At 43.6% G+C, this 144,179-nt stretch overlaps 3 protein-coding genes and 1 long non-coding RNA gene across 4 annotated transcripts; 2 read left to right on the top strand and 2 right to left on the bottom strand.

Moving 5' to 3' along the window:
• The first annotated feature begins 14,945 nt into the window (after window positions 1–14,945).
• PPP1CC (protein phosphatase 1 catalytic subunit gamma) lies at window positions 14,946–33,033 on the top strand. The gene is made up of 8 exons (XM_052654547.1): window positions 14,946–15,184; window positions 25,404–25,535; window positions 26,261–26,491; window positions 28,965–29,069; window positions 30,022–30,245; window positions 30,454–30,588; window positions 31,539–31,599; window positions 32,475–33,033. Exons 1-8 carry the CDS (start codon window positions 15,130–15,132, stop codon window positions 32,543–32,545), a joined length of 1,014 nt encoding a protein of 337 aa, XP_052510507.1. The 5' UTR covers window positions 14,946–15,129; the 3' UTR covers window positions 32,546–33,033.
• A 27,300-nt stretch (window positions 33,034–60,333) lies between these two features.
• Window positions 60,334–91,365, top strand: HVCN1 (hydrogen voltage gated channel 1). Its single transcript, XM_052654655.1, has 7 exons — window positions 60,334–60,420; window positions 65,260–65,299; window positions 79,553–79,837; window positions 84,128–84,232; window positions 88,358–88,589; window positions 90,672–90,784; window positions 91,114–91,365. Exons 2-7 carry the CDS (start codon window positions 65,279–65,281, stop codon window positions 91,177–91,179), a joined length of 822 nt encoding a protein of 273 aa, XP_052510615.1. The 5' UTR covers window positions 60,334–60,420; window positions 65,260–65,278; the 3' UTR covers window positions 91,180–91,365.
• A 104-nt stretch (window positions 91,366–91,469) lies between these two features.
• On the bottom strand, window positions 91,470–122,829 carry TCTN1 (tectonic family member 1). The gene is made up of 15 exons (XM_052654654.1): window positions 122,595–122,829; window positions 119,230–119,350; window positions 111,064–111,194; window positions 109,825–109,970; window positions 107,401–107,488; window positions 105,733–105,842; window positions 104,241–104,261; window positions 99,953–100,096; window positions 99,291–99,416; window positions 98,810–98,895; window positions 98,034–98,174; window positions 95,179–95,341; window positions 93,004–93,129; window positions 92,425–92,569; window positions 91,470–91,558 (listed from the first exon to the last, which is right to left on the bottom strand). Exons 1-14 carry the CDS (start codon window positions 122,827–122,829, stop codon window positions 92,426–92,428), a joined length of 1,782 nt encoding a protein of 593 aa, XP_052510614.1. The 3' UTR covers window positions 91,470–91,558; window position 92,425.
• Window positions 122,830–124,176: 1,347 nt separating this feature from the next.
• Window positions 124,177–143,816, bottom strand: LOC128062259 (uncharacterized). The gene is made up of 3 exons (XR_008200812.1): window positions 143,532–143,816; window positions 127,372–127,598; window positions 124,177–127,063 (listed from the first exon to the last, which is right to left on the bottom strand). It is a non-coding gene; the product is annotated as an uncharacterized LOC128062259 (long non-coding RNA).
• Between the last annotated feature and the right edge of the window lie 363 nt (window positions 143,817–144,179).

Below are 144,179 nucleotides of genomic sequence, written 5' to 3'. Positions count from 1 at the left end.
ACCCAAGTGCCTGCTAATAGGTGAATGGATAAACATATTGTTATCTCCATACTGTGGATATTGCTCAGAAACAAAAAGGAATGGATTACCAACACACACAATATGTACCAGTCTTAAAAACATGATGTTGAATGAACAAAACAAGACACAGAAAGAGCCTACTTTGTATGATCCCATTTATCTAAAACTCTAAAAACGATCACTGTAACCTATAATTGCAAACAGGAAATCAGTCATTGCCTGCAACTGGGGTTTAGGCGTGGAGGGAGATTAACTCCAAAAGGAGGAGGGACTTTTCTGGTGGTCCAGTGATTGAGACTCCACCTCCCAATGCAAGGGGCTCAAGATCCATCCCTGATGTGGAAACTAAGGTCCCACTTGCCACAGTGTACCATCAAAATTTTTTGAAAAAAAGAGAAAAAAGGGGAAGGCTTGGAGGAACTTTCGGGGGTGATGGAAGTGTTCTATATCTTACTGGGGAAAAGGCTACATGAGTGTATATATTGATCAAAATTCATTAAACTGTAAACTTAAAATGGTTGTGTTTTATCATATACAAGGTATACCTCAATGAAACTGACTTTAAAGACTAATATAACAAACTCCCATATAACCACCTTCCAATACAGGAAACAAAACATCAGAAAAAAAGTTGCACCTCCTGTGAACCCCTCCCCAGTCTCCTCTTTTCTTTCTTCCTCCTCAATATGATGTGTTTCATGATTGTCTTTATACTTTCACTACGTGGAAACGTGTTTCTGAATGTTGTATGTTTCTTTCTCATGTGACTTTATACTTCTACTGCATGGGTTATACTCCTAAACTGGTATATTTCAAAATCAACTTAAAGGGTCACAGCTAGCATTTCAATAGTAAGGATAGGATAGGATTAAAAAATAATCAGAGTATATGACACTTATTAAGGTAAGTATGTCTTATGAAATTTTTGTAAAAGTTTTAATCTGTATATATGTGTACTGGGTTGAGACATAATGTATCTTTCTTACAGCACACAGAGAAGGCAATGGCACCCCACTCCAGTTCTCTTGCCTGGAAAATCCCATGGACAGAGGAGCCTGGTAGGCTGCAGTCCATGGGGTCGCTAAAAGTCAGACATGACTGAGTGACTTCACTTTCACTTTTCATTTTCATGCATTGGAGAAGGAAATGGCAACCCACTCCAGTGTTCTTGCCTGAAGAATCCCAGGGACGGGGGAGCCTGGTGGGCTGCCGTCTATGGGGTCGCACAGAGTCGGACACGGCTGAAGCTACTTAGCAGCAGCAGCAGCTTACAGCACACTGTGGCCTCCAAAAGTTTGAAAAACACTGTTCTAATATATAACATAATATTATACTTTTTGTCATTTTAACTTTTATGTAAATAGTATGGTACAGTTCTAATCCTTCCCCAACTGGCATTTGTTTGCTTGACATTAACTTCTAGATGTATTCGTATTAACACACGTAGCTTCACTTCAGTTCAGTTCAGTCACTCAGTCGTGTCCGACTCCTTGTGACCCCATGAATCGCAGCACGCCAGGCCTCCTTGTCCATCACCAACTCCCGGAGTTCACTCAGACTCACGTCCATCGAGTCAGTGATGTCATCCAGCCATCTCATCCTCTGTTGTCCCCTTCTCCTCCTGCCCCCAATCTCTCCCAGCATCAGAGTCTTTTCCAATGAGTCAACGCTTTGCATGAGGTGGCCAAAGTACTGGATTTCACTCCTTCCAAAGAAATCCCAGGGCTGATCTCCTTCGGAATGGATTGGTTGGATCTCCTTGCAGTCCAAGGGACTCTCAAGAGTCTTCTCCAACACCACAGTTCAAAAGCATCAATTCTTTGGCGCTCAGCCTTCTTTATAGTCCAACTCTCACATCCATATATGACCACTGGAAAAACCATAGCCATGTATCTTAGTTTCCTTCATTTCCATCGCTGCATAAACGTGCCACAGGTTATTTTTCCATTCTCCCATTACTGGATTTTTTTTTCTTTTGCCAAATGCAGCATTACCAAAAAATGCTGTCACTATCACCAACATTTCACTTTTGGAAGGACATTGTAATAGAAATAAAACTGTAAAGTCCTACTCTCAGAGTCAAAGATGGTGTTTTTAATGGGATAAATCTGGCTTTATAAAAATGTGCTCGAGGGACTTCCCTAGTGATTCAGTGGTCAGGATGTGGAGTTTCACTACTGAGGACCACAAGCCACACACAGCCAAAAAAAAAAAGCATTCCATTTGCCCCCTGGGGGGATGAGGTTGTTGTTATTTCCTTGTTGATTGTTAGTTTGTTCAGGAAACTGATAAAAACACAATCACCTATACAACAAGCTCTGCTGAGGAGAGGTGGAGGAAGCAAGTAGAATGGAGAAAGGGTTCAAATGGAGTCTCATCTCTAATGCTTTATTTCTTTCGTTAACTAAAAAAAAACATCCAAGTCATTCCTACTCTTGTTTCTCTTTGAAACGAATCTTTTGCTTTTATTACTATAACACTGGGACTTGCCTGGGGAGGGATAGGCAAATGTTGCTTCAAATTTTTGAGGACTTGTGAGCTAAACAATCACACGCTAGTAAAGCAATGTTCAAAATTCTCCAAGCCAGGCTTCAGCAATACGTGAACCGTGAACTTCCTGATGTTCAAGCTGGTTTTAGAAAAGGCAGAGGAACCAGAGATCAAATTGCCAACATCCGCTGGATCATAGAAAAAGCAAGAGAGTTCCAGGAAAACATCTATTTCTGCTTTATTGACTATGCCAAAGCCTTTGACTGTGTGGATCACAAGAAACTGGAAAATTCTGAAAGAGATGGGAATACCAGACCACCTAACCTGCCTCTTGAGAAATCTGTATGCAGGTCAGGAAGCAACAGTTAGAACTGGACATGGAACAACAGACTGGTTCCAAATAGGAAAAGGAGTACGTCAAGGCTGTATATTGTCACCCTGCTTATTTAACTTATATGCAGAGTACATCATGAGAAAGGCTGGGCTGGAGGAAGCACAAGCTGGAATCAAGACTGCCAGGAGAAATATCAATAACCTCAGATATGCAGATGACACCACTCTTATGGCAGAAAATGAAGAGGAACTCAAAAACCTCTTGATGAAAGTGGAAGTGGAGAGTGAAAAAGTTGGCTTAAAGCTCAACATTCAGAAAATGAAGATCATGGCATCTGGTCCCATCACTTCATGGGAAATAGATGGGGAAACAATGGAAACAGTGTCAGACTTTAATTTTTCGGGCTCCAAAATCACTGGTGATTGCAGCCATGAAATTAAAAGACGCTTACTCCTTGGAAGAAAAGTTATGACCAACCTAGCTAGCATATTCAAAAGCAGAGACATACTTTGCCGACTAAGGTCTGTCTAGTCAAGGCTATGGTTTTTCCTGTGGTCATGTATGGGTGTGAGAGTTGGACTGAGAAGAAGGCTGAGTGCCAAAGAACTGATGCTTTTGAACTGTGGTGTTGGAGAAGACTCTTGAGAGTCCCTTGGACTGCAAAGAGATCCAACCAGTCCATTCTGAAGGAGATCAGCCCTGGGATTTCTCTGGAAGGAATGATGCTAAAGCTGAAACTCCAATACTTTGGCCACCTCATGCAAAGAGTTGACTCATTGGAAAAGACTCTGATGCTGGGAGGGATTAGGGGCAGGAGGAGAAGGGGACGACAGAGGATGAGATGGCTGGATGGCATTACTGACTTGATGGATGTGAGTTTGGGTGAACTCCAGGAGTTGGTGATGGACAGGGAGGCCTGGCGTGCTGCGATTCATGGGGTCACAAAGAGTCGAACATGACTGAGCAACTGAACTGAACTGAACTCAGATAAACAAGGCCATAAGTCAAATACGGCCAAATGTTGGTGTTTGTTAACTCTGGAGTGTGAACAGGATAATCAAATTTTGATCTAAGCTTTCAATAGTTTATTTAAAATGTTTCCATCATCAAGAAATATCAGAAAATTTCCAGCAGAGTTAAGACAGCTAAAAGACAGTTTGGTTTTCATTGCATAAAATCCAGAGCTGCCAGCTTGTCAATCCCTCTGTGATGTTGGTGAAATCATTTAACTTTACTGAGTCTTGAGGCTCTCGTCTGAAATAAAAAAAGGGCTTGGTCAACCCAAATGTCCATCAACGAATAAATGGATAAATGAAATGTGGTCTCTCCATACAATGGAGTATGCTGCTGCTGCTGCTGCTGCTGCTAAGTCGAGTATGATTCAGCCATAAAAATAAATGAAGTACTGACACATACTACAGCGTCGATGAACATCAAAAACATGATGCTGAGTGAAAGAAGGCAGACAAAGAAGGTCTCGTGTATAATTCTATTTGCATGAAATGTCCAGGATAGGCAAAGATAGAAAACAGCTGGGTGGTGCCAGGAGCTTGGAGGAAGGAGGAACAGGGAGTGACTGCTACTAGGTACAGCGTTTCTTTTTGTGGTGATGAAAATGTTTTGGACCTAGATAGGACTGTGACAGGTAACACAGTCCTAGATAACACTGTGAATGTACTGAACACAACGGGATTGTACACTGTAAAATGGTTAGTTTTATGTTATGTGAGTTTCATCTCAATTCAAAAAGCAGGGGGAAAGCTTGTTCCTCCAAGAATTATTGAGGATGAAATTTAAAAGGACACACATGCAAAGCTCCTAGCACTGTGCCTCCATCGTTGTTCAGAGCCATCTCTCCTGTAGTGGGTAAGGTGAGGCTGGGCTGATTAAGCTTGTATCACCTACTCAGTCAAGTTGGTGGCTTGCTCAAGGCCACACAATGAATCATGTGTGGACTCTGCACTAGAACTTGACTTTTCCAACCTATGAGTACTGAGCAAGTTGTCTCCACGCTGCTTCTCCTACTTTATACAAAAATGGCACTTTACTGTTTAGAAAATATTTTTCTCCATGTGGTTTTCTAATACCCCTGGCTTCAGAGGTTTAGTGTGGCAGAGTGCTTAAAGGGTATGGCCCCTGAGCTGGGCAAATCTGGGTTCAAAACCAGGTTCTGTCAATTCTTAGCTGTGTGTCTCTGGGCAGTCACCTCTCTGAATCTTGTTTTCCCCATCTATTTATGAAGAACAATGACTTACTATGTGCATTAAGTGGAAATAAAGCTGGAAGATACGTGGTTAAAGCAAGAGTTAGGTCAATACCTAGCACATAGTAAATTCCGAATTGTTGTTTAGTTGCTCTTTTGGGACCCCATGGACTATAGCCCACCAGGCTCCTCTGTCCATGGAATTTCCCAGGCAAAAATACTGGAATGGATTGTCAATTCCTTCGCCAGGGGATCTTCCAGACCCAAGGATCGAACCCATGTCTCCTGCATTAGCAGACAGATCCTTTACCACTGAACCACCTAGGAAGCCCTAAACTCTATTAGTATTAGTATTATTAGTATTAGTAGCTCTGGCAAAGCACTTAACACATAGGATTAAAACTGATAGAAGGGGACTTCCCTGGTGGTCCCATGGTTAAGAATCTGCCTTGCAATACAGGGAACACAGGTTTGATTCCTCTTTAGGGAACTAAGATCCCACATGCTGAGGGGCAATTAAGCCCACAAGCTACAACTAGGGAGTTCATGTGCCACAGGTTTGATTCCTTGTTAGGGAACTAAGATCCCACATGCTGAGGGGCAATTAAGCCCACAAGCTACAACTAGGGAGTTCATGTGCCACAGGTTTGATTCCTTGTTAGGGAACTAAGATCCCACATGCTGAGGGGCAATTAAGCCCACAAGCTACAACTAGGGAGTTCATGTGCCACAGTGAAAGACCCGGAAAGAAATAACAAAGAACCCTGCATGCCACAACTAAGACCCAACACAGCCAAGTAAATAAATAAATATATATTTTTAAAAAAAACTGACAGAACAAAACAGCTTCAAAGTCACTTTGCCACAAGCCCCAGATGCTGCAAAGCAGTAGTTCTCACCTAGGAGTGGGAGGGTGATGTTTGGCAGCGCCTGGAAAAAATTTTGAATGTTATTGTTGAGGAGAGGGGGTGTGCTTCTGGCATCTGCTAGATAGAGGTCAGGTATGTCACTAAACATCCAAAATGCACAAGACAACCCCACAATAGAGAATGATTTGACCCGGAAGGTCAGCTGTGTCCAGGCTGAGAGGCTCTACTCCAAAATGACCTTCCTCTTGCCAGACATAGTTCCAATCAACAGTGTCAGCCACCCTCCAAATACTGGGATAACTTGCTACTTTCCCAACCCAGAGTGAGTCATTTTGTGAAGCTAAGGAACATTTAGCAAGGCGATAATCACCCTAATTTCTGTGTTGGGCAAGTGCAGATGGAAATATATTTGGAGCCTTCTCTAACACAGAAACATCCAGCATCAACATGGACTCTATGAGGGCCAAGGATGGTTTGAAAGATCCATCTTAATCTCCCTTTCTTTAAGGCTTCTGGGAGCATCCCAAAGAATCTGCTCTCCTGATTCTGCATGAAGCGCCTGAAAAACAGAAATTGGCACACAGTAAGCACTAAATAAATGCTGCTGCTGCTGCTGCTGCTGCTGCTAAGTCGCTTCAGTCGTGTCCGACTCTGTGCAACCCCATAGACAGCAGCTCGCTATTATTATTGTTATTATCATTATCAAAATTGTCCTCATTATAACTATTATCCCCCCAGGTACAGGGGAAGGTACATTCCCATAACAGCCTTCTTTAAAAAAAAATTATTTATTTGGCTACACCAGGTCTTAGTCGCAGCACGCGGGGTGGATCTTTAGTTGCAGCATGAGAACTCTCAGTTACAGTATGTGGGAATTAGTTACCTGAACAGGGATTGAACCCAGGCCCCTGCAGTGGGGGGAGGGCACAGAATCTTAGCCAATGAACCACAAGGGAAGTCCCTTACAACAACCTTCTCAGATGGGTGATATCACTCCCATTTTGTAGATGGGGAAACTGAGGCTCAGAGCAGTGAGTGATGCCACATTTTCCATCAGCCTTTTCCTTGATCTCAGAACTTCTACTCCTATACTCTGTTCTCCTCACAGACACCAAAGGGATCTCTTAAAAATGAAATTAGACCTTATTTAGGAGAAGATGCTCTCTGGGTGATAATGTTACATGATATATTATGATCCAATGTTTCTTTATGATTTAAATATCTTGAAAAATTAAGAGCAAAGCCATGATATCAGAAACCAACACAACATTGTAAAGCAACTATACTCCAAAAAAATTTAATTTGAAAAAAAAAATGGGCAGTGGCCCAATTCCTGGAAATCTCCGCCCCTTCCCCAAAATAGTTGGAATAATCCTCCCACTCATTAGTCCATGAAATTGCCCAGCCCATAAAAACTAACCATACCATATTTGGGGGCCTTTTGCTCTCTGAGATGGCCCACACCCTGTATGTAAAGTGTATTTCTCCCCAGTATGTTCTTGCCTTTTGAGACGGACCAAATTCTGTCTATGAAATGTGTACCTCTCTAAATAAATCCATTCCTTACCTTTAAAAAAAAAAAGCCATGGTTTTGTAAAATGTTAGCATTAAAGGCAAACCAAGTGGAAAGGAATATGGAAAATATTTGCACTATCTTTACAACTTCTTGGTAAATTTAGAATTATTTCAAAATGTAAAAAAACTAATCAGATTATGTTACTCTTTGACCCAAAACCTAGAGACCCCTCCTAACACTCTCCCTCTCTGGACTCCAGCCACTCAGGTCTTCTTTCCATTCTTTCAACACTGGAAGATTGTTCTTGCCTCAGGGCCTTTGCACTTACTGTTTCTTCTGTTGAGAATACTTTCCCCGCATATGTAGCTCTTCCCATGACTTTCTCTTTCTTATCCTTTAGATTCTGACTCAAATCTCTAATCCTGAGTCCCTCTCCCATGTGACCACATGACCATTTCTAATTCTCTCATAAAACTGGATTCTCCTCAATTACCTTCTACACTGGTTTCTCTGCTCCTCTCTGTCTCCTCCACTAAACTGGGAATTCCATGGGGACAGAGACTATGCTGCTTGGCTCACTGCTGCCTGTCCAGCTTCTCTCACAGAGTAAGGCCTCAGTAAACATTTGCCCCCTCCCCAAAAGTGGTAAAGAACTGCCTGCCAACGCAGGAGACATAAGAGATGTGAGTTCGAGCCCTGGGTTGGGAAGATCCCTTGGAGGAGGATATGGCAACCCACTCCAGTATTCCTGACTGGAGAATCCCATGGACAGAGGAGTCTGGAGGGCTACAGTCCATAGGCTTGCAAAGAGTCGTATATGACTGAAGTGACTGAACATGCATGCACGCGTGAAAAATAAGCCACGTCTGCTGGTTCAGTTCAGTTCAGTTCAGTCGCTCGGTTGTGTCCAATTCTTCCCGACCCCGTGAATCACATCATGCCAGGCCTCCCTGTCCATCACCATCTCCCGGAGTTCACTCAGACTCACGTCCATAGAGTCCGTGATGCCATCCTGCCATCTCATCCTCTGTCGTCCCCTTCTCCTCCTGCCCCCAATCCCTCCCAGCATCAGAGTCTTTTCCAATAAGTCAACTCTTCACATGAGGTGGCCAAAGTACTGGAGTTTCAGCTTTAGCGTCATTCCTTCCAACGAAATCCCAGGGTTGATCTCCTTCAGAATGGACTGGTTGGATCTCTTTGCAGTCCAAGGGACTCTCAAGAGTCTTCTCCAACACCACAGTTCAAAAGCATCAATTCTTCGGCGCTCAGCCTTCTTCACAGTTCAACTCTCACACCCATACATGACCACAGGAAAAACCATAGCCTTGACTAGATGGACCTTAGTCGGCAAAGTAATGTCTCTGCTTTTGAATATGCTATCTAGGTTGGTCATAACTTTTCTTCCAAGGAGTAAGCATCTTTTAATTTCATGGCTGCAGTCACCATCTGCAGTGATTTTGGAGCCCGAAAAAGTAAAGTCTGACACTGTTTCCACTGTTTCCCCATCTATTTCCCATGGAGTGATGGGACCAGATGCCATGATCTTCGTTTTCTGAATGTTGAGCTTTAAGCCAACTTTTTCACTCTCCACTTTCACTTTCATCAAGAGGCTTTTTAGCTCCTCTTCACTTTCTGCCCTAAGGGTGGTGTCATCTGCATATCTGAGGCTATTGATATTTCTCCCGGCAATCTTGATTCCAGCTTGTGTTTCTTCCAGTCCAGCCTTTCTCATGATGTACTCTGCATATAAGTTAAATAAGCAGGGTGACAATATACAGCCTTGACGTACTCCTTTTCCTATTTGGAACCAGTCTGTTGTTCCATGTCCAGTTCTAACTGTTGCTTCCTGACCTGCATACAGATTTCTCAAGAGGCAGGTTAGGTGGTCTGGTATTCCCATCTCTTTCAGAATTTTCCACAGTTTCTTGCGATCCACACAGTCAAAGGCTTTGGCATAGTCAATAAAGCAGAAATAGATGTTTTCCTGGAACTCTCTTGCTTTTTCCATGATCCAGCGGATGTTGGCAATTTGATCTCTGGTTCCTCTGCCTTTTCTAAAACCAGCTTGAACATCAGGGAGTTCACAGTTCATGTATTGCTGAAGCCTGGCTTGGAGAATTTTGAGCATTACTTTACTAGCATGTGAGATGAGTGCGATTGTGTGGTAGTTTGAGCATTCTTTGGCATTGCCTTTCTTTGGGATTGGAATGAAAACTGACCTTTTCCAATCCTGTGGCCACTGCTGAGTTTTCCAAATTTGCTGGCATATTGAGTGCAGCACTTTCACAGCATCATCTTTCAGGATTTGAAATAGCTCAACTGGAATTCCATCACCTCCACTAGCTTTGTTCGTAGTGATGCTTTCTAAGGCCCACATGACTTCACATTCCAAGATGTCTGGCTCTAGATTAGTGATCACACCATCATGATTATCTGGGTCATGAAGATCTTTTTTGTACAGTTCTTCTGTGTATTCTTGCCACCTCTTCTTAATATCTTCTGCTTCTGTTAGGTCCATACCATTTCTGTGCTTTATCGAGCCCATCTTTGCATGAAATGTTCCCTTGGTATCTCGAATTTTCTTGAAGAGATCTCTAGTCTTTCCCATTCTGTTGTTTTCCTCTATTTCTTTGCATTGATCGCTGAAGAAGGCTTTCTTATCTCTTCTTGCTATTCTTTGGAACTCTGCATTCAGATGCTTATATCTTTCCTTTTCTTCTTTGCTTTTTGCCTCTCTTCTTTGCCTTGAGAACCCCATGAACAGTATGAAAAGGCAAAATGATAGGATACTGAAAGAGGAACTCCCCAGGTCATTAGGTGTCCAATATGCTACTGGAGATCAGTGGAGAAATAACTCCAGAAGGAATGAAGGGATGGAGCCAAAGCAAAAACAATACCCAGTTGTAGATGTGACTGGTGATAGAAGCAAGATCCGATGCTGTAAAGAGCAATATTGCATAGGAACCTGGAATGTCAGGTCCATGAATCAAGGCAAATTGGAAGTGGTCAAACAAGAGATGGCAAGAGTAAACGTTGACATTCTAGGAATCAGCGAACTAAAATGGACTGGAATGGGTAAATTTAACTCAGATGACCATTATATCTACTACTGTGGGCAGGAATCCCTCAGAAGAAATGGAGTAGCCATCATGGTCAACAAAAGAGTCCGAAATGTAGTACTTGGATGCAATCTCAAAAACGACAGAATGATCTCTGTTCGTCTCCAAGGCAAACCATTCAATATCACAGTTATCCAAGTCTATGCCCCAACCAGTAACGCTGAAGAAACTGAAGTTGAATGGTTTTATGAAGACCTACAAGACCTTTTAGAACTAACATCCAAAAAAGATGTCCTTTTCATTATAGGGGACTGGAATGCAAAAGTAGGAAGTCAAGAAACACCTAGAGTAACAGGCAAATTTGGCCTTGGAATGCAGAATGAAGCAGGGCAAAGACTAATAGAGTTTTGCCAAGAAAATGCACTGGTCATAGCAAACACCCTCTTCCAACAACACGAGAGAAGACTCTACACATGGACATCACCAGATGGTCAACACCGAAATCAGATTGATTATATTGTTTGCAGCCAAAGATGGAGAAGCTCTATACAGTCAACAAAAACAGACCAGGAACTGACTGTGGCTCAGATCATGAATTACTTATTACCAAATTCAGACTCAAATTGAAGAAAGTAGGGAAAACCTCTAGACCATTCAGTTATGACCTAAATCAAATCCCTTATGATTATACAGTAGAAGTGAGAAATAGACTTAAGGGCCTAGATCTGATAGATAGAGTGCGTAATGAACTATGGAATGAAGTTTGTGACATTGCACAGGAGACAGGGATCAAGACCATCCCCATGGAAAAGAAATGTCTGCTGGTAATACCATCAAAATAAAACTATGAGTTTTGTCAAACAGCTTTCATGCATATTTTTTCCTAAGTTTTCCTAATTTGTTCAAAATTTCCAGGATATCCAGGCAGGTCCAGATCTACTGGTAAACTGCATCAACATTTCTTTGTATCACTTAACAATAATCCCAATGCTTAAATTGGGGGAAGGAATGATGAAGAATTCACCCCCAACGTTCTAAAACAGAATCCCAAATTGTAGACCTAGTGTCAAATGTAGCTCATGGATATGCTTTGGAAACCTTACATAGTGTTTTAGAGGAACTTGAGTTCATGACCAACTTTTAAAAATTGGAAAATTTCACATCAAACTCCAGATGTCCAAGTTCTCCTGAAATCTCGGGGATCTGGCCTCGCTGGGCCCGTTTCCCACTGGGTCCCCAGGGTCCCCATGGACTAGAGTTGGGGTGTGTGCTCCTCAGTTTATCACAGTCCCTATCCACCTGGCTTGGGCTACCTAGGTGGTGCTCATGGTAAAGAATCCACTTACTAATGAAGGAGATGCCAGAGATGCGGATTTGATTCCTAGGTCGGGAAGATGGATCAGGAAATGGCAACCCACTCCAGTATTCTTGCCTAGAAAACTCCATGGACAGAAGAGCCTGGCAGGCTGCAGTCATGGGGCTGCAAAGAGTCGGACACGACTAAGCAACTGAACATACACACATCCACACCCACCCAGCTTATTTCCTTCGTGTTATCAGCCTAATCCCTCTAGGTACTAAGATTCCCCTCAAAGTCTAAAATATCCTTAGGAATACTATTAGTTTCAAATATTTTCACTATAGCCCCTCTCTTCAAATCTTACATGGAAGTTTAGTATCTAAAATAGATAATAGTGATTACAGTTCATTTTGATTGAGTGCATACTGCGTGCCATGGTTCTGCTTTGGTTGACTCAAGGGCTTGGGGACCTGAATTCTATCAGCTCTCCATTATTTTCAGCAGCCCCTTATGAAACCTCTGTGGATCCAAGGAAGACAGTTCAAAAAGAACAGTGGTTTGGTTTTTTTTTTGCCTTTCTGCATGGCATGCGGGAGCTTAGTTCCCCCATCAAGTACAGAATTCGTGCCTCCTGCAGTGGATCCTCAAGAGTCTTAACCACTGGACCACCAGGGAAATCCCTTCAAAAGTATATTTTAATCCATGCTCCTCACTATAGGGAAACTCCAGGAGGGAAGAGACACTCTACCAATTGGAACAGTAGCCTTTCTGGCAGTTGTTTGTCTGCTAGCCCTGAGTGTTGATAGTGGCAGGAAAAAAGCCAATAAGGGGATCTGTTCTTTCCTTCCAGAGTTATTTGCTGTTTTCTGGGAGCCTTTCAGGCCTCTTAGACGTGTTTTAGCAATTGTGGACTCTGGAGGGGAGTTGCCTGGCCGAGAATGGTATGGAGACAGAGGCCCTCCCCATGTCCCAGTCCAGTCAGAAGTTTTCCTCCAGCCCTGACGATGTCAGCAGATGTGAACACACCTGCTACTTTGTCTATGGAAATTTTATGGCACTCATCGTCCATAGAGACTCTTTCAGATCATTCCATTGAGTCCCACATTTATGTACCTAATGTGTGCCAGTGTTGCACTAGGTCCTGGGGATTCGCAGTGGGAATTTATTAAATATGAACAAGGGCTTTGGTTTCTGACTGCGCCGAGTTCCAGTTCTAGCTCTGAAACTTACTAGCTGTGTGACCTTAAGCAAACAACCTAGCCTCTCTGTGTCTCACTTCATCTGTAAAATGGGTGTGATAGGAATAGTACATAATTCCTAGGATTGTCTTGGGGATTCAGAGATAATTTTTTGACACATACAAAGAAAAGGAGTGCAGTGTTTTGTTTTGTTTTTCTCCTCTAGCATGCATCAGAAGATGATATGTTTTATTTGTGTTTTTGTTTTTTGTCTGTCTGGCTTACTAGATGACTCTCCGTGAGAAAAGCCTTGTCTTTCTTGTTCACCCCTGATTTTCCCCCGGGGAACAATGCCTGGCCCAGAGGAGATGCTCCATAAATGTTTGTCTGCTGAATGAATCGCTGTCTTTCATATTCCTGCTTTAATTGCCACTCTGATGATGTGCCTTGGAGGAGCCCAGAGTCTCATGGACTCTGGGGAGAGCTACCATGACCTTCACAGCCAGCGGTTCACAACAGTGCTGTGCATCAACTTCGAATGTCGCCAACTGGGCTCTGTGCCCTGGGCTGACAAATGACACTTGTTTGTCTTCTGGTGAACAGAGTTACAGCACGGGAGGTAAGTTGGTGCCTGGGGAAAGCTGAGTGAGCAACTGCGCCAAGCAGGGGGAACTCTGAACCTTAACGCCTCCAAGCCAGCAGCAGGGAGGCCTCGGGTCCATGTGGAAGGAGCCTGGGCCCCACCACTTTTGGGCCCCGAGGGGAACACCGGTTTTGAGACTGGATGCCCAGGTGGCACAATGATCTCGATATTTCGGGCTGGGAATTCGTGCATTTTGTGTGCCTTGAGAGACAAAATTAATTTCTCTGGCGGGAGGGAAACGGCTTTGCAAACTGTAAAGCGCTGCAGGAAAAAAGCAGTTAAATGAAAAGGGCAGGAGCCAAAAGAGCAGATGCGTTCGCTGAGTGTAACTGCACTTTCAAACCCAGCTAAGACGACACGCAGCCCCCGGAGGTGGCACATTTTGGAGGGATCTCCTGGAGAGAGATTATTTGGGGAGACTGAGAAGCCGAGGGAAATTGACCAAAGTTTTCAGGGGTATCTGCAGAAGTGGGGACCCGACTGCAAACCCAGTGGGTGCAAACTCGCCCTTCTCTTCCGGCCTCGAGCTCCGACGCGCGAAACCTGCAAATTCTCCTTTATCTGCTGCACACGCTCGCTCATCTTCGCTCTGGCCGGAATCAGGGTAGACCGTTCCGATGATTATATAACTTCGCGAGTTCAAGAAAGATAATCCAGAGAGAGATGATGAAATTTTTTTGAGGGTAGATTAAAAAGAATTTTTTTCCCCAAATGTAAGTTACAGAGTGCACAAAAATGTGCATACAAATGCCCATATTTCCACCACTCAGAAAGAATAACCTAACATTTTTATTTATCTGGGAGAGGACTTTTTAAATTAACCATCAAATTTATCTTTTCCTCCCCACTAAATTCTAGCAAATTTGAAGCCAAAAAGAGTCAACCTATTTCACTGTTCACCTCTACCACAGATTTATCTTAAGGGGAAATTCCAGGACACCCAAATTCCCTCCGTGGGCTTTTCACATGGCCAGGTCTGCAAACACTTGGCCGCAGTGAACAGTGTCCTGCGGAACCCGCAACCCTCGAGTGCACAGCTGCATTTTCTTCCCCATCCCCAACTCCCGCGTTCAACTTTGCAACTCACGCTCCCGCCAGGGGGCCTATTTGCTCGGCCCGTTTGGCGGAAGGATTCCGCGCGCGAGTGCATTTACGCTCAACCGTCTCCTTCCCATTCCCGCGTTCTGGCCCCGCCTCCTTCAATCTCCCTGGCCCCGCCCCCTCCCGGGTGCCCTATGGCCCACAAAGAAGTCCCGGCCGGGCCGCTGCACTCCCCCGCGCGCATTCGTGCGCCGCCCGAGGCTGGCTAAGGAGTCGGCGGCCATTTTGTTCTTCTCGTGGTTCCAGTGGGGAGAGAAGGAGGAAGCAGGGAGCGGGGCGGTTGGGGGGAACCCACCGCGGCTTCTGCCACCGCCGCCACCACCATCTCTGTGCCCGTGGCGTGGGAAAGGAGGTGTGAATCCCGGGCGCGAGCCGGCGGCGGCGCCGCTGCGGGAAGGTCGGCGGTGGGAAGGCGATGGCGGATATAGATAAACTCAACATCGACAGCATCATCCAACGGCTGCTGGAAGGTGAAGGGGGCGGCGGGCGGCTCCGGAGACTCGCGGGGGAGGGAGATTTGGGAGGCCTGTTGGGCTTGCTGCGCCGAGACGAGTGAGCCCCGCGAGTTCGCCCGCGGGCCGGGGACTGCCGCGGGAGGGAGGTTGCCCGGCGTTCCGCGCTTGGGCCAACCTGCGGACCCTCCTGGCTCCGCTCATTCATTGCTTGAGGGTGCAGCCTTTCTCCTGGCCGTGAAATTTGAAAACTCCGCTCCCCACCCCCACGTTTCCGGTACGTACCCCCGTGCGCCCGGCACTCCGGACCAATCTTTGGAGAATATTGGGGGCCCCAGTCCAACCTACTGGACTGCTCGTTCCGAACTTCGTGGTTCTCAATCTTTTGGAAAGCAATAAGATGCGGATATGGATTTCACCAAGCTTGAGGGCTTCTTTCCTAGCCTGCTTATTTTTATTTTTTTGTGAGGCTTGGGGTCGGGGGCCCAGTTACTTGTTACTCGGTAACGAACGTTCGTTCTCAGGGAGATGTTGGAACCTGTCTTCTCCTACGCTCCCAGATATTCTTTTTAAGTTGTCTTTATCCCGGGGAAGTCTCCGCGCTCTTTTCTGAACATGCCTCTGAATCGTGAAACCGGCAGTGATGACAGTTTCGTTAGGATCTTTCCAATGTGCCAAGCTCTGTTAAGCGCTTTGCGTTCACTGACTGCATTTTGCTGTCTTTTAGTCGCATCCGACTTTGCGATCCTATGGACTTAAGCGTGCCAGGTTTCCCTGTCCTTCACCATCTCCCGGAGCTTGCTTAAACTCATGTCCGTTGAGTCGGTGATACCATCCAACCCAACCATCTCGTCCTCTCGTCCGCTTCGCCTGCTTTCAGTCTTTCCCAGCATCAGGGTCTTTTCTAATGAGTTGTCTCCAGTACTTTGCGTGTGTCGCATAAATCATATTAGCCATGCTTCTAAAGCGCTTACTGTGTGTAAGGCATTTTTTGGAGCTCTTTACACAGATTTCATGTAATACACGAGGTAGATGCCCTTTTTTTCCTGACTAAGACCCAGAGAAGTGTAGTCACTTAACCAGTTAGTGACAGTCAAGTTTCAAACCCAGGCAGCCAGGAGTTCAACGTCATTCAAGTCACCCTATGTGTGAAGGAAGGTGTCCAGTGGTTGAGCAAAGGTTAAAATAAATCTTTAATTTTGACTGACCTAAAACCCCTGAGGTGTCTTGCGATTGATTTCTATTGATGTGGGATGGGAGAGGGATGAAGTTCGGATTTTAAGGAGAGACGCTGAAATAAAATCACCCACCACCCCTGAATTCTAGAGCACATCTATTAATAATAACGTCTAATTCCTAACTTTGAAAGAATTCAGATCCTTTTCTTGAGTGTTGGATAATGTAGATTTGGCTGAGTTTTAACTGCATTTTTGCCTTTATATTCTAAAATATTGTTGGACTGTAAATGCTCAGAGATGGAGTCGAGCGTAAACAGTTGGACAGCTCTGATGTTAGAATTTACAGATCTTTTAAGTCATGAGAATGAAACTTCATCTTTTCTTAATCTCTGTTAAGGTTTTTTCCTTTTATAGTGTCTCAAAAGAAAAACTCGTTAAATGAGCCCCTGAAATGTCACTGCCATTTGTGGGTGAAAACCTTGTTGTTCATTCCGTATCTGCCGTTTATTAGAAGAATCACACTTTTAATATTAGTTAATATAGTTCTTTGGTTTATGTGAGACAGCAGTGGGTCAGAAACGGATTAAAACAATTTGCTGCAGGAAAAGAACTTAAATTTTTTTCATTCAAAAATTGTAAATTCTGCATGTCTATGCAGGGACATGTGTGGCTTTATTTCTTTGAGAAAGCTGGAAAAAATGGAAGCTGTGGATTAGAAACAGAATTTTAAGATTAGTTAGGTCTTAATTGTGGGGTTGCCCATAACTTTTATATTCATATAACATCTTCTTAATTTTAATCTTATTTTTAAAGTTGTGCTAAGGAATTTGCGTTGATTAACCTGGATCATTTACAGTGAGATCAGTCATTATTTCTTAATAGTTTCCATACATGTTATGTTGCGCTGGAAAACCAGGTTTTTTTTAACATTTCATTTTTTTATTGAAATTAGTAAAGCAGTGCCTTTTCAGTCCTCGGGAATAAACTAGCTGCTCAACATTCTTAACGTTTTTTTTTTTTTCTCGTCAATGCTAGATTGGCAGAGAAACTATTGAAAATGATCTATTGAAGATATATATGTATATCTTTCCAGGGTAGAAGATGTTAAGTTTTGTGATTTTTTTTTTTTTTAATGCCTCACAAAGTTTTTCCTCTAAAAATTTTCATTAAGATTTAAGTATATCTGAAGATGGAGGGAATGTGAGTTTTATGATCTTTTTAGAATTTTTTACATTTTCAGAATTGTCTAAGGTGGAGGACTATACAAGCTAGTTGAGAAGTAGCTCAGTGATAGTACTAAAAAGACCTTTCAAAAGTGAAGTCTTATATAATGAAACATCTTGCTTTAGGTTTTAGTCACTACAGCTTTGCAGTTATTTGCTACTCTAAACTTTCAGATTTTCTTTAAGGAGGCAACATTCTGCCACCCACCCGGGAAGGTCTGCCTTGCAAGTGATAAAACCTTGAGATTGTCACTCTTGTGTGTTATTGATGTTCACTTGCTTAAATGCATGGTAAAACTTTGGATTTAGAGAATAAACCAGCTGCTGATTTGTCTGGTAGTCCTACAGTGTTGGAGAAAAGTGAGATTAGAGTCAGATTAGCTTTTTAAGTGATCTCATACAGAGAATGATTGATGGCTAGTGATTTTCTTGCAAAGCAGACAGTTGTAATTTCGCGTCCTGCTTTGAGAGAAGCATCTCACCTCTGAAAATGGTGGTTGTCAAACTGCAGGACTGTGTCAGGCTCTGCACAATTGCTTGATTTGCATTAGTGATTTAAATGTGACTTCTGTCCTGGCCCTACGAATTTAATCCTCTAATTTGTAAAAGTAATCCCTGTGTTTAGTTTTTTGATGTGAAATGAAACATGTTTGTATTGTAATGTTTAAAAAAAAAAGACAGTGGTCCCTGGTCCTGAAGATAATAAAGGACAAACATAATGACGCAAGAAAAAAATGCTGACCAAGGAAAACAAAAATAATCTTTCTTAATGAGTTTGCACATCAGATCATTTTAACAATTAGACGCCTTTCTTGGGATTAATGATCATAGGGCATTTTGTCGATAAAGACAGTAATTGTAAAGTTGTGTGTTACTAATACCCTTAACTTCCAAGAAGCCTGTATTGTGAGGACCTCCCTCTCCCCTCCCACATGTCAACTGTATGCTGCATTCTGTCCTGCAAGTAAGAAGAGTAAGGTCTTAGAGCTGTGATCTGCAGCTTGCACCAGTCCTAAACTGCAGCTGGGGAAGGGCTGCTCTCTGTGCCCACTGCCCTCTCGCCTGACAGTAGGAGGAGGAAGCAGTGAAATCTAACAGGATGGGGTGTGTCACTCTGTGATGCTTGAGGGAGTGTAAACTGCGGGAGCAGGCAGGCTTTCCTCCTCCAAGCTGGGGGAGTGGATGCCAGGCTGCACCATGCATTAATGGCACATCCACCATAGAGGTTGGTGAGATTGTTCTGTATCTGTGAAGCTGCAGGCATGTGCCGTTGCCATTCAGTCTGCCTGAGTAGGTGAGGGTTATTAATCTTGAAGCAGGGAGATGATATGCAGACTTGGTCACTTCACTCAATTTACTCTCAAGGGTGTTAGTAGACCTTGAACACTGGAATGTGAAGGAGATAATATCCTGATACGAATCGCTGTGTAAGTGAGGAAACTGAAAGTCTTAATTCAGAACAATGTACAGAATTCTGGGGCAAATTTGTATGTTCTAGGATCAGACCACTGTATCCAAAGCATGTAAGAATAGATGATTTACTTAATGGTCTTGATGTTTTATCTGCAATTTCCAATTTCACCGCCCCCACCCCTCGGCTTACTGGCATCCCTCATCTAGAGGAGATTGTCTGTTACTGATATTAAGGCTTATGAAAATGCCACTCAGTACAAATGTAGGGTCAGATGTCAAGTCTAATCAAGCGTAGGTGGTTAGACTGTAGAGAGTTAAAGTTTTTTCAATGAATTGTCTTCACTCTAGGTGTAGAAAACTCCAGGTTCTTCATTGAGAGCAATAGACAATGTTTTGCAGCCAAATCCTGATTGTATATATGCCTTGAGAAAATTGATGTCACCTTTAAATGCCCGAAGTATCACACCAGCAGTTAGCAAAGTCAAGGTGGGGAGAGGGCGGCTTAGAAATTAAAATGGCCAAAAAGTGGATGTCTTCCTGCTGGTGACTTTGCAGTGAAACTGAATGGTTCTTGATTAACTTTTTTGTGGCTTACAGTTTTTGTAGGAAAGACCTCAGTTGTTTGTGGGAAAGTTTTGATGTTAGATACTCAGTGTTTTTTGTTTGTTTTGGTTTGAGATTTTATTTTCCTAAATTTGTCAAATGTTGTGAGGTTATTGATTGTCACTAGAATAAATATGATGTGGCATATTGTTAAGATTACCACCTTTTAATAGGATTTTCTTATTAGCAAAATCTCTGTTGACTTATTTTTATACTGGTTGTGGCAATTTTAGATTTTAAAACTTGATTATAATTGAGCTGAGGCTTTTTGGTGGGTATGCTATTCCTTTTCTATGACCTTCTTTCAACGATTAAGGGGCAAGAGGAATACATGCTCATCCCTCATAAGTAATCCCAAAGTTGTTGTTGCTAAGTCACTTCAGTCGTGTCCGACTCTGTGCGACCCCATAGACGGCAGCCCATCAGGCTCCCCAGTCCCTGGGATTCTCCAGGCAAGAACACTGGAGTGGGTTGCCATTTCCTTCTCCAATCCCAAAGTAGTCTTAAGTTATTTCAAGTTTTTATCAGTTTGTTTAGTATAAAATTGCATAGGCGTTTTTATCATGTGCTCATGTGAATGATTTGCCAGATAAATAAATGATGATATAAGGTAGAACAGAACAGTCTTTGCTGGTAACAGCCCTAATGCAGTTTTCTGAATCTGCCGTTTTAGCCAGATAAAAGCTTTTACTCAAAAGTTGACATTTGGGAATTCCCTGGCCATCCACTAGTTAGGACTCCAAGCTGTCTCTGTCAAGGGCAATCCCTGGTCAGGAAACTAAGATCCTGCAAGCCTTGAAGTGCTGCAAAAAAAAAAAAGAAGTTACATGCCTAAGACCTAAGGACCATTTTAATGTACCAGTCACTAATCTATATATGTCCGCTGTGCCTGCTGATTTTATTTCCTTACAATATCTAGCACCTGGACTTCCTAGAAACATTCTGCCTGGAAAATGAAATTCTTTTGGAATATTTTGGATCTCATTGGCAATTGTTGAAATAACTTCATACATGCAGTTTGAACTGCTACTTAGGAAGAGATCATTAGGAGACAACTCATGAGCTTCCCACCTTGGGGCTCTCTTGTTTACGTCTCTTCCATCCTCCACAGCACAGTGAGGGCTGAAGTGGGCAGTGTTGCTGCTGCTGCTGCTTAATCACTGAGTCCTAGCTGACTATTTGTGACCCTGTAGACTGTAGCCTGCCAGGCTCCTCAGTCCATGGGATTTATCAGGCAAGGGTACTGGAATGGATGGCCATTTCCTTCTCCAGGGGATCTTCCCAATCCAGGGGTCGAACCCAAGTCTCCTGTGTCTCCTGCTTGGCATGTGTATTCTTTACCGCTGAGCCACCTGGGCAGCCCTGAAGTACAGAGTGACTGATGTTTATTGAGCAGCACTGTACTGTTTGCATTTTTTCTTCGTAGCTAATAGCGATAAAATAGATATGCAAGCCTTTGTCTTTTTAATGGTGTTGAAGATGTTGTCCCTAAGATAAACTTTTAGTTTTACAATTTTTATAGAGGGGTAGTTCTCGGTGCAGAATGTATAATAATCTGCAGTTACCTAGTTTGTCTTATCTTCTGAATCCTGTATTAGAATGTAAACCTCTCAAGAAAAGGGACAAAGTTCTTGTCTCGCCTGTTGCCAGAAGAGGATGCCCAGCATTTATCACCGGTTGTGGCAGGTAGTAGGGGCCCAGCAGCTATTTTGTTGAATGTTTGCGTAAAGCATGGTAAAAATGAATATTGATAGTCTTAACAAGTAGATTGCATTAATTTTTAATGCTTCCTGTTTGTAAGGATGCCGTATGATTTTTATACTCATCAAATTTTTCTTAAGCACCAGTGACTGTATAGAGGTTTAGTAGTTTGTTCTATAAAATTTCTTTTGGTTTAGAAGTATAATGAAAACAAATTCTTTACTTTTTTTTTTAACTTTTTCGTCTTTGTTATTGCTTATGAACTTACAAAATGGCAAAAAAACAGTTGTGTGCTGTTTACTTGCTTTCATTTGTTTTCTTACTAAGTTAATGCCATATATTTTAAACATATTTTCAAGACGAAGAACAAATTCTTAAATGGGAGAGTGGTCTGGTGGAAGCACCACTTCAGAGCTAGAGTCGGCTGGGGCCTGGTGTCCTGCTTACAGGCTCTATGACCTTGGACCAAGTCACTGAGCCTCTTCCAGCCTGTAACACAGAGAAGTGACAGTGTCTGACTTCATGGGATTGTTGTATTGAATGGCACTGTAAATAAAGCCTCTTAGTGCAGCAACCCAGCACATGGGAAGTGCTCCCTAGGTGTTAGCTACAACTAGTACATGATTCTGTATGGTGGACCCTGAAAATAGTGAAGTAGATTGCTTATCCTGTCAGCTAATAGACCATCTGTAAGAAATGCCTGCTGTGTTCACCTAGACTGCCAAAAGCCATTTTGAAATCTTTATTTTCTGTTAGATAAATTTTAAAGAGTAATCCTAAGTTTTCACAACTAGAAAAATACTATAGTAAAGCCTAAGAATGATACTGTTGCTTTGTAATTTGAAAACACAGACATGGTTTTTGTCCTTTTTTTTTTTGGCTAATCAGTGTATAGTCTGGGGTGCATGCTAATTGTAATGCCACAAATGAACAGAGATTTATTCAGACTTTCAGTCATGCAACAGATTTTGAGTACCTACCACGTTGGCTGTGGGCATGTACACTGCAGGGCTAGTGCTGTGGTCCTGAGGTTTACATTCTACCAGGATGAATAGATAGAGGTGAACTGGCAATTATAATACAGAGTGTGTGCTGGACGGTGTTGGGAGAGCATTTCAGAAAGCATAAAGCCGGCTTGTTAAGGGGAGAGACGATCGCTAAGAGGGGTTTTTCAGTTTGAGGTGATATCTAAGCAGTCTCGGAAGATGAGCAGGTATTTGCCAGTTAGTAGATGGTTTTGATGGAGTTTCTGTTTATATAGTTTTATTTCTTGAGCTAATTGTTGGGAATTTAAGAAGCTTTGTGACTGTGTTTTTAATGAGCACTGTTCAGACATAAACTGAATCCTGATTTGTTCTGGAAAAACTATTTAATCCTCAGTCCACATTAGGGACACTTTTTAAATTGTTAGTGTTGCATGGAGCTCTGCCAGGTACTGTGTGATGACTTAGAGGGGTGGGATGAAGATGGGAGGGTGGGAGGAGATAAGTGTATACCTACTGCTGAGTCGCAGTATTATACAGCAGAAATTAGCACAACATTGTAAGGCAGTTATCCAATTAAAAATAAATTTTAAAAAATTGTTAGTATTGTTCTTTACTAATCTCTGTGCTCTGATACTTCAGGGATAGTCATATTAAGAAAACTAAAATTACCATGAACTATGTCTAAAGGTTGTAGTTGGAAGTCTCCAAACCAGTAAAATGTGCATTAGCAGCACCGATTTAATCTGATAGCATTCATATTAAAGTGTGGCTTGTGTTCCCTTTAGGTATAAGTCTTCTAAAAGACTTAGAGTGGGCTGTCCCCTACAAGTGTGGGCCTCTGCTGAAAAAGGTTCCCTTTGAAACCAGAAGCGTTTAAGAGTCCCCTAGCCAAAAATAAAGTTTCCTGTTGGGCAGTATGCCCAACCTTCTGGCTGACTTGTGGTAAAATCACTAATGATTGGGGTTTTCTGGCCAATAAAGCAACGATCCCACGATCTTTCCACTGGGAGGGTTTCTTGAGTTCTCTCCTATGTGTGTGTCTGAAAGAAAAAATTACTTTGGTTCTGGAAAAAAGTCGGTTTTGTTTCACAAACAACCCAGTTGCTGTTGTATTGTGTATGTGTCCATTTAGTGTAGTCCCTCAAAGATTATTCTTACTATGCTTTCCCCTTAGCCAATTCTTGTTTCTTAATATTTGATCAGCATGAGACTGGTGGTCACTTAGTTCAGTTACATGTTTTGGAGTCCAAAGAGGTGGTATGCTCAAGACTATAAAACCAATACAGAAACTTGGTTTCTAGTTGTCAGTCCAGTGCACTCAACATTTTCTTTTCGCTGTACCCTCTAGGAGTTTAACTCTTTCCTCTTGTCATCCTTCCTTATTTACTGTCTTTCATTGAAAAAAATAACACCCTTCCATTTCTGCTCAGCTTCTTTCCTCAGAGAATTTCATTTCAGTGGCTATTCAGGCTGAAAGAGGGCTTCCCCTAAGACAGTATTTTTCAAATTTGGGCACAGCCCTTTTTAATAGGAAAAAAAAAATTTCTCAGCAGAAACCAGGATTTTTTTAACTTGCAATTTTTATTACTCTGTAATGTTACTTAGATATTTAGAGAACAAAGCTAGATAAAAACCAGTTAACCATATTGCTCTTGTTTAGCATTAGGCTAGATGATTTTGAATTTGAATATAAAGCCTTCAAAACTGACAAAGTTTAAATTAACATTGATTTAATCTGCTTATCACTTTATATTGGGTTTAATGGTAGAAAGATGTAGGCTTAGTTCTGTACTTATTCTGGTTCTGTGTTTTTGCTTCAGTTCTAGTTCAGAGAATGCCTCCTTTCATGAATCCTTTGTACAAAACAAGTGTTAAAATTTTGATTGCAATCTGATGGTAATCAGTCCCCGTATTTAACCAGACCCTGGCACTTCATAAGGGGCTTCCCTGGTGCCTCCCTGGTGACTCAGATGGTAAAGAATCTACCTGCGATACAGGAGACCCAGGTTTGATGCCTGGGTTGGGAAGATCCCCTGGAGAAGGAAGGGCATGGCAACCCACTCCAGTATTCTTGCCTGGAGAATCCCATGGACAGAGGAGGGCTGCAGTCTGTGGGGTTGCTAAGAGTCAGACACGACTTAGAGACTGAGCAGCAAGAGCAGCCACTTCATAACTGTAAGATTAAGGTAAATTTAGTAATGCAGTGCTCCTTGTTATTTATTACCCTGGAAAAGGAAATGGCAGCCCACTCAAGTATTCTGGAAAATCCCATGGACAGAGGAAGGAGCCTGGCAGGCTGCAGGCCATGGGCTTGCACAAGGTTTGGGCACGACTTGACATTAACAACAGGCGGTGCAGTGCTGTTATATGCTTAATAACTGTCTAATCTGTTGCAACTAGAGTCAAAACAGAATTTCATTTCTTACTGCTACCTACCTGCTGATAAATGAATTATTATAAGGCCAGAGGAAATCTTGTGCTTCACTTTGATAGTGAGTAGAACTCGAGTCTTCTGATGTGATGCGTGCTGTGCCCTGATCTCTTCCTCCTTTTTATCAAGTTTTACCTGTTCCAGTTCTAGGAAACTTTTCTCACAGCAAACGCTGACATCCTTTGCCCTGTATAGACATGAGTGTATTCACAAATTCAGGCCTAGGAAATTGCATAGCAAAATACCCACAACAAGCATACATGGTGTTTTAATGAAAAACAGCACAGTAAATTTTTTTTCACAAGATAGATCTTGGATCATGGAGAGAGACCTGTGGTCCTCTGAAAAACACTGATGGAGAGGGAGAGATCCTGAGCATTTCCAATCTCGTATTTTAAAACAAGGACTTGTTAGAACTGACTGAGTAACATGACAGTCTCTAAGACCTCCTGCTCTACAAATACTAATTCATTTATAAGGCTGGAGAAGAGAAGATGATGGGAGGCAAAAAGAGCTGATCTGGTGAGTGGGCTGCAGGTGAACAAGGCCAGTTGTTACAAGTGTCCTGAAGATTACGCCTAAAAGCCTATGTTCTTGTCTCCTCTTTATTTAAAGCTTGTGCCTTTTCATATATGTTTAATTTTTATATGAAATCTTACTTTGACTTCACTTGACTAAATTGGGGTTTTTCTCCCCCTACAGTGAGAGGGTCCAAGCCTGGTAAGAATGTCCAGCTACAGGAGAATGAAATCAGAGGACTGTGCTTAAAGTCCCGAGAGATCTTTCTCAGTCAGCCTATCCTGCTAGAACTTGAAGCACCACTCAAGATATGTGGTAAGTTTCGGTGCACCATTTCCTTTGGTTATGTGATTAATTGACTGAGTCAAGGGTATATATAGATGGTGTATAGATGATATTATATTAGCCAGTAGAATCATGTACTATTTATGAATAACCTAGAATTACATTATATAAGTAGCTTTAGAATAAATACCTCTAATGGACCGAGTTTACTTAGATGTGCTTCAAAATTTCTTAAACTTATTTTGCTAAAGAAATACAAACATTGCAGAAGAAAGGAACGGAAACAGAATGGAGAGCTAGGAAAAGGCCTGAACCTATATATAAGCTTAAAGCAAAGGAACATTCTCTGGCAGTATCTAGCAGGGAGACATTGAAAGCCAGATGTGTTGGTGGGTGTAGTGTGTGTGTGTGTGTGTGTGTGTACCTTTGTTCACGTGGGGTCAGGGCTTGTTAACAGTGCATCACTTCTGCTGGCACGGTCCCTAGAGACAGAGCTGTTGGACATCTGAAACTGATCAGCCAGCCTGAAAAGGAAACCGTGTTATTTGGCACGAAGGCCTGCCTAACCATTAATAATCCGCTCTGCAAAATAAATTATTAATTACTTGAGTTTTGTGTGTGATTCTGATATACACTTAAAATTTTCACTAAGCTCTGTTGGACTAAATAAATACTACACAACAGTGGAAATTAGTTATGTGGGTGGTTTGAACTATACAAATGAAGACACTGTATAATAAAATTCTTGCTTCTAGGTGATATCCATGGGCAATACTATGATTTGCTTCGACTTTTTGAGTATGGTGGTTTCCCGCCAGAAAGCAATTACCTGTTTCTTGGGGACTATGTGGACAGGGGAAAACAATCACTGGAGACTATCTGCCTCTTGTTGGCTTACAAAATCAAATATCCCGAGAATTTTTTTCTTCTCAGAGGAAACCACGAATGTGCCAGCATCAATAGAATTTATGGATTTTATGATGAATGTAAGTACTTTCTACAGGAAGATTTACTTATATTGAGATAGATGGTCATAAACTGAACATGTTTCTGTTAGGATTTTTGAGAGTTTAGATGTAGTGTTGCCATTTTTCATGCTTACTATTTCGTTGACTAGTTTTTGTCCTGGCTTCTTTCTTGTGTTAAAAAAATTAACATTCGTTACAGTATGATAATACCCTGGATTCTTGTATGATGTGATGATTAGATTAGGAAATAGTGACAACAGTGGTGATTTCTTTTAAGGTAATTGTTCTGAATAGTTGCAGATAATTTAATTTTTAGTACAACTCTGAGAACCTGTCCAAATAGATAGCTTTGTTTTTGATAACTTTATTGAGATAAAATTTCGTCCATTGTAAGTGTACAGTTGAGTGAATTAAATTGGTAGAATGACACAAGCATCACCACAGTCCTGTGTAAGCACTAAGCTACTTTCTGTCTCTATAGGTTTGCCTTTCCTAGATGTTGCATATAAATGGAAACTTGGAATGTACAAAAAACTTTTGTAATTTGTAATATAGTTCTTTTTCCTTTGGCACACCCAAGAAAAACAGTACTCACTATCTGAAATTGTGTGCTGAAAGGAGAAAACAGGGCAGCAAGGGGAAGTTAATTAAAAATATTTGAATAATTTATACATTGTTTGACCCATTTTGAAGGTGCACTTTGAGTTGATAATTGACAGGAACAAGATTCCTAAAGCCTTGAAAATAATCAGTTTCAGTGGAGTTTTTATTGATGCTGCTAGTTAAGTAATTATAAAGTAAAGAATTTTTTTTAATCCTTATCTCCATCTTCCTTTTGTATTCATCATTTCTGTGAGTGGGAGTGGTTAAGGAATTTGAATTACTAGCACTTGCCAGTATAATTACAAGACTGGTTTTGTCTCTGTGGCCGTACCCTAGACTATAATCATAACCTATAGTCTCGCAAGGTGTGGTGTTACTCCGTGTCAGTTTCACTTGGATGTGTTCATCTAGTTTATTTGTTAGAAGTACACTGCTAGAAAGGTTACCTTCATAATAAACGTAGTCCTCGTACTCACAGCCTCTCCCTTGACTGTATGTATGTGTGTAGTCCAACACCCAGTTCATAAGATGAGGTGGGAGAAAATTGACTCTACTTCAGTAAAATTTAAAAAAAAAAGAATGAAGTGGGCGAGAAAGATATTTGATATTGACAACGAGTCAGAGAAGTGCTAGTAAGGCAGTCACTATTTAGGTAATGAAATGAGAGGCAGAGAATTTTATAACATTGTGTTTTAGGAATTCATTACAGGTACTACTATTTGGAACAGTTTCCGTTTTATATAGCGGTTAGCCAATATTCTGAGGTTTTATTTGATAAAGTTCAAATTCACACAATCTCTTTGTTGTGATATACTTGCTAGTGTGTTGGCTACATCACTTTTGGTTTCTTTTTTATTAGAAGCCTTAATCATTGAGAAGGTCAGCATTGAATAGTATCAATTTGACTCTTTGTCTTCAAGACTCATGTAATGAATGACCTTGTACTGCAGCTTTCCCCTCTCCCATCAGGGAGGTATAGCTTGCCACCCGGTCTGTGGGCCTGAAAGTATCCTGACATAGGTGGCTTTCAGTGGATGGTTTACCAACGTAAGAAAACATTGATAATTTTGTTAAAATTGTACTGTATTGGAATTTTTTATTCAAATGTAGGTTTCCATGAAGGGATTTTAAGGCCACTGCTGAACGTGGTATTTTTTCTCTAAGTGTAGCAAGCACTCTGCTACCATTTCCCCCATTCCCCCTGCCCATGTTGTGACTGTAGTCCTGGAAAAGCTGAGGTATCTGTTGTTGGATAAAATGTGAATGTGTGTTACACTTTTCTGATGCCAGAGCTGTCTGGTCTGTGGTAATAGGAAACTGCATTAGGGGTTCTGGCTCAGAATCTGAGGATTTGGAAGCTTGAAGAGACCTTGGCAGTTATCCAGGAATCTTTCTGGAGCCAGATGCTCCTGGCAGTCTGAGGTGGCCTTAGCGGGGAAATGTACAGAGGAAAGAAAGCAGCAGCCCGGGACTAAGTTAATAAGATGCTCAGGCAACAGGAGGAAGAATCTTAATTTTTGATGAAGAAGCCGACAGAGTGAGTTGTGAGTTGTTTCTTGGTCGCTTTTGGAAATGGAACCCACCTGTGGTTTGAGAGTGGACAGAACAGACTATATTGCAGACAGAGTTGGTGCTATCAAATAATTGTTGAGGCTTAATGATAATCCTTAATCAGTGTATCTGGAATTGTTTTCAGACTATTTTAAAATAGTGCATATGAAACTAAGTTGTTGCTTATAAATCATACATCTCTTAAATATTACATATATCTAATTCTCTCTTTTTTAATAAAAGCATAGTTTTTGAATATTGCCTTGGAGGACTTATCTTGAGGGTATGTATCTGCAGAACACCAGTCTCTCTTTTAACCATCCCAAAATTTTCACAGGTAAAAGAAGATATAACATTAAACTATGGAAAACTTTCACAGACTGCTTTAACTGTTTACCGATAGCAGCCATCGTGGATGAGAAAATATTCTGCTGTCATGGAGGTATGTGGGCTGATTTTAATTCCATGTAGATTTGGATTCTTCTAAAGGGTATACACTTTGACATTGATGAATTAACATTCGGATGACTTCCTCTGTGAGGTGACTCTCCTGTACTGCTGTGTTAAACCAGGAGTCTACTCTGGCACATCCAGGATCATCCGGATACAAGTCCAAAGTATGCAATTGATTTGTTAACAAAGACTTCTAGGCTCTGTAACAGTTAGTCTTGAAACTAGAGTAGAAAGTATTTTCGAATATAAAATAAACAATGTGCTATACCATAGACCCTGTAGGATACTGAAAATGTGAATATACTTTCCCTTGGACTGTTTTTGATCTTTTCCTTTCAGAAATTTCTCTGACTTAGATGTTAAAAGTTACTTTGCTTGGTGATTGTACTTTATATGATGTAATTAAAATAGTAATGGCAAAGAGGATATCTTTTCATCTGTGTCAGAAGTTAGACAACCATCAAAAAGCCAACTCGACTATATTTTAATAAAACCACTATCCTTGCCCTCCTTAGGTACTTATATACTGGTTTTGGTAGAGTTGGACATGTGATTTTTAAAGTCCGATTGAGAGCCAGTTACATCTGAGCTGGTTTGACTTTACAGTCCTTGGCCAGTGCACGTTTCCTAGAAAGCTTCATCACCTGAGTGTCTGCATCTTCTACACCCAGTCACTACAGTGGTCATTAGGGTGCTCTGAATGTTGAAGTAACTTTCCTTGTCCTGTTCGGGCCCACACTGCCCCACAAATTAGTGCATGTAACAAGTTCCAGTGTCCCCCACCCCCCGCCCCTTTTTAACAAAAGCTAATAGGTAAGAAAAGATAACCAAAGAGTTCATGATTGAGTCTCTCTGAAGAGAAAGGGAAATATTAAAGTGCTGACTTCCCTTTTAAAATTGTGTTTTCTTCCATTTTGTTTTTTTTTCCCCTCATTTAATAGGTTTATCACCAGATCTTCAATCTATGGAGCAGATTCGGCGAATTATGCGACCAACTGATGTACCAGATCAAGGTCTTCTTTGTGATCTTTTGTGGTCTGACCCCGATAAAGATGTCTTAGGCTGGGGTGAAAATGACAGAGGAGTGTCCTTCACATTTGGTGCAGAAGTGGTTGCAAAATTTCTCCATAAGCATGATTTGGATCTTATATGTAGAGCCCATCAGGTATTGATTTTGAATTTTACATGTACACTTAAGAGCATGTGTGTGAGCACAGATTCTCCTTGTTGATTTTGGTGGGTAGGTATTGCTTATTTATACAAAATGTCTCTGGAAATGACCTACAGGATATCAGGCTCAATGGGAAACTGAAGAGTGGTTTTACTCACCTAAAGTTTGCACCCGTTCACATTGAAAACATTTTCTCTCCAAGGTGGTTGAAGATGGATATGAATTTTTTGCAAAGAGGCAGTTGGTCACTCTGTTTTCTGCGCCCAATTATTGTGGAGAGTTTGACAATGCAGGTGCCATGATGAGTGTGGACGAAACACTAATGTGTTCTTTTCAGGTAGAGGATGTTTTCAGCATTGTTTCCTTTTATTATGTCTGCATTTTATTGATTTTTTAAAAGTGCTAATTTCTGCCTATATTCATTTATGTGGAATAGACTGAAAAATTATTATTTTCCCTTAATTGGTGTTTGTCCTAGTTTAGTAATGAGTGAATTCCTTTTAAAAGAATGAAATGATCATAGAACTTTTGCCCCAAGTATTGAATTTAACTTTTTTCATATTATTTGAATACATTAAAATCATGAGACATTAAGTCTAAAGCTACAGTGTTAGTACAGTGTTCCGCTGAAATTAAACCACATGAAAGTAGCCCTCGCTGCCGTGCGCCAGGTGTGCCACGTGATGACTCAGTTCTCCCTCCGTGTCTCTGTTTCTAAAAAACCTCTAGTGATTGACCGTGACATCATTTGGCCGTCACTTGGCACAAAAGAATCATTTACACATAAAGTCTGCAATTTTTTTCTCATTCAGTTACTATGATTAAACTTATACAACTTCAGGCTTACCCAGTCATAAACAAAAACACAGCCATTGAAGTCAAGTCATCAGTTAACTGAATTAAAACAAGTGTTTTTGACTTTTTTTATTTTTAAATTATCAGGTCTTGCAACCCCCAGAGATTATGACATGATCCCCTAGGGGTTTGAGAAACACTATTCTAAAGAACTTTATCCCCTGGGTCAGAAGGGATACCTAAAGATGTGACTTCAAAAAACTGTCATTTTATCCAGAGGCGAAACAGTTTGTCCAGATCATATGTCATAGCGGTTTATAAGAGTATTTATTACCAAAATGTTTGTCAGCTTGGTTTGTGTTAATATGCCAGTGGAGCTTTCAGAGTTGTTGGGTCAATTTTAAACAAACTTTCTGAACAAAAGATTTGAGTGAAGTGTAAGACTTGAGGTTAAGTGTATTTCCTAAAATACACTGTCTTGAATCTTTGCAGATTTTAAAGCCTGCAGAGAAAAAGAAGCCGAATGCCACAAGACCCGTCACACCTCCAAGGGGTATGATCACAAAGCAAGCAAAGAAATAGATGTCATTTTGATACTGCCTAGTTGGGACTTGTAACATATAGTACATAACCTTCATTTTTAAAACTGTAATGTGTATTGGTCAGCTTGCTCAAATAGTGTTTGTGGGGCTCCCCTTTCCATTTTTGACTTAATGAATGGTATTTGCTGGTTATAACAGCAAATGAAAGATTCTCCACTCCCAAGGAAAAATGTTTTGTTTAGTTCCCTGTTCCTTTTACAGACAACTTTAATGGTGTTAAAGCTGTACACTCAGGACAGTGTCCCCTGTCTAAGGGGTGAGTGTACAACTGATCTTTTTTTAATTCAGTACAGCCCATAAATAATGTAAATGCTCATTTTCTTTAGGATATAAAGAGAGCCCTAGGGTGCTCAATCTGTACATGTTATTGTCATAAAATGCATACTGTTGGATACAAACCACTGTGAACTTTTTTGTTTCAAAGGGATTGCTTTTTTTTTTCATTGTCTTATGTACAAACTAGTTTTTATAGCTATCAACATTAGGAGTAACTTTCAACTTTGCCAGCATCACTGGTATGTATATTTAATTAAAGCACACTTTCCCCTACGGTATACTTAAAATGACGATTAAAGCCATTATTTTAAATGTTTGTGACTTTTTTCCTGAAGCCAAAGTTTCTGTTGAAATATATATTGACACTCCCCTAAGTAAGTACAAGGTGGCATGGTTGTGTACACCTGTCACCTTTATGGGGATTCAAAAACAGGTTTTTGAGTTTGAATAGCAGTTAGTAACATAGTGCTGTTTAAGCTATTAATAATTAAAGTTAATTACATTTTGTATGATTTCCATATAGTCTATTCATTAAGTAATCTTTTTACAGTTACATCAGGCCTGAACCCGTCCATTCAGAAAGCTTCAAATTATAGAAACAATACTGTTCTATACGAGTGACCGATTATGCATTCTTTGGCCTACATTCTTTATTCTGCGATGAAGTTGAGGCTTATAAGTCAAAACAAAGGAACTAACTTACTATCCACCAGTTTATACAGAACTCACAGTATATGACTTTTTTAAACTAAGATCTGTTAAAAAGAAATGTTTCAACAGATGACCGTGTACAATACCATGTGGTGAAAATTAATTCAGACTTATTAAATGATGAACTTGTTAAATCCTCTCAGTGTCAATTTATCAGCACAATACACACAGGAGAACTGTTGATGGCATATTGAATAGATTTTAATGAATAAATTGCTCTGGAAACCACACAGTTTCAATTTGGATTTGTCTTCCTTCAAATAGTCTGTTTTCCAAAGATGGATTGTAATATGGATGCTCATTCTTCAAATTCTTATTGGATATAACTAAGTTTCTGAAGTAGAGAGATGAGATTGAACTATTTAGGGAGGTGTGGGACTTGGTGAGTTGTGTGACATCATCTGTGTCCATATTTTTTGTCTGGGTTTATTTGAACTTGGCAATAAAATTCAAGAGCTACTTTTTGAATTATTCTAAGTCAACCACAAGTGTTTTTATACACAAACCTTTGCTCGTTTCTCTCTTCCCTAATTCATATGAAACACAATGTTGTGTCCTACATTTTTCACAAGTGTGTTGAATGCATATTCGTTTCTCTGGTACATTAAAAGTGGATGGAGAGTGTGTCATTTGAAAAGCACATTCTTCTATCAAAAACTGGTTGTCTCTTAGGGAGCTGGAAGAGGACCACCTAGTGGGGATTGTTTGAACCAGCATTTGCTTGTGGGAGAAAAGAGCATAGTTTGTACTGCAAGCCCTGGCCCTGGGGCATTGGCCGTGTCTGTGCCCCCAGTGTGCTCCTGGGTGACGTCTAGCTGCTTCTCGCTCCTTCCTGCTCTACATTTGTGACAAATTCAGAGTTTCTTATTCTACTTACGATATTCTCCCAGATCTCTAATGGAAGAAGAAGATGAACAACAAGTTGTATCAGTTTCATAAATCTTTAATCTGTGCCTTGGACATTATCAATGTTATCACTTCCAGGATTTCAAAATCCTATAGGATTGTAGAATTGAGCTATTTGTAACCCATTGGGCTTGGGTTATAAAGTGTGGAGTATAGTTCCTAGCTCAAAATTCTTCTGAAAAGAAGCACAGCACTGGTTAAGTAGAGAACAAAATCAACCTTTGGTTTTAGGACATGAGATCTTAGGAGAGACTCAAATAACTTGAACTTAATATGTGAAGATACAACTTCATATTTTCCCTTGTAGATCCCCGTCTGCACTAACCTTACTCTCTCATTTGTCCTTATCACCATGTGCAGCTCAGGGAACATCTGCCTTTATACATAGTCAAGGTCCTGGCTCCTAGCTGTGTGATTTGAGTGAGTGACTTAAATGCAGTATCCCTAGCTGTGAAAACAGGGACAATATCTAATATCTCTCTCATAGCGAATCACTGCGTGAAGTAATGAGATCTGTTCAGAAGAATGCCTGACTCAGTATTCAGTAAATGTTTACTATTTGTTACCTTATAATTAATCCCGGTTGTTTCTTATGTTTGAATATCTCAATTGGCTAAGTTCTAAGAAGTATCTGCCTTTTATGTGTAGCCCCTGTTAAGACCTGATACTGAGCCATGGCTAGCTAAGCATTTCTGAGCAGTGATTGCGTGCAGGATAGATATTTTCAGCAGATATGAAAGAAGTAACTAGGAAATGAAGTTTTGCGATTATTAGTGTAATTTTTCCATTCTAGTTTCAAGTGATTACGAAGTATTTTAGCTCTCAAGATGACAACACCATTACAGAACCATTCAGATACACAGGTATTGCCATCCTTATTTAACATGATACACATTATACATGATATGATATATATCCAAATAGTTAACATAATACTGTTTGAACTCATTCACAGAAATTACTGATAGGTATCTTCTGTACTATACTTGCCCACATCAAACATATCGTCTTGTTTTTCAAGCCCCTTGATTTAAGACTAGAGGCTTTAAAAGTAACATACACACGTGGAGTATGAGACAGGGGAGCCGGGGGCAAATGAATGCTGCTTCATGAAGGCGCAGGATTTAGACTGATGGGAAAGGAGAGAACCTACGGTTCCCAACGTGGAGCCATGATGAAAAGTTGAAAGAAAACTCAGTTTGTGCGAGAGTGAAGATGTATATCAGCCAGTACAACTACAGCAAGGTGGGCATCTTGGTACCCAAATAAGACGAAAGAGCCATTGTAGGGAGGTGCTTCATGGGAAATGTTAAGGTTTATTTTGGCAGAAAGAGACCCTCCAGGTAAGAGATATCATCATATCATGAATGTAGTAGAAGAGAAGATTAAACTGGTGGAGGGCAAAGAATGCTTTGTTCATGTCTGGTTACAATAGAAGATACTAAATGCTCCTTTAAAAATAGAGAAGGGGCCCCTAGGGCTCAGTGGTAAGGAACCTAGCTGCCAGTGCAGGGGACGTGGGTTCCATCCCTGGTCTGGGAAGATCCCACATTCCCTGGAGCAACTAAGCCTGGAAACTACAGCTACTGAGCTCACGCTAAAACTACTGAAGCTGGTCCACCTTGAGCCCATGCTCTGCCACAAGAGAAACCCTCACACCGCAACTAGAGAAAAATCCTCACAGCAACGAAAACCCAGCACAGCCAGAAATAAATACAATTTTTAAAAAACTCATTTAAAAAAGAGGTTTCAAGTTCTATATGCCAGCTTTGCACATCAGCTAGTTTGAATCCACAAGGGTGGTTCTTCATTTCTTTTGTAAGGAAAGTAGGAACAGATAGAGGCAAAAGCCAATTTTCGTTCATCTTCGCTGGATTAAGTATGTGAACTTATGATGAGTGAAAATGAAGATTATTATCAGTGCCTTCAGCCTCAACCCAAGAAATTGATTTACTTAAATTTTCTGCATCCATAAATTAGTACATGATTTTGATTGTGTGAACAGAAAGATGACTGCTACCCATTTGATCAGCAGTTAGCTCCCATCACCCAAACAGGCATGGCATTTGGATTTATTGCAGACACTTGAGTCATTTCAAGTACAGGTAAGCATTTTAGTTGTGAGAATTATGTGTGTTGCCAGTTATTTGAATTATATGTTACAGAATAAAACAATTATAAGCACTTCTGTAAAAAATTATAACTAAGAAACTTAGCAATAATTATGTAGGGAAATAGATTGTTACCTAGGTAAGGATGAATTTTATATTTGAGCTAACAGATTTATAAGGCATGCAAAATAATGGAAATTAATCAGTGTAGCAATCTTGTAAATGCTTTTAAAATCTTTATCTTACTGTTTTAGGGCACAGCACTCAATTTGGCTGTAGCACCAGCCAAACGACTTCCACCAGCTTCAAGTAGAAGTGAGCATCTGCTTAATACTAAACAGATGTACAGATACTGACCGTAGGAGCAGTAAAGCAGATGTTGCTGAGTATCATTCCTGCCCAGTATCTACTTTGGAAAATTCGACAATTCTAATAATTTAAAACTTAGATTTTCAGGGCATAAATTTCAAATTCATCCTTAAGCCCCTAACAACCACTTCTCTAGTGGTGATTTGACTGTAACCAACTATTAATAATCATTTAGCCAAGATGTGTATTTGATGTAATTATAGAAAAATTACTAAGCAGCCACATGAAAAACATGCATTCCTTTTTTTCTTCTAGCCACCCAAATAGCACATTATCAAATACCGTGTTTCCCAGGGATGACCAGCCCACACACCAGTTGTTCAGGGCTGATGAACAAGAGAACAGTAACCAGTCATGTTCTGGGACAGACTGGCTGCCTGACCTTTCCAGCAAAACCCTGGTGAGTTAGGTAGGTGCTGCAGGAGAGCGGGCGGGATTAGGGATGTTCTTGCTGAGGTTGACAGAAGTTCACATGCCATCTGCTGGAGACGTGCTTATTCACAACCCCCCACAAGCATTTAGTGGAGACAAATTCTATACCTTTTATTTACCAAAATAAGCCACTTCCCAGGTTTTTATGTCTCACCAACAAACACCAGCATCTTCCTTCTTATGTTTAGGTTTAATCTTTCTGAGTAGGGGAGTTGATTCTAACAGATCGTAGACTTGATTCCCCAGTTGGGAGGCTGTACAGTGTAAATAAGATGCACAGGTCCAGTGTGGTGGATCAGGGGTTGACTGGGTTTTTTGCTCACCACCTTTGCTTAGATTGACTTGAGGTCTGTTTCGCTGTTCTAGGACCATTGGGTATTTCTAATGATGGTGGACTAAGGAGAGGAAAGAAAACCAGTGATCCTAAGTTTTGCTGCAGTGCAGATTGCTTATTGGGTGCACATTTTGGTCACCATGATTTATTTTGATAAGATTATTTTTTAACCCATAATCTTGCTCAGGTTAACACAATTTCATTTATATAGAGAGTTAAGAAAGGTGATCTGCATTCTCTTCCAACTCCAGGAAGCTTAGATTCCTGACAGTGCTGTTCAAACTTTTTTTTGCCAGGTGGAGCCCTTCAAACAAAAAACATCAAAGGTGGCATATGTAAAATGAATAAAATCAGAAAGGCCCTGTTAGAAGCAGAGGCTTATGAGTCTTCTTACAGACCTGTAAGCATGGGTAGGGTGTCAGTATAACCTGCTACTGTTAGAGGCTTTCCAACTTTGTGATGCTGTGTCTAACGTCTGATTAGCTAAGTAGGCTTTGGGTAGAGAGTCAGAAACAAGTTACGGCTTTCAGAGTGATTTAGCTGCCTTTCATTTCTTAGTGTTGCATTATGGGACACAGTAGATCAGGAAAGCATTCTGCAGATTCTAATGAAACATCGTTTAGGAGACCGGTGTATTTCGTTGAGGCTGTACCAGGGCCACTTTTTTGTATCTTGAGAGAGTGTGTGTCCCAGTGTGTGTATATGATTGATCCTTCCTTTTCTTTACTGTGCATGTCCTTGAACTGTATGTTAAACTTTTGCCAGTTTTTGAACACTATTCTGTAAATGGTTCTTTCAGCGTATTTTGTTTCAGGGATTTATCCATGTTGACATGCTTGATTCCTGTTTTTTGGAGAGATGCAGTGAAAGGTTTCCCTCCTTTCTTGCTTTTTTCCGCCCTCCACTTTTTTTCTGTTTGAAGTCTTATCCTTTATAATTTATTGTTACTGTTCTTTTAGTGGTGATTCTAACAGATTTAAATTGCTAGTGTTAGTAGTTATCTTTGCTCTTCTCCCCATTCTCCTTTGGGATTTATAGCAAGACGTGTCTTAGACCTCATTTTTCCACTTAACCTCTCACCTTTTTCCATCTCTGACCCTTTGCTTTGCATTCTCAAAGATGGCTTCAGCTCTGCCTTATAGTTTACTCATTTTCTCCTCAGTCATGCCTAATCTGTCTAAAACATCCACTGAATTTTTTATTTTAATTACTATACTTTTATTTCAAGTTTTATTTTTGTTTTGATTTCAAAAATCTGCTTAGTTCTTCTTTGTTGTCATTTACTCCCTCCCAGTCTTTTGAACTTAAGTGGTATTTATCTAAATGTGGTAAACATGGCTATTTTACATTTCGTCTGATTATTCCAGTATCTGAAACCTTTGGGAGTTTCTTTGTTGTTCGTACTGGTCCTATTTCTGTGTGTTTTGTGATCTTTTCATTGGAGTTGCCCATTTTAGTTGCCCATTTATCTTTACCTGTGGGAAGTCTCTGCAGGCTGAGTTGGAGTTCCCCTAGAGAAGATAAGAGTTTGCCTCTCTGGGTAGACTGGGGCAGTAACAACATAGAATCTTTAAATTCCTCATTTGATGTTTTTCACATTATACAGGTATTATAAAATTAAGCTAATTATGAATTTGTAGGAAAGAGCTTTTTAGTCCCCTCTTAAGAGTTGACTCATTGGAAGAGACTCTGATGCTGGGAGGGATTGGGGGCAGGAGGAGAAGGGGATGACAGAGGATGAGATGGCTGGATGGCATCACGGACTCTATGGACGTGAGTCTGAGTGAACTTTGGGAGTTGGTGATGGACAGGAAGGCCTGGCGTGCTGCGATTCATGGGGTCGCAGAGTCTGACTGAGCAACTGAACTGAACTGAACCCAAAGCCAGGGTCAAGATAGACAAGCTTCTTCGCCTTTTTCTACCTAGAAAGGTATTTCCTCTTTGTTTTTAATGCCATATACCCAGCTGTAATTGAGGTCTACTATAATTAGGTTGAGTCAAGTGGGGATGCCGCCATAATTCATCAATGTTATAAAGTTCAGTTCAGTCCCTCCGTCGTGTCTGACTCTTTGTGACCCCATGAACTGCAGCACGCCAGGCCTCCCTGTCCATCACCAACTCCTGGAGTTCACCCAAACCCATGTCCATTGAGTCAGCGATGCCACCTAACCATCTCATCCTCTGTCGTCCCCTTCTCCTGCCCTCAATCTTTCCCAGCATCAGGGTCTTTTCAAATGAGTCAACTCTTCGCATTAGGTGGCCAAAGTATTGGAGTTTCAGCTTAAGCATCAGTCCTTCCAGTAAACACCCAGGACTAATCTCCTTTAGGATGGACTGGTTGGATCTCCTTGCAGTCCAAGGGACTCTCAAGAGTCTTCTCCAACACCACAGTTCAAAAGCATCAATTCTTCGGTGCTCAGCTTTCTTTATGGTCCAACTCTCAACATCCATACATGGCTACTGGAAAAACCATAGCTTGGACTAGACAGACCTTTGTTGACAAAGTAATGTCTCTGCTTTTTAATATACTGTCTAGGTTGGTCATAACTTTGCTTTCAAGAAGTAAGCATCTTTTAATTTCATGGCTGCAGTCACCATCTGCAGTGATTTTGGAGCCCCCCAAAATAAAGTCAGCCACTGTTTCCACTGTTTCCCATCTATTTCCCATGAAGTGATGGGACCGGATGCCATGACCTTAGTTTTCTGAATGTTGAGCTTTAAACCAACTTTTTCACTCTCCTCTTTCACTTTCATCAAGAGGCTTTTTAGCTCTTCACTTTCTGCCATAAGGGTGGTGTCATCTACATATCTGAGGTTATTGATATTTCTCCCAGCAATCTTGATTCCAGCTTGTGCTTCTTCCAGCCCAGTGTTTCTCATGATGTACTCTGCATAGAAGTTAAATAAGCAGGGTGACAATATACCGCCTTGACATACTCCTTTTCCTATTTGGAAGCAGTCTGTTGTTCCATGTCCAGTTCTAACTGTTGCTTCCTGACCTGCATACAGGTTTCTCAAGAGGCAGGTCAGGTGGTCTGGTATTCCCATCTCTCCGAATTTTCCACAGTTTCTTGTGATCCACACAGTCAAAGGCTTTGGCATAGTCAATAAAGCAGAAATAGATGTTTTTCTGGAAATTGCTTGCTTTTTCGATGATCCAGAGGATGTTGGCAATCTGATCTCTGGTTCCTCTGCCTTTTCTAAAACCAGCTTGAACATCTGGAAGTTCACAGTTCACATATTGCTGAAGCCTGACTTGGAGAATTTTGAGCATTACTTTACTAACGTTGAGTTGAGTGCAATTTGTGTGGTAGTTGAGCATTCTTTGGCATCGTCTTTCTTTAGGATTGGACTGAAAACTGACCTTTTCCAGTCCTGTGGCCACTGCTGAGTTTTCCAAATTTGCTGGCATATTGAGTGCAGCACTTTCACAGCATCATCTTTCAGGGTTTGAAACAGCTCAACTGGAATTCCATCGCCTCCACTAGCTTTGTTCGTAGTGATGCTTCCTAAGGCCCACTTGACTTCCACATTCAAGGATGTCTGGCTTGAGGTGAGTGATGTGATTATCTGGGTCGTGAAGATCTTTTTTGTACAGTTCTTCCGTGTATTCTTGCCACCTCTTCGTAATATCTTCTGCTTCTGTTAGTTCCATACCATTTCTGTCCTTTATCGAGCCCATCTTTGCATGAAATATTCCCTTGGTATCTCGAATTTTCTTGAAGAGATCTCTAGTCTTTCCCATTCTGTTGTTTTCCCTATTTCTTTGCATTGATCGCTGAGGAAGGCTTTCTTCTCTCTCCTTGCTATTCTTTGGACCTCTGCATTCAGATGCTTATATCTTTCCTTTTTTTCCTTTGCTTTTTGCTTCTCTTCTTTTCACAGCTATTTGTAAGTCCTCCTCAGACAGCCATTTTGCCGTTTTGCATTTATTTTGGGGGGGATGGTCTTGATCCCTTTCTCTTGTACGATGTCACAAACCTCCGTCCATAGTTCATAAGGCACTCTGTCTATCAGATCTAGTCCCTTAAATCTATTTCTCACTTCCACTGTATAATCAGAGGGATTTGATTTAGGTCATACCTGAAGGGTCTAGTGGTTTTCCCCACTTTCTTCAATTAGATGCCTTTAAAAAGGGGTGGGGGGGGCAGGCTTCTAATAGAATAGATTCCTTTCCTTGAGTAGGTTCTGGGCTTTATCTCCTTCCCCAGCACCCTCAGAGAGTCATAAAAACTGAAGTGGAAGGGTCTGGGGCTGTTGAAGAAGCCTTTAAGACAGGCTTCCCAGGTGGCTCAATGGTAAGGAATCTGCCTACCAGCACAGGAGACATGGGTTTGATACCTGGGTTGGGAAGATTCCCTGGAGTAGGAAATGGCAACTTGCTCCAATGTTCTTTCCCGGAAAGTTCCATGGGCAAAGGAGTGTGGCAGTCTACAGTCCATGGGACACAATTGAGCACACACGCACTGCTGAAGACAAAGCCATGTTGGTGCCCACCTGCCTCCCAAAGTTCAAGGTTCCTATTTGCACTTTGTTTAGGTATCCGTCTGCTAATCTCTTTCCTGCCAGCCCTTATAATTTATGTTTTAACATAGTTTTTACATTTCATTTAGCATTTTAGTTATGAGGATCTTTCAGGTTCTTTCTCCATCGTTTGTTCTCTCCAAGTCCCTTAACTCATTTCTGTTTCAGTAGTTGATCTAATTAAGTTGAATCCCTGGCATTGTTTTATGAATTCAAACATAAATATGTAAACCCAGAGATGTAAGTAGTCGGGTGCCTGTCAGATTTCTCTTTGATCCTGGATGCCACTTCAAGTGGGATTTTTTACTTTAAAATTGTTTGAAGTTACCACCTGCAGATCCTTTTAAGATCAGAGTTTGATGTAGGAAATAATTTCCTGGGTTGGGTGTATCACTGCTGTCTTAAAGACCCTTGTTGATTTGCTGTGCCGTTTTGCTTCTATCAGAATTCATTATACACTTGGATTCCACACCAGAAAGTGAAACGACTGTGGTGGAAAGACTATAAGGACTTAGGCCAAAGAAATTGAGCAACAAGACCAGGCAGCAGAGGTTGGTCTCACTCCATAATGCCCTAATTCAGCCTAGCGGGTTATTGATCTGGGTCTGTGAGTGCCCTGAAAGTCTATGCCGTTAAGTTACTGTGAGTGTATATGTGACTTTTTCTAAGGAAAGGATTTACAGCATCATCAAGTTTGCATAATTTAGAGGGGGTGAGTTGACCCGGGTTCTACCTCAGACTTCATTTGGCTTGAAGGTGGCCATTCTCAATGGCTACTTGAATTCTAGAGCGTTTTTAAAATACAAAAATAATTCTCAGGCCTAGAATTTAATTCTTGCTTTTTTTTTTAACTTCATGTTTTGAAATGGTATTTATGCACTCTTATTAGTAATTATCTCACTCATGGTTTCTTTGCCAAAACTAACAGAAATCCCACTGGTAATAACTTTTTTATTTATGTTGAACACATCTGTGTTCATTTTGATGAAAAAACAGCAGAATCATACATCTTCCAGCCATAAGGGAACTTTCTGAGTTGTTAATAGTTTCTTTACAATATAGATGGGTGAGATTCAATTTAGGCTGTCTATTCCTTCAGGAGTCATTTGTTGCAAAGAAGTAGAAAAACTAACTCAAAATCACAAGGTTCTCTGTAAACTGCTGCTCCAGCTAGTTCTTACATAAACAGAGGTGCCCATTTCTATAATGAGTGTGTGGATGTTTGCAGAAGCCCACATAGGCAGCAGCTTGCAGCTCTTCCCCTTCCTGAGGGCTGGAGTGGCGGTGGTTAAAGAATGGACTCCGCAGCCAAGGGCCAAGATGGGAATCCTGGCTGTCACTGCCAGTTGTGGGGTCTTGATCAGGTCATTTAACCTTAGTGCCTCAGCCTTTCCCTTGCTGAAAATGGGGATGGTAACTTATATCAATGGTTGCTATGAAGATTTTAAGCAGTGATATGTGGGAAGAATTGAGACCCAGAGCCATAAGAGCTGTATGGTAAATATGAGGTGTTACTGTTATTACTGGGTTTCCTTGATGGCTCAGATGATAAAGAATCTGCCTGCAATGTAGGAGACCTGGGTTCGATCCCTAGGTTGGGACGATAACCTGGAGAAGGGAATGGCTACCCACTCCAGTATTCTGGCCTGGGGAATCCCATGAACAGAGGAGCCTAGCAGGCTACAGTCCATGGGGTCGCAAAGAATCGGAATGACTGAGCGACTGACACTTTAACTTTCACGATTATTACTGGACTGTTCACTGCCATCAAACCAAGTAGCATTAAATGAAAGGTATAAAACAATTTAAAAATTCGGTCCACACCCCCTACCATTATAACCAAAAATGGAATTGCTTTGCAAAATGCACTGTTGTGAAATTCTGTTCTATGAAGCTCCACAAGCTGTCTGTACATCACATGAAGCCAGCCAGTTTCACAGTCTCAGCAAAGCAAATACTAGTTAATTATTTTTTTTAATATGTGGAATGCATGTAAGACATTTTCCAAAATACTCTGAAATGTGAAAGTTAGACCTCAGATTTTCCCTGACCCTTCGGCCACCCTCCCCAGGTGAACCTATTCCTGTTTTTTGTGCACTTTTCAGGAATATGCTTGCATATGCCAGCATGTATGAGTATATATCTTACACCATCTTTTTTTTTTTTATGTGAATGGTATTGGAACACTGTTTTCATTATGGTAGACTTTTTCATATTACTACATTATACAGCTACCACATCACTTTGCCAGCAAAGATTCATCTAGTCAAAGCTATAGTGTTTCCAGTAGTCATGTATAGATGTGAGAGTTGAACCATAAAGAAGGCTAACTGCCAAAGAATTAATGCTTTTGAGTCGTGGTGCTGGAGAAGACTCTTTTTGAGAGTCCCTTGGACTGCAGGGAGATCAAACCAGTCAATCCTAAGGGAAATCAACCGTGAATATTCATTGGAAGGGCTGATGCTAAAGCTGAAGCTCCAGTACTTTGGCCACCTGATGCAAAGAGCCAACTCATTGAAAAAAGACTCTGATTCTGGGAAGGACTGATGGGAATAGGAAAAGGTGGCAGCAGAGGATGAGACGGTTAGACAGCATCACCGACTCAATGGACATGAATTTGAGCAAACTCTAAGAGAGAGTGGGTGACAAAGCAGCCTGACGTTCTGCAGTCCATGGGGTTGCATAGAGTCAGACACAACCTAGCGACTGAACAGCACAGCCACCGCATTCTTTGAACTCAGCCCCTGATTCTAATTTTTAAAAAAGTGTATTAAGAGAATATTCTTCCTCCCTTTGTTGAAAATAGAGAAGTGTGAAGTCAGAAATACAGTAGTAAATTGTGGGGAGGAAAACCCTATCACAGTCAGACAGAGAGACCCTGTTTTATGCCAAGAGAACTGACAATATTTACCTGGAAACATTTATTGTTTTTAACAAGCCATGTTCCCAGCTCTGGTTTGAAAGGTTGTTGCTGTCCCGTCGAAGACGCCGGGATTCTTGGCCTCTGGAGAAGAGGAATTCAATCCAGGGCCAGTAACAGGGCTTGATGACTCAGAGCTTTTGTGTGATAAAGTTTTATTACAGTATAAAAAAGATAGAGAAAGCTTCTGACATAGACATCAGAAGAGGGCAGAAAGAGTGCCCCCCCCCACCCGCTGTTATATAGCTACTAGCAGGCTGCTAATTAGAGAAAGGAAATGTCTCAAAACTCAAGAGTGGCACCAGGCCCCTCACCCACAACATGTATTTTGAGATAACATTGGCACAAGGTGAGTCATCCTGGGCCATAAAATGAATGACATGAACCTTGAAGAAAGGCAGGTTTCCAAGCAAATGCATAGTCTCATTAGCATAGCTTAAGAGAATGTTTGCATGAGTAAAACATACTGGTTTGTCAAGGCGGTTCTGAGTCTTAGGCAAACTGACTTTGAAGAAAGTCAGAGTCTAGGGTAAATACGTACGTAGTTTATTAACATAGCTTAAGAAAAATATTTCCATAAGAAATATTGCATGCATTGGTTAGCTCAAGGTTTGAGAAAAGTTCAGGTGGAACCAGGTGTTGTCATGGCAACACAATTTTAAAAGAAGCCACCTTTTGATTTTGTAGAGAGAAGGGGAAAAAATCTGACACTTTAGTTTGTTTGCTCCTGCCACTTCAATAGTACCTGAACCGTGAACTTGCAGATGTTCAAGCTGGATTTAGAAAAGGCAGAGGAACCAGTGAAGGAGGAAACAGAACAGGCTCCATCTTGAAAGCAGGACTCTATCTTGGGCTGGAGTGTGGACTTTCAGCTATATGCCCAGCATCTATGGAAACGACATACCAACTGGAAAACCAGACGCCCTGGATGAAAGCCCAAGGGCTCGTACCTAGACTCTCCGCCGCCTAAAACAATAGCCTAATTATCTGTGTAGCCGAATAGAATCATAAATTCTATTATGCTTGTTGGGGTATGACCACAGGCCTATTGATAATTGTCCACTGTTAACTACCGGGCTTAACGCATATGAGTCATGGATTAACTTTGATTGTATCTTTCTTTTCCTTTGTTCAGACTAGTTTCAGGGAATTTGGGGAGGTGGGTTTGGGCATGTACACTTAGAGTATATAAGGTTTTCACAAAAACTGATCAGGGTCCTTGGCTAAGAGGAGACTCTGCCTTGGGCCCACCAGTATAATAAACTGCACTCCACTATCTGCATTGTCCTTCTGAGTGAGTTTGTTTCCCAGAATGCATGGCTACAACACCAGAGATCAAATTGCCAACATCTGCTGGATCATCGAAAAAGCAAGAGTTCCAGAAAAACATCTTGATGTGCAGAACCAACTCATTTGAAAAGACTCTGATGCTGGGAAAGATTGAAGGTGGGAGGAGAAGGGGACGACAGAGGATGAGATGGTTGGATGGCATCACCGACGTGATGGACATGAGTTTGAGTAAGTTCTAGGAGTTGGTGATGGACAGGGAAGCCTGGCATGCTGCAATCCATGGGGTCACAAAGAGTTGGACACGACTGAATGAGTGAACTGAACTGAACTGCCGCTTAAGAGAGAGAAAAAAACGACTGATTCTTGCAGCCTATTTCCTCAGTTTGGAGACCCCTAGCCTTCCTGCCCGGAGAAGGCAATGGCACCCCACTCCAGTACTCTTGCCTGGAAGATCCCATGGACGGAGGAGGCCGGTAGGCTGCAGTCCATGGGGTCGCAAAGAGTCGGACACAACTGAGCGACTTCACTTTCACTTTTCACTTTCGTGCATTGGAGAAGGAAATGGCAACCCACTCCAGTGTTCTTGCCTGGAGAATCCCAGGGACGGGGGAGCCTAGTGGGCTGCCGTCCCTGGGGTCGCACAGAGTCGGACACAACTGAAGCGACTTAGCAGCAGCAGCAGCAGCAGCCTTCCTGCCTGTTACCCTCTCAGGTTCCTCAAGTGCGGGTTAAGGAGTGCCTTCTGAGTCAGTGCTGGAAGACTGAAACGAGCTCGGCGAGCCCCAGTATGGCTCTGGGATTGTGCCAGATGGAAGCAGTATGGGCTGCACCCCATAAATCAGGTGAGGGCTGAGCGCCTCCAGATGTGGCAGCTCACTTCTAATGATAGGCCATTAGCTCCTACCCTTGTGCCCGTGGACCCTAGAGTGTCTCGTTCAGATTTTCTCGTTGGTTTTATGTAGTGAATAATGGCCCTGCCTGTGGTTAAAAAAAATTTTTTTTTTCTGAAGGTAAAAAAAGAATAGTGAAAGGTCTCCTAAGCCTCAGTTTTCCTTCTCACAAACAATAAATGTCCAATCCTGTATATTTGTAAGTTGATCATCATTTCTTTATACTAATTTTTAACACACTTCTATGTCTTGATTGATTTAGTATATTAACCTATGGTGGTGGTTTAGTTGCTAAGTCTTGTGACCCTATGGACTGTAGCCTGCCAGGCTTCTCTGTCTGTGGGATTCTCCAGGCAAAAATACTAGAGTGGGTTGCCATTTCCTGCTCCAGAGAATCTTCCCAATCTAGGAATCAAACCTAGGTCTCCTGCATTGCAGGCAGATTCTTTACCGATTGAGCTATGAGGGAAGCCCATATTAACCTGTAATCAATAATAAATCTTCAAGATCATCTTATAGTATGTGTTCATATTGCTCACTTATTCTTTTTAGAGCTGTTTGTATATATATATTTTACCATATTTGATTTAACCCATCCCCTTGTTTGCTGCTGTACTAATGCTAAATAAACATCCTTGTCCATACTGAGGTGTACACATGTTCAGCTCAAGTGCTATCTGTTGAATAGATTCCGTGAAGTCAAAGTGTTCATCAGAAGGGGGGGTCAGGTTTTTCAACTTTTCGTTCTGAAAAAAAATTTCAAATACGTAAACAGTTTGAAGAGTACTGAACCCCCATGTAGCTGTCACTCAGCCTCCACAGTCAACTTGGAGCCACACTGTGTCATTTCAACTTTACCACCCCATGGACTGCAGCCTACCAGGCACCTCCGTCCATGGGATTTTCCAGGCAAGAGTACTGGAGTAGGGTGCCATTGCCTTCTCTACCTTTTGACATGAGTACTGTGGATTTCCTTGCCTTCTGCTCTGACGAGGTTCTAAGTTCATTTTGAACTTTTCTTATTTCTCCAGAGCCATGACTTTCCTTTAGTGGGAAATCACCTTTATTTTCAAAGTTAGGGTTGGTGTGCATTGCCACTGAGTTTGTAGATTTCGTCAGTGAACAAAGCTAGGAAGTTCTTAATTTTTAAGAAAAACTAAGTCATTCATTCATGCAGATATGTCCAATCCAAATTTAGGATTACATAGATTTTACTTCTTTGATTTAACATTTTGTCTGTTTTCTCTTATAACAAAAATATTAGTTCCCAGCAACGGTAACATGATTATTCGCTTCATCCTATATTACATATATAGTAGTTTCAGAATAATAATATGAATATTATTAACAATATGAGTACTAAGAAAAGATGCAGCAAGTGTTTGGGTGATGCCCATGGTTTGTTTGGTGTAAAACCCAGTGGCTGTCCTCATGTTGGCCCTCATAGTGCCCCATACTGTGTGTGCCAGGCACCAGAGAGGTCAGTCTTCCCACGCCCAAGGTGGGTACTCAGATCCCCATGTTATTGATGAATGAGGAAACTGAAGTACAGATTGTTAGTAAGGCAAATGATGTGGGGTCTTGTGTGTTTTTTAAATAAAGATCAGCCAGATACAGAGTAGGCAACATTTGTCAAGTGAATACACGTTACATATTTTACCAGGGTCGCAAAAAGCTGTCGCTTCATTAGTACCTTTCTTCATTCAGGGACTATAGCAGTTGCTTTGCACTGGACCCTGGGAAGGCTGGAGTCCTGCCCTCACGGAACTCAACTGTCTGCTAGGAGAGACAGGCATTAAGCCAAGCACTGACCAGTGGGGATCAGTGTGCCGGGGGAGCTGCCAGGGCTTGGCCTGCTCTAGGGGCTGAGGGACTTTGCTGAGGAAGTGTCATTGCAACAAACTTGAGCACAAGCAGGCACCGGCTACACCCAGATGGCAGGCCAGTGTTTCCACAGGAGGGAGAGCCTGGTGCAGGAGAGCAAAGCTAGGCAGGGCAGCAGGAGCACAGCCAGAGGGGTGCAAATGAGGCTCAGAGGAGCAGGGCCCAGGCTAGGCAGGGAAGGCCTCCTTAGCCACAGGATTTTAATCCCAAGAGGAAGGGAAAACCACTGAGGGCTTCTGAGCTTTGTGACTCAAGAAAAATACTTTATTCCTTAACCTGGTGATGAGGACATGGCTGTTTTCATAGTATCCTGTGTAATTTTTTAATGTCTGCGATGTTTTTTTTAACGAAGTATAATTTTGTGAAAATCACTCTCAGTACTGGGTGGGGAGAGCAAGTCTGAGAACAAGAGCGGAATTGGGAAGACTGCTGGAAGCAACAGGTGGTGCTGACATGGCCCAGGATGGCTATAGTGAGGATGAAAAAGAGGACAGGTGCCAGGGAGGAGAATAAGCAGGGAGAGAACTTCCAGGAGGTTACCAGGTTGGGGCAGGCAAGGGCGGCAAAGAGGAATCAAGACTCCTTGTATAGCATGAGTAAAAAGGTCACGTGCCCAGCATGTAGAAAGTTCTATTTTCATTCTAAAGACAGCAGGTAGTATGGAAAGGTGCTTACTAATGGGGACTTTGGGACAGACAGGAGCTGGTTTTAAATTCACTCAACGGAGTGACTTAAGGCAGGTCAGTCAGCCGCCCTGAGCCTCCATTCCTTTCCTTAAAGATTGTCAGTGGTTGTGGGGGTTACATGGGGGTGCACATGTAAAGCATTCCCACAGCACTGTGCTGGGCACCCATGAAACAGCTCAGGGGAAGGGCTCTGCTTGGCTGTTACTGGAAATGTAGACTTTTTTTTTAGCTGCACTGTGCAGCATCGGGATCTTAGTTCCCCAGCAAGAAATTAAACCCCTGCCCCTTGTAGGGGAGCAGTGGGAGCAGAGTCCTAACCGCTAGACTGCCAGGGAAGTCCTAAAGAGATTTAACGTCCAGGTTGGCGGCAGGATCTTTGTTGGATCCTAGGTCACCTGCTTCAGCCATTGGTTCTCAGATGGGGGTGTTACAAGAACCCCCTGGAGTACTTGACAAAGGGCAGAGTCCTGGGCCTTGCCTCCAGAGATTCTGATTTGGAAGTTGGAGCCCAGGAAAGTGCATCTTCAGTAAGTTCAGTGTCAAAGTGATGCAGATACTGGTGGTTCCTGGACCACGCCTGCAGGAATTCTGCTGTGAGCCCTCCTGCTTTCCTGAAGCACACAGATACTCCCCAGCTTCTCCTAGCTGGTGATCCAAAGGGATCTGACATTTTCTTCCTTTTATTAGTTGACACTGACAGGAATACCAGTCAGACTGGCTGTAGCAAAAAAGGCATGTTTTGGCTTGTGCAACTGGCATGACCAAGGTGGCTGTGAGCACACCTGGATGCAGGGCCTCACATCATGTGAGATCAGGATGTGGCTTCCATTTTTCCATCAGATCCCTCTGATGTCCTTCTCCGTGTTGGCCTAGTCCCAGGCAGGCCTTCTCTACATGCCCCACCGGTCTAGGCAAACCCACCCTTGCGAATAACCATCTCCGCAGGGAACTCCTCAGTGACGAGTGCCAGCCGGAGCCCGCTATGGAGCCCCCACTGGGGGCTGGTTGGTTGGTTTCGGAACTTGGATGGTTCAGTTTCTCAAGCCACCTGGATTGAAATTGAGGTGGCAGACATTACCTGAAGGAGGGGGACAATGCTGAGCAGGGACTCACTAGATGGCCACCACCCTACTCTGACCAGAAATATGCCCCAGCACAACGAGATGTCTCACAGGTAGTGAGCTCCCTATTGATGGAGACAGTCCAGCTGTAACCAGAGAGTAAGCACTTTGTAAAATGCTACTCGGAGAAGATTTTCTTTCCTCTAGATCTCAGCTTTTACAATGTCCATCTTTCCCCTTTTCTCAACCGACCCAGCTTAATACCACTTCCCCCAAGAGGCCTGTCTGCCATCACCCTGTGGCCCTGCTTTCCTCTGTGTGACTGTAGCCACAGCTCCCTGAGACAGTGGGTTCGCGTCATGTACGGCTGGGTGACCTAGGACAAGTGACTTCACCTCTCAGAGCCTTGTTTTTTCTCACGGATTGCTGGCAGTTTCCCAAGTCCTCTCTACTTCAGCAACCATAGACTTTCCAGCAGGCACAAGGTGCCCTGAGTAAGGACTGCAGTTCCCAAGTTCCCTTGCAGCTGGGTGTCCTGGGACGAAGGCTTCCCCATGAGTTGTGAGCAGTGCCATGAAGCCGCTCTGACGAGATGGCTGGCACACAGCCATCTAGTGTCCCTTTCCTGTTTATCCTCCATTCCGCTGCCTGAAGTGCAGGTGCTGCCGTCTTTGACATGAGGAAGGTGGAGCAGCAAGCCATGAGTTGCTTTGTGGAAAGGAGGCACCTCCAGCCTTTGGTGCCAGAAATAACTTATGGCTTGTTTACAGCACTGTTACTTCAGACTTTCTCTGACAGCAGAAGCTAATCCTGAGGCATCAGCACTCCTGCCTCGTGGGGTTGCTGTAGGGGTTAAAGGAGGAGTTGTGCCCGCGCAGGGTCTGACACATTCCAGTGAGGTGTTTACAGTTGCCTCTGTAGCAGAGACCTTCCCTGTCTCTCCCTCAGCTCCTGGCCTGGGTTCCTTGGATGCAAATGAGAGAAAGCAGCTCAGGCAGACTAAAGCAGGCAGGGAGCTTATTGCGAGACAGTGAAGCACCCAGTGGAAGGAAGGGAAGGCTGGAGTACACAGGCACCCACAGCCCAGAGCTTCTCCACTGCAGACCCCGCCCTCTCTGTGAGCCATCTCTCTCTCTCCCATTGGCGCCATGTGGGTCACCTGGAGCAGTTCCACCAGTCTGGACCCAACAGGTGAGTTAGTTCCCTCAACAGTAATGAACGCTGAGCAGCATCCAAAACCCAACAAGTATCCAGGTATGGACAAGGGCTGGATGTTCTTGGCAATAAGTAACAGAACTCTTCATCCAAACAGTAGTGAAATGTGTCATCTGTCAAAAGTGGAATGATGCACATGGCTGTGGGCTTAGATCGGGCGACTCAGCAGCAGCAGCAGGGGCCCGGTGCATTCCACACCCTCGCTCTGCTCTCGGAGGGCAAGAGTGCCCTACAGACCTTAGGTCCAGATCTGAACCAGAGGGAGGAGAGAGGAAGCAGGTTCCTCCCACGATACTCCTGAAAGGAGCAGGCTTCCCCCTCAGGGCTTGCTGGCGAGACCATTGCGTCAAATGCCCTTTCCTGAAACATACTGGCCAGGAAGGACAGCATCACCCAGATTGGTCTAGACGAATCTCCTGGGTGGAGGGAAGTTAGGAAGTCAGTCTACCTCTGGACAAACGTGGGACCCATCCATCTGGTTGAACCTCCTCCAGCCGGCCAGGAGGGCTGAACCACGTGGTCCAGAGTGGTTTCCAGGAGTAACCAGCATGTGGGACAAAACGATGCCGTGTAGATCTTTTAGTTTCAGGTCCTTCTCACCAAAGTGAGAGTCAGAAAATATTTCCAGGGTCTTCCATCCTCTTCTTCCTAGTTTTAAAAGTCTTACCCACTTCAACAGACAGGGACGATTCTAGAGAACTGGAGAACCTGACCCCTGAATGTTGGCACTCACCGCTCCTGGCACAGGTGGAGAAGGAGGCCACTGAGAATCCTGTGTTCACAGCATGATTCGTGCCACAGCTCTGCCTTTTCCCAGCTGGGTGGCCCTGTAACTCACAGTCTTCCCTGAGGACCGGGGACAGGGTGCTTAGCACATCTTCGCCTGCATCCAGTAGGACCTGAATAAGTGGAACTTCCTACATTCCAGGTTCCCTCTGGCGTGGGCCCTGCCAGCCCCTTGCTTTTGCCTGCTCTCTCTGCTTCCTTGTGTAAGCACCCGTTCTTCCTTGAGGGGCCCTGTGCCTTTCCTCTGCTTCCCTTCCTCTACTCTCTTCAGCCCACTCCTATCAGCATCGACACCATTTACTCCTCCGTCTTCCTTCCCACACTGCCCTCTTGGTTCCCAGGACCCCACACGCCCTGGCTTTTTCCTCTACCTCCCAGTTACTCTGTCTGCCTTGTGGCTTCTTCCTCACCTGATCCATCTCTAGCTCAGTCCTGGGCCTCTTTGTCTACACTCAGGACAGGGAGATCTCAGCCTGGTCCATGGTTTTGAACACCAGCTGTATCTTGATGACCCCCTAAAGGAAAAACTCCCTGTTTTTCTCTCAATACTTTGAACAGATGTGTGGGGTCTGCACACCAAGCAGTTCTGACACTAACAGCCTGGAGTTGACTCAGACCCCACAGGTTAAGGGCCCAGGCCCACAGGCCTTACCCTCTCTCCCTCCACCCTTGAGACAACCATCACAAGTCCAGGTTGTCCCCTGTATTTCTGACTGACTAGCTATAAATCAGAGGTTCCTGTGATCCTCTCCTCATTTGATAATTTGCTAGAATGAGATAGGACTCAGGAAAATGGTTTACTCTATATTAGGGTTTACCACAAATGGATACAAGTCAGGAGCAGGCAGATGGGAGAGATGCGTAACCAAGGCATTGGGGGATGGAACACACGGCTTCCACCCTCTCCAGGCACTCCATCCTCCCAGGACCTCCACAGGTTCACCAACCTGGAAACTCCAAACCCCTTCAGTTAGGATTGTTAATGGAAGCTTCATCAGGTAGCCTAAATTGGCTAAATCATTGGTCACTGATGATTAACTGTCTCTAGCCTGTCTCCCCTTCCCAGGGGAGATGGACTAAAAGTTCCAACCCTCTAACCCCTTAGTTGGCTCCCGCTGGCAACAAGCCCCACATCCCTAGGGGCTTTCCAGAGTCACTTTATTAATAAACTCAGGTGTGGTTCGAAGGGGCTGATTTTAAACAGCAAGAGATGCTCCTTTAACCTTAATTGCTGGAGCATTTCAGGAGCTGGGGACAAAACCAAATATAAGAAAAGATGCACCTGTTAGAAGAGTTTTAGGCGCCCTGGCCAGGAGCCCAGAGGCAAAATCCAAAATACGTAGTTCTTCCATCACAAGATCATCTCTCAGATCTCTGCCAGGTCTCAGACTCAGATCTACTACCCTCACAACACAGCCAGTTTGACAGTTCAAACATCAAAAACAACTGGGATGTCCTAGTTCCTTCTCTGTCTCAGTGGTGGCACCACTGTGTACTCAGGGGCTCCAGCCTTTTCCTCACCCTCCACATCCAGTCCCTCAGTTCCTCATCTGTTCTATCTCCCAAATGGGTCCCGAGCCCCTGCCCTTTTTCCCATCCCTCTTCCCAACATACTAGTCCAAGCCAGCATCTCTCACCTGTACTTTTTGCCTTCCCTATAATCATCTTCACCCAGCAAGCAGAGTTATCTTTGTAAAATCAAACCATATCAGTGGATGAAAAGATAAACAGACTTCCCTGATGGTCCAGTGGCTCAGACTCTGAGCTCCTAATGCAGGGGGCCAGAGTTCAATCCCTAGTTGAGGAATTAGATCCTACATGCCGCAACTAAGAGTTTGAACCCTGTAACTAAAGATTCCTCATGCTGCAACTTAAAAGATCCACATGCTGCAACTAAGACCTGGCACGGCCAAGTAAATAAAAATTTTTTAAGTTTATCTTTAAAAAGAAAAGAGAAAATGTGGTCTGTCCATACAGTGGACTATTTAGGCATAAAAGGAATGAAGTAGTGACATATGCTACAACATGGATGAACCTCAGAAACACACTGAGTGAATTAAGCCAGACACAGAAGGCCACATGTTGATTCCATTTATATGAAATGTCTAGAATAGGCAAATCCATAGAAACAGAAAGCAGATCAGCGAGTGTTTTAGGGCTGGTGGTAGGCAGTAACTGCTCAGTGGATGCATGATTTCTTTTTGAGATGATGAAACAGTTATTGAATAGTGGTGAAGGTTGCACAGCATTATAAATACACTAAATGCTACTGATTGTACACTTCCAAGTGGTTAAAATTACATATGCGTGTGTGCTAAGTTGTTTCAGTTGTGTCCAACTCTTTGTGACCCCATGGACTATAGCCTGCAAAGCTCCTCTGTCCATGGGATTCTCCAGGCAATATTAGAATGGGTTGCCATGCCCTTCTCCATGGGATCTTCCTGACCCAGGGATCGAACCCTTATCTCTTGCGTCTCCTGCTTCGGCAGGTGGGTTCTTTACCACTAGTGCCACCTAAGAAGCCCAAAGTTATGTATATTTAACTACAATAAAGTTAAAAAGAAAAAAAAAAAAAAGCTGTGACTCTTCCCCTGCTTAGAACTCTCATAGCTTCTTTTTCTCTACTAATGATTTTATATTTCACTAATTGTGTAAGCTACACAACAGCTTTTTTTTTTTTTTTTTTTTTTTAGTTTTATTTAGTTGTTTATTTGGCTGTGTCCAGTCTTAGTTGCAGCATGCGGAATCTTTCATTGTGGCGCAGAGGCTCTCTAGTTGTGTTCTTGGGCTCAGTACTTGTGGCCAAGAGGCTTAGTTCCCCGACCAGGGATCAGACCTACAAGGTGGATGCTTAACCACTGGACCACCGGGGAGGTCATTCCCATAGCTTTCTGTACTTTGAACTCCAGCCTTCCCATTGGCGTCTGTCCTTCTCTCTGACCTTCCTTCTCACCACTTTTTTTCCCTCCTGCCTCGTTTCAGTAATTCTGACAGCCCTTTGGTTTTTCATCAAGCCAGGCTCTTTCCCAAGTCAGGCCCTTTGCACATACTGCCTCCACTTAGAAAGTTGTCCCCTCTCTTTACAGTCAGCTTTCAATATTAACTTAAACATCACAGAGAGGCCTTCCCCAACTATCCAACCTTGCTGGCCTTATCTCTATTCCCACCACTATTTACCATAATCTCCTGGTCATTTCTTTAATAACCGCATAGTTTAGTCTTTGTATGTCTCCATCTAGAGTAAGTTCAATGAGAGGGGGTGGAACCTATCTCATTCGCCTCTGTATTCTGTATCTAGCACATAGCTGACACGCAGAAATTATTTGCTAAACTAATGAAAGATCACCCAGCTAACAAGGGAAAGGGTGGAGGCAGGATTTAAACCCAAGTCTCTGACGCCAACTCCTATGTTCTTCCTAGCCTTTCACGTGATTCTGAACCGTGAAAGTTTGAGCCAGGTACCATAGAAGGGGGTCAGAGATAGCCATGACCTTTTGATAAGAAGATTATTTGGGGCTGCGCCTGGATCTTTGTTGCTGCATGGGCTTTCTCTAGTTGCGGCAAGCAGGGGCTGCTCTCTAGCTGCGGTCCACAGGCTTATCATTGGCAATGGCTTCTCTTGTTGTGGAGCACCGGCTCTAGAACATGCAGGCTGCAGTAGCTGTGGCACACAGGCTTAGTTGCTCCCCAGCATGTGGAATTTTCCTGGATTAGGGATTGAACCAGTGTCCCCTGCATTGGCAGGTGGATTCTTAACAATTGGACCGCCAGGGAAGTCCAGCCATGACCTTCTAATGCAGCTACATCATCTTACATGGTACCTGCACCTATCATACATAGGTAGGTATCCTGTGTGGCTGTCACCACTGTGGATAAGTCATATCTGCTGGAAAAGGAGACTCTTGACCCAGATAGCAGGTGTAACTCTGGAAAATCCAAACAGCCCCTAACCGGCCCTGGTAGATTCTCTCTCCTTTCCATTTTTGTACCTTCTCCTTGAGCCTGGCTTTTCCCCTAGGAAGGGAGGTGGTCAGCTGCAGCAGCTGAAACACTGCGCTGGAGGAACCAAAACCAACAGAGATAGCCTTCTCTCTTCCTACTGGGAAAAACCAGAACTGGCACTGTCCCAGCTCTCCTGGCATAAGCTCTCCTGCACAAGCAGGCTAGACCCAAAGCTTAGAGCTTCCTCAAAATGCTCCGTGAAGATCAAAAGGCATGATACCCAGAAAGCTCCTGGGGCAATGACTGACACATACTTGAGCAAGCTGGGCTTGCTACTTGATAAGAAATGTGAAGGATGGGGGCAGGGGGCTCCCTTGTGAAAGAGAACCATGTCAGCATCACCCAAACCAGAGAACACATCCTTCCTTTAAGGCAGGAGTTTCTGATCTCTTTTGTAACCTGAGTCCTTCTCTCAGGGGAGTTTTTAAATGAGTAAAATAGAACACATCATATTACAAAGAACCCAGTTACCTTGAAATGCATGTATTTTTTCTAATGGTGATACTATATGAAATTCTTTGTTAGCACATTAAACTGTGAGAACTAAGAAGTAGTTTAACAACTACTGTAATTTTGAAGTAGTGGTGAGTATAACTTTTTTTTTGAGATATCTACAAATACTCTATTGTAATGTAGACACATCTGTGAATTGACTGCAAAATCATGGGTGCTGCTACTATAACTTTAGTTTGTTACCTACATTCATAACTGAAGGAAGTGCTAAAACTAAGTTAGAGGTTAATGAAAATGAAGATGTAATCGTTTGCAAAATCACTGCAGATGGTGATTGCAGTCATGAAATTAAAAGACGCTTACTCCTTGGAAGGAAAGTTATGACCAACCAAATAGCATATTAAAAAGCAGAGACATCACTTTGTCAACAAGGTCGGTCTAGTCAAGGCTATGGTTTTTCCAGTGGCCATGTATGGATGTGAGAGTTGGACTGTGAAGAAAGCTGGGTGCAGAAGAATTGATGCTTTTGAACTGTGGTGTTGGAGAAGACTCTTGAGAGTCCCTTGGACTGCAAGGAGATCCAACCAGTCCATCCTAAAGGAGATCAGTCCTGGGTGTTCGCTGGAAGGCCTGATATTGAAGCTGAAACTCCAATACTTTGGCCACCTGATGCGAAGAGCTGACTCATTTGAAAAGACCTTGATGCTAGGAAAGATTGAAGGCAGGAGGAGAAGGGGACGACAGAAGATGAGATGGTTGAGTTGGCATCACTGACTCAATGGACATGGGTTTGGATGGACTCTGGGAGTTGGTGATGGACAGGAAGGCCTGGCATGCTGCGGTTCATGGGGTCGCAAAGAGTTGGACATGACTGAGCGACTAAACTGAACTGAATCTTTTGCTTATCCAAGTTTATGGACTTGTTAGGTTCTTTCTGTGGACTGCAGGTGACTGTACTAAAGACTATTGGCCTCACCTCCTCAACTACTTAGATAAGAACTCAGAGTACAGGGCTGCTCCTTCATCTAATATTATCTAGAAAAGGCCTGCCACACAATCTGTATCCAGTGCCAAGCTGCTGAGTCTCATGGATTTTCCTGATAGACAGTCACATTGATTGCAAATACTCGGTTTTCTTCTTTCAGTCTTTGTACCTCATGTTCCCCGTCCTATCGCATTAGCTGGGATCTTCAGTACAATGCTGATTAGAAGCAGCGATGATGGACAGCCGTACTGTATTATGCCCAATACTCATGTGTTAATTTATGCTCTTGCATAATTGGACTTCCCTGGTGGCTCAGACGGTGAAGACTCTGCCTGCAATTCGGGAGACCTGGTTTACATAATGGGATGTAAAACACCTGCTACATGCCAGACTCTCTGCTAAAGATGGTAACACAATTGAGATCTTCTCCTGTCCAGTGAGAAGACCAAGTAGTCGAGGGATTCCAGTGAAGATAGCAGTATTGAGAACATGACTAAATCCTCCATATTTGCTGACCAGCTCCCTCAGGATCCTGATTCCTAAAAAAAGTATGGGAATAGGTCCCTGCTGGTGGCCCCAGTCTCCAGGACATAGGTCAGGTTAGCAGCTGCAGGCTTTTCCAGCGTGGGTCAACAAAGCAACACGTGAGAACAGTAATGAGTGGAGCCTCCAGCAGGGGTCAGCCAGAGGGTCCAGCCAGGGGCAGCATTTGATCCTGGCCTTGTTGGGGCCTGTCTGTTCTGCCTCAAAACGGTAGTCAGGACTAGCTGTTGAAGCCAACAAAAAGAGGATTGCAGCTTTGAGGTGGGAGGCACCTTAACCTGTTCCCTTGCCCTCTTCCCTTCCCCGGCCCTCAGGGAGTGAAGACAGGTGAGGGCTGGGAAGTACAGTTCCCATACCCTCTCCACTCGGTCTAGCTGGCCCTGGGGGTGGGAAGGGAGTTTCTAATAAAATATAAAGTGGAAGTTTAGAATGGGCCAGACTACGCCCCAGGAACCAGGATGGCTCTCCTGTAGTAACAAAATGTAACTGAGAAGTCAGATCAGACTGAGCTGTTTTAAGAAAGCCTGCTCCCCGCAGGAGACAGGATGATTGCGAAGAGCAGAATCAACAGAGGCTACTGGAAAGAGTATCTCTGTGCTAGGCAGCACACTGAATCCTCAGAACCTGTACAGATGCTACCTTACATGGCAAAAGGACTTTGTAGACGTGATTAAGTCAAAGATCTTGAGAATATTGATTGTTCAGGTGGGCCCAGTATAATCACAAAGGTCCTTTTAAGAGGGAGGGAAAGGGTCGGATGTAGAGAAGAGATGTGATGATGAAAGCAGAGGTCAGGGTGATTAGCCAGCAGTCGAGGAATGCAAAGAAGCTGCAAAGGGCAAGGAATGGATCCCGCCCCAAACCCAGCTCAAGTTTTCAAAAGAAATACAACACAGCCCTGCCAACACCTTGACCGGCCTGGACCTCTGACCTCCAGTGCTTTGCTGTTGTAAGTGTTATTTTTGTGTTATGTTAAGCCACTAGGTTTGTGGTAACTTGTTACAGTGGCCACAGAAACCTAGTAACAGTACAATTCCAGGGAGTTGTGACTGCCCGCCCCCCCCTCCCCCACCACTACCAACTAAACTAGGAGCAGGAGACGTGTAGAAGAGATGCCTTCAGATCTTGGATGTTTGGGACTGGTGATACTTTGGGGGAAGATGGAGGCTAACAGAGTAACTGAGACCAGTGCGAACCATCCCAGAAAGGTCTGGACAGAGTCCTGGGGAAGCCTGGGAAAGGCAGGGCCCGCAGGAGAGGAATGGTGCAGCTGAGCCAGGGGCAAGGGTGCGCTCAGCCTCCCGGCCAGAAGGCTCCTCCCTCTTGTCAATACCAGCACCCCCTCTTCACCTCCAGCCTCATCCACGCCGCTAGTCCAGGGGCTTTCTGACAGCTTATAAATTGGCCACCCGCTTAGGGCATTCTGCCCACCTTCCACCCCCTGCCTACAGATACTGTGCAGGGGACACTCAGCTCACGCTTAAGTAATCAGGAATTGGGGAGAGGGATTGGAGGGAGCGAACCGGTGCCAGCCGGGCTTCACCGAGTGTGTGGTGGGGAGGGTGTGGACCCGCAGGCAATACATCCCTGTCAGAGGAAGGAAGTGGCTCCCTACTCCTGCCCCTCCCCTTAGGGTCTCCGGGGCCAGGATTCTCGAGATTCGCGATTGGCTCCCACGGACGGGACCTTTGTCCGTCTGCGGGATTGCAGGCGGCCCAGGCCAGGCTCGGGCCTGAGGAGCGGGAGGGGGCCAGGTGGGGGGAGGCTAGAGACCAGCGGGGAAACTGACAGACAGGCAAGAACGAGGGCAAGGGGGCCGAGAGCCGGGCCGGAGCTCCCCGCCGGTCGCGGACTGAGTTAGAGGGCGGGCAGCAGGAGGGGGCGGGAGGAAGAAGCGGGCGGGGCGGCCCTGCAGACACCGAGCTCGCAGTTGCTGGGGTGGCTACGGGCAGGCCGGGCGCAGAGTAAGTGCTCCGGGGCTGGCCCGGGGCGCGTGGCCCTTTTTCGAGCCCTCCCAGCCCTAGCCGAGCCTGCCGGGGACCCCCCGCGGGATCCCAAGGGTCCCGGGTTGTCCGCGGTTCTAGCGTTTCCCAGCTCAGGGCAACGCGGGAGGGCAGTGCTAACCCAGGGCCCCCCTGTAGAGGGGAAGGACAGGAAACAACGCGTGCACCTCACTTTGAAAACGAGGGTGTGGACGAAAGCTACCCTTTTGTATGGAGTGATTCCCTGGGCCAGGTGCCTTCACTTCCTCACATGCCATGAAGCAGCAGCAACAGGTGAGCTAGGTACCATCCTTGTCTCCCTCTTACAGGTGAAGATACCAAGACTCAAGGAGGCCAAGCCACTCGCCAGGGGGTTACACCGCCCGCAGAGGCAGAGCCGGAACTCACCCAGGTCGGTGTGAACGCTTAAGTTCTCTTACTCATCAGACCTGCCCTGCCTGGGTCCTACACCCTTGGGAGACGGCGGGGAGAGACCAGTGCTGGGAATAGGGGAAGAGGCCAGGGTGAGCCTACCTGCTCATCACTGCAAAAAGAACTTTGTTGACAGCAAATCCTTCACCTGGGTAGGGGGCGCCAAGGAATAAGAACAGTGCTTTGGGGCCAGGTTAAACTCCAGAACAGAGAGGAGGCATGGTGCAGCGCCCTGGTCTAGAAACTCCCAGGCCTGTACCAGCACCCACGCTGGGCACAGGGCTCTTTGCAGGTTTAGTGATGGGACTTTGATTTTCCATGCCTCAGTTTCCTTGTCTTTTTCCTTTGCTTATCCTTGACCTCGGGATTAAGCTTGGTACCTGCCTTGGAGCCTTGTTGAGGAGACTATGTGAGATGGTTGGTGTGAAGGCCTAGCCCAGTGCCTGACTCAGGCTAGGCCCCGTCTGCACCCGTCTCTGCCCATCTGAGAACACTTCTCTGTCCTTCAACCTCAAGTCGCTCAGAGCTGTCTGAGATCTGCAGTATTTTCGGCAACCCCACCAGCAGCTGAAAGCTTCTTGAGTAAGACCAAGGCTGGAGGGCCGCGACACCTTCCTCTTTGACTTAGAAGGAAAGGCCAGCAGGGACAGGGTTTTGAAAATCTTCAGGCTGAGGCTTGCACAATTCCAGAACTGCCCTGTAGCTCCTCAGCCCCAGTTTAGCAAGAAGGAGGAAGGCCTAGGGTATTCTTACTCCAAAACCTGCTCTGTTCTTAATCCCCCCTATCTTGGCTAGCTGCAGGTCCTACGCCTCAGCATATTGTGAATCTGGTCACTCCTCTGCATCCCCACCTTGACCCACAGACCCTCAGTACTGTCTTCTGAAATCTCTGCACAGCCGGGCCTTGAGTGATTCCTAACTCTTCTCCCATGCTCATTCCTCTGCTCACTGCAGCCATACTGGTGTCCTCTTCCTTCCTTGGACATACAAAAAGCTCTCTCAGGGTCTGTGCACAGCCCTTCCTTCTCCCGGTAATACTCATCCTTTCCATCTTCTTGTGACGTATTTCCTTGCAATTCAGAGACCACCATGAAAGTCACCTACTTGGAAGCCTTCCCTGCCCACCCCAACCTGCAGGAGCCACTCTTTGCCTGCCCTTTGTTGCATTACTGTTCTTCCTTCTAAGTGATGTTATCTTGCTTATGTGTTTCTTGGCTAAAATGTCAGTCTACCAGGGCCCAGACTTTTTCTTGTCTCTTCACTTTGGATTCCCCAGAAGCCGGGGCCATGCTTTGCACTGAGTTGTTTAGTTGCTAAGTCGTGTTTGACTCTTTGTGACCCCATGGACTGTAGCCCACCAGAGTCCTCTGTCCGTGGATTTCTCCAGGCAAGAATACTGGAGTGGGTTGCCATTCCTTTCTACAGGGGATCTTCCTGACCCAGGGATCAAACCTGTGTCTCCTGCATTGGCAGGCGGATTCTTTACCACTAAGCCACCCGGAAAGCCCCTTGGACTGAGTAAAAGTTCTGATAACTTTGTACAATTGCAGGCAGTGTGCGCAACCATTACAGTTCTGCTTCTCATTAACAACCTTCTTTCTACATTTCTACACAAACCTCAGAATTGTCATTCCTCCCACTGCCTTCTTCAGCTTTTCCCTACTATGGGACCTAGCCGCTATTTCCAGATTCTAGCCATTATCCAGCTTTGCTTAAAACAGTGTGATCCAAATTGCACTTTTTTTTTCTTGCTTTCAAATTTCATTTTAACTTTATTTTATATTGGAGTATAGCCAGTTAACAATGTTGTGATAATTTCAGGTTCAAATGATTTTTGAGTCACAGTCACCAAACTGGTGTGTTCCAGTTAAGGGCCATCCTAAAGGCATACATCACTTATTACCAGGTGGCTGTTTAGAAAAATTATCCCCAGCATCGTGTGCAAGTTTCCCTACAGTCCCTTGAGCATGGGGCTTTTTTTTTTTTCTCGTTTTTATTTTGTCTAGTATAATGGGGAGGTCATGGCACGTTTAAATTTTCCATTGCTTGAATGAGTGAATCTGGGTGTTTTTCTATGCATGCGCTAGTTCTGTTTCCTGTCCTGTGGAGGAAGGAAATCTCCAGGGTACCTGAATTTTTCCCTTCACCTTCACTTGTGGTGGTGGTTCCACTTGAGCCCCATCTCTTGAGAGCAGGGTCAGGGCCCCCAGGGGCTGGAACAGGAACACACCCAGGTGAGCTGTGCTGGTTGCAGAGGCCGCTCTGCCAGTCAACCAGCAAGAAACTGAGAGTCCCTTGTGCCCTGAGCATGCTACCATGGGGAGAGAAAGAACTCTTTTTTTATTTTATTTTTTTAAGTCTTTGTGATTTTTTTCAAAATTTTAATATTTTTTAAGTTATAAAAGTAGTATATGACATATAGGCGCTTCCCTGGTGGCTCAGATGGTAAAGAATCCGCCTTCCAATGCTGAAGACCAGGGTTTGATCCCTGGGTTGGGAAGATCCCTCGGAGAAGAAAGTGGCAACCCACTCCAGTATTCTTGCCTGGAGAAACCCATGGACAGAGGAGCCTGGTGGGCTACAGTCCATGGGGTTGCAAAGAGTCAGACACTACTGAGTGACACAACGTATAAGGTTATTCATTGAAACACTGGGGCAGCAAAAGATTGGGAAACAATCTAAATGTTGGTTGCTAGTGGGAAATACACACGCTCCCTCAGGGGAATCCCGCGCAGTCAGCTAAAGGCTGCATTTGCTCTAGAATATCCTGCGAAAGTCTCTGGCTCACTGTGTTAGTCTCCTGTGGCCACTGTAACAAAGGGTCAAAAATCTGATGGCTTAAAAGAGCAGAAATTTATTATCTTACAGTTCTAGGGGTCTCTCGCCCCGAATCAGTCACGGTATGGCGAGATCAAGGTCTTGGCAGAGCTCTGTTGCTTCTGGAGGCTCCTAGAGGGGAATCTGTTTCCTTGCCTTTACCAGCTTCTAGAGGCTGCGCTTATTTATTTTAAAAATTTTTGATTGGAAAGCTTTCCAGTGTTAGTTTGCAGTGTTCGTGTCTGCTGTACAGCAACACCAATCAGCTATCTGTATACACCTACCCACCAATTTCACTCCTGTAGGTCATCACAGAGCCCGGAACTGAGCTCCCTGTACTACACAAGCTATCAGTTATATCTTCTTTTTTACTCATAACCACGTTCCCTCAATCTTCAACACAGCATAACATCAAATCTGACTCCAGTCCCTGCTTCTGTCATCACGTCTCCTCTTCTTCTGGTTCTCTGACTCTACTTGTGAAGACCCTTCTGATCACACTCGGTCCACCTGGATAATGCCCCATCTTGACGTCCTTCATCTCATCACCCTTGCAGAGTTCCTTTTGCCATGTAAATGGGCACATTCACAGGTTCTGGGAATTTGGACCGTGCATCTTTGGGCAGGGCATCTTTCAGCCTCCCACACCCTCAAGGGAAATAAGCAAGATTCAGAGCAGTGTGAGAGCTCACATTTAAAGGGAAAAAAAGAATAAATAAGACTGTGCTTGGGAAGACATAGAATACCTCCAAGGGCTACATGGGAAACTGATAGGATATTTCTGGGAAGACCAGGAATAGAAAGACTTATCATAGTATATCTTTTTGTGTCTAATTTTTTACTGTATATGTCACCTACATTAAAAATAAGCTTTAAGAAGTCACACATAGTCATTGTAAAATTTCAGACCTTTCAGAAAGAAACCAAGAGAGAGAAAATACCCACCATACCCTCAAATCTCCAGCAGTAACCACTGTGAAGAATTCGGCTCTATCCTTAACAGATTTTTTTTTAATGCGTATATCATCTTTTCACATGGATGGGATCATAGTACGCTATAAAGTGATGGGAGACTTGTTACATTCCTCACATCTTTCCTCATCCACCTATGGACATTTGACAGTACCGGATGTACCATAGATGTACCGTGACTGACTTGACCAGACCCTCAGTGGTGAACATTTAGTTAGATTCCTTGCTGCTTTCCTGAGCAGTCTCAACACTAACACGTCTGCCTGGTTCCTAATTGGAGTGAAATGCACATCAAATTAAATTTTTTAAAAATTAAGTTTTAAAGTGAGCAGTGTCATTTAATACATTCCTGATGTAGTACACCTACCACCTCCATCAAGTTCCAGAATATTCTTGTCACCTCAAAGGGAAACCATGTCCCCATTAGGCAGTCACTCTCCTGTTCCCCTCTCCCCCAGTTCTGGGCCACCACCAGTCTGCCTTCTGTCTGTATAGATTTGCATGTTCTGGATATTACACATCAGTGGAACCATGTAATGTGTGACATTTTGTGTCTGGCTTCTTAACATAATGTTTTAGAGGTTCATTCACGTTGTAGCATGTGTCAGTACTTCATATCTTCTTTCTTTTTTATTAAGATATAATTGACATACAACGTTAACATCAGGTGTACAACATAATCATTCTATAATTTGTATGTATTGCAAAAGTACTTCATTTCTTTTTATGGCTGGATAACATTCCGTTTTATAGATATAACATCTTTTACTTATCCATACATATGGTAATGGGCATGGATTGTTTCCATCTTTTGGCTGTGAATATTTTTGTGCATGTATTTGAGTGCCTGTTTTCAGTTCTTTGGGTGTATATGGTCATCCTTCTACATATGGCTTGAACTTTACTATTTACTGTTTTCAAACACTATTAAGCAAGTTAAAAATAATTTGTAAGAAAGTGTTGGAAAGCACATAGTAAGGCAAATGCTGGCAGGATGACAGATCTGGACAAATGTTTTCTTATCTTCCAGATCCTGAGAAGACAGGAAAATGGCCACGTGGAATGAAAAGGTAAATTAATTCAGGTGGACTAGCAGAGTTAATGGAGCTCCCAGCCTTGAGAAGATAATTGTTTGATGTTTCTAACAGGATGGAGGGAAAACACGTGTTCAGGGTGCTTGCACCATACCTAAGTGTTTAAAGTCAGAGGTGAAAGCTACGGGAGGAACCTCAAGATAGCCTCAAAATCAGAAACAGACTGTTCAAAGCCCAGCTCTGCATTTTAATAGCCCTCTATCCTTTGGTCACGCCCTTTACTTCCCTGGGCCTCCAGTTTCCTTATCTGGAAAATGGAACCAAGTTACCACCCTTGCTCCTGAAGGCTCGTCCAGAGAAATTGAGGAGACCATCGCTAGGCTGATACTGAGCTCATCAGGACTCCTCCTGCCCACTTATTTTACAGGTAGAGACACTTGGGAACAGAGAAGGAAAGCTACTTGCTCAAGATCACACAGGAAGTGGCAGAAATGGGCTTCCAACCTAGCCTGATAGCAAAGCGAATGCTCTGCCTCCTGTATTGTGTGGCTGTCCAGAGGAGGGCTAATAAATTCTGTCCTTGATATCTAGGGCGCAGGCTTGTTGGATTTGAAGAGACATTGGTTGTGAAGGGTAGGGCAAGGTGGAAAGGAGATGTTGGCTTCCATTTCAGCTGTTCTCTTGGAGTTTCTAGGGGCCTGGCCGGGTGGAGTTGTCAGGGCAGCACCAGAGGCTCAGGGTAGCAGCAGAGTAATGGGGCAGAGGACCATGGGACAATGGTGATGATCTTGCATTTTGTCAAATCGGTGGCCCCTTTAATTGTAAGAGTCTTTCTGATTTAAAGCTGTTTACAGTGTGGGAGGGGGAAGTGACCAATGGCCCTTACAACATGCTACCAATTCTGATTTCAGAAATGTTGAAATAAGGGGAAAATGTCCATCTTTGCATTAATGAAATTCGGTGGCATTTCCAGTAGAGGATGACAATCGCCCTCCGTATTGTTGTGGCAATTCCTGATAAGATACCGTAGGCTTAGTGCCTGCCACCCAGTAACAGGTGCTCCTTGAGTTCCTGCTATGATTACTACTCGCAGAAAGGCAAATGGAACGGTTTCCTTCGTTTATCGCTCCCTACTAAGCAAAACAAAAAAAGCAAGCGGAAATTCTCAGTGATGGTTATGCTGTGGTGAAACTGGCTCACTGCTACATCTCACAAGGGGCTGGATCAACCCACACAACTGCTGGAAAAAACTTGACTGGGTGTATCAGGAGTCATGAAAATGGTCATAATCAAACCTGGTCATCTCACTTACGGGAAAGGAAGCAACCCACAGAAAGGCAAAAGTATCATTCACAGCACTATTTAGAAACGTATGTGTTTCTTAGTCCATAAGATGCCCTTGATTGTAAATGCACCATTATTTCACGTGCTATGAAGAAAAAAAGGGCCCGCCTGTTAACTGTGATCTAATGTGACACAGCACTGACATTGGGCAGTTGGAGGACAGATTTCAGAAATGTTAACATGTGTAAAAATGTGGCCTTTGAATTGGTGATAAAGATGCTGAAAATGAAAAATCAGAAAATACAATAATGAGAGCACTGTCTTCTGTGGTTAAAAAATCTTGGCCATTAAAAAGGCATAAGTCTGATGCATATAAGTAGTAAGGGGAAAAAGATACAAAGTTGTGTGCAGCCTTGGATTATAATTGTAAAAGATTAGAGAGTGAGATGGATAGATAAGCAGATGATAAATTTGGTGTGTTGGAATTATGAATTTGTCTTTCCTCATGTTTTCACAATAGTAATACTAAAAGAAATAGATGTGGAGTGACAGTCTGCTCATTAGGGTGAATGACAGCAGGTAAAACTTAGGGGTCTGGATGGGTCAGGAGGTCTGGCTGCAGGGACAGGGCACAGGAGTGGGGGTGAAGACATGAAACATCAGGGCAGGCAGCATGTTGGAATGCACAACTAGGGACACACCTCAGGGGAGCCCTGGGGGTGGGAGCCTCTCTTTCATCTCACAGAGGCCAAAGCAAGGGGTGGTCCCAGCCGCATTGTTGGGCAGCTAGGGAGGATTGGCAATGGCAACCCACTCCAGTACTCTTGCCTGGAAAATCCCATGGACCGAGGGGCCTGGTGGGCTGCAGTCCTTCGGGTCACTGAGTCGGACACGACTGAGCGACTTCACGTTCACTTTTCACTTTCATGCATTGGAGAAGGAAATGGCAACCCACTCCAGTGTTCTTGCCTGGAGAATCCTGGGGACAGGGGACCCTGGTTGGCTGCCGTCTCTGGGGTCGCACAGAGTCGGACACGACTGAAGCGACTTAGCAGCAGCAGCAGGGAAGATTGGACCAGGGCCACTTGTAGCAAATAAGCCTCTTACTGGTTCTAAAACACATTCCTTTTAATAATTTACCCCAATGAAGTTAATTATGTTTTTAAAAAAATTGTTTTAATAGGATTGCATTTAGGAGCTATTTAATCATCCAGCCCCCTTTAGCTTCAGGGAGCAAAATAGCTCTGTTGTAGGAGAAATGGGTGGGGTTTTTAGCCATGGTTCACTCCTGATCTGCTGTAGCCAGCTCTAATCAGAGGGGCCCTCAGCAGGCTCTGGACACCTGCCCTCCTGAGAGGCCCTCCCTGCCCCTGCCCACCTCTCCGAGCCTCCCTTTTCCTTTTTTGTAAAATGGGAACAGTGAGGATCAAACAAGATAGCGCCTGGAGAGCACGTAGCAGTGTGCAGTCCTAATACACAGGAGCTGCTGACGCCGTCATGAGGATCAAGTGGGTTTTGGGCCGTCAGCTGACCCAGTCCTCAGCTCAGTCACCTGTCACCAGCCACATTGGGCAACTTGGTTGCCGGGTGTGCTTAGAAATCCTTGTGGCCCTTTGGCACCTTTCTCATAAGGTGTTTGGAGGTACCAGGTTCATTCATGATGCTGGTTCTTGACCTTGACTGCACAATGGAGATCCCAACCACCCAGGCCACTCTCAGGCCGACTGAATCACAGTCTTGGGGCCTGGGAGCCAGGCACTGGGGTTTGTTTGTTTTTAAATCATCCAAGTGGTTCCAGTGTGCAGCAGATCTGAGAGCCACTGGTTAAACTGCAGCTGCACTGGCCTCCTTCCAAGGACTGAGCCACAGTGAGGCAAGAAAGAGGGGCACCCTGAACTCTTGTTTATCTTGTCTTTTCCACAGCTGAAGCATCACTAAGATGCTGGGGGATGGGGTGGCCCAGATGATTCAGTCATACTGATGATAGGTCCTAATTTCTAGCTGGGTAACTATATATTTTTACTTCTATGCTTTCATTTCTTTCTATGCTTTCAAAACACAAATAGCAGCCTGACTTATGCTTCCCAGTTAACATGGCCAAATCACAGACTCGGGGCAGGACTGCCAGCTTTCCAACAGCTATCCTCTCCCTCCTCCAGGGAAACAGACAAAATATGTCCTACTGTACCCATGTGTTTCAGACTCAACCCATTGGTGATTCCTGAAATCCGTTAATGGGCTTCAATCAGCCTCTTAAGAAACAGAACAAAGTGGAGAACTTTAAGTCTCTCACATATTAACTTTAATGTTGATTATAGAATGTATATATGTTAGCGTGTCCTAAGTGGCAGGGTATAAAATGTGTTTCTTATTGAGTAACACCAGGCTGAACTCCCGACTCAGTGAGTCCAGAGCAGTGGTCAGAGGGGTCATGGAGGAGGGAGGGGATTCTGGGCCAGGCAGCCTGGCTTGGAATCTGAGCTCTGCATCTCACTGGCTGTGTGACCTGGGGCAGGTTGCTTGGCCTCTCTGTTCTCAGTCTCCACACCTGTAAATGAAGAGGATTCCGTCTCCGCCTCGTAGAGTTGTTGCTGTATGTTGCCACGGGCTTCTGCACAGAGCTCAGAAAATGGCAGGTGCTTTGGAGATAGTTCCAATCTCTGCAGTTTGCACTACCTTAAATATTAACTCCCACATTGCCTCCCCAGCCTCATGATTGTCTTGCCAGGTCAACAGACTCTTCCATCAAGGCAGGAGTGATTCTGACCCACAGGGGATGGGGAAGAAAGTTGGAGAATGCATCTCTGGAGGCACCTGGGCTGCTGGTCAGGCTTCTCAGTCTGCAAGCAGCACCCACCCCCCACAATCTAGTCAGCCGTCATGGTGGTTATTTTCATGAACCTCAAACTTCCTCCCCACCCTAGAGAAGGAAAAGCTGCTACGCTTATTTAAAGACTTCCCTGATTTTAAAAATAGGCATTCCTCAGAACACAAATCCCTGGGGACTAGGGGGTTGGGAGGTGGTGGTAAGAGAACGTGAGCTGCTGGGGTGCAGGAGTCCCCCAGGAGGAGAGATTTGCTCGAGGGATTCGTTCCACCCTCCAGGTATGTTTAGTGGGAACCTGCAGTCTTCCAGGCATGAGGGCTGTGGAGAATGTAGCATAAGCAGGAGCCCAGCCACCCAGCCCCCTAAGGAGGAGCTGGGGGAGGAAGCAGACTCCATTTACAAATGGGTGCATCCGTCTCTATTGCGGGAGGTGTGGGCCATGCATGAGTGCAACAGGGAAGGTACATGGTCAGCCTCCTGGAGCTTGGGTGCTTAAGAGAGACCTCCTGCAGGACACAAAGAAAAATGATAAGATGGCATTCCTGACAGAAAATCACACGTGCAAAGGGCCTGTGGTTGAAGGAACCTGTTGAGTATGGAGGGCTAATGGAGACCATGTGGCCAGACCAGAGACCAGTAACAGGTGAGATCAGATAAGCAGCCAGAGGTCACAGCCTGTGCAATGGCTGTAGGTCTCTGGAAGGCACTTTGGTCTTTTTTTTTTTTTTTCGCTTCTTACCATGCCACACAACTTGTGGGATCTTAGTTCCCTGACCAGGGATCGAACCCTGGGCCCTTAGCAGTGAAAGCAGAGAGTCCTGACCATTGGGGTATCAGGGAGTTCCCTGTATCTTTAAGATCAGTGGGAATCCCAAGGAGAGTTTCAAATGAGGGGGTACCGTTGGGCCCCAAGATCGCTCCAGGTTCAGTGATTCACTGGGAGGCCTCATAGGACTCAGCACACAGTTCCACTCATGGCTAAGATTTTTACGAAGGAAAAGGAAAAAGGTACATGAGGTGAAGTCCAGGGGAGATCAGACACAAGCTTTCAGATTCCTCTCCCATGGAAGTCACATAGGCCTGGCTTAATTCCTCCAGCAGGAAGCTGTGACGACACATGTGAAATGTTATCTGCTGGGAGAGCTTGTTAAGAGACTCAGCACTCGAAGTTTTTATTTGAGAGGTGGTCACATGGGTGCCTTCCAAACTCCAAAAGTTCCAGACTACCCTGAGGAAAGCAGGTATTCAACATAAACCGCAATGTTGTTTACAAAAACAGTCCAGGCACAGTGAGCTGTTCTCACCAGATGAGAACCCTACCGAGATACAAGTTCCCAGATTCCAGCCAGGGGCCAGGCAGACTTTCCTAAGGCCACAGCCCCAGGCCTTTTCTACACAGGGAGACAGGATTGTTTCAAGGAGTGCTCTCAGGCTGTTGACAAGAGTGTGAAAGCAACAGGGAGAACAGTGAGGGGCTGATACATCTTCCAAGTAAAATGTGCAGGCTGAGGCAGGGAGGTGCCCCAGCAGCGAGGCTGAGGCAGAAGATGAGAGAAGTAGGTGACGGATTCAAGGATTATTTAGATACTAAAATGCACAGGGCTTTGTGATTAGGTGAGCTTTGTGGGAGAGGAAGGGAAGGCAGGGATCGGGACAGCGTCTCTGACCCTGCCTGGGTGGGTGTTAAGACCCTTGGACCCAGAAGGTAAGAGATGCAAGGCCATTGGCTGTCCACTGGGTGGCGGTGATTGCCATGCGGCAAGTCCTTATTTTCCCCTACTGAGGGAGGAACGCTTGCATCTCAGAACCTTGATTCCACTTCTTTCGATATCATCGTTCTTGTTGCTTTAAAAATCAGCCCTTCTGGCATGTTTTCCTCTCATTGACAGAGTGTCTCAGAAAGAACAAAGCTAGTAGAATTGAGTTCATGTGTCAGCTTTACTACTTATGTTTGTTTTCAAAAACTGTACACAAACAAGTTCTCAGTATAAGAAATTAAAACAACAAACAGTTAGATATTAGGTTGAACCACATAACTGCCCGTTTCTACCAGTTTTGATCGGCAAAAATGGTAATTTTTAAAGAAGTCTTGTTTCAGTAGTTTTCTTGAATTATATCTTGAACCATTCTGTTCCATCGTTTTGGTTCTCTTATTTAGGGATTCCAGTTACGTATATATTGGATTTGTGTGTGTGTGTATGTGTATATTTTTAAAAAATTCTTCCTCCCTTTTCCCCTCACCCAAATACTTCATTCTCTGCAGGTTAGATCTGACTCCAAAAATGGCTATTTCTTATTGTTAAATCTAACAGGGAAAAAAAAAAGTTTCTCTTCACCTTCCAACCCAGTCCTAATCCCTTTTGCTTCACAGAAGTAACGATTTGGTTTGGGTTGTTGATTTTGTTTTTAACAAACATGGAATTATACATTGTGGTCTGGTTAGAGTTAGTACTATGCCGATTTTCACTTGACCGTAGTTGAGAGGGACATTTCTGTGTCAGTCCCTGCAGCCACACTGACGTAGGGCATTCTTAACAGCTGTGTTGTATTCCATAGTGTTGGTCTGTCACAGCATATTTAACCATGGACCTTAAGGTTGTAACAGGACTGCAGTGAGTACATGTGTGACTGTCTGTGTGCTTGTGCGTGAGTTCCTTGTATCAGGTCAAACAATATGGACATTTAAAGTTTTGTAGAAACTAGTTTAATGCTGATCCTTCCTTTGCTCCCACACCTGGCACATTGGGGAGACTCAAATATCCTTTGAAAAGATGAAAGAAACTGCCTCATCGCCCTCCTAAGAAGGACGTACCCATTTCCATGCCCACCAGGTGGTGCAGAGACATGCCTTCCTTCCTCCACCCCTGTCACCCTGCTACAGCAGGCGACTCTGGGCAGTAGATCTCTCCTCCCTGAGCCTCAGTTTCCCCTTCTGTAGAATGGAGAGGCTGCCTCTCCCTGCCCAGCCAATTTCTCATGACTGTCAGCATCCAGTGAGAGCAAGAGGAGATGGAGGTGGCCGATACGCTGCAAGCAAAGAGAAATAAGCTTCTTCCAAGTGGTTTTGTTGACCTCCAAAGGAGCCTGCTTCATCCCAGGAGTGTGGGACCGGTGTGCGGCCCATGAATGTAAAGGGGGAGAGAGAGCACTTGATCTGTGGCACCCTTGAGCTGACTCAAGTACACCCGCTCTGTGTTAGCTTCCTGGGGTTGCCATAACAAATGACCACAAACCAGATGGCTTAAAAAAACAAATTTATTCTCTCAGTCCTCAAGGTCAGAGTTCTAAAATCAGGGGCTTGGCCAGCTCAGTTCCTCTGGAGGCTCAGAGGGAGGGTCGGCTCCATTTCTCCTAGCTTCTGGTGCGAGCATGCTAAGTTGCTTCAGTCGTGTCCAACTCTGCAACCCTATGGATTGTAGCCCACCAGGCTCCTCTGTCCATGGGATTCTCCAGGCAAGAGTACTGGAGTGGGTTGCCATGCCCTCCTCCAGGGGTCTTCCTGACCCAGGGATTGAACCCGAGTCTCCTAGTCTCCTGCATCGGCAGGCAGGCTCTTTACCACTAGCGCCACCCGGGAAGTGTAGCTTCTGGTGGTTTCTGGCACTCCTTGGTCTCCAGATGCGTCACTCCAGTCTCTGCCTCCATCCTCCCATGGCCTTCTCCTCCGAGTGTTCCCTCCTTTTCTTTTCTTTTCTTTTAAATATTTATTTATTTATTTGGCTGTGCTGAGTCTTAGTTGCAGCATGTCACTCTCTAGTTGCAGCATATGGGGTCCAGTTCCCCAACCAGGGATCAGACGTGGGCCCGCTACATTGGGAGTGCAGAGTCTTAGCCACTGGACCACCAGGGAAGTCCCCCCTCTTTTTCTTATAAGGACACCAGTCACTGGATTAAGGTCCATCCTAAATCCAGCATGGTTTTATGTCAAGATTTTTTTTTTTTGACTGCACCGTGCACTTTGTGGGATCTTAGTTCCCTGACCAACGATTGAAGCCCAGGCACTTGGCCATGAGAGCCGGGGGTCCTAATCACTGGGACCTCCAGGGAATTCCCAGCAAGATCTTGACATCTGCAAAGGCTTGTATTCCAAGCAAGGTGACATTCTGAGGTTTCAGGTAGACATGGATCTGGGACAGCTGCGTTTCAACCCACTGCACCCTCCTAGCCAGCAGATGTCTGGTCACAGCCTGCCTGGACTTTTCTCAGCCGTGTCTTGTAACATGGGGGCCTCCAGGTGATACAGCCCAGCCCAAGGGCAAGTCCTGGTTCTGCCGTTTTCTGAGTGTGTGACTTTGGACATATCACCTTTCTTTTTTACCCAGACCCAAAATGATGACTTTGACCTCAGAGAGTTGTTAGGAATTAAAATGAAATAGTGCATTTAAGGAACTTACCAGTGTGCTGTTATAACAAATTATAAACAATCAGCAATAATATATGTTGCTGCTATTGTGTCTTGTTTGGGGGTGGGAGTGTTGATTAATGGGGCTTCCCAGGTGACATTATTGGTAAAAAAAAGAAAACTCATTTGCCAGTGTAGGAGACCTAAGAGACGTGGGTTGGATTCCTGGATCAGAAGCATCCCCTGGAGGTGGGCATGGCAACCCACTCCAGTATTCTTGCCTGGAGAATCCCATGGACAGAGGAACCTGGCAGACTACAGTCCATAGGGTCACAAAGAGTCAGACCACAGCTGAAGTGACTTAGCATGCATGCACACATGTGTTTATTAATAAGCAAATGAAGTCCCCAAAAGTAGGCTCTGAGAGGGAATGGGGAAATGGGGACTTAGCAGACATTTGGCCCTGGGAATCAGCAGTCAGATGAGTTTCTTAAAAAGTACCTATTTCAGTGATTGCTGGATGACCATGAAATAGGGACTTTCCCCCTCCTACAGATGACAGCTTCAGAGTCTGAAAAATAGACATTCACAAGAACAATTTCTTCCGCATCAATTGTAGATCTGTTTTTTTGTTTGTTTGTTTTTCCCCCTCTCTCCCAGGTAGTAATTTTTCTGGTATAATACCTGTCATGTCTAAACGAGAAGTAGGCAATTACCTTTGATGGGTAGCTCCTGTGGTTTTGTTGTTAAATCGTTTACTAAATATTGAGCCCCTCCCTGTGACTGAGGGAGAAACAACATCTGCCCTCCCGGGGTTCACAGACTAGTGCCGGAGACAACCTTGAGATGTCACAGTGTTCGTTAGTGGCTTGATGGGGAAGTAGAGGAAGGACCCTCACCCAACACGTGGCAGTTAAGGAAGTCCTCCCAAGGGAGGTAAAATTTATTCTATAAAATGTGAAAAAGAACTAGGGTGAGGCAGAGGGTGGGTATTCCAGGCAGGGTGGGGGTGGGGGGGCGTGCAGGTCGTGTGAAGTTCTGGAAGCAAGAGATAGTGGTTTATTCCAGAACCACAGTGCGTTTAGTGTAACTGGAGTGTGGTGGAGGCTGGGGAAGGGACCAAGAGAGCTTTGACCTGGTCCTGAAGGCAGCAGCTGGCAGGGGGTGAGGGTGGAGGGACTGAAAGTAATGGGAAGCAGGGGAGGGAGATAGGCAAGGGCAGGGACGCAGCCAGCCCAGCATTGGAGAAAGGTGACCTGGCCACCACTGGGTGGAGAAAGGGTCAGAGGTGAGAGGCCAAATCAGGAGGTTGGTGCAAGTGTCCCAAAAAGAGGTGAGGGGGTAAGAGAGAGAAGAAGACAAGGTGCAGCAGAAATGGTGTTCAGGAGGTTAGATTGACAGGCCTGATGGAGGAGTGATCTTTAGCTGTGGACTTGAGCGGCGGGGCGGATGTGACTCCATGACCTAGGCCAGTGTGGAAGGAGAAGTGGATTTGGGGGGAAAGAAAAAAAATTAGTTCAGTTTGGATCACAGCAGACTAACGACTTGGCAGGATATCAGACGGCAGACTGGAGACTGATTGGCACCTGAGCAGCCTTGAGAACACAGATCTGCAGAGACCACCAAAGAGGGGAATCGCCCTGTGCCAGGGCGAGCTCAGGGTCGGGGACTCGAGGACTTGCGGTGGCGTGGGGGCAGGGACACGGTACAGGAAGAGCAGCCAGAGATGGGAGAAAAATCAAGAGGAGGCAAGATTGTCAAACAGAAAGTCCGCACTGTGAGAGGATACAGCCCAGTCCAGGTGGGAACCACAGTTGTGGGCTTTGATACTGAAAGGTGACCCCAGAGAGAGCAGGGCCAGAATATACCGGGACGGCAAGGGGTAATGCAGGAGCAGTGGGGACAGTTCAGGGCCAGGGACTCCACTGGTCTAGATTCTCCGGATTGCACATGATAGAAGCAACTAAATCTAGCTTCAGCCAGAAAAGGAATCTTTCAGTCCATGTGACTAAACACATGGGGCTGCAGAGGCAGACCGTTTGGGCCCAGTAACCAGTGAACCGAGATATCCACAGGTGATGAAGAAGTCGGGGGAGTGGAGGTGAGAGTGTCTGTTATTGAGGAATAATAATACCAGCGGGTGCTTACAGAGGGTCTGCTCCTGGCCAGGCACTAAGGCTGGTGGTCCCCACAACTCGCTGAGTCAGTCCTTCCATCTGCCTGGGCAAGGTGGGGGGTGGGCGGGTGCCGAGAGCTGAGAGTCCAGGGTGGGTGGTGAAGTTGCCGAGGCTCACAATGTTTTCATGATCTTTGTCTTTTCTGGAACTTTGCTGCTTCTGGCATGACGGATTTTTGACTGAAAACTAGAGTTGTTTTCTGCTCTGCTGGGTGCCATATTTTCATTCCAAATTACTGAAAGTTGCTTCGTTATTAGATGCAAAGTTTCAAAAAAAGTTTTCTGTATAAAATATGAATGTGGTTTTTGTAGCAAACCTGAGGGTCCCGCCATGCTGAGAATTAGTGCAAGAGGTTTCTATCTGCCAGATGAAGTGTTTTGCTGGAGGGGATCATGGCCAGTCACCACCCAGAAAGATTCAGGTTGGCTGTGGGCCTGGTCCTTGGCCAACCTTGAGAGCCCAGCAATTAGAGGCACCGGGGCCCTCCACCAACAGGCACTTGATGAGCTTCTGCTCTAGGTCAGGTGTCACGTGGTACTCTGGGGACTCAGAATCTTGGACCTGTATGTTTGTATTTTTCCATTAAGTCTGGAGATTTTTTCCAGGTGTTATTTCTCCAAATATTTTCCCTCTCTTCTCCTTTTGGTACTCCAGAGACATGTATATCAGGAACTTAATGTCCCTGAAGCTCTGTTCTTTTTTTTTTTAGCCCTAGCCTCTTTTCTCTTCTTGCTTCCACTGGATAGTTTCAGTTTTTTATCTTTAAGTTCCCTGATCTTTTCTTCTGCAGCATCTAATCGGCTATTAAGCCCATCCAGTGATTTTTCATTTCATATATGTGTTTTTCAATTCTAGAGTATCCATTTGGATTTTTTATAGCTTCCTTTTTTCTTTTGAGATTCTCCATTTGTTCCCTCATTAAGTTCATGTTTTCCTTGAAATCCTTGAACATATTTATAATTAACTATTTTCAAATCTTTGTTGGCCAATTTCATTATCTCCATCGCTTTTGAGCTGATAAGCTGATGTTTTATTGGTTTATGACCACGTTTTCCTGCTTATTTATCTGTCTGGTAATTTTTTATTATATGTTGGACATTATGAATGTTGTTGAGAGTATTTTGCTGTCTTCTTCAATAGAGTACTGAGTTTTGTTTCAAGAGGCAGTTAATTTACTTAGAGATAAGCATGGTCTTTTAAAAAGCCTTATTTTCAAGCTTAGTTGGGACAGGTCTAAGGTAGCCCTGACTGGAGGGCTAGATTAGGTCTATATATAAGGCATGGCTTTTCTGGAATTTCTACTGAATACTCAAGAGTATTCAAGAAGATCTCTCTACTCTTGCTGTTTGGAACTCACAGATCTCCCAACCCAGACCTATGTAACTCTCTGGTAGTTATTCAGCTCACAGTTCCATGAGTTTTTTTATGTTTTGTTTTTTCCTGAAAGTTATGTTTTGCCCTGTTTCATGGAGTCTTGCTCTGCACATGTGACGTTTAGGACTCAGCCCAAGTCCAATATTTAGAGTGTTTTCTCTCTGCACTGCTTCCTTTTCTCTGGTACCTTGTCATGCAAATTCCTGAGGAAGTAAAGTTCAATAACCCTGAACTATAATCTTTGTCTCCACAGTCCAAGAAGTACCTCCAGGCAGAAGGCTAGAGTGACTGTGGGGCTCATCTTATTTGTTTCTCTTCTTTCAAGGATCACAGTAAATTTCATACATTTTACCCAGTTTTAGAGTTATATTTTATCTAGTCTTATGGCAGGTGCTCTAACTGGTATAGTTACTTTTATGGCAGTTTCTCTAACTGGTATAGTTGTTTATACCAGTTACTGTGTCATTGGTCAGAAGCAGAAATCTCATTCTTTTGTATATTTATGCTCACATTTTCACACATTCCAAAAACAATACATGGTAGTATTTGGTAGCCATTGAGGTAGCAGGAAACTCAGAAAGTGGGATTTGAGAAGCCAGTGAAGGATGTTTTTGAAGAAAGGGAGTGATCTTTCTGTGTTCAGTACTGCTGAGGGGGTACACATGGATGTCATCAGTGATACACAGAGACATGGTTCATTCATTTTAACGGCTGTATAAAATTCCATCACGTGAATAGAGAAAACTCACTTCTCTATCTCCTACCATTTAGGTGAACATTTGCAGTGAACGTTCTTGAACATGTCACTGATTTGAGTACATGTGGGCGAGTTTCTCTTTGAAACCTATCTAGGGGTGGGATTACTAGATCATTAACTAGTATAATTTCAACTTGACAAAACAGTACCAGATTGCTTGGAAAAATAGTGGTGCCAGTGTCTGTTCCTACCTTCAGGGTTCAAGAGACCCCCATTGCTTCACATATTCACTGTTTGCTATTGTAGATTTTAAAATTCTTGCCAATCTAAGGAATGAAAAGGTGTGTGATTGTTACTTCAATTCACCTTTTCCTAAATATTAGTGAAGTTGATTGAGTGTCTTGGCTATCTGGGTTTCCTCTCATGTGACCTGACTGGTAATATCCATTACCTAGTTTTCCATGGAGTTGTCTTTTTTGGGTAAGATTTCTTTCTATATTCTGGATACTGAAATCTTTGTCTATTAAATGCATTGCAAATATTTACTCCCAGTCTGTGATGTGTCTTACGTTGTACAGGTGAGAAACAAACATTTTTAGCTTTCCTGAGTCAGGTCTGTTGATTTATTTTGTGTTTTTTGTCTTATTTAACCAATCCTTCACAGTACTGAGGTCATAAAGATACTTGTCTGTATTTTGTTTTTAGACTTTTAAATGCATTTATGTAGATTAATACAAATGAAATTTATTCTCTGTGTGGCATGAGGTTGGATTTTTTTCCCCCTTGTTGGAAAAGACAAATGTCCTAACCTTGCCAGTGTTTTCTCACTGATCTGGACTGGCATTGCCATCACATCCAGGTTCTCACAGTGAGCTGGGTCTGTTTGGGGCTCTCTTTTCCTGTTATTCTGATCATATTGCCTCTTCTCTTAGCCAGACCTGAAAGTTTTCATTATTGAACTTTAGAAAAAGTTTGATGTCTGGGAGGGTAAGTTGGGTAAAGGAGTGGGAATCTTATTTGCTTTTTCACTTTGAAGTCATCGGTCTTTTAAACAACTGTCTATAATTATTCAAAACAGCCCTGGCTGAACTTAGGAAAAATCCACTTGCTGCCCAGACCTTTCTAGGACTGATCAGTGGCGAGGGTGGCTTCGCTTTTGTATGAAACTCTGGCCACTTTTACTTCTGCCTTTGCCCTCCCCCTGTCCTGCCAACTCTCACCTCTGGGTTTTTAGGTTGTGATGTCTCTGCGCCAGGGGCTGCTATTGGGTCTTCCGGTATTTACATGCGGGCCTGTGGTGGGTGTTTTGCGACTGGGCGGCAGTACCTCTCCTGTTGGTTACTGCCAACCAGACCACAGTGGCAGGCCTGACGGAGTCTGGGGTTTCCTGTTGCCTCACCGGTGCTGAGACCCTGGATTCCAAAAATAAATGCACGAAAAACCACTGTGACCTCATGGTCTGCACTCGCAGGGTGCTCTGAGCGCCGGACCGTCTTCACCCCGGGGCCTGGCCTAGCGGGGGCTCTGCTCCCCCGGAGACTGACGGACAGGCTGCCTGAGCGCTCGCTGTCTGTCCCCCTTTCTTCAGGCAGTCACCCGCAGGGCCAGGGTGGCTCCCGCCGAGAGGATGAGCAAATTCTTGAAACACTTCACCGTCGTCGGGGACGACTACCACGCCTGGAACATCAACTACAAGAAGTGGGAGAATGAGGAGGAGGAGGAGGAAGAAGAGCAGCCGCCGCCCACTGCCGCCTCGGCCTCGGCCGAGGAGGGCAGAGCCACTGACCCCACCCCAGCCCCGGCCCCTGTGCCCAGGCCCCGCCTAGACTTCAGGACCACTTTGAGGAAGCTCTTCAGCGCCCACAGGTTTCAGGTAGGTGGGCAGAGGCCCAAAATGCCTTGGGTGGGGCAGAGCCATCAGCCCCAAGTCACGAGGTCAGGTAGGGGCCCATCTCTGTCACCAGTTCCTTCACTCTGCAGATGCCTACCCAGCACGGATCCTGTGCAGGGCAGGTCCCCTGTTGTCAGGGGCAGAGTAAGTCCTAATCCAAAAGTCAATTAAAAATTCATCACCTGATGAATCCATTAAACAAAATGTGCCCCATCCCTACTCAGCTGCAGAGAGGAATGGAGCATTGACGCATGCTGTAGTGTGGATGCCCCTTGACAACATGATCCTAAGTGGAAGAAGCCGGACACAGAAGGCCACGTGTCTCGCAATTCCATTCATGTGCAATGTCTCGAATGCATACATCCGCAGAGACAGCAGAGTAGAGGGAATGGAGGGGGGAGTGGCCGCTCAGTGGATGTAGTTTCCAGTTGAGGTAACGAAAATGTTCTAGAACTAGATACAGTTGTGAATGTACTTAAGGCCTGTGAACTTTATGCCAGCCGTAAAGGAGTGAAAAACGTTAAGCTTTGCAATGTTAAATGTTAAGTTATGCAAAATTTACCCCCCACACACACAAAGGAAATGAAAGGATAAATTGGGGGGTGGGCGCAGTCTCTACTTTTCTGAAGTGATGCTGAAAATATCTGCCTGGCGTAACCAACCCGCCACCAATCTCTAGGTGTGGTTATGGGGAGACCCTGAGAGGGAGACACAGGCTTCAAAGAGTAGCAGAAGGAATAGGACTTCCTACAGGGTTCAGGGTCAGTCCCAACGTGAGTGGAGTCTGGCCAGCCCTGTCTGAACCCCATCCCGCCACCCCAGCGTGGATGAGCAGGCGTCTGGAAGCATGTTCTGAGACCCAGCAGAAAGCGGGAGGCTCCTTGTCAGCCCAGTCTGTCAGTTCCCAGAATGGAACTCTTTGAGGGCCCCTGCTGTAGGTTACCCCCCTTCAGCCATGATAACCCAGCTCCTCCCTGGAGCTGGTGTCCCTTCTGAAAGTAGAGAGAGGCAGCCCTTGCCTCTCCCATCACTGACTTTGTTCCAGAGTAAAAGAGAAGGAATTATTTTGGTCTTTTTTTTTTTCCACTCTTGTGTGACTTACAAAGCAGGCAACCAAGCACTCCTGGCAGCTCAGCACTTTCCTCTGTAGCTCTGACAGAAGAGGAAACGTGATATTATGTTGTTGGGGTTGAAATCCCAAACCCTCAATTTCAGGAGCAGAAGAAAGGAGCCAGCTTCCTCCCAGCTGCAAGAGGAGCCCTGGGGAGGTCCCCCCTCTCCTGACTGGGGCCCCCAGGCCACGTGGCTCTGGGGAAAAGCATAGGAGAGGTGTTTATTCATTCACTCAACAGTCACTTTTTAGCTTCTGCTATGCACCAGGGTCACGGCAGTGAGCGTGGTGGACACATCCCTGCCCTCACTTGCAGAGGATGGATGCTCCGTGGAGAGAAGGGCATTCCAGAAATCAGACAGATGCTGGATACAAGTGGAAGGAAGCCCTCGTCAGGGAAACAGAGGGGGGTGGCTCTGAGAGATCCTCGGGGTCGGGGAGACCCGATCGAGGACGTGAGGCAGAGCAGGTGATACTTCACCTGACACCACGAGGCTGGGCAGGAGTGAGGTCTCTGGATGGGAAGGGAGGTGCTTTCCAGGCAGAGGGGCCGTGTTTGCGAAGGGCCTGAGGGAGGAAAGAGTCTTCAGCATTGCAGGAATTGAGAAGGGTCCATGAGGCTTGTGCGTATCCAGTAGTGGGAACGGAGACTTTGGAAGTCCACCCACTGGCAGTGGGCAGCCATCAGAGTCCGAGTGTGCGGTGGGGAGGCGGCGACATAAGCAGTTTGGAGAGGAGCCCAGAGTGGAAGCAGGGAGGCTACCTCGGGAAGGATTCAAGGGTTTGATCTCTGCAGATAGAATCCACATGCAAGAAGATTCTGGAATCCCCTCTCTTGGGTGCAGTTTCCACCTGTTCCCATGGTTTGAGGTGACCAAGGTGACATGATATATAGTTGACTGTTGTCACTTCTCACAGGATGGCACAACCAACCAAAGGAGAGAACTTGGGGTGAGTCAGGCCTCTGTGGTAGGCACAGACAGGCAGGGGAGCATGGCCAGGAAGGCCGGGAGGAGCCTCACTTTTATCACCTGCTGACCGTGGCCAGGCCGTCTGCTGAGCACACCTCACACTTTATCTCACTCGATGCTGCCATTGTCAGTCGGGGTGGAAAATGCAGCAAAGTCCCATCTCCCCTGGCAGGACACTGAAGCTTGTTAGAGTTAACGCCAAGGCACAGCAGAGCTGAGAGCTGTACCCAAGGTCCAGGCTAACAGGGGAGCCGGCTCAGGACTGGCTGCCCCACAGCCCGCTACACCTGCACCTCTGGGTGCTGCTGCTAGGGATGGCTGTCTTCCAGTGAGGATTTGGAATTAACCCACTTCCCTGAATTCTCAGCCTTTTCACTTGTGATGTGGGTCCCCTCAGAACTTGTCCTGCCTTGTGAACTGGTGGATTCAGAGCCTTAGGGGTCAGTTCATAGGGGCCGGAGTTGGGACCCAGGCACTGTAGTTTTGTGACCTTGGGTCTGTCTCTCGAACACTTTTTAAAACTGAGGTGAAATTAAAATTAATTAAATAATTTTATGATCAAATTAATCATTGTAAAGTGGATAATTCAGTAGCATTTATTTAGTACATTCACGATGTTGTGCAGCCATCACCACTATCTAGTTCCAGAACACTTCCATCACCCCCAAAGAGACCCAGTACCCAGTAACCCCCAGTCCCCGACAAACCCTAATCTACCTTTTGCCTATACCGGGCATTTCATGTAAATGGAACCCTACCATGTATGTGATCTTTTGTGTTTGGCTTCTCTCACTTGGCATCATGCTTTCTAGGTTCATCCACACTGTAGCGTCCGTCAGTGCTTCATTCCTTTTTACGGCTGAGTATCCAGTCTGTTTTTAATATCTCTGTGCCTTGCTTCTAGACTAGATAAGCTCTTAGATCCCTTTACCTCCAACATGAAACCAAAGAGGAAGGGAGGGAGGGAGGAAAGAAGGAAAGATGCTGTCTGAGGCTTGAGTCTTCATTAAGCTACTGAATTCGGATTTGTGTGAATATCTCATTACAGAGCACTTTGCCATACAATTTTCAGCAGTAAACCATGTCATCAAATACTTTAATTAGTGACATAATTATTACAGGTCGAAATGGTAAAAAAAAAAAAAGTTTAATAGTCCATTCTTTATAGGCCTGAACTGGTTCAATTGCGACCTGAAACTGCAGAAACTGCCAAGATAACGGCAGACTAATTCTCAGAGGTCAAGATCTATCTGCCTGACAGTGTAAGAGGCAAGGCCCCCTGGGAAGTAAGTGACAGTCCAGTATGTTCAAGAGAAGAAAGAGGTCACACAAGTATCGAGGGAAAGAAGAGGAGCCCCCCACCTTGGGGTTCCTCCTGTTGCTGCCATTTCCACCACTCCCACCTCATCCCTGTGGTCTTCCCAGAGGCCATCACCTCCACCTCCACCTTCACTATCCGATTCACCTTCATCACTGCCTCCGTCACCATGACCACCTGCACCGCCATCGGTGAGACCACCCACTCACTTCACCCTGGTCTCCCCTCCCTCAGCTCCCCGCTCCAGCAGGTCACAAATCCCACGAGACTGTCTTTCCCTCAGCAGCTCCTGTTTCCCAGGACACCCAGAACTCCCTGCCCCCTCCCCCACAGTGAGCACATGGGGTTGGGGTGGGCACCTCAGGTCTCCAGTCTGAAGCTGTTTGACGGGCACAGTGGACGTCACCCTAACCCAGCTGCCTGGAGGAGGCGTCCCTAGGGATCCTCCCACAGCTTGGGTCTCTGAGGCTGGATGTTTTATTTATTGAGCCCTGGCAAGAGCAATTCCCAGAACTAGAAACACAAAAGCTTTAAAAAAAATTACTACTCATTTTTTGCCATCTAGGCATTAGCAGTTTGGTTCAAGAGATACTGAGAAGCAGTGAACTTCCAAGTTAAGAGAAAGACCAGTGGTGACCGAGGGTCAGTCAGTGAGCTGCACGGAGGCTTTAGGAGGACAGGCACGGCCCCGAGCTGGAAGGAGGGGCTCCTGTGAGAGGAGCCAGCCCCCAGCAGACCTCCTGTGAGGTGCTGGAGCTGCTGTGGGCAACTGGCCTCCCATCCTTGACCTCCAGGTGTTAACAGCCCTTAGAGATGGAAGGAAGGTCCCTGTTTAGGTCTCATGGTTTCTTGCTTCTTCCGTTGGCCCACAGGTTATCATCATCTGCCTGGTCGTCCTGGACGCCCTCCTGGTGCTTGCGGAGCTTGTTCTGGACCTGAGGATCATCCAGCCCGACAAGAATAACTATGCCCCCAGGGTAGTGTGTCCACAGCCCTTTAACATGGTTCACTCTTGTTACCTGCACTGAGGCTGGGCGGAGGGGGCAGCACCCACAGAGAATCAACCAGGGCTTCTCTGAGAGTAGTTTGATGGGGTGCTTTCAGTCAAAGAGCAGAGCACATGTCTTCCTTTCCCAGTTGTAGATATGAGTTCCCTACAAGCAGGAGACCTCAGGTCACTTGATGGCTTGCAGGCTTGCATCCTGAGCTGTCCAAGACACTGAGCTGGAGTCTGTCACTGATTCTCAAACCAGGAGACTGATTCCTTCCCATTCCCCAGAGGAGGACGGGCTGTTTGTCCTCCTGTCAACATGCTGACGTGGTCCCTGTGCTGGAGCCACTGGGGGGACACGCCCACCATTCATTCCCTGATTCAGTTACTGCCTGGCCCATCCCGGACAGTCATCCAGAGGGCAGTGGGTGCATTCTGTGACCCTATCACCAGTAACTGGGAGGAGGCCAGGGGCTAAAAAACATCTCCCCACACCCTTTGAAAAAAAATTCAGTGCACTGTGCATAAGTGTCTTTTCAACTGGCAAAAGGGCAGGAAGAAAACATTAAACCTCCTTCCTACTCCTGGCCCCTTTGACCAAGGCAGTCGTTAACATTCTCTTCTGTGACACTTGAGTCCTCCCGTAGATGGGTAATCTTTTCTCCCTCTACTGTTTAATAGAATCAGTAACTTACCACCTATGCTCACTGTCTTGTGCCTTTTTTCTTTACTTTTTATTATGAAAAATGGCAAACATACATTTTTCTGTATTTTCTTTCTTTATATACATACCCACAAGCATGCCCATATATTTTTGACCATTTGAAAGTCAGACATCATGACACTTCATCGCTGAGTACTTCAACAGTGCCTAAGAATGAGGTTTTTCTCCTATGGAACCATAATAGCATTATTACACCTAAAAAAGTTATAATTCCATAATATCTAATAACCAGTTTTCATTGAAATTTCCTCTTTCATAGTGCTTTTTTTTCCAAACTCTATTTCTGACATTATATTTGAGCTCTTTTAAAGTTAAATTCACTCAGTGGTGTCCAGCTGTTTGTGCCCCAAGGACAATACAGTCCATGGAATTCTCCAGGCCAGAATACTGGAGTGGGTAGCCTTTTCCTTCTCCAGGGGATCTTCCCAACCCAGGGATCAAACCCAGGTCTCCCGCATTGCAGGTGGATTCTTTACCATCTGAACCACCCTATTCCTTTATTCTGTTTCCTGTATAACACAGGTTAGGTCAAGAGGCTTAAAAAGCAAGAGTTCTTCAAGGGTGGGCTATTTTTTCTCTATTTTTAAATCTCACGGCCGCTTGGGCCACGGACCCACTACTAGTCTGCTCACTTGGTTCAGGTTGTAAACGCTGAGCTGTTGCACTGTCCAGGGGCACTTTTCCCTTTGCAGTCGTAAATAATCCGCATGGAGACACTTTCATGTCATACAGACTTCTTCCCCAGTTGGCATCCACTGATGATCATTGTGTGAGTCTGTGAACACACTGGCTTGTAAACCGGTGATTTCTAATAATGCCTTTCCTTCTACATTGACTAATCAGTATCCTTTTATCAGTTCAGTTCAGTTGCTCAATGTTGTCTGACTCTGCAACCCCATGGACTGCAGCACACCAGGCTTCCCTATCCATCACCAACTCCCGGACTTTACTCAAACTCTGTCCATTGAGTCAGTGATGCCACCCAACCATCTCATCCTCTGTCGTCCCCTTCTCCTCCTGCCTTCAACCTTTCCCAGCATCAGGGCCTTTTCAAATGAAGTCAGCTTTTTGCATCAGGTGGCCAAAATATTGGGAGTTTCAGCTTCAGCATCAGTCCTTCCAGTGAATACTCAGGACTGATCTCCTTTAGGGTGGACTGGTTGGATCTCCTTGCAGTCCAAGAGACTCTCAAGAGTCTTCTCCAACAACAAAGTTCAAAAGCATCAATTCTCTGGCGTTCAGCTTTCTTTATAGTCCAACTCTCATATCCCTACATGACTACTGGAAAAACCATAGCTTTGACGAGATAGATCTTTGTTGGCAAAGTAATGTCTCTGCTTTTTAATATGCTGTCTAGGTTGGTCATAGCTTTTCTTCCAAGGAGCAAGCGTCTTTTAATTTCATGGCCACAGTCACCACCTGCAGTGATTTTGGAGCCCCCAAAAATAAAGTCAGCCACTGTTTCCATTGTTTCCCCATCTATTTGCCATGAAGTGATGGGACCGGATGCCATGATCTTTGTTTTCTGAATGTTGAGCTTTAAGCCAACTTTTTCACTCTCCTCTTTCACTTTCATCAAGAGGTTCTTTAGTTCTTCGCTTTCTGCTGTAAGGGTGGTATCATCTGCATATCTGAGGTTATTGATATTTCTCCCAGCAATCTTGATTCCAGCTTGTGCTTCATCCAGCCCGGCATTTCGCATGATGCACTCTGCGTATAAGTTGAATAAGCAGGGTGACGATATACAGCCTTGATGTACTCCTTTTCCTATTTGGAACCAGTCTGTTGTTCCATGTCAGGTTCTAACTATTGCTTCTTGACCTGAATACAGATATCTCAGGAGGCAGGTCAGGTGGTCTTGTATTCCCATCTCTAAGAATTTTCCAGTTTGTTGTGATCCACACAGTCAAAGGCTTTAGCATAGTCAATAAAGCAGAAGTAGATGTTTTTCTGGAACTTTCATGCTTTTTCAATGATCCAATGGATGTTGGCAATTTGATCTCTGGTTCCTCTGCCTTTTCTAGATCCAGCTTGATCATCTGGAAATTCACAGTTCGTGTACTGTTGAAGCCTGTCTTGGAGAATTTTGAGCATTAGTCTACTAGCGTGTGAGATGAGTGCAGTTGTGCGGTAGTTTGAGCATTCTTTGGCATTGCCTTTCTTAGTGTGTATTACAAGAACACAGTCATTCTTTTCAGTGTTCAGTTTCAAATGGTCCCAGATTTGATCACTGTGAGCCTCTTTGGGCCAGGATGATGTCTCAGCTCTCTTCATATTTTCCCTGCCCCAGAATGGAAATGGTTATTTTAGTGAAGACTAGTATTTATAAATCTAGATCTGGAAACTCTCTTCATTTACCATCCACCTTGGTGATCATTTCTAGTAAATACTTACGGATCAGCCTTGGTCTTTTGAACAACTGTGTAGTACTCCACGAGGAGGTACCGAAATGCTTTTAAAAGGACCCTAGTCTAATGAACATTGCGGGGGACGCTCCGCAGAAAGAGAGAGGCAGTGGAACTTCCCTCAGCAAAGCCGAGGGGTCCTGAGGAGATGTGACCCTGCTGTCCGCCAACCCAGCCCCTCCGCAAGCAAGAGACGATCACACACGACACGGTTCCATCTAAGCAGTTCTGCTTTATTGCCGCAAACTCTTGGTTTATATAGGCAAGCAAGGGGGGGTTGGGGAGGGACTTTCCATAGTTGCACCAATCATGTTAAAGGTCAAATCGTAATATGCCATAGTTGCACCAATCACATTAAAGGTCAAATCTTAATATACCATAGTTGCACCAATCATGTTAAAGGTCAAGTCGTCATGTGCTTCATTGTGACAGGAGTCTATGGTGATCACGTGCTGTCCACGTGCACGGAAATCAAGAGAGCCAATCAAAAGTTTTGACAAACAACTTCCACCATGACCTCATCTCTTCCGCCAGGCGCTATCTTAGCTCTAAACGGCAAAGCTACCCCTTCTTTTTTAAGGTTTCCCATGGCCCCACAGAACATTTCTGTTGTTCTACAATGAAGAAAATCGTCTGTTCTGTAAATAGTGCTGCAGTAAATATCCTTACTGTCTTTGTGCCCATGTGAACTTAGCTGTATGATAAATTCCTAGCAGCGTAGCCGCTGGGCCAAAGGGCATGGTGGATGTTTTCAGTTCTGCCATTGCCTCATTGCCCTGCAGGGAGCAATGTCTGTGCTGTTCCCAGCTACAGTTGGAGCCTGAAACCAGTGCCTGGTGCTGGCAGGAATGCGGGATTGGTGAAGGGAATGGATTCTCTCTGGTGACTGGGCAGGTACATTCAAAGCTGGCTCATCCATGTGAACCAGCTCAGCCTGTGATCAGTCTGTGTCTACACTCATGTGTCTCCTTGTCCCCTTCAGGTGTTCCACTATATGAGCCTTGCTATACTGACCTTTTTCATGACGGAGATTTTCTTTAAAATATTGGTCTTCCGCTTGGAGTTCTTTCACCACAAGTTTGAGATCCTGGACGCCATTGTGGTGGTCATTTCCTTCATCCTCGACATCGTCCTCCTGTTCCGGGAGCATGAATTCGAGGCTCTGGGACTGCTGATCCTGCTCCGGCTGTGGCGGGTGGCCCGGATCATCAATGGTATGTCCCCTGCATGCCTGAGCCGGGGAGCTGGGTTTGGGGGGTGGGGGGTGGGACAGTGGGTAGAGCCTGGAAGGGGCGCAGAGCCCCCGGTCCTTCTCCTGGCAGCCAAGAGAAACATGAAACGGTCTGCTCTGGTGTCCCACTGCCACCTCTGTGGTTACAAATGGACACCAGCACATGTGCTCTGAGAGGAAGGGCCCTTCTCCTTTAGGCTCTATTTTCATGATTAATGAAAGATGTTAATAAAAAGGGTTATAGACCAATCCCTGATCTGTTGCCAAAGTACTTTTGTTTCTCACGAGGTGTTTCCTGAAGAGTGTTTTATCAAACCCCATCCCACCCTGGGAGGGAAGCCATCAGGGAAGGGAGCAAGGAAGCTGAGAAACACTGTACATTAGATTCTGCTGGCTTGGAGAAAATCACAACACGAGCGAGCACGATGAAGGCTCTGAGAACCGTAGTTGTTTTCCAAGTTGACACTGGGAGGAAATAACACCTGGCAGCCTGCTGTAGACTCTGGCTCTGGAGAAAACGCTGGGGGAAAACACCACTTTCTCGGATTTTAGGCACAGGTCCTGTTCCTCACACACTCCCTGCTGGTGTGGGGAGCCTGTTTCAGAGCAGCTGTTTGTGTTGTGATTTGATGTGGACTCCGTGACTGGTCAGTGGTTCAGCTGTTAGTGAATGCCCATCTGTGGACCTGCCACATCAGAATCACTCTCAGCGCTCTAAGTGGCAAGTCTGGTGCGGAGGAGCCCAGGCAGGGTGTCTGTTCGTGAAGCACTCCCAGGTGATTGGTGTCCAGCAGGTTTGGGAATCCCTGGACTAGGGCCCAAGCCGATGGGCTGTGGGTGGTTGTCAGGAGACCAAGTGAGCAACAGTGAGGCCTGCTGGAGGCGGGCCTGTCCCCTGCCTGGCGCAGTGAGTCCCAAGGCACCTTCTGTGTTGGGTGCCACCCGGCAGGGTAAGGGCCTGTGCAGCGGCTCTGTCGGGCACGTGGGCTTTGGAACCTGCCAGTTCAGATCTAGTGATTTAGAGTAAAGCCTATTAAGAACATTTATTTGGGTTCTGTCAAAGGAAATAAAGGAAGCTTTTTGGATAATGTGGAAGATGCTTATGCTGACTGATTTTTTTTTTGGACAGAAACATACTGTGTGCAAAGGTTATGTGAGGTAGCTAGACTCTGACAGACTATAAATGACTCGTGAACCAGCTACTACCCAGCACTCTTCACATCACACTGTTATGAAAAGTGTTCATTTTGTCTTAAAAAAAAAAAAAAATGGCTGCGAGGTGTAGGAGGACTAGCTACTGCCCATTATTACACTGCTATCAGATTTCAGCATGACCGAACATAGGCTAAACCAGACTCGGTGGGACAGCCAGGAACACTGTGAACCAGGAATGGCTGCTTCCAGGCCTAGTGGGCACCACATACATGGGTGATGGTCCAGACTCGGTCACTCACACTTGGAAGGGGGCAGAATAGCCCCACTGCAGCACAGGCTTTAAGGCCTCATCCCCACTGTGGTGTGGGCATCAGGGAGCTCTGTCCCCACTGTGGTGTGGGCGTTGGGGAGCTCTGTCCCCACTGTGCTGTGGGCATTGGGGAGCTCTGTCCCCACTGTGGTGTGGGCATCAGGGTGCCCTGCCCCAACCAGGGTTCAGGTTAGTGCCTGACAACTAAACTGGCCATAGCCCTGGAGGCAGAAAGTGGGGAGAGTGACAGCCCCAAGCTTGAGCATTTCCAGACTTGTACTTAGTGCCTCCTGAGCAACTGCTGCTAAGTAGCAGAACTGTTATGAACAAGGTCCCTTAAGGAGCTTAATCCTCATCTGGTCAGTGATTATTTTTAAGGATTTTTCACACCAGGCAAGCTGAAGAAGTATGTCTCAGCTGGGTACTGAGTAGCTCAGAAATTAAAAACCTGACCCTCCTAGTTATGATGCCTTTAAGCCATGATTGTTTTACTTGTCACTGCTCTTCCCAACTGTATACATTTATAAGGAATACAGGGTTTTTTCCCAGGTGGTTAAATCAGAAACTGGTATCATGGAGACCCTCACCATTATTTTTCAGGGATAATTATCTCGGTTAAGACACGTTCAGAACGGCAACTGTTAAGGTTAAAACAGATAAACATACAACTGGCCACCAAGATACAGCACCTTGAATTCAGCTGCTCTGAGAAGGTAAGAAGGCACTTGGGAAAACACCCTCTGTTTACAGATTGTTCTCTCCCAGCCAGGCCTCTGCTCTCGTGGGGCTGTTAGCCCAGAGCCCTGCCTTCCCTGGGTCAGGCGTCCTTGTCCTTTCAGATTCAGCTCAGGCACTACCTCCACCCCTGCAGGTTCGCCAGGAAACCCCCTCCTCTAGTGTCTCTCCTCTCTGCTGTCACTGTTGGGCCCCGACTAAGTGGTTTCCATGAGGAGTGTGGTTTTCATTCAGCTCTGTGGCCCAGTATGTGCCTGGGGAGGCTCAGAAGGTAAATTCGGTTATTCATCTGCTTTTGTAATAACAGGAACAAGAAATTGAGAGACTTAACAAGCTATTGAGACAGCATGGATTTCTCGGGGAGGTGAACTAGAAGCACACCTTCTCCAGCTCAAAGGGAAGACCTGCCTCATGGGCTTGTGACAAGGAAGACAGCCACCCCTCTGGGGCCATGTCGGGGAGAGCTCTGGTTTGATGGCTTTGCCTCACTGCTGCCGGCTCGGATCCTGGGGGACACAGCCTTTTAGAGGCTCTATTTCTTCCTTGGTGTGACTGAGAATGTCCCACCCCACACTGTGTAACAAATGTATCATAAACTATATTTTTTCTCATGTTGGAACACTTTACTCTTGCTTGAAAATGAACAAGCTGGACAATTACTAGCTGTATATAAAATTTAATCTCATCAAACGCACAGTTTTCACTTTTCACATGTATATTGAGGGATCAGTACATCCTTTCATATGAGCACTCTGAAAAACAAAAAAGAAAGCTATCTTAGCTATCAGCACATTCTAGAAGTCTTTTACATGTCCAAGCTGTTCTAAATAGCTAACCACAATTTCCCCCAAGGAGGCCATTCTCGAGTACCCAGCCCCCTCCTCTGCATCCTCCAGCTTTGAGCTGGCTCCACCTAGTTCTGCCACCTGATAACATTTTCCTCAGTTACTGTACAATTAATGTATAAAATAAACTCTCTCCTTCCCTCGGGCCCTCCTACTAGATCCTTTCCAGCTTCAACTGCTGGGAATCACTTGGTGGCATCCCAGACCAGCCCACTAACTGCAGAGCAAGCTAGCTCCGGTGCCTGGTACAGAAGTGGCAATTAGACCCAAGATGCCACTGTAATTAACATGACATTTGGGGGAAGATCCCCTTGTGAGGCCTTGTCCTCTACTCGCATGATTTTAAACAATTTGCTATTTTTGTACACATTTCAGCAGGACCTGAAAAGGAAGAAAACCTGAATGAAAAATAATATTTTAAAAATAACTCACATTTAAAGCAGGGGATGAATAAACTGGATAAACCCTCAACGCCTGCACTACTTGAAGGTCTGTCCTCGTGTCTTCTCAAAGGTGCAACTTGGTTTCCACATATGACCTATGTGTTGAGAGTACTGGAACTGGCTAAGACCAGATGATGCCCCCTTCTAATGTCAGACCAACTAGGACATTCCCGAAGGGAGACGAGAGGAGGGAAGTGAGTGGAGAGGAAGTGTGCTGGTCTGGGGGCAATCTCAAGGATTATAATAAAGTGGAATGTCTCCGAGGGACCGTGGGCCCCACACGTGCTGAATTCTGCAGATACAGTGTAGTTTCCTTATTTAACGACTTACATCAAACAAATGGGAAGAAGAAATTAAAGGGCAGCCTGGCGTTGATGGTTGGCCGAGCTCTGAAGCCTGCCTCTGCAGGGGCAGACACATCCACAAAAGTAACCGCAGTGGAAATAAGAATCGTCCTTTCATTTCCTGAGTTGGTCTGTAATACAAAATCAGGATAATGCAAGCCCTGCCCTCCAGTGTGCTATCGGGATAACAAAGATGGGACAAGCTTCCATGCCCTTCCTCACCTAATAGCTGTCAGTTCATGAATCTGATAGGTACATGGAGGGCTCATCAGTCACTAACTCAGAGGAGAGACAGTTTTCACTCAGGCTGTCCCTCACACACTGATGTCATGCATAACTCAATTCTGACAAGAATTTTAAAGATCAAATCTAAACAAGAATGCAAATGTGAACAAAACCATTTTGTTCAGTGGAGGCTTTTCCTCTAAGTAAACGATGACTGCTAGATTGTTCTAAGAATCCAGATTGTTTAAATTTTAATTATTTTTTACAAAATAATAAATTTCACCTATCACAGTTGAGTTTTCTCTGGCCTTGAGTCTTGTATCTTTAAAATTAGGCCTACCTCAGGAAGGGAAGATGAAATTAGATTTGCAGTTACATTGACTATTTTGGCCTGTGGGTTCAATAAGGATCCGTATTTAGTCCACTTCACTTCTACCATCAAAGCCACTGGGAGCTGGCAGGAATCCTGTACAATAATATGCCATTAATCAATTTGAGTATTATACAACCTTAAGTCAAACTTAATCTGCAGTTCAGAGTTTTAATTATAAAATGTTTCCCATATTACAAAATGTTCTGAACAAGAGAATGAATAGACTCTGGAAGTTCAGATAAAAACAGCTTAGAAGCAGCATGTATTTTAAAAGTACTCAATGCTCCAAAAAAATTTTAACACCTAAAGCATAATTCTTCCAGCCCTTCCTGTTTCTAAAGAGACCAGCATTACCTGGGAGTTGTACCCCCAACTATGGACCCTCCAGGGCCGACAGGTCTAACTGCACCCACCCATTTACATCTACCTCAGAGATTCTTTAGGAAAGGAGTTGGCATGGGGGGAGGAGGAAAGGGAATATAGTATTATTAAGTCAGAAATTAAACTTGACTGCATATCATGTTAAAATGTACTTAGAGGAAATTCAAGTCCTTTCTTTTCACTTATCTGATTTCACTGGTTGGCAATTGAGATGTTACATCGGGGTATACAGGCGCTGTCTTAAGTTTTCAAAGAAGTTAACTCTCACTCTCAGTCGAGGGCACTGGTGCCACAATGGAGCTGCCCAGTGCAGGCCTGGACACTGGGAGCTGGGCCTGGGACCTCTGCCCCAGGATCTTTGTTCGCTCAGCCCTAAGGGGAACATGTGAAGGGGGCCTTCCAGACCTCTTTCCTGTCTTTACAGTTTCTTCAGTTGGCAAATGTGTTAAAGCTGCCTGATAGGGAGATGGAATTCCACTGGAGTATTCTACTTTTTGTCTATGTATGTGTGAAATTTTTCCACAATGAAAAGTTTTTAAAAATAAATTTCTTTAGGGCATGCAAAGCTAGCATACCTGCTAAATTTGGTGCCGGCTGAAAAGGCAAGGGTGGAATGCCTTGGCTTAGCACTGTCTCTTAAGAAATTTGCAGGCTCAAAAATCCTTGAGAATATCCTGTCATTAGAAGATGCAACATGCAGCTGGTGTCACCTGAGCCCAGCAGATGCCCTCGTGTCAGCTCTGCCTAGAAGGCTGTGATGAAACCTGCCCCGGGCCCTCTAAGCTCCCGACTGGCACAGACCCCGACAGTGCTTGCGTCCATGCTGCTGCCACTCCCGCCACAACTTGTGTCTTCCCTTCTGAGGGAGAAGTAACAACTGGACATCTTAACCCATCTGCAAGAAGCTGGGAGCAAACTGCCTGGTTCACTGAGGCAGCAGAGCTGAGCCAAGACTTAGCTGAATCGCAGGGACTGAGTAAACACGGGTCTCTGCTGGGGACTCAGTGGGGATGGTGGGATCGGAGCTAGTAAGCTAGTCCTCACCCCATTGTCCCCATGCTATAAATGTGCTAAGCAGATAATGAGAGGCCTGAAGAAACGGTGACATGAAAAAGCCGGGCAATTAAAGGATAAAGATGGAGAGCACGCCTCCGCTGACGGGGCCAGCCCACACTCTGACTGCTGAGACAAAAGAAAAAGGTGGGCAGGAGAACCACATGTGATCTGGAACCTATTTGTAGGATGTCAATTTCCATTAAACTCTTCTGGGAACTTTAGAATTGAAAGCTCTCATGGGTGGAGTGCTTTTATAGACCAGGGAACAATGGATAGGACAGCTCTGCAGATGGGAGGAAGTCTTACTGAAACAGTCCACTTCACCTATCATATCATGATACCTAGAGAAACCTTGCATACCACCAACAAGGAATAGGATGGTGACTGGTAGTGGTCCCCATCTATAGAGAGACCACTAGGCACCATTAATATTACCTGATTTTAAATCTCAACAAGCCCTGAGGGCAGTAATACAGCTATGAGGAAAAAGAGGCTCAAACCGGTAAGATCGCTGGCTGAATCACTGCTAACTAGGGGCAAAATCAGTATTCAAGATCCAGGCCCATCTGATAACAAAGTCCAAACTCCCACCCACAGCCACTCACCCTCTTAACAGGTACCCCCTGCCTCCGTCTCCCCACAGTGAGAGGGGCAGGTGCATGATGGAGACCACTAGCAAGCGGCCTTCAGCTTCTCCCCCTTTACCTTCACATGTGACGTCTGGGTGATGAAATAGACGGGCACCCAGTCCAGCACATCCTGGGCCTGGGAATTTCCAAAAGGGGCCACATAGTCTGGGAAGCCCTGACCCTTTAGCAGGCTCTTCATCTTCTGCGCCACCAGCTGACATGTGAGAGCTTTGGTCAGTCTTTTGGGAAGAATGAGGTCAAATGAGGTGATTGTTCAAACCTACAGTTTTTCCTTAATAAATGTCAAGGTCATGTTTAATTATGACATTTCTCTAGCACAAAAAAGTACTAAAAATAAGAAACGAGGGCATCTGTCTCAGGTATTAGACATCTTTATGTTACATCTGCCAAATACCTCACTTTAATACAGTGTTCAGTTCAGTCGCTCAGTCGTGTCTGACTCTTTGCGACCTCATGAATCACAGCACGCCAGGCCTCCCTGTCCATCACCAACTCCCAGAGTTCACTCAAACTCATGTCCATCGAGTCAGTGATGCCATCCAGCCATCTCATCCTCGGTTGTCCCCTTCTCCTCCTGCCCCCAATCCCTCCCAGCATCAGGGTCTTTTCCAATGAGTCAACTCTTCACATGAAGTGGCCAAAGTATTGGAGTTTCAGCTTAAGCATCAGTCCTTCCAAAGAACACCCAGGACTGATCTCCTTTAGGATGGACTGGTTGGATCTCCTTGCAGTCCAAGGGACTCTCAAGAGTCTTCTCCAACACCACAGTTCAAAAGCATCAATTCTTCGGTGCTCAGCTTTCATCACAGTCCAACTCTCACATCCATACATGACCACTGGAAAAACCATAGCCTTGACTAGACGGACCTTTATTGGCAAAGTAATATCTCTGCTTTTCAATATGCTATCTAGGTTGGTCATAACTTTCCTTCCAAGGAGTAGGCATCCTTTACTTTCATGGCTGCAATCACCATCTGCAGTGATTTTGGAGCCCCCAAAAATAAAGTCTGACACTGTTTCCACTGTTTCCCCATCTATTTGCCATGCAGTGATGGGACCGGATGCCATCTTAGTTTTCTGAATGTTGAGCTTTAAGCCAACTTTTTCACTCTCCTCTATCACTTTCATCAAGAACAGTGTTAGTACCCATAATATCTCTGATTACAGAATACTGTACCTGCAGTGTTTTTTTTTTATTTTTACATTCCTCAACAATACACATATTCTCTCTAGTTTCTTTTCTCACTCTCCAAAAAGGGGATTATTTGAAGTTAAAGTGTCTCTCACTTTGTGAAATTTTGGTTAGCCAGGGAGATGAATCCAAAACAAAGTTTCCCAAACTATATTCCATGGAGAAGCTCTGTACAAGAAGGGTTCCATGGCCAAACATTTGAGAAATATTACATACCCATGTCCCCGCTGAAGTACAGTGACATTACTAAAGACTCTGAGAAGTGCTTACTTAGTAAGGAATCATGTTTTGAACTTTAATTTGGTGTTTCCCAAAATATTAAACCACAGACTTACCCCTGCTGACATTATAGAAATGTATCCCCACAGAACCTCCTTTCAGAAATGCTAATCTAACACGATCAGAATAATGTAAATGGTGAATTCTGGTCTAACCAAAATAATGATGTAGATACCCTGGGGAGATATAAGGATGGGAAGCAAGTCGCTTGTGGGGTAGGGGACCAAAAGAGAAAGAGCCAAATCTTCATCTCCCATAATGGGAACTCAAATTAATAGTCATAAGAAAATAAACAAGGATTTGCTGTTGCTGCTGCTGCTAAGTCGCTTCAGTCGTGTCTGACTCTGTGCGACCCCATAGACGGCAGCCCACCAGGCTCCCCCATCCCTGGGATTCTCCAGGCAAGAACACTGGAGTGGGCTGCCATTGCCTTCTCCAATGCATGAAAGTGGAAAGTGAAAGTGAAGTCGCTCAGTTGTGTCTGACTCTTAGCGACCCCATGGACTGCAGCCTACCAGGCTCCACCGTCCATGGGATTTTCCAGGCAAGAGTACTGGAGTAGGGGTGCCATTGCTTTCTCTGATAATAACGTATAATGGAAAAGAATCTGAAAAGAATATAACTGAATAACTTTGCTTTACACCTGAAACACTATAAATCAACTTTATACCTGAATAAAAAAATAAAAACAAAAGTCATAAAACCAGAAAAATGAAGAAGCATTATATATGGGTTATTTAAAAATTTGGGGACAAATTTTCAAAAACTCAACCATAAGAGTTGAAAGTGATTGCCTCTGGGATTCTGGGATAGGGAAAATGAAGGTTAAGAAGTGCTGTCTTTAGAACAAGCCATACAGAGCTGTTGAACATTTTACATTATGTTTGACAATAAAAAGATAAAACATACAAAGCCTTGATATTTTTACTCTGCCATATCTGATAAGCAAAAAGCGTTTTAACAATTTTCCTTTGAATCATGACAAATAGTTTATGGTTATGAGAATTAAAATTAGAAAACCAGAAACCACATCATTGTAAAATAAATTATTGTTACTATTGCTGCTACCCACTAATAATATGCTAATGAGCTTGTCCGCTGATGCAGAGTTTTGATTAAAATGAGAAGGGCTAGATAACTAACAAGGACCTACTGTATAGCACAGGGAATTCTAATCAATACTCTGTAATGACCTATATGGGAAAATTAAAAAGATGGGATATATGTATAATGACTCACTTTGCTGTATACCTGAAACTAACACAACATTGTAAATCAACTATACTCCAATAAAAATTATATATATATATATATATATATATATATATATAAAGGTACAGTGGGAGAACACAGGGAAAACAATGGGAAGAGTAAGAATGTTTTCATGGTTTTTTTGATCAATGAAAATAGGCTCCAACAGAAGCAAGTTACTCTCTTACCTGAGTTTACAGCCAGACTGCATGTTGTAACCAAATAATACCGGGGCCCGGATCCCCTCTACTGCTAAGCAGTCTTGCTCAGTTGTGCTACGAAGAAGAGTAAATTGTCCATATCTATTCGTGGTCTGAATGATCCCAGACATTCACAGAAGGTTAAGGGAGTTGCCCGGTACTGAAGCAGCAGATCCTTAGGAGATGGTGTCACGTGTGTGTGACACCCTCAGAGATCCCATGGACTGTAGCCTTCCAGGCTCCTCCGTCCATGGGATTTTCCAGGGAAGACTACTGGAGTGGGGTGCCATTGCCTTCTTTGACGAGATCTGAGTGAGACCCAAATACCCCTTCCCTAGGCCTTGGGGATTTTGACAGTTATTTCCCAGGAGAAGGAAAAATAGTTGTAACTGTTTTCCTTGATTAGGAGAGCCTCAGAAGAAAAATTCTCAGAAACTGGCCCTTCAAAATTAATTCCACATTTTCAAAACCACTAATTTAACAGTCTCAGTTTAAGCGTAAAATCAAATACCTCTAAACGTCTGTCAACCCTTCTCTCTGAAGGCTTGCACTGTAAGACACTGCCAGTCCCCTGGGCCACGCTGTCCCACCCCATCAGGCTCCACACAGCCCTGCCTGCTGTGCGGGCCAAGCCCCCTGAAGGCAGCTCTGGCCGAGACCAGCCTCTCCAGCCCTCTCCTCCAGGACCCTCAGCAATCAGGAGAAGTGCAGCCCACATGCACGGACAGGGAAATGAAGCTTCTCTATAGATCCAAAAAGGATACCCCTTCTGAGGCTGGAATCCGGCAACTAACGGGAGCCCCACCACATAACCAGGGTTTCCACTTAGAGGAACTGGCTTTGTGTTTTGCTGAAAGAGAGTGCAGAAATGCCCCCAAGTAATTCTCATTTTAATAAGGAAATGGCAGAGGGAAAATGAAATGGTTTTCATAATGAAATCTGGGATTACCAGCCAATGAAAGAATTTCTCCCCCTACTCAGAACTATAAATATATCTCTGGAGTGTAGGCGTACATCATGCTGTATAAGAACAAGCTCACAGGGAGGAGAAGCTTACTCCCAAGTGGAAAAGACACAAGGACTCTGGCTGGATTTTGTGACAAGCTTCCACAGGCTACACGTGAGCCCTTTGTTCCAAACAAATGGTTGTAGTAATACTTCTAATTTGAGATTTTTTTTTACTAATTCATGATTTCTTTATACTTGGCAATTATTGATACTTATATGAAAACTGATCAAACTTACCTGAATAAAATAAATTTCAAACTTTTGCTGGAGTGGAACCATTGCACTGCTCACTGCTCCCAGAAGAAGAAAGAGATCAGCTTTTATTACCTCACCTGCGTCTGTATATGTGAGGCTGTATGTCACCTAAAAACAAAAGGATATTTCAGATACATCTGTTCCCAATATGTTTCCATAGCTGTATTAACAACTCACATTAAAAAAATATACATCTAGGAGGCTATCCCTTCCCACTTCTCATGCAGAGAGAGAAGCATGTCTCTCCTGTCCAACCAGATTATGGAAGGTATGAGCTCAGCACCAGCCCCCACTGACAGGGGCATCTGAGCCTTTCCATGCCCAATCATAGAAGGTACAAGTCAGCTGGCCTGAGCAGAATGTAAGCAGCCTATCTCTGCAGATAAATGTGTTAAAACAACAGCAATAGCAACAAATTATGATGTATGCTTCTAAGTTATGAGGTTTGTGGAGAAAATCACATGTGATTACTTCAGGGACAAAGAAGTAACCTCTGATGAGACAGAATAAAGGCAAGCAGGAGGCCAAGACAAGAAAAGCAATACCATCGGATGGGCCAGAGGGTGGCCAGTTACCTCTCAGGACCACACCTGGCTTGAGCCGGCCACAGACAGTGAACTTTCAAAGCCAAACTGGGTGCCTACCTCAAGAACGACGTTAGTGCAGATTTCAATATGTCCCGCCTCAACAACACCCTGCTTTGATACCCTCAGTATTTCCGTGTCTTCCAGTCGGGTTAGTGTTTTATTTAGAGATCGAATGACGATGGACTGAACTGTGATAGGGACCTGCAAAGTGAAGTCCTGGGTTACCAAACACACACCTGAACAGAGGAAGTTAATGGGTAAAAATAGTGTAAAACTTGAAACATACCTCCAGATACACTGCCAAGGAGGGAAAAGCACGGTATAGAACAATATGCATACTAGAATTCCACACTTGCAAAAACACAAATATTTATTTATATGTAAATACATGCACACATTCACATAGAAAATATCTGAGATGGATGTAACCAAAATGTTAAGTGATTACCCCTGAAAACGTTCACACAAAAACATGCACACAAATGTTCACAGCAGCATTCATAACAGCCCCAAACTGAAAATAACCCCAATGTCCATCAACTGATGAATGAACAAATAAAAGGTGATCTAGCCCTACAAAAGGATATTGTCCATAAAAAAAATCACCCATAAAAAGGAATGACGCACTAACACATGCAACAACATAGATGAATCCTGAGAACACGGTGCTAAGTGAAAGAAGCCAGATACAAAGGACCACGTATTGTATGATCCCATCTGTATGAAATGTCCAGAACAGGCAAATCCATAGAGACAGAAAGTACAAACAGTGGTTGCCAGGGGCAGGGGGAGAAGGCTGGGGTAGAATGAAGAGTGATAGCTAAAGAGCACAGGGTTTCTTTCCGGGGTGGTGAGAATGTTCTGGAATTAGATAATGGTGATGACTGCATAACCTTGCTAATATACCAAAACCCATTAAATTGTACACTTTAAAATGGTAAGTTTTATGGTAAGTGAATTATATCCCAAACACACACCACACCTCCCATCATGCCATCAAAGGCACACGTACACTCTCGCCTCCAACCACAGCTCCTACTGATAGATGCACTTGCTCTCTACACGCATGTACACATTCTTCACAGAGTCCCAGAATCCATCCTCCTAAACCCCCACCACCTCTCTGAATATATGCTTGACCCAGTTTATACACAACTTCTACACACACCCTTATACACACACATACTCGTGGTGGGGTCATGAGGAAGAAAAACAGAAACAACTTTTTTAAGCAGAATCAAGAAACCCTGGTTAGATGAACGCTACTAAAGGACATTTTTCACTTAGGCCATCGCCAGTGGAGTGATGGAGCACCAAGCAACCCTTTCAATGGCTTGAACCTCTGGATATTTTGGCCTCTTTGTATCACGAGACAAGTCTGACGTTTGCTCTAAATCTCTGCTCTTAGAAACCACTGTTTAGGAGGGAACCTAACTTGCGTCCATTTGTTTATATTGCTTTGAACTTTGCCCTCAACCATGTACTATGCTGATTATAATTCAAAATTACTAAGTTATTTAAGCTGTCATTTTATAGATAAACAGGTAGTTCTTATGTCTCTGTTCCCATGACCAAGAAGAGCTGCAACTGTCCCTTGACAGTCAAACCTCTAATACAAGAACATGATATTGTTCAAAAGCAAAGGTGAGCTGTCATGTGACAGAGTTGCAGGTTGGCAACTCCAGTCACCACAAAGAAAGTCCTCTGAATAACAGGAGTTCCACACCACCGGTTAATTAGCTATAGGGTAATTAGCTCTTAAGAAAGTCATCAAAAGATAACCCTGGATTCCTTTATCTGAAATGCCCTGATTCAGCAATGATATACTGTGTTCCAAGCAAGCGCACACCTTGGAAGGCCAAGCAAGTGCCATCCCCGTGGAATGTGGGTGTGACTGGCAGAAAGCGAAGGGCTCGGTTTAAACTAGCTTTGTAAAGACTGAGAGAAGAGTGTAAGCGGCAAGAACTGCGCGAGGCTGTCACCATGCATTCAGTCATGAGAACAAAAATGGGAGGGCTGCTCTGGTTTCCTGAATGTCCTATTCAATCATATCCCATTCCCAAACTAACCACTGGCAAAGAACTAAAGCCCACTTAGCAACAAAACTACAGGGCCATGACAATCTTTTGTTGATGGTTCAACAAATACTGACAACAATTCCAAGCAGTCACAATGAGCTTTGATTAGTGGGAAGACTGGATCCAACTTTTATATTCCTGATCCTCTAACAGACTTTGGAAGCTGCATTAAAAAAAAAAAAAATTAGACACATCCATGATATTAGGTGACGTCCTTCGGAGCTTTGATGCCACAGAGATCGGAGCTGGAAGTCCCAGACTGCTGTGGCTTAACTGCGTGGCCACAGGATACAAAAAAAGAATGTGTGAGAAACTTTTAACTTGGGGCTTGGCACACGGTAGAGCTGGTCCAGTCATCGCTAAGAATAATGTCTCTGGAGCCAGATAGCGTGGCTTCTTATCCCAGCTCTGTACTCCCCCGCTGTGTAGCCTCGGGCAAACTAATTCATCTCTCTGTGACCCACGTGCCAGACAGTGCCAACAACAGGACCTGCCTCCTGGGATCACTGGGACAACCAAAGGACTGCAGACACACAGGGCACGTGGGGCAGCACTTGGCACACAGCACGTGCCTTTGAGTAAAGTCCCATTATTCCTCACAATAGGTCTTCCCTACTTGACTGAGCCAGTCCTTAGTCATTCAATTAACACCCAACACATGAAGGGCCCAGTACCTTCCAGGTACCCCCTAGTACCAGCACTGTATGGTGGACAGGGCAGCTGCCCCCAGAGACAGTTCAACTTTGAATGGTATAATAAATGCACTTTTTAGGACTTCCCTGGCAGAATCCGCCTGCCAATACAGAAAACACGGGTTCAGTCGCTGGTCCAGGAAGATTCCACATGCCATGGGGCAACTAAGCCCATGTACTGCAACCCTTGGGCCCGTGCTCTAGAGCCCAGGAGCCACAAGAAGCCACTGCAGTGAGAAGCCCTCCACACCACAACTAGAGAGTAGCTCCTGCTTGCTGCAACTAGAGAAAGCCCATGTAAGGCAATGAGGACCCAGCACAGCCAAAAATTTTTAAATATAAATAACTTCTTAAAAAGTACTTTCTTAGTGATCAGAGGTATTTGAGAGCTAGTCTATTACATGATTCTCAAACTGGGTCCCTGGGAGCTGTAGTGTTCTTCACAAGGGACCAGAAAGGAGAAAAATGGGGAAGTGGGGCAGGTAAAGGGTTTCTGACCCACCTCTGCTCCAACCAGGGGCTTTGGATTCAATCGTATTACATACTAGGTAGGCTCTGCTTAAGATTTCACTTGAAGAAGCACTGTAACTAAAGTAAGTTTGAAAGCACCTTCACAGATGAGGAGATCCAGGGCCACACACAGTAGTGTGGAGTCCAAGGTCAGACGACTATCCCTTTCCAAACGTCTACCTCACAAGTTTGTGTCCAGAGGTGTAATGAACTCAGTCACAGCAGGTACCATGGTCCGCAGAGCTTCCTGCGCAACAGACGCCTTACCCAGAGCCGGACCTCACATTATGCGCGTTCTCTCCCTCCAGCCTTACATCAAGCCTCTGGGGCAGACACTACCATCCACCCACTTGTAACTGGGGAGACTGAGGCAGGTGTCATATGAGAAAATAACAGCAAAGCTGAGTTTTGAACCAAGGCCAACCAATTCCACAGGCTCTGGGAGCCAAGGGCAACGCTTTGGCCTCCTTGGGGACTGTGGTATTCACAGGGAGGAGCAGGGTACAACCCCAAGAACAAGAACAACCCCATCATCTTTCTCTCTGACATTGCTGCAAAGAGACCGCAGCCTCCTGACCACGGCTCTCCAGGGCCATCGGCTGGGGCCGTGGCTTTGACTAGAACCTGCCTGCAACTCAACCCTGGAAGCTATACTGACTGCTCATCTCCTACACAGGTGTGTACGTTCACTAGGCACAAGATTTCTTTCTATCTTCTACACTGGACAGACAGCATCCTGGGAGCTAGCCAGCCCTCATGACAAGAGGCCAAGAAGATATCAAGGGATGCCCAGAAGGCACAGAGGCCAATCACACCCCTTGTCAGTCAAGACACCTAGGCCATTTAAACATGAACAAGTGTGGACTACAAAAACTAAAGGAATTGGAAAGTCTGACCCTTTTGTGATAATAAAAGAATGGTCTACCTAAGGAATTTCCCTATTTCATTTCTGCTTGCTTTTTGGCAAATGTTTTTGTTACTGGCAGTAAGGTACCCTTCCAGCTGTAAGTGTATTCATTTCAAAGGGCTCTAAAGTAAGACAATAAGTCCATTATGTATTCTTACCTCTATTCCTGAACCAGGCACCTAGATAAAAAAGAACAAATTTTGTTATGTACAACAAAAAGAAGCACTGTTGTTGCTTTTTCAGATGGTGCATTAAAGGGCATATTCCTCTTATTAAAGACTTCTCAAAGAGAAAAACAGAATTTCCTTAATCAAGGCTTGCCACCCAGATATTTTTGTATCTGTATCATCATAAGAGAGGTAACTTTACATTTTCCTTCTATATTCATTTCCTTCAGACTGGGAGCTCAATAACACAGCCCAACAGAGAGTGTCTCAGGAAGCCTCCATGCTCCAGTGTAATTATCCGTTATTTTTCACATTACCATCGGTGACATAACACTGTAGAGAAGACAAGCTCCCCTCCTTCTGGTCACTTGTGCTGTGCCTGTCCTCATGGGAAGGACACCATTGCCTGCCCAGGTGGCTCCACAGTCTCCTGGTCTTCCTGTCTCTAGCCCGAGCCCCCTGGAGGCCAGGCTCCTGACTCACCAGCATGGCCGGGGCTCTCTTCCTGAAGGGCTCTGCCACCCTCCATTCCTGTCCCTACACCCCCAATCCCACGTCTCCAACCACAAGAGGCCCTATTAGGCCAATGGGAGCTTTTGGGGAAGGGGTTGAGTAGACATGTCTCGGGGTAGGGGCTCTGAGATGAAAGAGAATTGTGCCTGCATGCCTGGGAGACTGTTTACAGGACAACTGCTAGGGGTCACATGAACTGGAAGAATTCACAGGCGTAGATGGCTGACTTCAAGGAAAGAAAGAGGGAAAGGGTGGGAAGAGGAAAAGATTAAACTTGATTCTGAAAAGTGAAGTTCAAATGAATACAGATGCCATGGAACCCCTCACCCCCTGCCACCATCACCACACTCCCCTCTCAGGAGAAGGAAATCAGAAGGGGATGGGGGCGGCTTTCACAATATCATATGATTTTTAATCACTGAAAAATGTCTTCTCCCCTTGCGACCCTCCATGTCACCCACCAAGTGGGCCAGTGGCCTCTCCCATCTATTCAGTTCAGGCTTCAGTCACCACAACCAGGAATAAAGGGCTGCTTCTCTTTCTCCAGCAAACCTATCTCCTGTCCTTTCCTGGGTATTTATCTGCCCATCAGAAATATAACTTTTTGGTGCTAGTATGATCATTTCTGTGACAGACATCATTAGATGTTTTTATAATTCTGAAAGTTTTGGTTATTAATAAAGGTTTTTTTTTTTAATTCAGGAGATAGACCTTAGTGGTTACCATCAAAATGAATGAATGCAAAAAAGAAAAAAATGAAAGCAAATTATGAGCTAACTATATAAAAATAAAAATTATTTTAAGTGATTATTTCAATATCTTTGGTATCAGTACACCAAAGAACTGGAGAAGAAAAATTCTGAGTGTCAATCATGTACTGAAACGATTGTCTACTTGTCATATTTTAAAAGGGCACAAAGAACAGAAAATAAACCCAATGAATCAAGTTTTACCTCAAAATAATTCTTACCCTCAAAATTCTAGGGCTGCTGTAATAAGCCATGCTCAGGGTTTCCATTTCTTCACAATATTCCAGATTTATCCTCCTGGTGCACTTAACAGCTTGGTTAACCAGAAATGCTGGAAATCATAACATTCCCAAGGGAAAAGGAAAAAAAAATTAAAAAGAAGAAAAATTTCTAACTAAGAAATTGTAATCTAAGTAAAACTGCAAAGTGATAACATGTATACAATTATGCTTCAGATAGAGTATAAAAAATTATTTTTCAAATATGTAACACAGTCACATGATTCAAAATTCAGAAAAAGATTTGAGGAGTTGTCTTCCTCCAACCCCTAACCCCCAGCAACCACCAGTCCCCTTCCCCAGAGAGAGTCTGCATGAAGTTTCTTGTGTATCTTTCTGGAAATATCCTATGATATTTTCAGAAAGTGTGTGTGTGTGTCTGTGTCTGTGTCTGTATACACACACACTTTTTTTTTAAGTATTTCTTTCCCCTTTTGGAAACAAACTCACAACATATATTCTGCCCTTTGTCTTTTTCACTGAGCAAGGCATCTTGGAGTTCAGTCTATCTCAATGTGAAGAGCTTCCTCCTCCCCTTTTTAGGGATAACTCGTATTCTATTACAGACACACCATAATCTATCCAACCAGTTCCCCACTCATAGCAGTTGTCTCCAGTTTTGCTCTAACAATGCTGCAATCTGCCATTTTGCATGTGGGCCAGAGCTTCTGTAGGACCAACTTCTAGAAGTAGAGCAGCTAAGTTAAAGGGCATATCTGTCTGCAATTTTGATGTACGTTGCCCAAGTGCCCTTCACCAAGGCTGTACCAATTTTCAGTCCCACCAGCGATATAAACAAGCACCTACTTCTCCACAGCATTAAATTTCTTTACGCTTTGCAATCCATTAGGTGGAAATGGTAACTCAGTTTGGTTCTAAATTACACTGCTCCTACTGTGTGAGCAAGGTTAAGCCTCTTCAACAGAACACATTTTTCTTCATGTAGCAAGTGTTGCTTCCTTAGACCACACGCTATCATCCACAGCTTAGCGGGCTTCTGTATAGTGAGGCTGGCTAAGGATGGGAGAGCCAGGCCTACTGCCTTCTGCTGCCAAGAGCGGTTACTCCAGAGTCTACGATGCTCCTGAAGGAGAAGCAGGACCCATGGGAGGCAGCTGCGTGGGTTGCATCCCTGCTTCACCACTGCCTGAGTAAGAAATTGATCTCATTTTCTCAGTTTCCTCAACAAAAAATGAAGATAACCCTCCCTGAGAGGATCATCGTGAGGATCAATGGGAAAACACATGCAAGCGCTTAACACAACACCCAGAACACAGTTAATCAATGTTAGCTATTGACAAACTTTTGCTCCAGTGACAAAAGAAAAGAACCTTCCAACACCTCAAGAGTTAAAGAACTGAGTGGGCTGGTTACAGGTAGTGAGTCCCCATCACTACGAATGCTCAAGCAGCGACCACAGGTGGCAGAAAAGATTAGATTCTGGCACTGGGCAGGGGTGAGGGGGAGGGACTGAACTATACAATCTCTGAAGTGTCTTTCAACTCTAAGACTCTGTTTCTAGTTACAAAGTTTGTTTATTATGATTGCTATAAATTTAAACTAAGAGCAAACTCTGTTTGCAGAGAAAAAGAAAAATGCCCACTCTCTTACCTGCAGGGTTATTATCAGTGCACAGAGATGATGTAAGGGGAGATGGAAATCTCAAAAAAGAATCTGAAGTCTGCAGATGAACCCCATACTGCAAAACAGAACAACCAACAGCTGTCAGGGTGCTACTAAGGCATCCGTTCAACACTCACTACACAGCTACTACGTGATGAGCAGCACTGCAGGGATGATTAAAAAACAGATGTGGTCCCTGCCTGCGGGGAGCAAACCTCTAGCTGCCCCACCCTTTACCTTTTAAGGCTGTGTGTTTCTGTGTATGCATGTTACAGAATTTGCAGGCTTTTTTATTCTAGGCTATTCTACTTCTATCCCACTGGAATGTTATCTAAAAGGCTGACACAGGTGCCAGCAAGCAGGGAACAAGCCCTTTCCTTCACTAGAGCTGAGAGAATAAACTCCTGCAGTCTTTCTGGAGGGCAAGCTGGTATTGGTATTTTAAATTTCCATTCTTTTTTTTTTTTTTTTTTTAATGAGCATGAAAGCATTTTTTAAATTTTTTTTTTAGTTTTTTATTTTTTTAATTTTAAAATCTTTAATTCTTACATGTGTTCCCAGTCATGAACCCCCCTCCCACCTCCCTCCCCATAACATCTCTGTGGGTCATCCCCATGCACCAGCCCCAAGCATGCTGTATCCTGCGTCAGACATAGACTGGCGATTCAATTCTTACATGATAGTATACATGTTAGAATGCCATTCTCCCAAATCATCCCACCCTCTCCCTCTCCCTCTGAGTCCAAAAGTCCGTTATACACATCTGTGTCTTTTTTCCTGTCTTGCATACAGGATCGTCATTGCCATCTTTCTAAATTCCATATGTATGTGTTAGTATACTGTATTGGTGTTTTTCTTTATGGCTTACTTCACTCTGTATAATCGGCTCCAGTTTCATCCATCTCATCAGAACTGATTCAAATGAGTTCTTTTTAACGGCTGAGTAATACTCCATTGTGTATATGTACCACAGCTTTGTTTTTTTACTAAGTTAACCCATTTATAGGAACATACTTATGGATTTAATCAGACAAAAAAATATCTATAAGAATTTTTATTGTGGATTAGTTATAATAGCAAAAACTTGAAATGAATGTCTATTAGATAGTGGAATGGCTCAGTAATAAATAATGACACATCCCTGGAAGGAATACTCTGTATCAGTAAAATGCAGCTCCAACACTAGCTCCTTCCTATACCTATGTTTTCCTCAACACTTAAATGGGGACTTCACTTAAAGTGAAGTATCCTTCCCAGGGTTGTGTACAGTGATGTCTGAAGAGCTCTGCCCAGTGCCTGGCAGGTGGGAAATGCTCCAGAAATGGCCACTTTTATAGTGACATGGGAAGATGCATAAAATTGATCGTGAATAAAAAAGGAAATTTATAGCACAATGTGGATAACTAGAAATTTCATTTCTGTGCAATATTATATGTATATTTTAGTAGATGCACTAAAAAACCGGGAATATACACCCATCTGTTAACAGTGATTTTCAGTGTACACTGTTTATTTGTTTTTGGCCAAGGAAAATCCCATGGGCGGAGGAGCCTGGTGGGCTGTAGTCTATGGGGTCGCTAAGAGTCGGACACGACTGAGAGACTTCCCTTTCACTTTTCACTTTCATGCACTGGAAAAGGAAATGGCAACCCACTCCAGTGTTCTTGCCTGGAGAATCCCAGGGACAGGGGAGCCTGATGGGCTACCGTCTACGGGGTCGCACAGAGTCGGACATGACTGAAGTGACTTAGCAGCACATGGTTTATAGGATCTTATTTGCCCAACCAAGGACTGAACTTGGGCCATCTGCAGTGGAAACGTTGAGACTCAACCACTGGCCCACCAGGGAATTTCCTTGCAGTGTGCTTTGGTTTTAATCGGAGATGGGGACCTTTCCATTTTTACTTCTGTGCTTCTATACCTTCACCTTTTAGAACTAGCACAGGTTGTTTTATACTTCTCTTTTAAAAAGATGCTTCCAAAAATTATGACATTTAGTCAAATTTAACACACAACATATTTAAAGGCTTACGGAGGGATGGATAACAAATACCACACATCTTCCCAAAGTCTGTAAAACTACACACAACTCTGAGAAGAGGCGCCTGCCTCCAGCCCATCCACTCTGTTTCCAGCAGCATCTCTCAACCACTTGGCTGCATCTTTTGAGGTAGAGAAGAAAAAATTCTGCAGAGATAAATGAAAGCTTACCAGAGAATATATGCCTCAAAACTCTATGTTCAAATTCAACTACTCAATTTTAATTTTCATGATTTTTGATCTACAGGCATAAACATTGTTTCCTGGTTTATAATATCAATTCTGTGTCTCAGGGAAGCTAGCTTACTGGGAACATACTTATAAAGACAAGATATTTATGATGGGATGAGTGGACTTAAGTCCCTGGCTCACCTCATATTTTGCAGTTTGGGGAGCACCCAGTCTGGTTGAAACATCTGATTCTGCATTCAGTGAAAAACCATCAGGTGCTTTCATCAATTTATCAAAACTGCTTTCATCAGTCACTTCTGGATTAATAAAGGATAATGCAGGTTTATCTGTTTTTAGAAAAAGTATTTTAAATCAGTATAAAATATAATATGTATAGCATATACAGTGTACATAGTATTTAGGAAACAATCTTCAGTAGCAGTAAGGCTGCTGTAAAAATTTAAATGTCCCTAAATATTCACTTCCCCCAAGATTTCTGGAATCTTATTAAACAGACTCCCCAGGCATGGCCTCTTTCTCTACTGTGGAAGCAAGAGTTTCTAAGGCCTGCAGGTAAACAGCACAACAGAAGCCAATAACAATCAATCTCTTTCTCCAGTCCATGGACTCATAAACTGCATAAACCTCTCAGGGGCAACTCTCTCCAGATGGCTAGGGGAATGAAAGATCCTGTTTCTACCCTCACACAGCCACCTCCGAAGCCCAGGACGATGATGCGCTCTGTGCATGAGAAGTGGGAGGAGGAGGGAACAGGCTGGTTATGTTCACTGGGCCTGTTACAGTGACTGACCAGCCATTACTGCAGATTACAAACCACAGAGCATCCACCTAAATTTTTAAGTGCAAGGGGACAAAACCAAAATATAAAGACATTCGGAAAAGATGATAAAGCTTAATTGATAAAACCATGAATGTGTCTCTGATCTTGATACTGTTTTATACTTTGGAACTAGACATCTAATTGAGCTAAATGCTCAGATAAAAATAAAGATCCTGTTTTCATGCAAATACCCTTAGTAAAAATAAAAGAGAAAAAAGGAAATTGAAACCAAAGCTGAACCTGACTCTCAACCATTAAATCAGGAGAAAATGCACGCACACACACACACACACACACACACAAATAAATCTAGATTCTTAGGCATGTCTACATTTTATAAACACCTTTGAAATAAAATATGAGAATTAAGCACGAGATTTCAAAAGACAACTACAAAAGCACAATTAAAGAAAATGTGCATAGCCACAGGTTTATAAAGTTACTTGCAGTTGTCTGTGGAATGGCCTCAGGATAACCTCTAGCCAAACCATAGAATAACTGCTTTAAATCTAATTTGATGTGACATTTTCCCATAAAACAACTTTTAAAAGAAAAAACTTTCCAGAGTTTCACACAGTATACCAATATCAAATACTTACAGTTTGTAATATGAACACAGAAAATAGATGGGTTGATCTGGTCGACAAGTTTAAATACTCTCTGAGGTGGGTCTGCTGTTAAATTCAATGAATAGACAGCTGCTTTTTGACTACAAAAGTGACTATCACCCCTGAAAATTAAAAAAAAGATAGTAATAAGACAAAGTTTTAAGGCACAAGCACACAATCTTAGCAAGACTATTTTAGAGCTGTCAGATGCTTGCACTGCACTAAGTTAACAACTACATGGAGGCTATTTATGAAAGTGTGATGTTAGAATTGAATCCACTTTTACTTAGTTTATTCAGTGTTAAAATGTTCGGCACTTTAAACTTTCTCCTCTAACAGTGAAAATATTAAGACAACTAGAATAACCTTTAAGGAAATCTTGTCAAGTATGGAATACAGATGAGAAATGATTTTGATGTAAATGAACCGTGCAAACTCTGATGGAATATTCAATTATATAAAATTCTGCAGAACTTCAGACTGTTTATAAGTACCCAGAATGGATCCAAAATTCCTTGTCTTTAGAATAAAGCTGTCTTCAATGAATGAACGTGAAAATGAGAAAAAGTAACATCATCTGGAAGTTTGGGGGCTTAGAAACTGTGGTATAGTCAAGTCTTCAACCAATCCCAGGCTTAACAAACCTTATCAATTTGATATAGATACAGACATGGTTTAGGGAGATACAACAAAAATGAGATCATATTACATACCACTTTAAGGCCTTTTCCCACTTAATATAGAGTGCCCAATAGTTCCCATATCATCAAATGTTTTTGTATTATTATATGGTTTCACTGTATACCAATTTCTTAAGCTTTTCCCAATTTTTTTTAACCAATCCTCTACCACTGACCTAGGCTGTTTATAACTTCTCCTGATTATATATAATGGTTTAGTGACACCCTTGTACATACATTTGTATTAATGTCTCCAGTTATTTCCTAAGGCAATATCTCCTGAAATGGAATTGCTGGGTCAAAAGGTAGGTACAAAATTTGAGGGTTTTGAGACTTGCTACCAGACTGCCTTCCAGAAAGGCAAGACGCCACCTCACCAACACTGCAGTAACAAGAGCACCTATGTTGCTGTACCCTTGCCAAGACCGCATGTTACCAGTTTTTACCGTTTGCTAATTTCATGGGCAAAAGCCTGTTATCTCATTGTTTTAATCTGAATTTTCTCTTTTTCTAGTAAGGTTAAATATTTTTCCATATGGTTATTGCTCACTGGTATTTCTTCATGAGTTGATTAATTTTTATGAGAACGTTTGTCTTCTTGACTTTTTTTTTATCTTCTTGACTTCTAAGAACTCATATTATGAATCCCTTCTGAGTGTTAGAAATATTTCTTCCTAGTTTGTTAACCTTTCAGTTTTATAGTGTTTTTTTGGTCACACAGAAGTTTTTTTTTTTTTATGATCATTCCCCTTTTAATTGAGGTATGATTAACTGATTTTTTTAAAAATAATGAAGTTGTCAACCTTTTCTTTTATAGATTGCCTTTGGGTTTATCTTAAAAGACATTACCCGGGACTTCCCCGGCAGTCTAGCAGTTAAGACTCTCCACCTCCATTGCAGGAGGCATGCATTCGATCCCTGTTGGGAAACTAAGATCCCACAGGCTGTACAGAGCGGCCAAAAAAAAAAAAAAAAGACATTTCCCTAACCCAAGATTAATAAATTTCACATATATTCTTCATTTGTTAATTTTTTATGAAAAAAATTACCTGTTGGTAATTTACTTCAGTGTAACTCTATGAAGCAGGAATCTAATGTTAGTTTTTCAATAATCATCCTGCATCATTTACTGAATGATCCAACCTCTACTCCACAGATGTGAAATACCATGTTTACAATACCATGTTTACATAAAATACTTATGTAGAAAAAAATACTTTAAGAAAATTGGCTGGTGTAAAATCAGTACACACAACTGATTTTTGGCCTTTCTATTCTCTTTCAATGACCTACTTATCCATAATGAATTAATACACATTATATTCAGCATTACAGTGTTACAAATGCTTTAAACCTAGTAGTTTGCTCTTCTTATTCAATAATGTCTTGGCTGTTCTCATCTGTTTATTCTTCTAGATGAATTTTAGAATCATTCTGACACATTATCCCTCTCCCATCTGACTGGAATAACATTATAATAAATTGAAATATATAAGTAAGTAATGATTCTACCCATCCTACTACACAGATTAAATCTCTCCCTTTATTCAAGTGTTTTATGTCTCATTATATCTTGAGGTTTTTTTCACATAAATTCTGAATAGTTAAGTTTAATTCTATGATGTTATATTTCTATTGGTGTTATGATTAGAATCCATTTCCACTATATTTCTGGAATGGGTATTGCTGGGGGATTGATTTATTTTGTAACTGGCCTCTTTTCCAAATGCTCTGTATAGTTCTAATGGTAAATGAGTTGCTATCATGGGCATAAAGAGGATTTTGGAAAAACCATGAGTAGTATAAATAAGAAAAGATCCAGCACTGAGAATCTATGAGTCACACTGGGCCTTAAACGATGAGGAGGAGTCAGACAGAGAGGGAATGGGAGGCTAATCCAAGTGCAGGAAAGGCATTGGCCAAGGACAGGTACTGTACTGACAGGTACTGTACGGTACTCTGTTTAGAAAACAGAGTACCAAAGCTGCACTGGACGAAGGATTCCAGATGGGGATGCTAGGAAATAAGACGTGAGAGAGGCTGGGATGGATATGAACTCAGGTTATGGATTCTATAGGTAATGAGCGTTTTCGAAGGTTCTTTAGAAAGGGAGTGACAAGATGAGGCATGAGCTTATGAGGAGGAAGGGAGCAGGAACGTACAGACGTGAGGGCAATCATGGAGGAAGATTCAGCGGAATGGGACTCTTGACCCCGCTTCCAGTCAGTAGCGCTCTACTCCTGTGCAGTGAATCAACATCGCATCCGTACACTTCTCTCTAGTCCCACCGTCATAGCCTTCTGGGTAAGAGGGGGACACTTATTAATCCTCATCTGCAATAGCTTCCTTCTTGGTTCCCTGCCACCAGGCCTTGGCCCCTGGGAGCCACTGTCCATGCTGCTGCAGAATTTACTAAATTGGGGATCTGATCCCCTCACTCCCCAGCCTGCTGAAGAAGCCAGGAGAAATCCAAACCCCTCAGCATACACACAAGGCCCCTCAGGACTTGACCCCTGCCCTTCCCCACACTCCTCTGGCTCCACCCTTCCTCAGCCATGCTGAGCAACCTGCAGTTAAGGCAACAGGCTATACTCCTTCAGCCCCAGGAATCTGCCATGTGGCTCCCTCGGACAGGAATGCCCTTCCTGATTCCATGCTGACCAACTTCACTTGTCCTTCAGGACTCGGCTCAGCTACTTTTCTAGAAAGACCTCCCTCGTCGAGCTGCCTGGGTTAGAGCCCACTCCTCTCAGTTCTCCTAGAGTTTGGTGCAGAAACTGCCATCTGCTCGTTTGTCTCCGTTACTCAATGAGCTCTCTGAAGACAGGACCATGTCTCACTTGTCTTTAAATCCCTGGCACTGGCACACGAGAGGTGCTCAAGAAAGGTATGGTGAACTGCAAGAGACAGCTTAGCGTGAGAAGGCAAGGAAGAGGCACAAGTCAGGGGAGCCTCTAGGTTTCCGACATGGGTTTCTGCCTGAAACAACGATGGTAGAGAAAGTCAAAGGGACACTCGAGGGTCAGTTAAGGGTAGAGCAGAGAAATTCATTCATCCATTCAACTCACTTTTAATGAAGACCAACTACATGGTAGGAGCTATCCTAGGCACTAGGGATAAATGATATAACATAATTCTTACTCTCAAGAAGCTTACATCTAATGAGGGGGAAAAGACACTAATCCACTAATCTTAATGATAAATTTATAATTTTTTGAATCGTAAGACTTGTTTATGACAGTTTGTATATATAAATAAATCTTCTATGAACTGGAATCTATAACAAGAACACCTAACTAATTAGGATTGTTCAGTTCAGTTCAGTTCAGTCGCTCAGTCTTTTTGTGACCCCATGAATCGCAGCACGCCAGGCCTCCCTGTCCATCACCAACTCCCGGAGTTCACTCAGACTCACGTCCATCGAGTCCGTGATGCCATCCAGCCATCGCATCCTCTGTCGTCCCCTTCTCCTCCTGCCCCAATCCCTCCCAGCATCAAAGTCTTTTCCAATGAGTCAACTCTTCCCATGAGGTGGCCAAAATACTGGAGTTTCAGCTTTAGCATCATTCCTTCCAAAGAAATCCCAGGGCTGATCTCCTTCAGAATGGACTGGTTGGATCTCCTTGCAGTCCAAGGGACTCTCAAGAGTCTTCTCCAACACCACAGTTCAAAAGCATCAATTCTTCGGCGCTCAGCCTTCTTCACAGTCCAACCCTCACATCCACACGACTACTGGAAAAACCATAGCCTTGACTAGACGGACCTTAGTCAGCAAAGTAATGTCTCTGCTTTTGAATATGCTATCTAGGTTGGTCATAACTTTTCTTCCAAGGAGTAAGCGTCTTTTAATTTCATGGCTGCAGTCACCATCTGCAGTGATTTTGGAGCCCCCAAAAATAAAGTCTGACACTGTTTCCACTGTTTCCCCATCTATTTCCCATGAAGTATGGGACCGGATGCCATTATCTTCATTTTCTGAATGTTGAGCTTTAAGCCAACTTTTTCATTCTCCTCTTTCACTTTCATCAAGAGGCTTTTTAGTTCCTCTTCACTTTCTGCCATAACGGTGGTGTCATCTCATATCTGAGGTTACTGATGTTTCTCCCGGCAATCTTGATTCCAGCTTGTGTTTCTTCCAGTCCAGCATTTCTCATGATGTACTCTGCATATAAGTTAAATAAGCAGGGTGACAATATACAGCCTTGACGTACTCCTTTTCCTATTTGGAACCAGTCTGTTGTTCCATGTCCAGTTCTAACTGTTGCTTCCTGACCTGCATACAGATTTCTCAAGAGGCATGTTAGGTGGTCTGGTATTCCCATCTCTTTCAGAATTTTCCACAGTTTATTGGATCCACACAGTCAAAGGCTTGGCATAGTCAATAAAGCAGAAGTAGATGTTTTTCTGGGACTCTCTTGCTTTTTCCATGATCCAGCAGATGTTGGCAATTTGATCTCTGGTTCCTCTGCCTTTCCTAAAACCAGCTTGAACATCTGGAAGTTCACGGTTCACATATTGCTGAAGCCTGGCTTGGAGAATTTTGAGCATTACTTTACTAGCATGTGAGATGAGTGCGATTGTGTGATAGTATGAGCATTCTTTGGCATTGCCTTTCTTTGGGATTGAAATGAAAACTGACCTCTTCCAATCCTGTGGCCACTGCTGAGTTTTCCAAATGTGCTGGCATACTGAGTGCAGCACTTTCACAGCATCATCTTTCAGGATTTGAAACAGCTCAACTGGAATTCCATCACCTCCACTAGCTTTGTTCGTAGCAATGCTTTCCAAGGCCCACTTGACTTCACATCCCAGGATGTCTGGCTCTAGATTAGTGATCACACCATCATGATTATCTGGGTGGTGAAGATCTTTTTTGTACAGCTCTTCTGTATATTCTTGCCACCTCTTCTTAATATCTTCTGCTTCTGTTAGGTCCATACCATTTCTGTCCTTTATCGAGCCCATCTTTGCATGAAATGTTCCCTTGGTATCTCTAATTTTCTTGAAGAGATCTCTAGTCTTTCCCATTCTATTGTTTTCCTCTACTTCTTTGCATTGATCACTGAAGAAGGCTTTCTTATCTCTTCTTGCTATTCTCTGGAACTCTGTATTCAGATGCTTCTATCTTTCCTTTCTCCTTTGCTTTTCGCCTCTCTTCTTTTCACAGCTATTTGTAAGGCCTCCCCAGACAGCCATTTTGCTTTTTTGCATTTCTTTTCCATGGGGATGGTCTTGAACCCTGTCTCCTGTACAATGTCATGAACCTCATTCCATAGTTCATCAGGCACTCTATCTATCAGATCTAGGCCCTTAAATCTATTTCTCACTTCCACTGTATAATCATAAGGGATTTGATTTAAGTCATACTGAATGGCCTAGCAGTTTTCCCTACTTTCTTTAATTTGAATCTGAATTTGGTAATAAGGCGTTCATGATCTGAGCCACAGTCAGCTCCTGGTCTGTTTTTGTTGACTGTATAGAGCTTCTCCATCTTTGGCTGCAAAGAATATAATCAATCTGATTTTGGTGTTGACCATCTGGTGATGTCCATGTGTAGAGTCTTCTCATGTTGTTGGAAGAGGGTGTTTGCTATGACCAGTGCATTTTCTTGGCAAAACTCTATTAGTCTGTGCCCTGCTTCATTCCGTATTCCAAGGCCAAATTTACCTGTTACTCCAGATGTTTCTTGACTTCCTACTTTTGCATTCCAGTCCCCTATAATGAAAAGGACATCTTTTTTGGGTGTTAGTTCTAAACGGTCTTGTAGGTTTTCATAGAACCGTTCAACTTCAGCTTCTTCAGCGTTACTGGTTGGGGCATAGACTTGGATTACCATGATACTGAATGGTTTGCCTTGGAGACGAACAGAGATCATTGTGTCGTTTTTGAGATTAGGACTGTTAGTTTTCATTATTTCTATACTTCATATTTAGTAGAAGGTCACAAGCAAAACTAACTCAAAAAAAACCTCAAGTTCTTTCCTGAGGGCACTACGAATTCAGTTCTGATTTCTAACCCATGGTGCCACAAACTACACTTAATCTTGTAAATAAGTTTTACTGAAATGTAGTCACGCCCATTCATTACATGCCTGCTTTTGCTCAACAGTGGCAGAGTTGAAAAGCTGCAACAGAGCCCACACAGCCTGCAGAGCTTCAAGTGTTCATTATGTGGCCTTTTACAGAAAAAGTTGGCTGACCCCCATTCTAAATAGTCTATATCTAAAATTACAGTATTGGCTATTTCTTAAGAACTACATTCTAAATAATGACTGCAAATCAGAACAGATATCTCACTCTCAAGCTCCTGGAACTTACTAATGCAGGAAAACAGAATGATTTTCAACGAAGACTGAACCACAGTATAGTTCAGGGAGCCAGAAAAATAATCTGACTACAACACCCCATGCTCCAGGCATTTTAACATCGGAAGTAGATTGGATTTCCTATTGGTCAATAAAATAGTTTCTCATGGGAAAAACACACTGTGCTTCCAAAAAAGCATTCAACCTATCAAATTTCAACTGCTAAAACTTAGTACAAGACTGAATTTAAATTGGCTATCTCTGAATAATAAACTGGTCCCATCCTGAATAAATTAACTTCTTATAAGTGCTCTTATTTTATCAAAAAGTTTTGAAATCAGAATTACGAAAACCAGGTAACTCAGAAGAAACTGTTTATCTTGCAATCGACTGGGAATGTCATTTTCCATTATTCTCCTACACAATGTGAACTGTGAGAATTCCTCGTAGATTCATCTCCTAGAAAGGTATAAACAAAGCTTTCCTTTCTAATTTTCGTTAGAAAATTATGTCCACAACAAAAGCTGTAAAATTAAACTGCACTTTTCACCCTAGGCTATACCTGAGACTAATTCACAGATACAAAAACGTGACACCTTATTTGTTTACAAATCAAAGTGAAACGTAATTCAATCTCTGAACACAGAGATTTCATTATAACCTTTGTGAAAAGTACACTCTCACTTCTCTTTTGCCTGCACTATCATCTGGCTGAATGCAAATAAGGGATAGATACTGTTCTACACAGGCTTCCCAGGTGGCTCAGTGGTAAAGCACCCATCCGCGGATGCAGGAGTTTGATTCCTGTGTCAGAAGATTCCCTGGAGAAGGAAATGGCAACCCACTAGAGTCTTCTTGCCTGGGAAACCCCATAGAGAGGAGCCTGGCGGGCTACAGTCCATGGGGTCACAAGAGTTGGACACGAGGGCTTCCCTGGTGGCTCAGTCAGTAAAGAGCTGGACACGACTCAGCGACTAAACAATAACTCTTCAATACACTGATTTCAACAGCATGGCTTCTGAAAGATGCAGAATTCAGGAAATCAGCCTGGGGTGATTTGGGTTTTTTCAGCCTGGAGGAGTTTTCACTGTCTGTCCCCCAATTTTTTTTTTTTTGTCCCCAAATTTTATAATCTTGGTCCAATTTTATCAAAACTTCATGTTACAAACTTACGTGACAACTGGAATTGAGCAGGCAGAAAAGACACTGAAATCCACGGAGCTGCAATCAGGATCACAACAGCAGTTGACATCACACTGTGCTGGAGACAAGTCACAGACACACAGAGCAGCAACTACAGAAACAAGAGAGGTGGGGCGCAGAGCGTCACAATCTGCAGGTAGTGACTGCCCCCTGCCACTGCAAAGTACCAAAAGTCCATCTCATACAAAGGTCCATTTTATTCTTCCTATTGCACTTTGGGGGAAATCTGTGAAGTGAAATGAGTCAGTGTGAGCACTCCTCCATCTGAGATTTTCCCAAAGTGGCCAATCATCTGACTCACTTGGAAGTTCTGTTTGCACTCTCCCTACAAAGACTCTGATTTGGTAAGCTAACTGTGAAACCCACACACCTGGTCCTTTCAAACACTTTCCAGGTGATGCTGATAATTAAAATAGGTTTAAGAATCAACACAGTAAATCACTTGCCTGACCATAAGAACCATCGGTTTAATATTGCAGATTTCTAAGCTCCTCTGGAGATTCCAATTCAGAGGAAGGGCCCACTTAAGGCTACCAAGAATCAAAGTTCTCAATTTTGTTCCTCTCCTCAGATGTCACCTGCAGCTTTGAAGCTGAGTCCATGTTCACAGGCTATTGGCCAAGAATAACGCTGGCTCAGGTTCCTTGTACTTGGGGTTCTAGAAATATCTTTGGTAATTCAGACAGTAAAAACATGGGAAGAGGTAGAAGCCCCACTTAGCAAGTTTTAATTTTTAATAATGATGATCATCTGGATTTTTAATTCCCTGTTTCAGGCTGTCAAACGGGGAGGTGTGGAGGTGAGGGGAAACTTAAATAGCAGAGCATGAGAATGATAAACACTGAACTCATGGTAGTTTAATTATTGCTGGAAGGAGGGAGTAAGATCAGTGCTTCAACCTTACTTGTAACGTCGTTTCTTGTTTTTGAAAAAGGATTTCATGCAAAAAATAAATTTTAAAAAGGGATCTCAAGCAAATGCTGGTAGACAATCCATACAACATTCTTATTAGCATTTATGAATTATTTTATAATAAAAATAAGCTTTAGAAGGAATTCCCTGGCAGTTCAGTGATTAGGACTCGGTGCTCACTACCAAGGCGGTTCAATCCCAGGTCAGGGAACTCCAGACTCCACAGTCTGCGAAGTATGGCAAAAAAAAAAAACAAACCTTTAGAAAATATATACCTCAAAAAAGGTACAATAATAAACTCTGGGAAGATGAATGTCAAAAGAAGAGGAAATTTTTGTCAGTAAATACACAATCCATTCTTAGAGACACAAAAGTTTCCACCCTAGAGTTTACATGTTTCTCTCTAGCCAAGGACTCCCTTGTGTCCTTAGAAAACTATAACACCTCTCATGTACACTAAAGTGTTGAGTAAAAAACAGTGTTGCGACACCCTGCCTTATGTGTTTGAAATTACTCTTGATTTATTTTACAAAACCTAAAACCCTTATAGGTCCCTAGTAGCTGTAAGACTACTAGGGACAAAGCAATAGTGTTTAATAACTCTACTTAGGAAAGAAAAAAGGGTGAGCGTACTTAATCAGCCAACAAGTATCTGCTGAGTACTCGTAGGGTCTGAGTAGCACTCAGCTGCTCTTCCAAGCCTCTTCACAGCTACAGGGTACTAACCAACAGAGCTCAGATTTGAGATCAAAGTTATCATCCTTCTCTTGTACCTGTAACCCATTCTGCAAAGGGTGGTCCAGTTCTCCACTCGGTCTCCTGCTACAACCTGTACCTAGGTTGTGACCTAAAATGAGGCAAGTAATTCATAAACCTAAAAAATGGCAATAACCCAGGGACTTCCCTGGTAGTCCAGCGGTTAAGACTCTACCTTCCAATGCAGGAGGCATGGGTTCTAAGCTCCTACATGCTGTGCAGTGCAGCCAAAAATAAAAAGTTCAAGAAAATGTTAAAAAAAATTTTTTAAAGTTAAACATTAAAAAGTTATAAAAGAAAAAGTTAAAGAAAATGGTGACAACCTAACATCATAAGACTGTTAGGAGGATTAGATGAGACACACCACAGATGAAATCCTTAGCACAGAGCTTGCTACACAGGAAGTAGTTAATAAATGTCAGCTGTCATTTATTACCATTACTTGCACAGATCTAACCAGAGGCCCTTTAAAAAGACAAAGGAAAAGTGCAAATTCATCCTCTCATACTGGAAAAACAGCCCTGAACACATGACCTATTAATGATGGTTCAAGAATAGCTTCATTTGGGGGATAAAGTGCATTAACAAATGAAATACTTACATGGATAAAAGGCAACTCAGCCCAAAAAATCTTAACAGAATTTCAGATATTGAATACTCTGCTATATTTTGTCCCAAATTATCACTTAACTTCCCTGCTAAATCAACAATTTCAATATAAAACAAAGTTTTTATATTAAAATAGCAAATATGTTTCCTGTATTTTTTCTGACAGACTATACAATTTATAAAGGAGAAATAATGGTTCAGTAAAGTTCTAGAGTTCAGAAGGTCAGCCAATGATTTATTTACTAATACTGAGCCTGACTCAATTTAAGAAAGATCTTTCTTAAGAAGGGATTAAAAAAAAAACAAACACTGCATATCTATTGGGGTTACAGAGGACTTAAAAGGGATTTTTTTTTGAGATCATAAACCCATTTGACAAACTCCCAGTGCTATGAACCTTCACCCCAGAAAAACGCATATTCACAGAAGTTAGCTCGATTTTGGAGTCAGATATCCCCTGAAGTCACCCATGTTAAATCAGATTACAAAAGTCACTAGCTGTGTAACTCAAGGATTAGATCATTTTCTGAGAAATATGCTAATTATCCTTAAAGATGAATCTTAAGAAGTGGGCATAAACCCTCACCCCATAACTCCCTACATTCAACTCAACACAGGAGGACTTGACCTAGTCATTTTCTGTAAACTAGATTTTTTGCATCTCTTTTTCATAATTGAAAAGCTCAACGTATCCTATGCACTTAATTCCCACAATTTCCTAGAAACTTTCAATTTCAACTGAAAAGCTGCAAGTATTCATTCATTAACACTTTTGGCATTAGTGTCGTCCAGGACCACTGCAAGCACTTCTAAAGATTTTTATATTGTCTCACTTGGCTCTCTGAGCTTCGGTTTTCTCATCTGTATGACAGTGATAATAACATCTACCTCTAAGGGTTGTTGAGAGAATTAATACCTATGAAACACTTAACAATGACTGCACACTTTAAGTGGTCAATAAACGTTAACTATCGCTATTATTACATCCTCACCCGGGCTACCAACCCCCGCAGGTTGAACCACTGTAGATCCCCAGGAATTGGTACTTGGTTACCCACCGTCTGTGATCGGGGCGGGTCTGGGGCCGGAGAAGGGCCTGGAAGCCCTGGGGATCTCAGGGGACTTAGAAGATAAAACAGGTCGGAGAGTCGTCGGGACTGGTTTGGTGGAGTTGAGGCCCTCCGTCGCTACCACCGGGGTGGTCCCGGCCGGGATGGTCCCGGCCTGGGCGCTCACGGAGGCCCAGCGCGCTAGTAGAACGAGCAGGAGCCGCGGAAAGGCCCACGGCCCCATTGCTCAGCCGCAAGCCGAGCGGCCAGTGGCTGGGTGGCTGGGAGACCGCGCGTTACCTAGCAACCGCGGCGGCTGGGCGCGGGGCATCACGGGAAGGGTCACCGGAGGCCTGGAGAGACGTAGGGACAGAGGGCGGGGCCTGGGCGAGGCGGGCGGGGCCTGGGCGAGGCGGGCGGGGCCTGGGCGAAGCGGGCGGGGCCTGGGCGAGGCGGGCGGGGCCTGGGCGAGGCTGGCCAAAAGAGGAGGGGACGAGGGGCGGGGACGTGTCCTGCTTGTGAATTCCCCACGTGGTTTCCAAGAAGACTAAAGTGCTTGTTTTAAAAATGTAGATTTCCAGGTTCCGTCTCAGGGGATTCTGATTCAGTCCAAGGGCAGGGTTCAGGGAGCAATATTTTTAACAAATGCAATACCAGTACATTTGGGACAACACACACATCTAACACACAACTAACATAATCAGTGCATTTGGGACAACTAACACAATCAGTGGAGGGAGAGAAATCTTGGGACCCACTCTCCTAAAGCTACTAAATAGGGTTTTTTGAAGCACAGAGATCATATCACTATCCTTGAATTTTTCTCTATCTCATATGTGTCTACACTTGCTTTACCGATATGGTTTTAGTTCCCTCAAGGCTATGGTTTTTCCTGTGGTCATGTATGGATGTGAGAGTTGGACTGTGAAGAAAGCTGAGCGCCGAAGAATTGATGCTTTTGAACTGTGGTGTTGGAGAAGACTCTTGCGAGTCCCTTGGACTGCAAGGAGATCCAACCAGTCCATTCTGAAGGAGATCAACCCTGGGATTTCTTTGGAGGGAATGATGCTAAAGCTGAAACTCCAGTACTTTGGCCACCTCATGGGAAGAGTTGATTCATTGGAAAAAACTCTGATGCTGGGAGGGATTGGGGGCAGGAGGAGAAGGGGACAACTGAGGATGAGATGGCTGGATGACATCACGGACTCAATGGACATGAGTCTGAGTGAACTCCGGGAGTTGGTGATGGACAGGGAGGCCTGGCGTGCTGCAATTCATGGGGTCACAAAGAGTCGGACACGACTGAGCGACTGAACTGAACTGAACTGAACTAGGATCTCTGAGCTACAGTTTTATGTCAGGAATGATATCTACCTCTAAGGGTTGTATACCAGGAGGTCGCCAGATAACTTCTGGTTGCTGTGTTGTGATTGTGATAAGAGAAACAGATGAACACTTAATAACTTTTTTACAGTCAAAAAAATGACAAAAATTAAATAGAATGATTTATAGGCCTTTAAAAAAAAAAACAAAGCAAATCTACTTTACCTGTACAAAAGGACTTGAAGACCACAAGACTCAGGGAAGCCCCTCAGTTATAAACTGCTGTATTTATAGAAGTATTCCAGACCAGGGATGTTGGTTATTACACCTTTGATACTTTATCTCCTTACAATTCAGAGGTGAATGTGAAAATACTTAAACATATCATGGTAATTACTCAAGACACATTTTTCAATTCAGAAGAATGTAAAACAATATATATATACCGAGATTATTAAATTTATATATTAATAGCAAAGCTAAATCATCAAAATGACATCTTTAGTACCTTCCAATGACATTGCAGAGAAAGTATCTAAAATATAACTGGATCAAATGTGTAATACAGATACTTCCAATTCTTTCCTACTGAGTATTGCTTTAACAACTACCTGAAATTCTGAATTGATGCCTTTGAACTGTGATGTTGGAGAAGACTATTGAGAGTCCCTTGGACTGCAAGGAGATCCAACCAGTATATCCTAAAGGAAATCAGTCCTGAATATTCATTGGAAGGACTGATGTTGAAGCTGAAACTCTATACTTTGGCCACCTGATGCAAAGAACTGATTCATTTGAAAAGACCCTGATGCTGGGTAAGATTGAAGGCAGGACAAGAAGGGGACAGCAGAGGATGAGATGGTTGGATGGCATCACTGACTCAATGGACATGAGTTTGAGTAAGCTCTGGGAGTTGGTGATGGACAGGGAAGCCTGGTGTGGTGCAGTCCATGGGGTTGCAAAGAGTTGGACGGACTGAGCGACTGAGCTGAACTGAACTGAAATTCTGGGCCACTTTTAATAACTGATGTAAAGTGATGTAATGCTTCTGTGTTATTTTTGCCATGCCACTCGGCATGTGAGATCTTTGCTCCTTTGCCAGGAATCAGTCCCATGCTCTCTGCATTTGGAAGCACAGTCTTAACTACTGGACCACCAGGGAAGTCCCAATACTTCCCTTTAAAAAACAACACAAAAAAGGTTTTCCAAATCTTCATCTTCAGTTCAGTTCAGTTGCTCAGTCATGTCCGACTCTTTGTGACCCCATGAATCACAGCACACCAGGCCTCCCTGTCCATCACCAACTCCTGGAGTTCACTCAGACTCATGTCCATCGAGTCCGTGATGCCATCCAGCCATCTCATCCTCGGTCGTCCCCTTCTCCTCCTGCCCCCAATCCCTCCCAGCATCAGAGTTTTTTCCAATGAGTCAACTCTTCCCATGAGGTGGCCAAAGTACTGGAGTTTCAGCTTTAGCATCATTCCTTCCAATGAATATTCAGGACTGATCTCCTTTAGGATGGACTGGTTGGATCTCCTTGCAGTCCAAGGGACTCGCAAGAGTCTTCTCCAACACCACAGTTCAAAAGCATCAATTCTTCGGCGCTCAGCTTTCTTCACAGCCCAACTCTCACATCCATACATGACCACAGGAAAAACCATAGCCTTGACTAGGCGGACTTTTGTTGGCAAAGTAATGTCTCTGCTGTTCAATATGTTATCTATGTTGGTCATAACTTTTCTTCCAAGGAGTAAGTGTCTTTAATTTCATGGCTGAAGTCACCATCTGCAGTGATTTTGGAGCCCACCAAAATAAAGTCTGACACTGTTTCCACTGTTTCCCCATCTATTTCCCATGAAGTGATGGGACCAGATGCCATTATCTTCATTTTCTGAATGTTGAGCTTTAAGCCAACTTTTTCACTCTCCACTTTCACTTTCATCAAGAGGCTTTTTAGTTCCTCTTCACTTTCTGCCATAACGGTGGTGTCATCTCATATCTGACGTTATTGATGTTTCTCCCGGCAATCTTGATTCTAGCTTGTGCTTCTTCCAGTCCAGCATTTCTCATGGTGTACTCTGCATATAAGTTAAATAAGCAGGGTGACAATATACAGTCTTGACGCACTCCTTTTCCTATTTGGAACCAGTCTGTTGTTCCATGTCCAGTTCTAACTGTTGCTTCCTGACCTGCATATAGGTTTCTCAAGAGGAAGGTCAAGTGGTCTGGTATTCCCATCGCTCTCAGAATTTTCCACAGTTTCTTGTGATCCACACAGTCAGGGCTTTGGCATAGTCAATAAAGCAGAAATAGATGTTTTTCTGGAACTCTCTTGCTTTTTCCATGATCCAGCGGATGTTGGCAATTTGATCTCTGGTTCCTCTGCCTTTTCTAAAACCAGCTTGAACATCTGGAAGTTCACAGTTCATGTATTGCCGCAGCCTGGCTTGGAGAATTTTGAGCATTACTTTACTAGCATGTGAGATGAGTGCAACTGTGTGGTAGTTTGACTTCTAAATCCAGGATGACTTGTTTTTAAATCTTCTCTTGACTTCCAGGTCTCCACTTTCTTTTCTATTCCTTAATATCTGTCAATCACATTGTCCTATTTGCTGCTTTGAATTTTTAGGCTGTTGGATTAAATTTTTATAAAGTGCCCTTCAGTTCTAACATTTTTGTGTGTATGGTTTGGGAAATGATCTCACCATCCCCTTTCAAACGAAAACACTCTATAGGTGGTTCAGAAGTAATTTTATGACATCTTACACAGTCAAAATGAGGGCTGTGTCAACTGAGATCCATTTTGCAAACCTTGAAAACACTGAAACTTTTCATTTCACAGGTGACCCATTTCTGCCAGTTTTTTTTCATCTTTCAACCTAAAGGATCCTTTCTCCCTCCCTTCTCCCATGGTCTTGGCAGGTTCCCTCATTAAGATAGAAGGACACAAAGAAGGGCCAAGATCTATTTCCATATTTTGTCCCAAACTGCAGCTTTTGGGTTGTGCGTAAATGTTTGTGATTTAAAATGTCCATCTGTTTCCCTAGAATTATTGGCATTCTCAATTCCTTATAGTCTGTGCCAATGTTGGGAGGATTGAAAACAATTTCAGCTTTTTGGAATTCTGCACTTGGAAGCTGCCACATATGAGAAGCCTGAAAAAACAAAGATAGGAGTAGCTCAATGGAAAAATAGCTGAGGCTAACTTCATATAGCAGGGATAACCCCTCTGTCTTGGTCTTTGGTGTGGTTTGGGGTGAACTGACTCATTATTTTTGCTAAAGTCATGGCTTCTAATCTGTCTAAAATTAAGTATCCATTTTTGCCTATATTAACTATATCCACCCATCTTTATTCATCTGAGCCAAATATTTTACAAATAGGGGTGCAGAATCATTAATTCTTATAAAGGGATTTCTTAGAACAACACAAGATCAAGGCTGTGTGAGGACAAAGGACTTACTCTATTGTTTTTGACCGAAGTGAACAGCTCAAGCAATTCATTTCTAAATTAACATCCAGAAGAAAAGAAATCTCGCTTCTCTCCTCCTCCTGTTCCCACGTGCCTTGTCAACCACCAGATACTATTCTTATTCTTCAAATGTTTTCTGAAACATTATGGGGGCAGAAGGGCTGTTTGAGCAGGCTCCACATTCTTGAAAAGTCTCAAATTTACAAGTTTGACCTTTTCTGAAAATGAAATAATAAATACGGTCACAGACATACACTGACAAAAATGAAACAATTCTTTGTTTACCAGACAACTGTAAACTTGCATCCTATTATTGGACCATACTGCAGTTTTAAGAAGTTAATCGGCTTTTTAAGAACACCTTTAAAAATTTTCAGATTGAAACATTTCAATCACAATGAAAACATTTCTTTCAATCACAATAAAAATATTTCAATCACAATAAAAACATTTTAATCATAAGACCACTATACGCTGCACCAAGATCAGATTTGACATTTTCCCACATTTACTCCACATTTCTTTTTAGTAAGTTTTTTTTTAACTAATTAATTTTAACTGGGGAATAATTACATTACCATATTGTGGTGGTTTTTGCCATACATCGACCTGAATCAGTCACAGGTGCACATGTGTTCCCCCATCCTGAACTCTCCTCCCACCTCCCTCCCCACACCATCCCTCTGGGTTGTCCCAGAGCACCAGTTGAGTGCCCTGCTTCAGCATAAAACTTGCACTGGTCATCTATTTTACATATGGTAATATACATGTTTCAATGCTATTCTCTCAAATCATCCCACCCTCACCTTCTCCCACATAGTCCTCTGGACAGTTTTATTGAGCAATAATTTATATGCAGTTTTTTATACACAGGTTTTCTCATGCATCAATATACAGTTTTTTTGGTTTACAGTTTTCTGATTTTTAACTAACACATACAGTCATGTAACAACCACAATTGAGAAAATATTTGTATATGACGTAAGGTAAGGGTCTAATTTCATTCTTTTGCATGTAGATATCCAGTTTTCCCAACACCATTTATTGAAGAGACTATCTTTTCCCCATTATATAGTCCTGGTTCCATTGTTAAAAAAATAATTTGGCCAGGGGTTCTTTCAATTCATTCCTTTCTGTTGCTAACAAGTATTTCATAATGGGGGCTTCCCGGTGGCTCAGATGTTAATAGGTAGCGTTAGTAGGCCTGCGTTGGATCTCTGGGTTGGGAGGATCCCCTGGAGGAGGGCATGGCAACCCACTCTAGTATTCTTGCCTAGAGAATTTCATGGATAGAGTGAGATTCCTGGGTTGTCTGGTGAGTAGATATTTAATTTTATAAGAAACTGCCCAACTTTTTCCTAGAGTGCCTACATTCTGCATGCCCACGAGAGCAAAGTTTGAGATTTCCATTTACTCCCCAGGCTCCTGACAACTTGGTATGATCAGTTTTGTTTTCAATTTCATTTTTAGTTGTTCTAAGAATTATGTGGCAGTATCTCATTGAAGTTTTATTAGTCGACTTTTAATAAATACAGTCATCTTGTAATGACACATTTACATGGCATTTTAACCATGGGGTGTAAAAAAGAAATTGTTAAATATTAAATGAAGGACTGAATTCTTCATTTTTTTGTAAACAAAGAGCCTCAAAAAATGGAAGTGAGCTGACCTCTTGGCACCACTTAGGGACAATCCTCTCCCCTCCCCCACTTCTGTTTCTGTTTCCGTGTTGTAAACATGTTTTCATTGTCCTCCCCAGGATCTGTAGGTAGTTCCCTTTTCATCCACCCCTTATTGGCAGCCTGTGAGTAAATTCTTCTTGAGCCCTGAACCTGCTTCATTTTGCCCCATCATGGGGTCAGGCATTTTCTGCTACAGCTTGTTTAAAGCTTTTACCTCATGTTAACCCGAATTTGTTGGCAAGAACATGGAGACCAAAGAAAAGCAAATACAAGACTGGGTAAGTCTGTGTCAAAATCACCAACCTCACACTGTTAGAGTATGTTTTCCATGCCCCAAATCAGAACCTGTGGCTTGACAAGTGTGCACATAGTTAGGAAGATAATTTAAAAATTGGAATGTCCTAGAAACGTCAGAATTATTGTAGTCATACGTGCTGTGTTAAGTCAGTTGTGTCCGACTCTTTGTGACACCATATACTGTAGCCCGCCAGGCTCCTCTGTCCACGGTGATTCTCTAGGCAAGAATACTTCAGTAGGTTGCCGTGCCCTCCTCCAGGGGATCTTCCCAACCCAGGGGTCGAACCCAGGTCTGCCGAATTGCAGGAGGATTCTTTACTGTCTGAGCCACCAGGGAATCCCCAAAATACTGGAGTGGGTAGCCTATCCCTTCTCCAGGGGAATTTCCTGACCCAGGAACCAAACCAGGGTCTCCTGCACTGCAGGTGAATTCTTTGCCATCTGAGCTACCAAGGAAGCCCAACTATTGTAGTCATAGTTATGAAAAATCTGGATGATATTTAACCCTAAATTCAAACTCCCAGAATCTCCATCTCTACATTGTAGGCAGTTTATTTAGAGGGGAAGGAAAGATAGCCAGATGAGAAAAGATGAAGTTTAACTAGGTCAGTTTGGACAAAGACTCAGACTGATACCTCTTTTAGTAGAGAGGGCTTCCCTGGTGGCTCAGACAGAATTTGCCTGCATTGCAAAAGACCTGGGTTCAATCCCTGGGTCAGGAAGATTCCCCTGGAGAAGGAAATGGCAATGTGCTCCAGTATTCTTGCCTGGAGAATTCCATGGAGAGAAGAGCCTGGTGGGCTACAGTCCATGGGTTTGCAAAGATTTGGACATGACTGAGCGACAAACATCTTTGGTAGAGATCGTTTGTGAATTCCTTAAAACAAATAATGAAAGTCCATCCAATGTAAATCCAGCTGCAGGTTCTCCCTCAGAGGGCAACTGCTTACCCTAGTGAGATAATAAAAGATCAGTCATATTTTAATTTCTGTCTCCTTCTAACATGAATCAACCTAAAATTTTCCTCTTAAAATGTTCTCTGCAAGACCTAAGAAGCTGGTAATTATAACACTTTCTGGGGAAGAGGAGGAAAAGAGAGTTAATCTTTGATCTGTTTTGCATGTATTGCTTTTCACTTAATAACTAAAATGTGGGGGCCACGCTTCAAGGCTTTGTTTCCCAACCGGGGACTGAACCCCAGGCCCCACCAGTGACAGCAATGAATCCTAACCACTGGACCACCAGGGAATTCCCAATAACTTATTTTCAAATTAAATGAGCACAACAATAAAACAAATTTAAAAACATGTTCTCTCTCTTAATCACATCATCCCTATATTCCATTAGGTTGAGCATTTGGAAAATAAGGCACAAATCCTTTCCTCCTGCCAGCCTTGCCCCGCACCCACTGCTCAGACTAGACTTGAAAGCACATTTTAAATCTTGTGAACATTTTTCAAATCTTAAAAAAAAATCAGACTCAAACGAATTGTGTAGCCTTCAGTCTGTGGGGTTGCAAAGAGTTGGACATGACTGAGCAACTTCGCTTTCCATTGCTTTACTGTAAGAGCTGCTTACTTTGAGGCATCAGTGAAAATACATTTCACTTTCCTTGAAATTTTTTAAAGGGATGGCACAGGGAAACAAGTTGGTCTGCCTTGATGATGTCTGTTGGTCAATTGATCATACTGACCTTGGGTTTTGACATTTCAGAAAGAAACTCTTTCCAGGTCAGCCCAGGATTCTTGGGAAATAGCAAGCAGATTGTCCATTGATCAAGAGAAATCCATTTATTGCTCTTACTTAATCTTCAGATTTCACCTCCTCCAAGAGGCCCTCCTACCTGACCCACCAAGGAGGCAGACCTTCACAAATTTAGTTGCAAGACCAGGCTGTTATTCTTGTTCCATCCTTTATGAGCTGGGTGACCTTGAGCAAGCTAAATAACCTCTATGACAAAATCCATCATACTGATGTTTCCAATTGAAATCAAGACTAGAGGGCTTTTATTTAACTGTATCGACTACACATGTTATTTTGTTTCTCCCACACCATAGAGCTTGGTTCTCAAAAACTTCAACATAATTTATTATTTGCTTTGGTCCAAAATACATTTAGCATACTGCTAAGTCTAAGAATAACAATACCAATACTACCATCAAATATATCATTATTTTTTTATTCTGATTTTTTTAGCTGCACGCTTTCATCTAATACCTCTGTTTTTAGTGTGTTACCTCACTTCCATCCTTTTCTCTGACTGTGATCTCTGAACTTAGAGCTATCATGTTTCAAATTCTCCAAAGAATAATCTTTGCAGGGATAGGAACAAGGAGTCACAGGAGGGAATCTGGGGTTGACAGCTCCTATTACATATATACAATTAATGACCTGCTTTCAGGGGAATTGCCTGGTTGTCCAGTGCGTAGGACTCTGCACTTTCTCTGCCAAGGGTCTCATGTTACTCCTCACTGACTTTCTCCTCCATAAGATCTAGGGTTTTTTCCACTCAGCTAAATCATCCATCCACTTTCTATCTTCCAGAAAGGATCTAACATCTCTCCTGAGCAATCATCTTCTCTCCTGTTGTCTGCGGGCTCACACCCTGGATCCCTTTTCTACCATTTTAATACTGTTTCAGGGGCAGCAGAGATGCTCGCATGGGTTTCGTTCACCACGCTTCTACATGTTTTCTCTAAACAGTTTCCATACCAGGCGTAGAGAGGTAGTGCAGTGAAAGGATTAAGTGCACTCATTCTGAAGCCACGATCTTCAGGTTCAAATCCCTAGTTTTGCCAGCTTCTGTGTAACTCAGTCATACTTTCTGTGCTTAGATTCCTCATGTATAAGATGGAGATAATGGTGAAGTGAAAGTTGCTCAGTCGTGTCTGACTCTTTCCATGGACTACATAGTCCATGGAATTCTCCAGGCCAGAATACTGGAGCGGGTAGCTTTTCCCTTCTCCAGGGGATCTTCCCAACCCAGGGACTGAACCCAGGTATCCCACATTGCGGGCAGATTCTTTACCAGCTGAGCCATAAGGGAAGCCCAAGAATACTGAACTGGGTAGCCCATCCCTTCTCCAGGGGATCTCCCTGACTCAGGAATTGAATTGGGGTCTCCTGCAAGCAGGCGGAGTCTTTACCAACTGAGTTATCAGGGAAGCCCAGAGATAGTGGTACCTACTGCAAAACTGTGTGTGAGGGATGGCCCTGGGAACTTATTAAGCACTCCAAAGGTTTTAAATGTTATTAAAGAAAGGGTACAGGTTTCCACAATCAGAAAGAGCAAAATGACATTGATTAATTCTGCCTTAAACGAAAGGAGAAAAAATTGATTCTCTCCCAATCCTGCCTGGAAGTTGACAGCATTTTCCTCAGGATTTAGCAGTTCTGAATCTTGCAGTTTCATTTTTTCCCTGCAGGTGGCAGCCTTCATCACCAAAACTTTGTTCCGCATATAGAGCTGACACTGAGGGGAAAACAAACCCTCTACCTTCAGTGTTTCATTGGATCTATCATTCAATCAATAAATATATTATTGAGCATCTACCATGTGCCAGGAACCAGGGGAAAAGCAGTGGTCAGGTGCACACTATTGTTGCCTTTTCAAAACTTGCTGTTTGCAACAGCTGTAGAACTTAATTTCAAAGAAGCTGAGTGGACATCCCAAGAAAACTTTCCATATAAATGTACTACTACTATAGGTAAAACCTTAACTCTGAGACAGAGTGCTCTGTTGAACAAAATGACCCTGTAAAGGAGGTTTTCATAAACTCCACTATCAAAGAAATGGGTTGGGAGGCTAAGGGGCATTGAGATCAGTCACCAGTGCACAAAGAGGGTATTGGGGTGTTCAAGTGGGTAGATGGAAGAGCTTAGGAATTACAGGCCAGAGATGACAACTCTCCTATTGTCCCCAATTTTTAAGCCAAACATCTTTCTTTAAAGAAAAATTAGCCATAATTTGCAAATAAGACCAAGATAGGGCAGTGTAGTTCTTGCCATGTCATGGAGGACATTGTTTAACAAGCTCACCCTAGTATTAATTCTCTAGAAGGAGCTGGCAAACCTTTTCTGTAAAGGTCTGAGATAGTAAATATTTTAGGCTTTGGGGCTATATACTCTATCAACGACTTAGCTCTGTTATCATAGTACTGCAAAAGCAGCCTTACACAGTCAGTTCGGTTCAGTCACTCAGTCATGTCCGACTCTTTGTGACCCCATGCACTGCAGCACACCAGGCTTCCCTGTCCATCACCAACTCCCAGAGCTTACTCAAACTCATGTCCATTGAGTCGGTGATGCCATCCAACCATCTCACCCTCTGTTGTCCCCTTCCTGTCCTGCCTTCAATCTTTCCCAGCATCAGGGTCTTTTCAAACGAGTCAGTTCTTCGCATCAGGTGGCCAAAATATTGGCGTTTGAGCTTCAGCATCAGTCCTTCCAGTGAACATTCAGGACTGATCTCCTTTAGGGTGGACTGTCTGGATCTCCTTGCAGTACAAGGGACCTTCAAGAGTCTTCTCCAACATCACAGTTCAAAAGCATCAGTTTTTCGGTACTCAATTTTCTTTATGGTCCAACTCTCACATCCATACATGACTACTGGAAAAACCATAGCTTTGATTAGACAGACCTTTGTTGGCAAAGTAATGTCTCTGCTTTTTAATATGCTGTCTAGGTTGGTCATAGTTTTTCTTCCAAGGAGCAAGCCTTACACAATAGGTAAGCAAATGAACGTGGTTGTGGTCCAATAAAACTTACTATAAATGCAAGCAACAGAGTCAGATTTGGCCCACTGGCCATATATGCAAACCAAGGAATGTATCTTTGTTTTCTTCGCTATTTACTTTTTATTAAAGGCTCAGATTTTTGACTGTTTTAAATTCCAAAGTATTTCTTTCCAGTATGAAAAAGGACCAGAGATTAATCAGTTTAGCATTTAAGACTCCTCCTTCTTCAAATATCTACTTCCTCAAAATGCTCTCTGAACCAGCTTTTCCATCTTACTGTTTCCTCTTTAACAAGTTGAATAAATTTTTGACATGTGATTGCCCTCTATTTGAATGAGTCATGTTTCAACGTTGTTGTTTGTTGTACTTTTGTTGTTCCCTAGTAATTAGCAATAAAACCTGTTACCTAAGAGCGCTGTGTTACCATGAAGAGTAGCAAGGAAAGAAAGAATTTAGGAACTGCATCTCATCTTGTGGCCAAACTCACAAGACAGAGGAGGGAAACCCCCTACAAATGGGAACAGAGTTTTTGAGCCTTTAGTGCTTGTGTGCTTAGTTGCTTAGCCATGTCCAACTCTTTGAGACCTTATGTACTGTAACCCGCCAGGCTCCTCTGTCCATGGGATTATTTCAGGCAAGAATACTGGAGTGGGTTGCCATTTTCCTCCTCCGGGGAATCTTCCCCACCCAGGGACTGAACCCGAGCCTCCTATGAATTTCTTGCATAGCAGGCGAATTCTTTACCTGAGGGTCTAGCAGGGAAGCCCTTTTGAGCCTCTGGCAAAGAATTAAGAGCCAAGATAACTTCCTCCCAAATTCCTCTCCCCTCAGCCCAAATAAGGCTTAATTCCTCATACTTCCAAAAATGGACTATGGGAGGAATCCTTCTGTCTTTTCCAGTCTGAGTTGATCTCTAGGATTTCACTTCCACATATCAGTACTGAAGTCCTGGCCTCCTCAAATTGACATTTTTATTTTCTGTTTTTGTCCCTGAACCTTGAGGGAATCTTAATTCCCTGACCAGTGATCAGTCCTATGTCCCCCGAAAAAGAAACACACAGTCCTGCCTGTTGAACTGCCAGGGAATTACCTCACACTGACTTTCTAAAACAAGCCCCACACTGAGGTGTTATGGACTGAATGCTGGTGTCCCTCCAAATTTGAATGTTGCAGAGGAACCTATTTGCAAAGCAGAAAGAGACACACAGACATAGAGAACAAATGTATAGACACCAAGGTGGGAAAAGAGGGATAGGATGAATTGTGAGCTTGGAATTGATTGTCAAGATTGGGATTGATTGTTGTTTTAGTCACTAAATCGGGTCTGACTCTTTGCAGCCCCGCCAGGCTCCTCTGTCCATGGGATTTCCCAGGCAAGAATACTGGAGTGAGTCGCCATATCCTTCTCCAGAGGATCTTCCCGACTTGGCAATCAAACCCACGTCTCCTGCATTTGCAGGCAGATTTTATAAAATAGATAACTAATGAGAACCTACCATATAGCACAGGGAACTCTACTAAATGCTCTGTGGTGACAGAGAGGGGATATATATATCAGTTCAGTTCAGTTCAGTTCAGTCGCTCAGTCGTGTCCCACTCTTTGCGACCCCATGAACCGCAGCACGCCAGGCCTCCCTGTCCATCACCAACTCCCAGAGTTCATTCAGACTCACGTCCATCTAGTCAGTGATGCCATCCAGCCATCTCATCCTCAGTCGTCCCCTTCTCCTCCTGCCCCCAATCTCTCCCAGCATCAGAGTCTTTTCCAATGAGTCAATTCTTCGCATGAGGTAGCCAAAGTACTGGAGTTTCAGCTTCAGCATCATTCCCTCCCATGAAATCCCAGGGCTGATCTCCTTCAGAATGGACTGGTTGGATCTCCTTGCAGTCCAAGGGGGTCTCAGGTGTTTTCTCCAACACCACAGATCAAAAGCATCAGTTCTTTGGCGCTCAACCTTCTTCACAATCCAATTCTCACATCCATACATGACTACTGGAAAAACCATAGCCTTGACTAGATGGACCTTAGTCGGCAAAGTAGTGTCTCTGCTTTTGAATATGCTATCTAGGTTGGTCATAACTTTTCTTCCAAGGAGTAAGCATCTTTTAATTTCATGGCTGCAGTAACCATCTGCAGTGATTTTGGAGCCCTCCCAAAATAAAATCTCTCAGTGTTTCCACTGTTTCCCCATCTATTTCCCATGAAATGATGGAACCAGATGCCATGATCTTCGTTTTCTGAATGTTGAGCTTTAAGCCAACTTTTTCACTCTCCTCTTTCACTTTCATCAAGAGGCTTTGGAGTTCCTCTTCACTTTCTGCCATAACGGTGGTGTCATCTGCATATCTGAGGTTAGTGATATTTCTCCCGGCAATCTTGATTCCAGCTTGTGTTTCTTCCAGTTCAGCGTTTCTCATGATGTTTTCTGCATATAAGTTGAATAAGCAGGGTGACAATATACAGCCTTGACATACTCCTTTTCCTATTTGGAACCAGTCTGTTGTTCCATGTCCAGTTCTAACTGTTGCTTCCTGACCTGCATACAGATTTCTCAAGAGGCAGGTCAGGTGGTCTGGTATTCCCATCGCTCTCAGAATTTTCCAGTTTCTTGTGATCCACACAGTCAAAGGCTTTGGCATAGTCAATAAAGCAGAAATAGATGTTTTTCTGGAACTCTCTTGCTTTTTCCATGATCCAGCGGATGTTGGCAATTTGATCTCTGGTTCCTCTGCCTTTTCTAAAACCAGCTTGAACATCTGGAAGTTCACAGTTCATGTATTGCTGCAGCCTGGCTTGGAGAATTTTGAGCATTACTTTACTAGCATGTGAGATGAGTGCAATTGTGCAGTAGTATGAGCATTCTTTGGCATTGCCTTTCTTTGGGATTGGAATGAAAACTGACATTTACCAGTCCTGTGGCCACTGCTGAGTTTTCCAAATTTGCTGGCATATTGAGTGCAGCACTTTCACAGCATCATCTTTCAGGGTTTGAAACAGCTCAACTGGAATTCCATCACCTCCACTAGCTTTGTTCATAGTGATGCTTTCTAAGGCCCATTTGACTTCACATTCCAGGATGTCTGGCTCTAGGTGAGTGATCACACCATCGTGATTATCCGGGTCATGAAGATCTTTTTTGTACAGTTCTTCTGTGTATTCTTGCCACCTTTTCTTAATATCTTCTGCTTCTGTTAGTTCCATACCATTTCTGTCCTTTATCGAGCCCATCTTTGCATGAAATGTTCCCTTGGTATCTCTAATTTTCTTGAAGAGATCTCTAGTCTTTCCCATTCTGTTGTTTTCCTTTATTTCTTTGCATTTATTGCTGAAGAAGGCTTTCTTATCTCTCCTTGCTATTCTTTGGAACTCTGCCTTCAGATGCTTATATCTTTCCTTTTCTCCTTTGCATATAGCTGATTCACCTTGCTGTAGAGCAGATCCTAACACAACATTGTAAAACAACTGCTGCTGCTGCTAAGTCGCTTCAGTCGTGTCCGACTCTGTGCGACCCCATAGACGGCAGCCCACCAGGCTTCCCCGTCCCTGGGATTCTCCAGGCAAGAACACTGGAGTGGGTTGCCGTTTCCTTCTCCAATGCATGAAAGTGAAAAGTGAAAGTGAAATCGCTCAGTCGTGTCTGACCTTCAGCCACCCCATGGACTGCAGCCTTCCAGGCTCCTCCATCCATGGGATTTTCCAGACAAGAGTACTGGAGTGGGGTGCCATTGCCTTCTCCGTGTAAACCACTAAACACCAATAAAATAAAATAAATTAATATATTTAAGCCCTTACCCCAGTGTGATTGTAATCAGTGGTAAGGCTTTGGGAATGTCATTGAAATTAAATGAGGTTATAATGATGTGGCTCTAATCTGATAGGGCTGTGTTCCTTATAAGAAGAGGGCTGTGTGCCAGGTGAACACACGGTGAGTGAGAAGGTAGCCAGCTGTCTGCAAGCCAGTAAGAGAGCTCTCATCAGAACCCAAGCATACTGGCACCCTGTTCTCAGACATTTTTCTTCCAGAACTGAGAAAATAATTTGTTGTTTAAGCCACCCAGTCTATGGTATTTTCTTATGGCAGCCTGGGCTAAGACATCTCCAAACTTATTCCAGCCCAGGACATTTGCATTTGCTCTGCCCTCTGCCTGGAATGGGCTTCCCTGATGGTTCAGATTGTAAGAAATCTGCCTGCCATACAGGAAACCCAGGTTCGATCCTTGGGTGGGAAGATCCCCTGGAGAAGGCAACAGCAACCCACTCCAGTATTCTTGCCTGGAGAATCCCATGGACAGAGGAGCCTGGCTGGCTACAGTCCATAGGGTCACAAAGAGTCGGACACAACTGAGCGACTAACACACACACCGGCCTGAATGCCCTTCCTCCAGAACTTTACATGGCTGGCTGTTCTTCTCAAATTTTCACTTAAGTCTCTTTCCTGCATTGGGAAGCAAAGTCTTAACCACTGATCACTAGCAAAATCTCTTTAAGTATTTTTTTTAATAGTGTCTTTTACTGTGCAGACGCTCTAATCATTGCTTAAAAATGTTAATTGTGGTAAAACATGCATGACATAAAATTTAAGACAGCATTTTAAAAAGTGTACGGTTCAGTGCCATTAAGTACATTCACACTGTTGTGCAACCATTACAATCATCCATCTCCAGAACTGTTTTCATCTTGCAAAACTGAAACTCTGTACACATTAAACAAGAACTCTCTATTCCCTCTGCCCTCCAGCTCCAGGAAATCACCATTCTACTTTCTGTCTGTATAAATCTGACTCCTCTAGCTTGCTGCCTCATAAAAGCACAATCATATAGCATTTGTCTTTTTTTGGTTCTGGCTTATTTCACTTACCATAATGCCCTCAAAATTCATCCATCTTATAACATGGGTCAGAATTTCCTTCCTTCTTAAAAAAGAATAATATTCCACCATGCTGCTAAGTCGCTTCAGTCGTGTCCGACTCTGTGCGACCCCAAGGATGGCAGCCCACCAGGCTCCCCTGTCCCCGGGATTCTCCAGGCAAGAACACTGGAGTGGGTTGCCATTTCCTTCTTCAATGCATGAAAGTGAAAAGTCAACGTGAAGTCGCTCAGTCGTGTCCGACCCTTAGCGACCCCATGGACTGCAGCCTACCAGGCTCCTCCGTCCATGGGATTTTCCAGGCAAGAGTACTGGAGTGGGGTGCCATCGCCTTCTCCGAATATTCCACCATATGTATTATCAATTTTTTGTTTATCAGTTCACCCATCAGGGGAAGATTGGGTTGCTTCCACCTTTTGACTATTGTGAATTATGTTGTTATGAACCTAGGTATATAAATATCTGCTTGAATCCCAGCTTTCAATTCCTTCAGGTATATATATATACAAAAGTGGAGTTGTTATATCACATGGTAATTCTGCTTCAACTGAGGAACTAGCATACTGATTTGCACAGAGTCTGAACCATTTTACATTCCCACCAACAGTGCACAAGAGTTCCAGTTTTCCCACAGCCTTGATAACATTTGCTATTTTCTGGGGGGGTTTTGTTTGTTCATTTGTTTTTTAAAATAGTAACCATGATAATGGAGAAAGACTCTTGAGAGTCCCTTGGACTGCAAGGTTATCAAACCAGTCAATCCTATAGGAAATCAATCCTGAATATTCATTGGAAGGACTGATGCTGAAGCTGAAGCTCTAACACTTTGGCCACCTGATGCGAAGAGTTAACTCATTAGAAAAGACCCTGATGTTGGGAAAGATTGAAGGCAGGAGGTGAAGAGGACGACAGAGGGTGAGATGGTTGGATGGCACCACCGACTCGATGGACATGAAGGGAGGCGGTGAAGGACAGGGAAGCCTGGTGTGCTGCAGTACACGGGGTCAAAAGGAATCGGACACCACTGAGCAAGTGAACAACAACAGTCCATCTTAATGGGTGATAGGTGATATCTCTTTGTGATTTTGATTTGCATTTCCCTGACAATTAGTGATGTCAAGCATCTTTTTCCTATGTTTGTTGGCCATTTGTATATATTCTTTGGAGAAATGTCTATTCAAATCCTTTCTCTGTTTTAAAATCTTTTTTATTGTTCTTGATTTATCAAAAAAGCAAGAGAGTTCCAGAGAAACATCTACTTTTGCTTTATTGACTATGCCAAAGCCTTTGACTGTGTGGACCACAACAAACTCTGGAAAATTCTTCAAGAGCTGGGAATACCAGACCACCTGACCTGCCTCCTGAGAAATCCGTATGCAGGTCAGGAAGCAACAGTTAGAACTGGACATGGAACAACAGACTGGTTCCAAATAGGAAAAGGAGTACGTCAAGGCTGTATATTGTCACCCTGCTTATTCAACTTATATGCAGAGTACATCACAAGAAACGCTGGACTGGAAGAAGCACAAGCTGGCATCATGATTGCCAGGAGAAATATCAATAACCTCAGATATGCAGATGACACCACCGTTATGGCAGAAAGCAAAGAAGAAATAAGAGCCTCTTGATGAAAGTGAAAGAGGAGAGTGAAAAAGTTGGCTTAAAGCTCAACATTCAGAAAATGAAGATCATGGCATGTGGTCCCAACACTTCATGGCAAATAGATGGGGAAACAGTGGAAACACTGAGAGATTTTATTTTGGGAGGGCTCTAAAATCACTGCAGATGGTGACTGTGGCCATGAAATTAAAAGACGCCTGCTCCTTGGAAGAAAAATTATGACCAACCTAGATAGCATATTCAAAAGCAGAGACATTACTTTGCCAACAAAGGTCCATCTAGTCAAAGCTGTGGTTTTTCCAGTAGTCATGTGTGGATGTGAGAGTTGGACTATAAAGAAAGTTGAGTGCTGAAGAATTGATGCTTTTGAACTGTGGTGTTGGAGAAGACTCTTGAAGGTCCCTTATACTGCAAGGAGATCCAACCAGTCCATCCTAAAGGAAATCATTTCTGAATATACATTGGAAGGACTGATGCTGAAGCTGAAACTCCAATATTTTGGCCACCTGATTGCAAAGAGCTGACTCATTTGAAAAGACCCTGATGCTGGGGAAGATTGAAGGTGGGAGGAGAAGGGGACGACAGAGGATGAGACGGTTGGATGGCATCACTGGCTCAATGGACATGAGTTTGAGTAAACTCTGGGAGTTGGCGATGGACAGGGAGGCCTGGTGTGCTGCAGTCCATGGGGTCGCAAAGAGTCAGACAACATTGAGCAACTGAACTGAGCTGAACTGAGTTATAGGAGTTTTTATATATTCTGGATGCATGTGTGCTGAGTCATAGCCAACTGTTTGCAACCTCATAGAATTTACCAGTCAAGAATACTGGAGCAGGTTGCCATTTCCTCCTTCAGGGGATCTTCCTGACCCAGGGAGCAAACTCTTGTCTCCTGCCTCTCTTGCACTGGCAGGCAGATTCTTTTACCACTAGTGCCAACAGGAAAGCTTATATATTCTGGATGTATGCCCCTTATCAGATATATCATTTGTGTATATTTCCTCCCATTCCATGGGCTGCCTTTTCAGCCTGTTGGTAATGTTCTTTGATGAACAGAAGTGGTTTTTTTAAATATAAATTTATTTATTTTAATTGGAGGTTAATTTGATGAACAGAAGTTTTAAATGTTGATGTAGTCTAGTATATCTATGTTCTTCTTTTGTTGCCTGTCCTTTTAGTAGTCGATATAGGAAGTCAAATCCAATAAAATGAAGCTTTCACCTATGTTTTCTTCTAGGAGTCTTAAAGTTCTAACTCTCATGCTTAGGTCTTTGATCCATTGTGAGAGAGTTTCAACTTTTAATGTAGTCAAATCCATTAAAATTTTCCCTAATAGCTTGTGTCATCATTTCTTATCAAAATATTCTATATTTTCTTCTAAAAGTTTTAAATACGTGCCCTTGCTATTGGCTTCTAGAATTTACTCTTGAGTATGGTGTGAGAGGGATCCAATTTAATTTTTTTCCCCAGAGGGATGGATTATCAATGTCCTTCCACCATTTAAAAATAATTTCTTCCCACAAATCTGTAATATTACCTCCATTCCCTCTCAAGATGGCACATGGGCATGAGTCTATTCACCCTCTCAATTTCTAATTAGATGAGCCTTCAAAATATCATTTCCTATGAATACTCTGGTGATCGAATGGTTAGGACTCCGAGGTTCCACTGCTGGGGACCCAAGTTCAGTCCCTGGTCAGGGAGTTGGGGAAATAAGATCCTGAAAGCTGTAAGGCACAGCCAAAGTAGAGGGGGAAGAGTTAAAATTATTTTAAAACTCATTTCCCTTTCATATCTGTATGGTCTGTCTACTAAAATCATAGTGTTAGCTTTTATAAATCTCTGATCTTTGGGGAGAGTAATCAGGGTGAAGATGGGAGCAAGGTGGAAGGGAAGACAGCTGAGCCCACAGAGAAAAGATCTCACAGGGCACAGGAAACCTGGGTGAAGTCAATTATACCAGCACTGAAAGAAAATTCCCAACAAAAGCAAGCAGTTTAAGGAGTACAAACATCCCCCACACCCCAGCCAATTCTTCTGGGACCAGGGATTTCATGGCCCAGAGTGGGCAACAGATGGGAGAAGATTTAAATCTGCCGTTACTTCTGCCTGTCTCATCTTCACATCTATGTGTCTGTTTCTCTTTAGTGTGATTGAAAATCCTGTTTGTTTTTTTTTTTAAATTCTTGCCTTCCTCAATTTAGTCAGCCAGTCTTCCTTTATTTGTCTTCTACTCTCCTACTAGTTCTGTTTTGGTAGCACAACAGAAGCTTTTTTTTTTTTAAGTGATATATTGGGGATTTCCCTGGTGGTCCAGTGGCTAGGACTCCATGCTCCCAAAGCAAGGAGCCTGGGTTCAAACCCTGGTCGGGGAACTGGATCCTGAGTATTGCAACTAAGACCTGGTGCAGCCAAATAAATAAATTAAATAACAAATTTTTAATTGGTATATTGGAGGTATATTTCACATATTAATTTCAAAATAATTTGCTATGTGTATATATTGCAAAATGATCACTACAATAAGTCTAGTTAACACCCAGCATCACACATGCTTACCAAAACAAAGTTTCTTGTGATGAGGGGTTTTAAGGTCCACTCTCAGCAACTGTCAACTATGTATGATGGAATCATATTTTTGAAAACAACCTCATTCTTCCTTGATTCCCTGAGCAAACCTGTTTCCCGGAGACAAAGTCTTCTGGGCATAAGCTTCTTGAGCTGCCTTTTCAGCTTTTGGATTTTCATTAGTTTTCTCTACCTCAACCCACAAAGAAGCATATCTCCTGTATAAGGGTGCTGTTCTATTAATTTGTTTTCTCTAACAAAGTGCACCCCCATTCTGCAGGGCAACTCAGCCTGGGCTCCCCAATCCAAAGCCATGATCAAGGCTTATGCAATAGACAAATCAGAACAAATGTGGGCTCCCAGGAGTGGGGTGAACCTTACCAGCATGTACCAAACGGAGTCAAGAGATGAGTTCCTTCATCCCTTCACAGGTTCTGGTCATGACCCTGAATGAAGTTCAAAATGACCTATAGAAGAACAGCTTCGCAGATTCCACCTACTCCCTGGGTTCACGCTGTAAAAAGGCTACAATCTCACCAACAAGAGCTCCCTTGACTCTGTACAATTTCATCACCTTTGCTATTTAAAATCCAGCCCGAAGCTTTGCCGAAGACATAATACAAGAAGCAAAAATCATCTACCCAAGAGAGCAAAGCTAAAGCTCTGTCCTCTTTAAAGTAAGCCTTCCCTGGAACAGACAGGCTGTTTTCCCAGTAACGTAATCCCTGTCCCAGCCACCCACTGAGGTCAAAGCTATACTCACAGGGGTTAGGTCAAGGCCTGCCTGCCCCAGAGGCTCTCGTATTCAGGTCCCCACTACAACCGTAACTGTCCAGGTCAAGAATCCACTTGACCTACAATTACCTTTCAGCCTAAAGTCCTGACTACACCAGAAATCTGATCTCCATGTGTTATTTCAGCCCCCACATGTCAGCTTTCCTGCCCGCCTCTGAAGTTTTCTGATGAGAAAATAACATGTTGGGAGTTTACGGGGCGATAATTAATTGCTCCCTTCTTGGCCCTTCCAAA

The sequence above is a fragment of the Budorcas taxicolor genome, chromosome 17 (assembly GCF_023091745.1).
Source record: "Budorcas taxicolor isolate Tak-1 chromosome 17, Takin1.1, whole genome shotgun sequence".
In the NCBI taxonomy this organism is placed as follows: Eukaryota; Metazoa; Chordata; class Mammalia; order Artiodactyla; family Bovidae; genus Budorcas; species Budorcas taxicolor.
This window is presented reverse-complemented; position numbering and strand designations above follow the sequence as displayed.

Coding starts and splice junctions, on each gene's coding strand:
- PPP1CC (XM_052654547.1), top strand. CDS start 15,130: ATGGCGGATATAGATAAACTCAACATCGACAGCATCATCCAACGGCTG. Junction 15,185..25,403: donor CATCCAACGGCTGCTGGAAG/GTGAAGGGGGCG, acceptor CTCCCCCTACAG/TGAGAGGGTCCAAGCCTGGT. Junction 30,246..30,453: donor TTATATGTAGAGCCCATCAG/GTATTGATTTTG, acceptor TTTCTCTCCAAG/GTGGTTGAAGATGGATATGA.
- TCTN1 (XM_052654654.1), bottom strand. CDS start 122,829: ATGGGGCCGTGGGCCTTTCCGCGGCTCCTGCTCGTTCTACTAGCGCGC. Junction 111,195..119,229: donor TGCTCAATTCCAGTTGTCAC/GTAAGTTTGTAA, acceptor TTTAATTTTCAG/GGGTGATAGTCACTTTTGTA. Junction 105,843..107,400: donor CACTGATAATAACCCTGCAG/GTAAGAGAGTGG, acceptor TATGATTTCCAG/CATTTCTGGTTAACCAAGCT.
- HVCN1 (XM_052654655.1), top strand. CDS start 65,279: ATGGCCACGTGGAATGAAAAG. Junction 79,838..84,127: donor TCAGCGCCCACAGGTTTCAG/GTAGGTGGGCAG, acceptor GTTGGCCCACAG/GTTATCATCATCTGCCTGGT. Junction 84,233..88,357: donor AGAATAACTATGCCCCCAGG/GTAGTGTGTCCA, acceptor TGTCCCCTTCAG/GTGTTCCACTATATGAGCCT.